At 48.6% G+C, this 144,179-nt stretch overlaps 1 protein-coding gene and 1 non-coding gene across 8 annotated transcripts; both read right to left on the bottom strand.

Annotated features, from left to right (window-relative positions):
* Positions 1-32,947: 32,947 nt before the first annotated feature.
* On the bottom strand, positions 32,948-138,392 carry MORF4L1 (mortality factor 4 like 1). 7 transcript variants are annotated; one of them, XM_063925495.1, is made up of 13 exons: positions 138,269-138,355; positions 137,350-137,483; positions 133,516-133,562; positions 61,848-61,915; positions 58,690-58,776; positions 58,456-58,536; positions 58,278-58,303; positions 58,105-58,193; positions 57,771-57,872; positions 42,726-42,814; positions 36,417-36,589; positions 36,242-36,326; positions 32,948-34,369 (listed from the first exon to the last, which is right to left on the bottom strand). In XM_063925495.1, the coding sequence occupies exons 2-13, from the start codon at positions 137,456-137,458 to the stop codon at positions 34,285-34,287; spliced, it is 1,041 nt and encodes a 346-aa protein (XP_063781565.1). In that variant the 5' UTR covers positions 137,459-137,483; positions 138,269-138,355; the 3' UTR covers positions 32,948-34,284. The 7 variants fall into 7 exon arrangements, with proteins under 7 accessions (XP_063781565.1, XP_063781566.1, XP_063781567.1 ...); XM_063925496.1 differs by lacking the exon at positions 138,269-138,355 and adding an exon at positions 138,066-138,262; XM_063925497.1 differs by lacking the exon at positions 137,350-137,483 and having other exon boundaries at positions 138,269-138,392.
* Positions 138,393-138,788: 396 nt separating this feature from the next.
* Positions 138,789-138,861, bottom strand: TRNAK-CUU (transfer RNA lysine (anticodon CUU)). The gene has a single exon. It is a non-coding gene; the product is annotated as a tRNA-Lys (tRNA).
* Positions 138,862-144,179: the final 5,318 nt, after the last annotated feature.

Below are 144,179 nucleotides of genomic sequence, written 5' to 3'. Positions count from 1 at the left end.
TATCGACCTAGCTGAAATTTCTCCTTTGGGGCCTTCCTGGCCTCACAGCACGCAACATATTTCCACCATATGCGGTGATAATGGTTTGCGTTCACTTCTTTCCTAGCTTTAAATAGCGTAGGGATAACTTCCTCCGGAATGCCCTTTTCCTTCAGGATCCGGCGTTCAACCGCCATGCCGTCAAACGCAGCCGCAGTACGTCTTGGAACAGACAGGCCCCCTGCTGCAGCAGGTCCTGTCTGAGCGGCAGAGGCCATGGGTCCTCTGAGATCATTTCTTGGAGTTCTGGTTACAAAGCTCTTCTTGGCCAACCCGGAACAATGAGTATAGTTCTTACTCCTCTCCTTCTTATTATTCTCATTACCCTGGGTAAGAGAGGCAGAGAAGGGAACACATACACCGACTGGTACACCCACGGTGTTACCAGAGCGTCCACAGCTATCGCCTGAGGGTCCCTTGACCTGGCGCAATATCTTTGTAGCTTTTTGTTGAGGCGGGACGCCATCATGTCCACCTGTGGCCTTTCCCAACTTTGTACAATCATTTGGAAAACTTCTGGATGAAGTCCCCACTCTCCCGGGTGGAGGTCGTGTCTTCTGAGAAAGTCTGCTTCTCAGTTGTCCACTCCGGGAATGAACACTGCTGACAGTGCTAACACATGATTTTCCGCCCATCGGAGAATCCTTGTGGCTTCTGCCATCGCCATCCTGCTTCTTGTGCCGCCCTGTCGGTTTACATGAGCGACCGCCGTGATGTTGTCTGACTGGATCAGCACCGGCCGGTGTTGAAGCAGGGGTCTAGCCTGACTTAGGGCATTGTAAATGGCCCTTAGTTCCAGAATATTTATGTGTAGGGAAGTCTCCTGACTTTTCCATAGTCCTTGGAAGTTTCTTCCCTGTGTGACTGCCCCCCAGCCTCGAAGGCTGGCATCCGTGGTCACCAGGACCCAGTCCTGTATGCCGAATCTGCGGCCCCCTAGAAGATGAGCACTCTGCAGCCACCACAATAGCGACACCCTGGCCCTTGGAGACAGGGTTATCCGCCGATGCATCTGAAGATGCGACCCGGACCACTTGTCCAACAGATCCCACTGGAAAATCCTTGCATGGGACCTGGCGAATGGAATTTCTTCGTAAGAAGCTACCATCCTTCCCAGGGCTCGCGTGCATTGATGCACCGACACCTGTATACGTATTAGGAGGTCTCTGTCTAGAGACGACAACTCCTTGGACTTCTTCTCCGGGAGAAACCCTTTTTATCCTGTTCTGTGTCCAGAACCATACCCAGGAACAGTAGACGCGTCGTAGGAACCAGCTGCAACTTTGGAATATTCAGAATCCAGCTGTGCTGTTGTAGCACTTCCCGAGATAGTGCTACTCCGCCGAACAACTGCTCCCTGGACCTCGCCTTTATAAGGAGATCGTCCAAGTACGGGATAATTATTTCGGCCATTACCTTGGTAAATACCTCGGTGCCGGGGACAGACCAACGGCAACGTCTGGAATTGGTAATGACAATCCTGTACCACAATTTTGAGGTACTCCTGGTGAAGAGGGTAAGTAGGGACATGCAGGTAAGCATCCTTGATGTCCAGTGATACCATGAAATTCTCCAGGCTTGCAGTAATCGCCCTGAGCGATTCCATTTTGAACTTGAACCTTCGTATATAAGTGTTCAAGGCTTTCAATTTTAGAATGGGTCTCACCGAACCGTCTGGTTACGGTACCACAACATTTTGGAATAGTAACCCCGGCCTTGTTGAAGGAGGGGTACCTTGATTTCACCTGCTGGAAGTACAGCTTGTGAATTGCCTCCAGTACTACCTTTCTCCGAGGGCAGCAGGCAAGGCTGATGTGAGGTAACGGCGAGGGGGAGTCGCCTCGAACTCCAGCCTGTATCCCTGTGATACTATTTGCAGAACCTAGGGATCCACATGTGGGCAAGCCCACTGGTCCCTGAAGTTCCCGAGACGCGCCCCTACCGCACCTGTCTCCACCTGTGGAGCCCCAACGTCATGCGGTGGACTCAGAGGAAGCGGGGGAAGATTTTTGATCCTGGGAACTTGCTGCTGGTGCAGCTTTTTCCTTCTTCCCTTGTCTCTGTGCAGATAGGAAGCGCCTTTGACCCGCTTGTTTTTCTGAAGTCGAAAGGACTGTACCTGAAAATACAGTGCTTTCTTAGGCTGTGAGGAAACCTGAGGTAAAAAAAATTCTTCCCAGCTGTTGCTGTGGATACGAGGTCCCAGAGACCATCCCCAAACAATTCCTCACCCTTATAAGGCAGAATCTCCATGTGCCTTTTATAGGCAGCATCACCTGTCCACTGCCGGGTTTCTAATACCCTCCTGGCAGAATGGACATTGCATTAATTCTGGGTGCCAGCCGGCAAATATCCCTCTGTGCATCCTTTATATCTAAGACGACGTCTTTAATATGCTCTCTGTTAGCTAACTATTATCCCTGTCTTAGAGTATTAATATTATCTGACTTATCAGACCACGCTGCAGCAGCACTATTTATGCTGAGGCAATTGCAGGTCTCAGTATATAACCTGAGTGTGTATATACAGACTTCAGGATAGCCTCCTGCTTTTTATCAGCAGGCTCCTTCAAGGTGGCCGTATCCTAAGACGGCAGTGCCACCTTTTTTGACAAACGTGTGAGCGCCTTATCCACCCTAAGGGATATCTCCCAACGTGACCTATCCTCTGGCGGGAAAGGGTACGCCATCAGTAACTTTTTAGAAATTACCAGTTTCTTATCGGGGGAACCCACGCTACTTTACACACTTCATTCATTCATCTGATGGGGGAACAAAACACTGGCTGCTTTTTCTCCCCAAAAATAAAACCCCTTTTATGTGGTACTTGGGTTCATGTCAGAAATGCGTAACACATTTTTCATTGCCGAGATCATGTAACGGATGTTCCTAGTGGATTGTGTAAGGAGTTGACATTGTCGGTTAATACCTTCCACCTATCCATCCACTCTGGTGTCGGCCCCACAGGGGGCGACATCCCATTTATCGGCCTCTGCTCCACCTCCATGTAACCTTCCTCATCCCACATGTCGACACAGCCGTACCGACACACAGCGCACACACAGGGAATGCTCTGACTGAGGACAGGACCCCACAGTCCTTTGGGGAGACAGAGAGAGAGTATGCCAGCACACACCAGAGCGCTATATAATGCAGGGATTAACACTATAACTGAGTGATTTTTCCCCCAATAGCTGCTTGTATAAACAATATTGCGCCTAAATTTAGTGCCCCCCTTCTCTTTTTAACCCTTTGAGCCTGAAAACTACAGGGGAGAGCCTGGGGAGCTGTCTTCCAGCTGCACTGTTAAGAGAAAATGGCGCCAGTGTGCTGAGGGAGATAGCTCCGCCCCTTTTTCGCGGACTTTTCTCCCGCTTTTTTATGGATTCTGGCAGGGGTATTTATCACATATATAGCCTCTGGGGCTATATATTGTGATGATTTTGCCAGGCAAGGTGTTTATATTGCTGCTCAGGGCGCCCCCCCCCCCAGCGCCCTGCACCCATCAGTGACCGGAGTGTGAGGTGTGCATGAGGAGCAATGGCGCACAGCTGCAGTGCTGTGCGCTACCTTGGTGAAGACTGAAGTCTTCTGCCGCCGATTTTCCGGAACACTTCTTGCTTCTGGCTCTGTAAGGGGGCCGGCGGCGCGGCTCCGGGACCGAACATCAATGGCCGGTTCCATGCGGTCGATCCCTCTGGAGCTAATGGTGTCCAGTAGCCTAAGAAGCCCAAGATACCACCAGTTAGGTAGGTTAGCTTCTTCTCCCCTTAGTCCCTCGCTGCAGTGAGTCTGTTGCCAGCAGATCTCACTGTAAAATAAAAAACCTAAAATATACTTTCTTTCTAGGAGCTCAGGAGAGCCCCTAGTGTGCATCCAGCTCAGCCGGGCACAAGAATCTAACTGAGGTTTGGAGGAGGGTCTTAGTGGGAGGAGCCAGTGCACACCAGGTAGTCCTAAAGCTTTCTTTAGTTGTGCCCAGTCTCCTGCGGACCCGCTAATCCCCCATGGTCCTTACGGAGTCCCAGCATCCACTTAGGACGTCAGAGAAACACACATGCACACCCTTCCATACAAGAAGAGGTTAGTGAGTAGAAGGATCCTCAAATCAGGTGCGTCCCTGTGGAACCTGCGGACTTAGGAGAAATACCATTATCAACGGTAAGTTCTTACCATAATGTATATTTCTCCGGCAGGGTCCACAGGTTATCCACAGGATAACAATGGGATTTCCCAAGCAATTTAGTGAGAACCTTACTCCCGAATTCAGCGTCACGAGAGGCAAACGTATCCAAGGCATAATGTCTAATTAATGTGTTAATGGAAGACCATGTGGCTGCCTTACATATCTGTTCTGCTGAAGCACCATGCTGTGCTGCCCATGAAGGACCTACCTTACGAGTAGAGTGAGCAGAGACATTAGCTGGAACAAGGAGATCAGCTTGAGAATATGCTTCTGAAATAGTTATTCGAAGCCATCTTGCCAGCGTCTGTTTAGTAGCAGGCCATCCTCTCTTGTGAAATCCGTAGAGAACGAAGAGAGAATCTGTCTTTCGGATGGCACTGGTACGATCCACGTAGATCCTTAATGCCCGGACTACGTCCAGCGACGCATCTCCCGCAGAAAGTCCCGATACCTGAAAAGCCAGGACTACAGTTTCCTCATTAAGGTGGAATTTAGACACCACCTTCGGAAGATACCCAGACCTAGTACTGAGAACTGCTTTATCTGGATAAAAAAAAATAAAAAAAAATAAGAAATGGGGAACGACATGACAGCGCTCCTAAATCTGATACTCTTCTAGCTGATGCCATAGTCCGTAGAAAGAGTATTTTTGCTGTCAACCATTTAAGATCCACCTTGTTAAGTGGTTCAAATGGGGTAACTTGAAGGGCTTTCAGTCCCACGGTACTGTAGGCGGAACAAAGTGAGGATGAATGCGCAGCATTCCCTGGAAAAAAAATCAGGATTTTGGTACTTACCGATAAATCCCTTTCTCCGATTCCACAGGGGCCACTGGAGTGTAGTTACAATGGGGAAATAGTAGGTAGTAATGGGGAGCTGGCACTTTAAAAATTCTCACACTGTGGCTAGCTCCTCCCCTACTATATCCCCTCCAAGCCAGTCTACGTAAAACTGTGCCCGAGGAGAGCTGTAGTAACCAAACCGTAAGGTAGAGGAGGTTAGCCTCGCCCTGTAAACCAGGCGAACACAAACTAAACCTGGAACAGAACCTGACAAAAAAACCAGGCTAGCCTGAACTCAACAAGCAGTCATCTGGTGATCTGCAAACCGTTAAGCAAAAAACCAGGAGGAACAGCGCTGGGCGGGCGTCCAGTGGCCCCTGTGGAATCGGAGAAAGGGATTTATCGGTAAGTACCAAAATCCTGATTTCTCCTTCATCCACTAGGGGCCACTGGAGTGTAGTTACAATGGGGACGTCCCAGAGCTCCCAAAACCGGGTGGGAAAGCGCTGAGAGTCCTGTAAAAACTGCTCGGCCCAACAGTGATGCAGAGGCCGTAAAAGTGTCAAACTTGTAGAATTTGACAAAACGAATGTCGGTTTGACCAAGTAGCCGCCCGACAAAAAATATTCATGGAGACCCCGCAGGCAGCTGCCCACGAAGGTCTTACAATGCGCGTAAAGTGCGCTGAAATGGAAACGGGGGCTCCCTAGTAACCGCCAAGAAGACTGTCTGATGGTCAGATGTATCCAACTGCCCAGCGTATGCTGGGACCCCGGCTATTTAGTACGGGAGCATCGTACAGAACAAAGAAGAAAAACACTTCATCGAACAGCCTGAGACCTCTGTGGAGAGAGTTGGCGAGCCCTGACAACATTCAGAGAGGACTGAAAAACACTAGTGTCAGATTTATATGAAAAATGGACATCCCCTCTGGAAGAAACAACCGCTGAGGCCGAAGCATAGCCAGGGTAGTTGCCAGTAGAGTACTACCTGAAAAAGAGGCCGAACATACGGCCGCTAGGCTAATCTCATTTGGAAGAAAAGCGAAAAAGGCAGAGACCTAAAATTCCGGTCAGTGTGGTTTGAAGCGCAGCGGAGCAAAACCTCCCAGAGAAACCAAAGATGAATGGTAACTGGAAGAAGGGGGAAAAACCCCTTTTATCCTTATTATGTCCCATAAAGATTTCCAAAAGTGGCAAAAGCGAGAAGAGGTAACAGATTTCTGAAATCGGGGCCCAGTAGGCCTAACCGAACTAGGGAACTCCTCCCTTCTGAGGTTTCGTGAACAGTCACACGGGTCAATGAAACCAGTGTAAGATTGAACCAAGAAAAAAGGACCCTGTTGAAGTAGACAGTCCAGTCGAGGTAGGAGCCAGGGCTCCTCTACTGACAACAGGCGTATCTGTATCTTCGAGTCCTGCGTGGCCCAACCAGCGCCACCGAGAGGACTAGCACGCATAATCCCCTCCTGTGTTACCGAAAATGAGGTAGAAATAGAAAAGGAGGCAGGATAGAAAAACCAGAAAAACTCCCCGGAGCTCTGAGGGCACCCTCGGCTACTGCCGCCAGAGCTCACGTCCGAGATTAATAAAGGGTTAAAGAGTCAGTCAGAACGCCCTGAGGTCGATCCGAAATCTCCGCCCACAGCGGACCAGCTGACAAAACTCCGGGGAATGTTCCCTCACCCGGGAATGTTCCCTCACCTGGAAAGAAGATTGCTGTCCCCCGCTCAGAGGGGACTGGAGGCGACCACTCATTGCGTCGCAACTTGACTGAAGGAATAGAGTATCTGGTGCCGAGGAAGGAAAAATCCTCTGACGGACCGTGTTGAGAAACGTCTATGCGGAGCATAAATTGGGTCTGTGTCTACTCAGAAGCTCCTGGATCCTCCGGATATTCAGAAGCCACCTAATGTACAGAGTGGGATAGTAGCAGTAAATTGTCCCATTAGGGAACCAACGTCACCCACTGCCCTTGAAAAAGAGTTATTCTGTGATCTTCCTAAACTCTGTGGGAGCGGAAGAGAGACCGAGAGGAAAGGACTGACAGTGAAAATGAGAATCCTGTAATGCGAATCTGAGAAAAGCCTGTCCAACGGAAATCAGTAACAGGCATCTCTGAAGACAAGGGACACGTAAACCTCCCTTTTTTGTTCAAAGAGAAGGGACACGTAAAACCCCCTTTTTTTTTTTTTTTTTTAAACTGGCAATCACAGACTAAAAGGATTGTAAGGCCAGAATAGGCCTGTCCAAGCCACTTGGCTTCGGAACGTGAAAAGAAAAACAAAAGCCTGAGTCAAATGATATGTGAAAAACCGGGATCAATACCCTTTGCGGTTAGAAACCTATGGAGCGCAGCCTGCAGTATGACTCTCTTGTCATCGTAAATCGGCCGACCCATGCCGAGGGACTCCTGAGACGGTTGTAACCACCCAAGCCTTCTCCCTTTGACCTGCGCCTACCCTGGGACCCTCCAGGTGGTAGGAAAGTCTGTGTAATGGGTGTATAGGATGACATAAAATCAGACTGGACCAAGGATGTTGAACCTCTGCTTTAGCCTTTTACCCTGAAAACCCCTGGTGGCGAAGATATCACCTGTGTGGAGTCGAAAGCCTGAAAGGGCACGGAAAAATCTAAGGAGAGACCAGTAAAGGTCTGTCTTGGATCTGGGGCAGTAGTAGGAGAAAGCAGAGTGGACTTACCTCCAATGGTTCAAGAAAACCTGCAGAAAGTTCCTTCCCCAGAACCATCTGCCCCGTAGGATTTCATGTTCACCTGTCACTGTCGCAGCCCCACAGGTCGTCGGGTTAAGACAGCCAAGCGAAGAAGCAGGGTCCGAGTCTGCAGACGAGGAGACCTCCAAAGAACATAAAGCAGAATCGTGATTCTGACCTGTACAAAAGTATCAATTGCTGATGCGAAGCATCCTGTAACCTAGAGGGCAATTGTACCCCAACCTACCTGCTCCGGACGCGGTAGAACCGCGCTGCCGCCTATGTCGATGGATCCCTGAGCAAGGTTGCCTCAGGAAAACGTCAGCTTGTTGGACCAGCGATACATCGAGGGGTATACCCTTGGGGAGGTTCTGATACCCTTTCCTGCCGTCTGCGGGGAAAGGATAGGAAAACAAACATTGTTTGATACCTGAAATTGTGTATTCGGGCGTCTGCCGGCCGTCTACCGGAGCCTGGCCAGCTTATCCGAAACTGGAGCAGTTGCTGTCATTTCGTCCTCGGCGTCGAACCCTGATGGACTTGACGTGTCCGCCTCCTTTACCTGCAGTCTCAGACGAACTGCTGTATAATGCACCTGGATATTCTGAGACACTGGTTCAGACTCCACAGAAAACAGACATCATCAGTATTGTAACATGGAAGGTTAGTTAACCAGGTTCCTTTAGACACCTGGAGAGGTGAAATGACGTACAAGGTCTCTGGTTACCAGTGACATTACCTGCATAATCTGAGCTGTTCAAACAGGAGCGTCCTGCAGGTGCGTGGAGGGCTATGCAGATGGCTCCACCGCATACTTCACACCTAAGAGGGAATTCTTTGACTATCCCAGGTGAGACAAACGAAAGGAGAAAAGGTGGGTTAAATAAACACAGCCCTATGCAAGGTCTGCACTATAATGTGTAGTGACCGACACGATTCAACTAAACTTTCTGGAGCAGCGGAGACCTGAACCAGTAGCGCTGCGCTGTGGGACAGGAGTCTTAGCCCTAGGCTATAGGAGCTCTCCTTAAAGTTTTGTTTGGATTCAAACCCCTGTTCAGATACCCGCTACTAGCGTCCTGAGCCACAGCGCTATTTGTCTGATGCTTTACACACATTCCCCAATTACAAATAGCATTAGTACCAAGTGACACCAAGGAATAATAAAGGGAAGGCAACACCCCGCCCTGTATGTAGTGTACCGCTAATTAAGGTGCACCAGATGTTTCTCGGAGGTTCCGCTGGCTTTTCAAAATGGTGACCAGCCTGTGAGAAAAGATGGGTTTAAACGTTATGTGGCCAGGTAGGGTATTCTGTTTCTAGAAAACATTGCGGAAGTGTTTGTTTTATTCCCTATATATGGTATTGTATGGATATATCTATATACATACCCACACACACACACTTAAATATATATATATATATATATATATATATACACACATACAAACATAACTATACATGTATATATACACACACACCACCGTGAAACCCACCGGGTAGATAAATACCGTGAACCCAATAGGGTAGATAAATACTGTGTATTTGTAGGTAAATAAATACTGCACAGTATATTTTTAAATTATTAATGAGCTGAGTCCCAGCTCCTGTAATAGAGCAGGTTTCCTGATCTACATGTAGGAAATGCCGGGCAGAGGACTCTACTGCAGGAGGAATGTATCTATATTTTAGCAACATGAAGTCTGGAAAGCTAAAAACCCCAGAGCCAGGGTCTGTTGCCTAGCGACAGTGAGACCTGGGAGCCCGCTGAGTACAGCGGGTTATAAGCCTTTACTCACCCCTCCTACCTGCACAGAAATCCTCCCTGCACAACCAGGAGAGGAATGAGTCTTCAGTGTGAGACCCTACACACACACACTGGAGCGGCGTGCTATAGCGGCGCGGGGAGCGGAGAGAGCCCGCCGTACAGAGCGGGAGTTAGCTCCGCCCCCCCTGCCTCGGCGCGCAAATGTATCCCCCGGCCGCCTTGCTGCGGTCGGAGTAAATGTAACCCCCGGCCGCCTGTTTGCTGCTGCCGGGGAGCGCCCGTACATTGCAATATATGCTGCGGCCGGGGAGCGGTGTGTAACCCCCCCCGGCCGCCTGTATGCTGAGAGTCTGAGCCCGCCGGACGGAGCGGGAGTTAGCTCCGCCCCTCTGCTCCGGCGCCAGTTTTAAATTTTCAAATGTATGACCCGGCTGTCTGTAAGCTTGTGCGGCCGGGCAGTGTAAATGTATCGCCCCGCTGCCTGTCTGCAGCAGCCGGGGATTGAAGAGCGCTGAGCCAGCTTACCGAGCGGGCTGAAGCTCCGCCCCCCACATAAAGGCGCCAAGTTCAACGACCTCTCTCACCCTAGCCCGGTTACGTATCCACTGGGCTACTGTGGATGCTTTTCAGTGTAGGGGCTGCACAGTAAAGACCATCACATCTAAGAGTCTCACTCCATATTATGTAAAATCACACATCAGTCTGGAGGGGGGGAGATTGTACTCACCGCTGTCCTTCTGATGGAGTGGCCCCGACACGCGCTGCCGTAGCGGTGTCCGGCCGGAATCTTCTGTGATGGAGTGGTCCCGACACACGCCGCACGCAGCGGTGTCCGACCATTTTTGATACTCACCACTGCCATGCTGCCGGAATCTTCTGCTGGATGGAGTGGCCGCGACACGCGCCGCACGCAGCGGTGTCCGCCAACTCAGGAGAGCTTAGTGTCTCCCTCAGCCGGGGCCCATCCCTAGCCGCACGCAGCTGCGATGGGACCCCGCCGGCAGCTCCCACGGTGCAGACTGGCAGTGGCAGAGCTGCCAGTCTGTGAGTGTGTGTAAGAAAAATAAAATAATAAAGAAAAAGAAAAAATTCTTCAGCTAAACCCAAGTGAACCAGCTACCTCGGGCACTAAACTAAGACTGGCTTGGAGGGGATATAGTAGGGGAGGAGCTAGCCACAGTGTGAGAATTTTTAAAGTGCCAGCTCCCCATTACTACCTACTATTTCCCCATTGTAACTACACTCCAGTGGCCCCTAGTGGATGAAGGAGAAAGTATGCACATCCTGTATATTGGCAATTTTCTTTTGGACCCATACAGTCAATGCCGATACCTGAACTCTCAAGGAAGCCACCTTCAAACCTTTATCCATTCCTGCCTGAAGAAATGCTAGGACCCTGGAAACTCTAAAAGATTTCGGGTCCATACCTCCTTCGCTGCACCAATGAATATAGGCTTGCCATATTCTGTGATAAATACGAGCTGAGGAGGGTTTCCTTGCTCTGAGCATTGTTTGAATTACCTGTTTAGAGAATCCTCTTGACTTTAGGATAGAGGTTTCAAGAGCCACGCCATCAAAGACAGTCAATCCAGATGTCTGTGATAACAGGGACACTGCGTCAGTAGATCTGCACGTTGAAGGAGCAGAAGTGGAGCATCCATCAACATTCTCTGCAGATCTGTGTACCAATGCCGTCTGGGCCAAGCCGGAGCTATTAGAATCATTTTCCTCACCACCCTGGGTAATAGGGTGATCGGAGGAAACACATAAGCCCGCTGAAAGTCCCATCTCACCGACAAGGCATCCACAAAGATCGCTACGGGCCCTTTGTTATTCAAACGGGATGCCATGAGATCCATTTCTGGCAACCCCCAATTTGTCTACTAAAGTCTGAAAGACCTCCCGGTGTAGCGCCCATTCGCTTGCTTGAATGGTGTGTCGACTGAGAAAGTCCGCTTCCCAGTTTTGGACTCCCGGAACGAACACTGCGGACAAGGCTGGAAGATGGAGTTCTGCCCACTTTAGTATGTGACTTACCTCCTGCATTGCTTTTTGGCTGCGAGTTCCTCCCTGACGGTTGAAGTACGCTACTGCCGTCGCATTGTCCGAGCGGATCTGGACTGGTTTTCCTTGAAGAATGTCCTTTGCCTGAATCAGTGCCATGCATATAAGTTTATTGGCAGGCAACTTTCTTCTCTGGTCCATTGTCCCTGAAACCATAATTTTCCACACTGCTCCCCAGCCCTGAAGACTGGCATCTGTTGTCAGGATCTCCCAATCTGATATCCAAAAGGGTCCAGATGGGATGGCAGTAGCCACCAGGCTAATGACTTTCTCACTTTTACTGAGAGTACCATAGTCTGTTACTTTATTGTCTGCTGTATTCCAATCAATCTGGCCAGAATCAGACCCTGCAGTGGTCTTGAGTGGAATTTGTGTATACTCCACCGTGTCGAATGTTGACACCATCAAACCCATCACTCGCATTGCTGCGTGAATGGATACCGTTTGACTGTGTAACAAGTCCCGAATCCTTGACTGTACTCTGGATATCTTGTTCTGAGGTAAAAATACTTTCTGCAGACCTGAATCCAGTACAGCCCCCAAGTGAGTCATCCAGTGTGATGGAACCAGAGACGATTTTGCCCAATTTATGAGCCACCCATGCCTCTGCAGACACATTGTCTGTTGGAGACAGCACAGGAGCAAATCCTGTGATTGTGCCAGGATTAAAAGGTCGTCGAGGTATGGAAAAATTCTTATCCCCTGCTTGCAGAGATAAGCTGCCATAACCACCATAATCTTGGTAAATACTCTGGGGGCTGTGGCTAACCCAAAGGGTAGGGCCTGGAACTGGAAATGCTGCTGGAGGATAGCGAACCTGAGATAACACTGATGGGACAGTGCTATAGGACCATGTAGGTAAGCATCCTGAATATCCAGGGATACCATATAATCCCCTGGTTCCATGGCCAAAACAATGGAGCGTAACGTCTCAATGTAGAACCTCGGTGCCCAAATATATTTGTTTAGCATTTTGAGATTGAGAATGAGCCGAAATGACCCATTTGGCTTCTGAACCCAAAAAAGGTTGGAGTAAAAACCCTGTCCCCGTTGTGCAGGGGGTACTAGAATGACTACTCCTGACTGAAACAATTTCTGAACTGCTTCTTGCAAAGCCCTGGCTTTCCTCTCTACCTGAGACGGGCTGGTGCAGAAGAACCTTCGAGGAGGATGATTCTTGAAGGGAAAACTATAACCTAGAGCAGAGGTTCTCAAACTCAGTCCTCGGGGGCACACACAGTGCATGTTTTGCAGGTAACCCAGCAGGTGCACAGGTGTATTAATTACTCACTGACACATTTTAAAAGGTCCACAGGTGGAGCTCATTATTTCACTTGCGATTCTGTGAGGAGACCTGCAAAACATGCACTGTGTGTGCCCCCGAGGACCGAGTTTGAGAACCTCTGACCTAGAGATACCGCTTCTTGGACCCAGTCATCTGTTGTAGACTGCCGCCAGATCTATGCAAACTGAAGAAGTCGGCCCCCTACCCTGGGGTTCCCCAGGAGGAGGCCCGCACCATCAGGCTGATGGCTTTTCTTCTGGTTTGGAAGCTGGCCTTCTGGTAGCTTAATGCTTTTTTGACTTCCCAAATGTATTGTATTGGGGCTGCTTACAATCACTTTTTCCCCTTTGCTTTTCCTTGAGACCGAAAAGGGCCGGAAAACCGGACCCTAGGTTTGGGGTTATATGTGGAAGGAAACTTGACCTTCTTGGAGTCTGCTTCTGGCTCCAGAATATCTGTCAATTCTTTACCAAACAGAATATTTCCAGAAAAAGGCAAAGATTACCAAACCTTTTTAGATTCTGAATCTGCTTTCCATGTACGTAGCCAAAACTGCTTTGCGAGCAGCTATTGTTGAGGCGGATGCCCTAAAAGCAATAGTACCCATATCTAATGCAGCTTCTTCCAAGTATACTACAGCCTGTTTAATATGGGCTATAATAAGAATTTACTCACCGGTAATTCTATTTCTCGTAGTCCGTAGTGGATGCTGGGAACTCCGTAAGGACCATGGGGAATAGACGGGCTCCGCAGGAGACTGGGCACTCTAAAAGAAAGATTAGGTACTATCTGGTGTGCACTGGCTCCTCCCTCTATGCCCCTCCTCCAGACCTCAGTTAAGGAAACTGTGCCCGGAAGAGCTGACACAACAAGGAAAGGATTTGGAATCCAGGGTAAGACTCATACCAGCCACACCAATCACACTGTACAACTTGTGATAACCAAACCCAGAAAACAGTATGAACAACAACTGAGCCTCAGTAACAGATGGCTCATAACAATAACCCTTTAGTTAAGCAATAACTATATACATGTATTGCCGAGAGTCCGCACTTGGGACGGGCGCCCAGCATCCACTACGGACTACGAGAAATAGAATTACCGGTGAGTAAATTCTTATTTTCTCTGACGTCCTAGTGGATGCTGGGAACTCCGTAAGGACCATGGGGATTATACCAAAGCTCTTAAACGGGCGGGAGAGTGCGGATGACTCTGCAGCACCGAATGAGCAAAGGCAAGGTCCTCCTCAGCCAGGGTATCAAACTTGTAGAACTTAGCAAATGTGTTTGAACCCGACCAAGTAGCAGCTCGGCAAAGCTGTAAAGCCGAGACCCCTCGGGCAGCCGCCCAAGAAGAGCCCACCTTCCTTGTAGAATGGGCTTTTACTGATTTAGGATGCGGTAACCCTGCCGGAGAATGAGCTTGCTGAATCGTGTTACAGATCCAGCGCGCAATAGTTTGCTTTGAAGCAGGAGCACCCAGTTTGTTGGGTGCATGCAGGATAAACAGCGAGTCAGTTTTCCTGACTCCAGCCGTCCTGGCTACATAGATTTTCAAAGCCCTGACTACGTGCAGCAACTTGGAAGCCTCCAAGTCCCGAGTAGCCGCAGGCACCACAATAGGTTGGTTCAAATGAAACGCTGATATCACCTTTGGGAGAAATTGGGGACGAGTCCTCAATTCTGCCCTGTCCATATGGAAGATCAGATACGGGCTTTTACATGACAAAGCCGCCAATTCTGACACACGCCTAGCTGAAGCCAAGGCCAACAGCATGACCATCTTCGACGTGAGATACTTTAGCTCCACGGTCTTAAGTGGCTCAAACCAGTGTGATTTCAGGAAATCCAACACAACGTTAAGATCCCAAGGTGCCACTGGAGGCACAAAAGGGGGCTGAATATGCAGCACTCCCTTAACAAACGTCTGAACTTCAGGCAGTGAAGCCAGTTCTTTTTGAAAGAAAATAGATAGGGCCGAAATCTGGACCTTTATGGATCCTAATTTTAGGCACATAGTCACTCCTGACTGTAGGAAGTGCAGGAATCGACCCAGCTGGAATTCCTCTGTAGGGGCCTTCCTGGCCTCACACCAAGCAACATATTTTCGCCATATACGGTGATAATGTTTTGCTGTCACGTCTTTCCTAGCCTTTATCAGCGTAGGAATAACTTCATCCGGAATGCCCTTTTCCGCTAGGATCCGGCGCTCAACCGCCATGCCGTCAAACGCAGCCGCGGTAAGTCTTGGAACAGACAGGGCCCCTGCTGTAACAGGTCCTGTCTGAGAGGCAGAGGCCATGGGTCCTCTGAGATCATTTCTTGTAGTTCTGGGTACCAAGTTCTTCTTGGCCAATCCGGAACGATGAGTATAGTTCTTACTCCTCTCTTTCTTACTATCCTCAGTACCTTGGGTATGAGAGGAAGAGGAGGGAACACATAAACCGACTGGTACACCCACGGTGTTACTAGTGCGTCCACAGCTATCGCCTGAGGGTCCCGTGACCTGGCGCAATATTTTTTTAGCTTTTTGTTGAGGCGGGACGCCATCATGTCCACCTGTGGCAGTTCCCAACGATTTACAATCTGTGTGAAGACTTCTTGATGAAGTCCCCACTCTCCCGGGTGGAGGTCGTGCCTGCTGAGGAAGTCTGCTTCCCAGTTGTCCACTCCCGGAATGAACACTGCTGACAGTGCTAGCACGTGATTCTCCGCCCATCGAAGAATCCTTGTGGCTTCTGCCATTGCCATCCTGCTTCTTGTGCCGCCCTGGCGGTTTACATGGGCGACCGCCGTGATGTTGTCTGACTGAATCAGTACAGATTGGTTTTGAAGCAGGGGCTCTGCTTGACTCAGGGCGTTGTAGATGGCCCTTAGTTCCAATATATTTATGTGTAGAGAAGTCTCCAGACTTGACCACTGTCCTTGGAAGTTTCTTCCCTGAGTGACTGACCCCCATCCTCGGAGGCTTGCATCCGTGGTCACCAGGATCCAGTCCTGTATGCCGAACCTGCGTCCCTCGAGAAGATGAGCACTCTGCAGCCACCACAGCAGAGACACCCTGGCCCTTGGGGACAGGGTGATCAACCGATGCATCTGAAGATGCGATCCGGACCATTTGTCCAACAGATCCCACTGAAAGATCCTTGCATGGAACCTGCCGAAGGGAATTGCTTCGTAAGAAGCTACCATCTTTCCCAGGACTCGCGTGCAGTGATGCACCGACACCTGTTTTGGTTTCAGGAGGTCCCTGACCAGAGATGACAATTCCTGGGCCTTCTCCTCCGGGAGAAACACCTTCTGTTCTGTGTCCAGAATCATTCCCAGGAAAAGCAGACGCGTCGTAGGGATCAGCTGCGACTTTGGGATATTCAGAATCCAGCCGTGCTGTTGCAACACTTCCTGAGAGAGTGCTACGCTGACCAACAACTGCTCTTTGGACCTCGCCTTTATGAGGAGATCGTCCAAGTACGGGATAATTATAACTCCCTTTCTTCGAAGGAGTATCATCATTTCGGCCATTACCTTGGTAAATATTCTCGGAGCCGTGGAGAGACCTAACGGCAACGTCTGGAATTGGTAATGACAGTTCTGTACCACAAACCTGAGGTACTCCTGGTGAGGTGGGAAAATGGGGACATGCAAGTAAGCATCCTTGATGTCCAGCGACACCATAAAATCCCACTCTTCAGGCTTGCAATAACCGCCCTGAGCGATTCCATTTTGAACTTGAACTTCTTTATATAAGTGTTCAAGGATTTTAAATTCAGGATGGGTCTCGCCGAACCGTCCGGTTTCGGTACCACAAACATTGTGGAATAGTAACCCCTGCCCTATTGAAGGAGGGGGACCTTGATTATCACCTGCTGGAGGTACAGCTTGTGAATTGCCGCCAGGCTGATTTGAGGTAACGGCGAGGGGGAGTCGCCTCGAACTCCAGCTTGTATAACTGAGATACAATTTGTACAGCCCATAGATCCACTTGTGAGCGAACCCACTGGTTGCTGAAGTTTCGGAGACGCGCCCCCACCGCACCTGGCTCCGCCTGTGGAGCCCCAACGTCATGCGGTGGACTTAGTGGAAGCAGGGGAGGATTTTGGTTCCTGGGAACTGGCTGCCTGGTGCAGCTTCTTTCCTCTACCCTTGCCTCTGGCCAGAAAGGATGCTCCTCTGACCCGCTTGCCTTTCTGAGGCCGAAAGGCAGAGCCGGCCCTAGCCAATTTGATACCCTAGGCAAAATTTTGTCTGGTGCCCCCTAGCTCCGCCGCTAGTTCTGCATCTGTACCTGCAACACTCAGGTAGTGGGGCCCACCGGGGGGTTACCCTGTGGGCCAGTTCAACTCTGCACAATGCCACACAGTAATTACCATAATACATATAATTCCACACAGTAAAGGAACCTTACACATATGCCCCACATTAGTAATGCCCATAATACACATATACTGCCACAGATACTGCCACACTTGCTGGTTATACAAAAAGATCAGTATCAAACATGTAGAAACTGTCCATTCTCTTCACTATTCAGTGTGTTTGCTGGTGTCTGTTACTCCCGTTAACTGCATGCCCTTTACTTTATACTGTGGGAGCTAAATACTCTGCCCTCCAGTCTGATGTGTACGAAAGTCACGCTGCACTGATGTTTCATATAGAAATAGTACAACGCAACTTACTGACCACGTTACAGTGCTGCGTGGCAGGGGAATTTTACAACATGGACTGACTAGGAAATAAAGTGTGGGGAGAACACTGCCCATGTAATGTCCCTGCAGACACCTGGGAATTGCACAGGGATAAGGGACACACACAGGATGGCAGGGTCCCCCTCCCCCATGTGCACAAGCAGTATAGGTGATGTCAGGTTTCTGTGAAGCAGTCTTCCAAAATACACATGTGTTATCATAAGAAGCCATCCAGTAATAACCTTATATAGTCATTGAAAATGTCACAGGTCCAGGAATTGCATTTACTGGGCTTCTGCTGTCTGTCTGAGGTCTCACAAGTCAGGGGCATTCAAGCATGTCGGAGGAAGTTTAAGGCACAGTGTGCATTTTTTTTGACAAATGTAAACAGCAGTGTATACAAGTACTGATTGAATACATTTGGAAAGTAACAGTTAGTTTGTGGACTGTCCCTCTCAGCATGAGATACTGCAGGGACATGCTTGGATGCCCCTAGACATGCTTGAATGCCCTAGGCAAATGCCTAGCCTGCCTATAGCTAAGGCCGGCTCTGCCGAAAGGACTGCATTTGATAATACGGTGCTTTCTTAGGCTGTGAGGGAACCTGAGGCAAAAAAGTCGACTTCCCAGCAGTTGCTGTGGATACGAAATTTGGCCCCAAATAGTTCCTCACCCTTATAAGGCAAAACCTCCATGTGTTTTTTAGAATCAGCATCACCTGTCCACTGCCGAGTCCATAATACTCTCCTGGCAGAAATGGACATTGCATTAATTCTAGATGCCAGCAGGCAAATGTCCCTCTGTGCATCTCGCATATATAAGACGACGTCCTTTATATGTTCGATGGTTAGCAAAATAGTATCCCTGTCGAGGGAATCAATGTTGTCTGACAGGGTATCAGTCCATGCTGCTGCAGCACTACACATCCAGGCTGAGCAATAGCAGGTCTCAGTAGAGTACCAGAGTGTGTATACACAGACTTCAGGATAGCTTCCTGCTTTCTATCCGCAGGATCCTTTAGGGCGGCCGTATCCAGAGACGGCAGTGCCACCCTTTTAGATAAGCGTGTTAGGGCCTTGTCCACCCTAGGGGATGTTTCCCAACGTAACCTATCCGTTGGCGGGAAAGGGTACACCATCAGTAACCTCTTAGAAATCACTAGTTTCTTATCAGGGGAACTCCACGCTTCTTCACACAAATCATTTAATTCATCAGATGGGGGAAAAGTCACTGGCTGCTTTTTCTCCCCAAACATAATACCCCTTTTGGTGGTAACCGGGTTAATATCAGAAATGTGCAATACATCTTTCATTGCAGTAATCATGCATCGGATGGCTTTTGTAGACTGTACATTTGTCTCATCCTCATCTACACTGGAGTCAGACTCCGTGTCGACATCTGTGTCTACCATCAGAGCTAGCGGGCGTTTATGAGCTTCTGACGGCTTCTGAGTCGCCTGGGCAGGCGCGGGCTGAGACCCCGGCTGTCCCAAGGCTGCTGCGTCATCAAACCTTTTATGTAAGGAGTTGACACTGTCGGTTAAGACCTTCCACATATCCATCCAATCAGGTGTCGGCCCCGACACCACATGTATCTGTCCCTGCTCCGCCTCCACGTAACCCTCCTCATCAAACATGTTGACACAGCCGTACCGACACACCGCACACACACAGGGAATGCTCAGACTGAGGACAGGACCCCACAAAGTCCTTTGGGGAGACAGAGAGAGAGTATGCCAGCACACACCACAGCGCTATATAACACAGGGATTTACACTGCTAATAAGTGATTTTCCCAATAGCTGTTTGTTTGTATCGATTTGCGCCTAAATTTATGTGCCCCCCCTCTCTCTTTATCCCGTTTTGTACCTGGATACTGCAGGGGAGAGCCTGGGGAGCGTGCTTCCAGCGGAGCTGTGAAGGGAAAATGGCACTGGTGTGCTGAGGAAGAAGGCCCCGCCCCCTCAGCGGCGGGCTTCTGTCCCGCGTTTTCTTTAACTTAATGGCGTTTTTTTTTTTACACATATACAGTTAACTAACTGTATTATGTGTATATTTAGCCAAAAGGTAATATAATTGCTGCCCAGGGCGCCTCCCCCCCAGCGCCCTGCACCCTACAGTGACCGGAGTGTGTGGTTTGCAGTGGGAGCAATGGCGCACAGCTGCAGTGCTGTGCGCTACCTCAATGAAGACCGGAGTCTTCCGCCGCCGATTTCATCTCCTTCTTCTGTCTTCTGGCTCTGCAAGGGGGACGGCGGCGTGGCTCCGGGAACGGACGATCGAGATCAATCCCTGTGTTCGAACCCTCTGGAGCTAATGGTGTCCAGTAGCCTAAGAAGCACAAGCTAGCTGCACGCAGGTAGGTTTGCTTCTCTCCCCTCAGTCCCACGTAGCAGTGAGTCTGTTGCCAGCAGATCTCACTGAAAATAAAAAACCTAACAAATACTTTCTTTCTAGCAAGCTCAGGAGAGCCCACTAGGAGCACCCAGCTCTGGCCGGGCACAGATTCTAACTGAGGTCTGGAGGAGAGGCATAGAGGGAGGAGCCAGTGCACACCAGATAGTACCTAATCTTTCTTTTAGAGTGCCCAGTCTCCTGCGGAGCCTGTCTATTCCCCATGGTCCTTACGGAGTTCCCAGCATCCACTAGGACGTCAGAGAAATAGGATTTTTGCTCTCTGGAAGCGGATGAAAACTCACCTTTCAATGCATCAGCCCAGGCAGCTACTTCCTTTGCCATCCAAGCTGAAGTCATGGCCGGCCTTATGACTGCTCCAGACAGGGAAAATATGGTTTTTAGAAAACCATCCACTCTCCTATCCGTGACATCATTTAAAGATGTTGACGGCAAAGGCAATATAGATTTTCGCACTAATCATCAAATCACATGCATATCTACTTTAGGAGCCACCTCCCTTTTTAAACAGACCCTGGCTGGAAAAGAATCCTTGGAATCCAATTTTTTGGGAATCCTATATTTTTTATTGGGTGTTGCCCAAGCCTCTTCCATGATTTCCGTCAGCTGGTCTGACCCTGGAAACTCAGTCTTAACTGTTTTGGGACATTTAAACACAGGTGCCTTGGTTTTTAACACTGGCTCCGCTGAATCTTCTAAGGCTAGAATGGCCTTCATTGCTCTAATTAATTCAGCTATATCCTCTGAGCTGAGGCCTTCTTCCTCCTCTTCGTATATCGAAGTAGAGTAAACTGAGCTTTCATCTTCCGATGAATCGTCATGTGTAGCCTGTGAAGGTGAAGATTTACATACCATCGGTTTATCAGCTTGTTTCATTTGAGAAGCTGCTGGGGGAAATGATATACCATAGGTAGGGAGCTGCATGTATGGGTACCCCATTCCTGGTACAGAAGCTGTAGGAATTATCCGTTCAGCTATACTGGACAAAGTCTGTGCAAACATAGCCCAAGGTGGATCCATCTGTACCTGATGTTGTACAGGGATCTGCCTTGTGTTTTGCTGAAAAGCAAAAAAATTGGCACATAAACCATCCTGAAGCAGATACTGAGAGGATAATACAGTTTTGCAAGACAAACCGGATATGAGTGTTGCTGTAAGTGTACCTCTGTCACCTTTGCCGCTCTTAGCCATGATAAATAATCAGCGCTTTCACAGTGTACTACACAATTTGTGACTGTAATCACTAACCTTCTAAAGTGATATCAATCTGACCCTACCCATGCACCGGCATAGAGGATCAGAACAAACAACTTACATATTAAAGTCAGCAATGACACTAGCAGTCACGTTATATATTAGGCATCTGAGCACATCATCAACTACAAACATTTTAAGTATGTAGGCAAACATTTACTGAATCCTGTATAAACAGCTCTAACGTATTCAGATGCAATGCGAAGAAAACCACAGTAAATGTACACAGACTCATGCAATAGGCACTTATTCATACTGAAAAAGTACATAGAAATTTAGTGCTGTATAGCCTGTACTCAGAGTGGGATACAGGGAGACTCACCTCGCTTCCAGTGATCGATCAATACGTTAGCGAACGCCGAGTGGATCCAGACTCTGCCGCTCCAGGAACCTATAGTGAACACAGACGCACCGGTCACACAGCCACCTATGCTGCGACAGTTTCCTCACGGTAACGTTCAGTGAACACAGTAGTCACACAGCCGCCTATGCTGCGACCGGATCTTTCGTGGTAGCGCTCAGTGAACAACGACGCAATGGCCTATGCTGCGACCGAATCCCCTCTGGTAGCATCTGAGACAGAAGCAATGAATCAGTTCATGGCGGGAGACTCGGCGGAAACTGGTCATGAACCTGGGGGAGAGGCGACCAGGAGAGCGTCTGACTCCCCCTGCTGACATCAACCCTAAGGATCACGGCCTCATGCTATTCCTGGTGCCTAAGAACCCTAATGCCTAGCGCTGGTGCACCCGCGGTGGCAGCCGCATCAGCTACTGTTTGGTAGTCTCCTCCCAATACAGTGCGGCTGTGTCCATATTCCATCTACTAAGCGGAACCAATGCCTTACCTTCTCTCCGTGCTCCGGCCACAGCCTGGTAACGTCTGCTGGACCTGCTAGTATATCCGACACAGACACCCGCCGAAACAGCACTGTACTCGTGGGTAAGCATTGTTGGGACCGAATCTTTCTAAGCGTATAAGACACTGTTTAGAAAGATCACTCAAAAAAACTAGTAAGACTAAAAAAAAAATATAAGATTTTACTTACCGGTAAATCTATTTCTCGTAGTCCGTAGTGGATGCTGGGGACTCTGTAAGGACCATGGGAATAGACGGGCTCCGCAGGAGACAGGGCACTTTAAGAAAGAATTTGGATACTGGTGTGCTCTGGCTCCTCCCTCTATGTCCCTCCTCCAGACCTCAGTTAGAGAAACTGTGCCCGGAAGAGCTGACAGTACAAGGAAAGGATTTTGGAATCCAGGGCAAGACTCATATCAGTCACACCAATCACACCGTATAACTTGTGATAAACTTACCCCGTTAACAGTATGAACAACAACGGAGCATCAGATCAACCCTGATGCAACCATAACATAACCCTTATTTAAGCAATAACTATATACAAGTATTGCAGAAGATGTCCGCACTTGGGACGGGCGCCCAGCATCCACTACGGACTACGAGAAATAGATTTACCGGTAAGTAAAATCTTATTTTCTCTAACGTCCTAGTGGATGCTGGGGACTCCGTAAGGACCATGGGGATTATACCAAAGCTCCCAAACGGGCGGGACTCTGCAGCACCGAATGAGCAAACACAAAGGTCCTCCTCAGCCAGGGTATCAAACTTGTAGAACCTTGCAAAGGTGTTTGAACCTGACCAAGTAGCCGCTTAGCAAAGCTGTAATGCCGAGACCCCTCGGGCAGCCGCCCAAGAAGAGCCCACCTCCTTGTGGAATGGGCCTTAACTGATTTAGGCAGCGGCACCCCAGCCGCAGAATGAGCCTGCTGAATCGTGTTACAGATCCAGCAAGCAATAGTTTGCCCTGAAGCAGGCGCCCCAAGCTTGTTGGAAGCATATAGGATAAACAAAGATTCTGTTTTCCTGACCTTAGCCGTTCTGGCTACATAAACCTTCAAAGTCCTGACTACATCCAGTGACTCGGAATCCTCCAAGTCAGTAGTAGCCACAGGCACCACAATAGGTTGGTTTTATGAAAGGATGAAACCACTTTCGGCAGAAATTGTGGGCGGGTCCGCAATTCTGCTCTATCCGCATGGAAAACCAGATAAGGGCTTTTATGTGACAAAGCCGCCAATTCTGATACACGCCTAGCCGAAGCCAAGGCTAATAGCATGACCACCTTCCACGTGAGATATTTTACTTCCACCGTTTTGAGTGGTTCAAACCAGTGTGATTTCAGGAAACTCAACACCACGTTAAGATCCCAAGGTGCCACTGGAGGCACAAGAGGGGGCTGAATATGCAGCACTCCTTTTACAAACGTCTCAACTTCAGGCAGAGAAGCCAGTTCTTTTTTAAAGAAAATGGATAAGGCCGAAATCTGAACCTTAATGGAACCCAATTTAAGGCCCAAAGTCACTCCCGTCTGTAGTAAGTGAAGGAAAAGGCCCAGCTGGAATTCCTCCGTAGGGGCATTCCTGGCCTCACACCAAGCCACATATTTTCGCCATATACGGTGATTATGTTGAGCCGTCACATCCTTCCTAGCCTCTATCAGCGTAGGAATGACCTCATCCGGCATGCCTTTTTCTGCTAGGATCCGCCGTTCAACCGCCATGCCGTCAAACGCAGCCTCGATAAGTCTTGGAACAGACAGGGCCCCTGTTGCACAAGTCCTGTCCTAGAGGCAGAGGCCACGGGTCCTCTGTGAGCATTTCTTGCAGATCTGGATACCAAGTCCTTCTTGGCCCATCCGGAACAGAGAGTATTGTTCTCACTCCTCTTTTCCTTATAATTCTCAGCACCTTGGGTATGAGAGGAAGAGGAGGAAATACATAGACCGACGGGAACACCCACTGTGTCACCCGTGCGTCCACAGCTATCGCCTGAGGGTCTCTTGACCTGTCGCAATCTCTCTGCAGCTTTTTGTTGAGGCGGGATGCCATCATGTCCACCTGTGGCAGTTCCCACCTACTTGCAATCTGCATGAAGACTTCTTGATGAAGTCCCCACTCTCCCGGGTGGAGGTCGTGCCTGCTGAGGAAGTCTGCTTCCCAGTTGTCCACTCCTGGAATGAACACTGCTGACAGTGCGCTACGTGATTCTCCGCCCAGCGAAGAATTCTGGTGGCTTCTATCATCGCCACCCTGCTCCTTGTGCCGCCTTGGCGGTTTACATGAGCCACTGCGGTGATATTGTCTGACTGAATCGGAACCGGTTGGTCGCGAAGCAGGGACTCCGCTTGACGTAGGGCGTTGTATATGGCCCTTAGTTCCAGGATGTTGATGTGAAGGCAAGTTGATGTGAAGGCAAGTCCTGAATGCCGAATCTGCGACCTTCGAGAAGGTGAGCACTCTGCAGCCACCACAGGAGAGACACCCTGGTCCTAGGGGATAGGGTGATTAACCGATGCATCTGAAGATGTGATCCGGTCCACTTGTCCAGTAAGTCCCATTGGAAGGTCCTCGCATGGAACCTGCCGAAGGGAATGGCCTCGTATGATGCCACCATCCTTCCCAGGACTCGAGTGCAGTGATGCACTGACACCTGTTTTGGTTTTAATAGATTCCTGACCAGTGTCACGAGCTCCTGAGCTCTCTCTATCGGGAGATAAACCCTTTTCTGGTCTGTGTCTAGGATCATGCCTAGGAGAGGCAGATGAGCTGTAGGAACCAACTGCGACTTTGGAATATATAGAATCCAGCCGTGTTGCCATTACACTTCCAGAGAAAGTGATACGCTGTTCAGCAACTGCTCTCTTGATCTCGCTTTTATGAGGAGATCGTCCAAGTACGTGATAATAGTGACACCTTGTTTCCGCAGGAGCACCATCATTTCCGCCATTACCTTGGTGAATATTCTCGGGGCCGTGGAGAGACCAAACGGCAACGTCTGAAATTGGTAATGACAATCCCGTACCGCAATTCTGAGGTACGCCTGCTGAGGTGGATAAATGGGGACATGAAGGTATGCATCCTTTATGTCCCGAGTCACCATAAAATCTCCCTCTTTCAGGCTTGCCATGACCGCTCTTAGCGATTCCATCTTGAACTTGAACCTTTTCAGGCATATGTTCAGGGATTTTAAATTCAATATGGGTCTGACCGAACCGTCTGTTTTCGGGACTACAACATGGTCGAACAATAACCCCCTCCTTGTTGAAGGAGGGGAACCTTGACCACCACCTGTTGAAGATGCAATTTGTGAATTGCAGTTAACACTGTTTCCCTCCCGTGGGGGAAAGCCGGCAGGGCCGTCGGTGAGGGGGCATCTTCTCAAAGTCCAGCTTGTATCCCTGAGACACAATATCTATTGCCCAGGGATCTAACAGGGAGTGAACCCACTTGTGGCTGAACTTACGAAGGCGTGCCCCCACCGGGCCTAGCTCCGCCTGTGGAGCCCCAGCGACATGCAGTGGATTTTTGTAGAGGCTGGGGAGGACTTTTATTCCTGGGAACTAGCTGTGTTGTGCAGCTTCTTTCCTCTGCCCCCGCCTCTGGCAAGAAAGGACGCACCTCGGACTTTCTTGTTTCTTTGTTCGAAAGGCTGCATTTGATAATGTCGTGCTTTCCTAGGCTGTGCAGGAATATAAGGCAAAATATCAGAATTACCAACTATAGCTGTGGAGACCAGGTCCGAGAACCCTTCTCCACACAATCCTCAGCCTTCCAAATGCCTCTTAAGTCGGCATCATCTGTCCATTGCATATTCTACAGGACACGTCAAGCAGAAATCGACATAGCTTTGACTCTAGGACCCAGTATACTCATGTCTCTTTGGGAACCCCTGATGGGTAATGGTACCAGCGCCAATATCCATTGTGTCTGGTAAAGGCCCAAAATGTGTTCCCCCTTATACTCATAAAAGGGACATGCATGTTGTCAAGAGTTGCTAATCCATCAGGGGTTCATATGTATACACCATAAAGGTCTTGTTTATACCCATTTAGTCATGGGTACCATTAACACAAGCGCAAACCTGCTTCATCAAACAGAGTCTGTTGAGTCAGGTTTGTTAGACAGTTATGGGAGCGGCCTTTAGATTTTGACTCCCGACCCATGTAATACACGAGCTACAGTGTGACCAGTATCCATTAATGTCTGGACCTTATATTCGTTAAAGTACAGTTATGACCCAGATCTGTGTTGTTTAATCATGTATTCTATTGGTGGAGGGTCTCCAAGGTGATGTGGTTACAACTTCTCCACTCTCTCACACACACGTCTGTTATAGGCACTGTACGTGTCACGGCATTGTTCATCACATTGAGCAGTAGCGTCTTGGTTACCACCGCAACAGACGCGCCAGCAATGATGCCATCACGCCGCGACCGGAAGTAAGACGGGTTCGTCACGTCTCCGGCCGCGCACTGTGCACTGGCGGGCTTCTCCGGGATATAAGGTATGTTTGTACACCTCACTCTTGTTACACACCTTGACAAAGGGGCATGTGAGCCCCGAAACGTCGGCTTTATGTAATTGTCTTTGAATACAAGTTTGTCTATTTTCAAAACCCTCGAGTGCCGCTGCCTTTTTTGGAACTCTGCATCATCACCCCAGAAGGCACCGAGGTCAGTGATACTAGCAAGGAGAGTGCCAGTCCATTTGGGATATATATATATACACACATACATACATACACACACATACTAGGGTCTCAATCTCTGCTGATAAGGTACCTGTCCACGCTGCCACAGCGCTATAAACCCATGCCGACACAATCGCCGGTCTGAGTAGTGTACCAGAATGTGCACGCTATCTGCAGGATCCCTGAGAATAGCTGTTACGTCAGGGTTACCTTTTGGGCAAACGTGACACCCTAGAGGAAGATTCCCATCATATCCTGGCCCTAGTGGGGAAAGGATACTGCCTGAGAATTCTTTGTGGGAAACTGCAGTCTCTTGTCTGGAGATTCCCGCTCTTTTTCATCATGAGAGGAGGGAAATTTACCTCAGCTTTCTTCCCCTTAAACATGTGTACCCTTGTGTCAGGGACAGATGAGTCATCAGTGATATGCAAATCATCTTTTATTACAATAATCATATATTGAATACTTTTCTGCCATTTTGGCTGTAACTTTGCATTATCGTAGTCGACACTGGAGTCAAACTCCGTGTCGATATCAGTGTCTATTATTTTGGATAGTGAGCATTGAGAGACTCTGAAGGTCTCTGCGACATAGGGACAGACATGGGTAGATTTCCTGTCTGTTCTCTAATCTTTTGTGCAATAAATTCACCTTAGCACTTAATTACACATATCCAAACAGGTGCCAGCGTTGTCGACGGAGACAACCTCTCACACATATATTTGCTCCATCTCCTCCTTAGGGGAGCCTTTTACCTCAGACATGTCGACACACACGTACCGACACCACACACTCAGGGAATGCTCATCTGAAGACAATTCCCCCATAAGGCCATTTGGAGAGACAGAGAGAATATGCCAGCACACACCCCAGCGCTATTAACCCAGGAATAACACAGTAACTTAATGTTAACCCAGTAGCTGCTGTTTATATTGATTTTTGCGCCTAAGTATGTGCCCCCCCTCTCTTTTTACCCTCTTCTACCGTGTAACTGCAGGGGAGAGACTGGGGAGCTTCCTCTCAGCGGTGCTGTGGAGAAAAAACATGGCGCTGGTGAGTGCTGAGGAAGAAGCCCCGCCCCCTCGACGGCGGGCTTCTGTCCCGCTTTCATGTACAATTTTGGCGGGGGCTCATACATATATACTGTGCCCAACTGTATATTATACAAACTTTCGCCAAAGAAGTCTCTAATTGCTGCCCAGGGCGCCCCCCCCCCCTGCACCCTACAGTGACCGGAGTATGTGGGTTTAGTGTGGGAGCAATGGCGCACAGCTGCAGTGCTGTGCACTACCTCATATGAAGACTGGAGTCTTCTGCCGCCGATTTCGAAGTCTTCTTGCTTCTTTCACCCAGCTTCTGTCTTCTGGCTCTGCGAGGGGGACGGCGGCGCAGCTCCGGGATCGGACGACAAAGGGTGAGATCCTGTGTACGATCCCTCTGGAGCTAATGGTGTCCAGTAGCCTAAAAAGCAGGACCTATCTTCAGAGAGTAGGGCTGCTTCTCTCCCCTCAGTCCCACGATGCAGGGAGTCTGTTGCCAGCAGAGCTCCCTGAAAATAAAAAACCTAACAAAATACTTTTATAGCAAGCTCAGGAGAGCTCACTAAGTAGCACCCAGCTCGTCCGGGCACAGATTCAAACGGAGGTCTGGAGGAGGGACAGAGGGAGGAGCCAGAGCACACCAGTATCCAAATTCTTTCTTAAAGTGCCCTGTCTCCTGCGGAGCCCGTCTATTCCCATGGTCCTTACGGAGTCCCCAGCATCCACTAGGACGTTAGATAAAAATAACAAAGCTTGGGGCTGCTAAAAAAAAAAAAAATCAGCAGCCCTCTGACCATGGTACTGCTCCTGCAGCAACCAAACAAAAAACTGATTTGCCTGAGCCAGTGGGCGGGCCTAATGCATCCTGGGAGGCCAAAAAGCTTGAGATCGTTTGGTGCCAATCCGCTGTCGCTCCATCATATCCCATTGTTATCCTGTGGATAACCTGTGGACCCTGCCGGAGAAATACAGGCTGGTGGCAGAGGGAGTTAGAATAGGGGAGTAGTACAAATATACCTCTATCCCCCCTCTCTCTCTGTTTTATTGAGAGTGCTGGTGTAAATTGTATGCGTCTTCACTCTGTCCGTCACAATGAATGGAGCAGCAAATAAGGCATCACAAAAACTTTGTGCCAAGTGTAAAAAAAACAAAAAACAAAACAAAACACCCAGACTATTCCTCTCTGTGTGAAGACGATCGTGAGTTGGGCAAAATTACTGACACAAAGAAGTTCCACAGGAACCTTCTCAGAGGGTTGAACCTCTTATTTTAGCTATAAGTTTTGTACACTTACAAGACATCGGATTCACCATATACTGCTTAATTTGGTAGAAAGCAGCGTTCATCAGTCATTTATCCTTTTTCCAAAAATGGACGATCAGCTGACGAAGGCTTGGAAACACCCAGACAAGCGGTTTCAGATGCCTAAAAGTATCTACCCATTTCCATCAGCTATGATGGATAAATGGGAGATGTTACCTCGAGTGGACGCCTCTCTATCCAGGTTGTCCAAAAAGACTGCATTACCTGTTCCGGGACACCATGTTGAAGTGCATCTATTCTGCCACAGGCGTCTCACTTATACCAACCTTGGCAAGTTCCTGGGTGAACAAGGCAGTGGAGCATTGGGCCACTAAATTGATAAAGGACTTACAAGAAGGAGTTCCGTTTGAAGTAGTATTGAACTTAGCAGAACATATTAAGGAAATCAGCTTTATACCTAGTAGAAGCAGCTAGAGATATCAGACATCTTAACTCGAGAATCTCAGCAGCAAACTATTGCAGCCCGAAGAGTTCTTCGACTTCGGTCATGGCAAGATGACGCCAAGTCAAAAAGAGTAGCGGAAGTACTTCCGTTTACAGATGACATTCTATTTGGAAAATAACTAGACTCGTTAATTTCTCAAGCTACGGGTGGTAAATCTACCTTTTTACCAACCCTCCCACCACCACCTAAGCACTCTTATACTGGAATCTCCTTTTGTTCCACTCAGCCTTTTTGAGGTCATGGAAGAGCTACACCCTTGCGAGGTAGAGGTCGCGGCAAGCAACCAGTCACTGCTCATCGTCAACACCCAAATCCTGCAGACAAGACAGTGTCATGGCGGTCTTTCCTCCCACTGGGGCCCAAGTACGGTGGGAGTGCAGCTTTGAAACGGTCAGGATATCAGATAGATATCAGAAAATGAGTGGATTCGCAATATCATCTCCCAAGGGCACAAGTTAGATTTCAAATTTTTCCCACCAAATAAATATTTTACAAGTCTTCCACTTCTTCTGGACAAACGTTTGACCCTTCAAGGTGCAATACTGTCCTTGGTAGAATCGACTGTGTTAAGGCCAGTACCACTGTTTCAACGAAAGACTGGTTACTATTCCAATCTTTTCGTAGTACCAAAACCAGACAGTACTGTACGACCATTTCTGAATCTGAAATCGTTAAATCCGTTTCGGTCTTACCGGTTCAAGATGGAGTCGCTCAACTCCGTGATCTCGAGCCTGGAAGCCAAGGAATTTGATATCTCTGGACATCAAGGATGCATATCTCCACATTCCGAAAGGAGAACCACACCAAGCCAGAGCTCACAATTCTCAGGTTCACGATTCAACAGGATAATTTTCAGTTCAGAGCCTTACTATTCGATCTGTCCACAGCCCCCAGGGTGTTTACGAAGGTCATGTCGGTGATGATTGCTCACCTCAGATCATTGGGAGTCACAATAATACCATACCTAGACGACCTCATCCTCAAAGCTCCATCAGATCTTTTTCTCCAGGAACATGCGCTATTAACATACAATGTGTTTGTGGAACACGGATAAATAATCAATGTGCGGAAATCCAACCTTTAGCCGTCACAGCTAATCCAGTTTCTCGGTGTGATCCTGGACACCAACGTCCAGAAGGTTTTTCTGCCTCAAGACAAAGCTCTGGGTATACAGAAAACTGGTCCAAGCTGTGCACAAGCAAAGGCTGGTATCAGTCCATTTTTGCTTTCGTTTGCTTGGGGAAATGGTAGCAGCTTTTAAAACTCTGGAGTTCGGCCGGTTTCATTCACATCCTTTCCAGTTGGATCTGTTACATCAGTGGTCGGGGTCGCATCTACACCTTCAACCGTTCGTTCGACTCACTCCAGAGACGTGACTGTCGCTTCTTTGGTGGCTCCAACTGCACAGGCTCACTGCGGGCAGGCGGTACAGTGTATGGGACTGGACGCTCCTAACGACTGATTCCAGGGGAATCTTACTTGGAAGACTGATTTTCTATTACCCATAGCTTCAGCCCGGGGGGTATCTGAATTAAGTGCCTTGTCTTGTATGCCTCCCTACTTGATTTTTCATCCTGATAGGGCCGAGTTGAGAACACATGCTTCCTTTCTTCCCAAAGGTCGTGTCGGCTTTTCATATCAATCAGCCGATTGTAGTACTGTCCTTACAGGAGGACTCTGGGACACCTTCTCTAGATGTACTGAGAATGTTGAAGATCTACGTGGAACAGACAACACAGTTACGAAAGACTGAGGCTTTATTCGTGCATTATGATCTTCCGCAGCGAGGGTGGCCTGCTACTAAGTAGACCTTGGCCCGCTGGATTCGGTTGACTATTCGTCAAGCCTGTCTACACCAATCTAGGCGACATCCATTGCGGCCCACTCTACACGCTCAGTTGGGTCTTCCTGAGCAGCTAGTAGGGGGGCTACCACATCTCAACTCTGTAGAGCAGCCACTTGGTCCAGTATTCATACGTTTGCCAAGTTCTACAAGTTTGATACTTTTGTGGCTTCATCTTCACGGTTTGGCAGTCTTGTTTTTGCAAGTTCCTCAGCGATTTCCCGCCCAGGGGGGAAACTTTGTGACGTCCCCACGGTCTTGAAGTTGTGCCAGTGTCCCTTAGTGGCTTATAGAAAAAGGAGGATTTTGGTACTTACCGATAAATCCCTATTTCGGAAGCCATAGGGGACACTGGCCACCCGCCCGTCGCTGTTCTCTTGCCTTCATTGTTGTTATGTTAGTTATGTGCTCTCTTCCCTTGTATAGTTCTCTTGTTCCAGTCTCCTCTCGGCTAATTCATAACTGAAGGATAATGGGGGATAGAGGTGGAGGAGCCTGTTTCACTTCTTAGATTTAAAGTGCCAGCTCCCTGTAAGCCACCATCATCACCCCATGGTCTTGAAGTTGTGCAAGTGTCCCCCTATGGCTTGCAAAAAAGGGATCAATAAGTACCAAAATCCTTTTTTTTTTAGTGATACCAGGCTACAGCACTGATGGTTAAATCGAATTAAGTGAGGTACTAATTTAGTCACCTGTGCTCAAGCATGAATATCACTAAAAGCTGGACTGTTAGTGCCTTGAGGATTGAGGTTGGGAACGCCTGAGTTAGAGACTCTTGTAAGAACACCCTTTGCCAACAGGTGTCAAACAGAAGTTACAGGAAGTTAATCTTATTCGCAGATGGCTGTTGCCTACATACTACTGCTAACAGTGACTACTTCTCTATAAATATGTACAGGTTCTGATTTACTCAGTTCTTAACAAGAGATTGGATTTATCAAGATTTTTCTTATTGGCTGTCTAACACACATGACAGAGAGCCAATAAGATAGTGTTTTGACATAACGGTAAATCAGGACCTACACATTACTACTTCTCTCCATGCTATTAAAATACAATAGAAGTGGTTTGTGCTAAGCGCCTTGAAGAAACAGGTGTACATAAAAATATTCATGCAATTATTGAGGGTCATTCTAAATATTAGATCTACATCTTGTTACACTGCTAGCATTTTTGCTTCCCACAAATGCCAGCTGTCGGGATCCCGGCACTCAGTAAACAAACGCCAAAATCCCACCAGCTGACAATACTGACAGCCGGCATACCAGCACAACAGGTCTATTCCCACTCATGGGTGTACACAACACCCATGGAGTGGGAATAGATCCTGTGCCGAGTGTGGCGTGCCCACAAGGGGACTTTTAGTGCTTGCCCCACTGTCAGCACTCTGAGAGGACGCCGCTGTCAGGATAATGACAGCCAGCATATAGCATGTATTCCCCTTTTTTGGTTGAATAAAAATTGCATTGGAATTCCGCTACAAGCCCTATAACACAAAGGACATGTACATTTGTAGTAGGTTCACTGGAAAAAAGAAAAATAGTCACTGGACACTCACTATGGTATAACAGACCCTTTATTTTATAGAACCTCTTTTGTACACTGTATTTTTAAAGCAATACATAAAACCACCATGCATTAAAAACACATTTGAACATCGCTAACCATGGTGTAAACACCAAGCACAGCAAAATACTAGCTGGCATTTGTGACAATGATAGGGAGAATTAAGCAAACCCCATGGAATGACAAGCCACTAGGAAACCAATAAAAAAAAAAAAACTAGACAAATTCTCCCCATCTCAAAACATATAAATCAGCACAGACAAAGTGCTTATGGTCATTTTTTAGACCTTTAGCAACAGCTTACAATGAACATTGCTCAAATGTCTGCTGCTCAATAGATAAGGAAGCAGCATGCAACTGCACAAAGGCAAATAATTTAAGTCCAACCTTGTGCTGCACAAAGAGCTTTTGAAGAAACAAATGTTACAGAATTTGGGCACCTGCTACACGACAAGCAATTGTTAGGCGATGCAGAAAGACTCAAATATATTACACCTCCGGAAGATGAATGGGGCATACTGGAAGCGACCTCCACTTGAAGAAGCCGACAAGTCTTTGTTCAAGTTACTCTGTCTGCAACATTTAAATTTTTTTTTCTAAATATTTTGACAGTCACTCAGCAGCAATTTCTGATCCCTCAGTTCAGAAGGTTTATATAACAGAATTTGGTTGTAGCAAACACTTGATACGGTTATTGTTTTGTCTCCCCATCCTAAAAATGCACTACCTAAAATGCAGGTGTCAGAGACAATGCATCTGAAGAGATTTGTGCGATTGTGTGCACGGCACATACAGATGACCGCACTGGGAGATTACTGGTATGTGGACCTGGAAGATAATAATGTAACAAGGTGGAAGTTGATAAGTATGAAGTCAATAAGAGTTATAGGGTATCGTAATCCACAATGACGCAGAGGACTCCCAGGAAGCCTTTGTCATCGTCGGCGTAGGTTGTATTCTTCAAGAGTGGGTCCAGTGATAGGGCAGGCGAGTACGTACAATATGCACAAGATGAACAAAGTTGAAAACCATACAATCACCACGAAGCAGTGGAAACCAGGCTCATTTCAGTGCAGCAATAACTCTCAGCCGCACATAGTCTACGAGTATAGAAGGCAAGACACCACTGGTCAAAGTTCAGATGTCTCCAACAGTCGCTGGTCTACCAGTATGGTCTTCAGTCTGCCTTAAAATAGACAAGATCACCCAAAAGGATGAAGCACACATTTTCATCCAGTCACTTGCACCATGTTATACTCTAGAATGATCTGGTAAGGTAGTCTTGGACACTCGTTGCCCCATCCTGAACAGAGAATGCCAGTGTTGAGACTATACAGCCTTTCTGTGATATTCAGGGGGTGCAACTTCATAGTCACTGGCACTGAACAGTGAGGTGGAATTTTTGGCCAAATACCTAAAAGATGAAAACAGACAAAAAATAAATAAAAACATTTTTTAATGCTGCTGAAATTCATAAATGCCCATATCTTTAATAGGTCCTGTAGAACTCAAAACAAGTCGAAGCCTTATCAGTGACATACAGGTCAACAATAAACCCTCCTGAATACTTCTACCTATACAAAGTATTGTACCCTTTCTTCATTCTGAATCCACCGACTTACCTACTTTAAAACTTTACCGCATTATTCCTACCTTTTTTTTTTACCCCGCTTTTATTTACCCGTGTTTCATTTACCCGGGAGCGCACATTTACCCGTGTTTTTTCCTAGTGGAAACAGCCCCCCCCCCCCTTGCAAATTCCTGCAAGTGATCCGGGAATCCTACCCGAGTAGCTTGCCGGGTTGAACACGTGTTCAACCCGGTAAGCTGTGTAGTGTAGTGTAAACGGAAGCTACGGCTCCCGTTCAGGGCGGCGCTGGGAGATCATTTGAACTCCCAGCGCCACCCCTGCCGCGTCAGCAGCAGCGTCACCAACCCGGCAATATGCCGGGTTGGTGGAGCTAGTGTAGAAGGGGGCTGTAGCACGGGTCGCAGCCGTGTCAGGCTCCCGGCTGCGACCCGTGCTACAAGTGGAAAAGGGGTATAAACTAAAGAAGGGTTTGTCACCTTTTCTGGTAAGTCTGTGCAATCCTAGTTTTAAAATCTCACTAAAACAGTTTAGATAGAGGGATTATCTACAATTAAAATTAGGTTATCAACATAACCATACAAAAAGAGGATTTTGGTACTTACCGATAAATCAATCTCTCTGAAGGGACACTGGAGAACTAAACAGCTGGGGTGTGAAGGATGCAGACCGGAGATAGCACAATGAGAGAGATTATTTATATTATGTCTCTCTCTCTATGCATGCACAGCTGGTTTCCCCATCCCTCCATTTTGAAAAATTGACGGAGAGAAGAGGGAATATGAAAGATCAATGCCATACGGGAAGAAACCAACCGTACGAAGTCAAACAGCAGCCAAGAACTACTATCACAATAACCTAACTGTTTGAACCAATTTTACAAGAACATGCAGGCTGACCGCACCGAGGTGGGCGTCATGTGTCCCCGAGTGGATTCAGAGAAATGGATTTATCGGTAAGTACCCAAATCCTCTCTCTCTATCATCCACTAGGGGACACTGCAGATACTAGACAGCTGGGGACGTCCCAAAGATCGGCCCATGGGCGGGAGTGCTGTCCGAAGCCTGACGAACCAAACGTCCAAAATTTGCATCTCTAGAATGTAGAAACGGGTGAATGTGTGTGCTGAGGACCATTTCACAGCTCTGCAAAGTTGGGTAGTGGAAGCTCCTCTAGCTGCAGCCCACAAAGCCCCTACTGATCTAGTGGTACGAGCTCCTACCCGAAATGGAACTCTTACTACAAGAAATATATGCCTGTTTGATGGTTAGTCGTATCCATCTGGCCAAGGTTTGTTTTGAAGCCGGCCAACCCATCCTGGGTCCATCATACAGTACAAACAAAGCATCAGACTTCCGAATAGAATCCGTAGCCTGTATGTAGACCCTTAAGACAGCTGTGCTTATTTTTTTTATTTTTACATTGTGCTACCTCCGGTCTGCATCCTTCACACCCCAGCAGTCTAGTTCTCCAGTGTCCCCTAGTGGATGATAGAGAAAATCGTTTAAGCGATATCCTTGTGGCAGTACAGCGTGGAAATCAGGCACAAACTAGTGATATTTACTTTTCAAAAACGTAAAAGCTAAGTAACATGTCCAAACCTCGAAATGTGTTATTCAGCACAGAGTTACACTTCCTTCACCGAGTAGAACCATAGATTAGGTCTTTCTGATATTTCAAAGACAACATAGTACTCACTTCAGGAAGTCATGAAGGTAGTTCAAAAGGAGGGCCAGGCTTTTCTCATCCAACGGAGTATAGGACAGCATGGCTCCAATGCGCACTAAACAGAGAACAGCAAAAAAAATATGACCACCACTTTCAAGGACAACACAGGACAAGAGCTGTAGGAATGCAATACATAAAAGCTTACCAAAGAGACGCAGTAAGTGGGGTGCACCATAAACCTGTGACATGGGGGCATCAGGGTGGTCTGCCAGGATATCTGCATATTGAGGGCGCTCAAATTTGTACAGCAGCTGTGTGCCCAGCATAACATTAAAGTACTCCTTAATACCAGCTACAACTTCATTCACTGCAAATTCCCTGCAAGACAACCATAAGTCACAAGACGTGCAGAAGGTAAACACATTCTACAGCCACCCAAATGCAGTTTGGCAAATAAAGCCTTTGCTCTAACTACATAACCACAGTTGTCATGTACATGCCTTAGAGGGTACCTATTTATGACTGGAGAAATGGGGATTTTTGTTTACTTACCGTAAAATCTCTTTCTCTGAGTCCATCTGGGGGACACTGCGCCGTTACTTGTGGGGTTAGAGGTGTGTGGTAGTGGAGTTTGGCACAGAATCTATCTAAAGCTGACTCCTCCCCCCTCTAACCCCTCCCATCTCCTTCCTGCTCAGCCATCACTCAGTTAACGTTTAGCCAAGCCAAAGGAGATAGATCAGAACAAAAAAATTAACCAATTAAACCAGACAAAACCATGGGAGGGATCGCAGCGTCCCCCAGATGGACTCAGAGAAAGAGATTTTACGGTAAGTAAACAAAAATCCCCATTTCTCTGTCATCCATCTGGGGGACGCTGCGCCGTTACTTGTGGGATTTCCCAAAGCAAGCTAATGAGAGGAGGGAGACGGTGACGGCATAGCCGTCTTCAATATATGACGCCCAACAGAGGCAGTCTCCAAACCAAAAGTATGAAAACGATAAAACTTTGTGAAAGTATGAACTGACGACCAGGTCGCTGCTCTGCACAGTTGCTCAACAGATGCACCACCGCGAACAGCCCAAGAGGCTCCAACAGCTCTAGTCGAATGAGCCCTAATTGAGTCAGGAAACGAAACATGAGAAGACACGTAAGCCTGTCTTATGGCCGAAGTTATCCAACGGGCCACAGTATTTTTGGAGGCCGGCCAACCTCGTTTCGGAGCATCAATCAAAACCAGCAAGTTATCAGTACGACGGAATGACTCTGTGCGAGACAAATAGATACGTAAGGCTCGAACCACATCCAGGAGAGCCAAATGAGATTCCTCCCCAGGAGAAGATGTCGGATTAAAAGCCGGAAGGACAATGTCCTGATTCACATGGAAAGTTGAAACAACCTTTGGAAGGAAGGAAGGCTTAGTCCGTAGAACCACCCGGTTCTCATGAAACACTAACAAGGGGGGTCTGCAAGAAAGAGCCGCCAATTCAGATACTCGTCTAGCCGAGGCAATAGCCAACAGAAAAACAACTTTTTGCGTCAGATAACGTAGTTCCACCGATTCCAAAGGTTCAAATGGAGAGGATTGAAGAGCCGTAAGGACCAAGTTTAAATCCCAGGGAGGAACCGGAGGAACAAAAGGTGGTTGAATCCGAAGTACACCTTGTAGGAATGTTTGAACCTCTGGAATATTTGCTAGCTTCTTCTGAAAAAGAACCGACAAAGCTGAAACCTGACCCTTTAGTGAAGAAAGCTTTAGGCCCTTATCGAGACCCTCCTGAAGGAAAGAGAGCAGTCGAGGTAGTCTAAACAAATGCGGAGTTAGGCTCCGCTGTTCGCACCAAGTAATGTAAATACGCCATACTCTATGGTAAATGCCAGAAGTCACAGGTTTCCTAGCTCGAATCATCGTCTGAACAACCGATCGAGAAAGACCTTTTGCCTTTAAAATCTTGGATTCAAGAGCCAAGCCGTCAAAGCCATCCGATGTAAATCTGGGTGGCGACAAGGTCCTTGAAGAAGAAGATCTGGTCGCAGAGGTAGACGAAAGGGGTCTCCGACGACCATACTGTGCAGGAGAGTGTACCACTGTCGACGCGGCCAATCTGGGGCCACCAGAATCACTGCGAGACCCTCTCGCCGAATGCGTTGAAGTAGGCGCGGGATCAGTGGGATTGGCGGAAATACATACCCCAGTTGAAACTGCCATGGAGCAGTTAGAGCATCGATCAGGAATGCCTGTGGATCCTGAGTCCTTGCGCCGTAGTGAGGAAGTTTCGCGTTGAGGCGAGACGCCATCAGGTCTATGTCTGGCATTCCCCATCGGTCCACTAGAGAGAGAGAAACACTTCCTGATGAAGTTCCCATTCTCCCGGATGAATCGTGTGACGACTCAAAAAGTCTGCTTCCCAGTTCTAGACTCCTGGAATGTGAATTGCGGAGATCACCGGGACCCAACGTTCCGCCCACGCGAGAATCTGAGCGACTTCTCTCATTGCGGACCAGCTGCGAGTTCCTCCCTGTTTGTTGATGTAAGCCACTGCGGTGGCATTGTCGGACTGCACACGAACTGGATGACCCTGTACCATGGTCTGAATGTAAAGGAGTGCATATCGAATCGCCCTTAGTTCCAGAATGTTGATTTGTAAGTTTGACTCCTGATTGTTCCAGCGTCCCTGGAAGTGATAAGTCTGGAACACTGCCCCCCAGCCACTGAGACTTGCATCCGTGGTGACCATCATCCAAGACCAGATCGTGAACGGTGCACCCTTTTTCAAATTGTGACTGTGAAGCCACCAGTGAAGAGACTGACGAGTCCTTATTGACAAGCGGATCAACTGCAATTCGAGACGTGGTTCCGTCCGAGTCCAACAGTTGAGAATCTGAGTTTGAAGAGGTCGGTCATGAAATCTGGCATATGGAACTGCTTCGAAAGAGGATACCATTTTGCCCAACACCTGCATACATCTGAGGACCGACACTACTGGTAAGTGTAACAGGGTTCGGATTCTCGACTGCAGATCCTGAATCTTGTCCGCAGGAAGAAACACCTTCTGGCTGTTGGTGTCGAATAAAAGTCCCAGAAAAATCATCTTCTGAGAAGGGAGGAGAGATGACTTTGGAAAGTTGATTATCCACCCGAACGACTGTAGCGTCTCCATCGTTAGCTGCAGGTTCTGAGTGAGAATCTCCGCTGACGGTGCCTTGACCAACAGGTCCTCCAAATATGGAGTGATGTTGACCCCTTGGCAACGAAGAACTGCGACTACATGGCCTATGACCTTTGTAAAAACCCGGGGGGCCGTAGAAAGACCAAAGGGAAGAGCTTGAAACTGAAAATGCTCCGGGCCGACTGCAAATCTCAGCAGAGACTGATGTCCTACCCAAATCGGGACATGTAAGTAGGCGTCTTTTATGTCTATTGAAGCCAAATATTCCTCTGGCTCCATGGCGGCGATAATTGAGCGAATGGATTCCATCTTGAATTTTTGGGTTGAGAGATACGGGTTGAGAGCCTTCAAATTCAGAATGGGCCGAAACGAACCATCCGGCTTGTCCACGAGAAAAAGACCCGAGTAAAAACCCCGACCCCTCTGATGAGAGGGAACCGGAATGATTACTCCATTTTGTAAGAGGGTTGTGATTGCCTGAAGAAGCGCTTGCCGTCTGGAGGGATCGTCTGGGAGAGGTGTTATGAATAGTCGGGCTGGGACCGTGTCTTCGAAATCCAACATATAACCTCTGGATATGACCCCCATCACCCATCGATCCGGTTTCGATAGGAGCCACACTTCCCTGAACTGAAGTAACCGGGCCCCAACCTTCATCGATCCCTCCAGGGGACCTGAGGCGTCATGCCTCAGGTTTGTCGGCAGGCTTACTGGCCGGTCTGCGAATAGCCTGGGATCCTCTTCCTCTGAAAGACCCCCGTCTTGGAAATCTGGAGGAAGCACGAAAGGATTGAAAACTACCTCTGCCCTGTGTACGAAAGGACCGAAACCTAGTAGGTCTTGGTTTGTGAGGTGCAGATGGAAGGAAAGGGCTCTTTCCTCCAGTAGTATCTGAAATAATCTTCTTTAACTCTGAACCAAAAAGAAACTCACCTTCAAAAGGCACTGCCGTCAATGTTTGCTTTGAGTCAGAATCAGCATTCCAAACTCTAAGCCACAAAGAGCGTCTTGCGGATACTGTCAAGGCTGAAACCCGGGTCTGTAGCGCAACCGAATCCAACAAGGCTTCACCCACATAAGTGAGCGCCTCCGAAATCTGTTCCGCTAAGTGAATGGCTTCCGACGGATCATCCGACTGCATTCCAGATAGCACCTGTGCAAGCCATTCATCCACGGCCTTAAGTACCCAGGCACTTGCCAGCACTGGACGGAGAGAAACACCTGATAAAGAAAACATAGATTTTAGTAATGCTTCAATCTTCCTATCGGTAGTATCTTTTAAGGTCACAGACTGTACCGACGGAATAACCGTAGCTTTTGCCAGATGTGAAATAGGAGCGTCTACCTTAGGGGCCGTCTCCCAAAATTTTGTATCCTCTTCTGTAAAAGGATATAGAAATTTTAACTTTTTAGGCGCCTGAAAACGAGAATCCGGTTTAAGCCAGGGTTCTTTTAAAATATCCGCAAAGTGAGAGTAAGAAGGGAAGGCAGTAACCTGTCTCTTCTGTCGTTTGAAAAAGGGGGAAGGAGTTTCCTCCACCGCCGTGTCCTGAATATTAAGAGTCTGACGAATGGCTTCTATTAACAATCTAACACCTGAACCAGTAGAAGGTTCCTCATCTTCCCAAGCCGAAACTTCATCCCATTCAGGATCTACCTCCCCCTCCTCCAAAGGAGATGACAGAGTCCACCTCCTCTCCTGGAAACGCTATAGCGGGTAACGGCTGCGATCGCTTAGTAGCGGTCGAACTGCTAGCAGCATTGACAAACTTATTTAAGGACTGCGTTAAATCAGTGAGGCACTTGCCCATATTTTGGGCCCATAAAGGCTCCACCTGAGTCCGATCAGATTCAGTCTCTCTAGACTGACGCAAATCTGAAATGGCATCCACCATGTTTTTAGCCCATGGGGGCATCGGCTGATCTGTGGAACCTCCCCGCTGATCTGTCACTGATGCACCAGAGCATGAAGTACAGAGGGTACCTGCGTCAGTACTACCTTTTGCCAGCTTTGAGCCACACTGAGAGCAGGAAAAATAAACTACCGAGGCCGTTTTGCCCTTTGTAGGTCTGTCCGGTTTACTAGTCATTTTTTCCATTCTGAAATTATATACTAAATAAAAGTATCAAACTTCTGCCTAGTGAGCTGCTGTGTTCCAATAGGGCCTGTAATCCCCCCCTTGATTAGCCCCCTCTATACTTGCGGTTAGCTGCTATTTGAATAAAAATTCTCCCCCTGGAAGGCTCCGTGTGTGAAGCGCACAGCGTCCCCCTGTCTCCGGGTGAAGAAGATGGCGGCAGGCAGGGTGGCGCGGGCAGAGCAGGGCGGGAAGCCGTCCCTGCACTGCTGACGTAACCCCGCGTTCTTCAAACCGGAAGTTCGGGCCGTCGCGCGTCGCTACCCACAGCGTCCGCGGCTGCTTCTAGCTGGTCCCAGGAGATCAGAAGACTCTCCCGGACTTGTCTTCCGTCTGTCCCCACAACCCCTCAGGTCTCACACTGTGGGTGTAGGGGAGAAGTCTCCGGGGGGGGGGGGGAGAAATCACTTGAAAGATAAAATAAAATTAAATAAAATAAACAAGCTGAATAAGATCAATAGGGATAGCCCAAGGGTAGCCCAATACTGTCAGTGACAGATTGTGGCTGTCCGGTACCTCTTTCTGCCGTTTCTTCAGTAAATAAAGGCCCCAGTGACCCAGGTATGGTGGCCTTTTTTGACAGCAATCTCGAGTGGAATATAGACCCACTCCATTAATACCTGTCACCTGTAAACAGGGACTAGGTATCTTGTAAATAAAATAAAATAAAAAAATCTAGGAGTAATAAAAACTGTGTCTGTACTCCACAGGCACAAAACTAAAACTGAGTGATGGCTGAGCAGGAAGGAGATGGGAGGGGTTAGAGGGGGGGAGGAGTCAGCTTTAGATAGATTCTGTGCCAAACTCCACTACCACACACCTCTAACCCCACAAGTAACGGCGCAGCGTCCCCCAGATGGATGACAGAGAAATGCAGTTTATTGCCAATGCTGATTGGAGGACAAGGTAGCCTTTCAATAAGAATTATTAATCCGTAGTGGACTGCTGTTACGCCTCAACCAAGACATTGGAATCTGTATCTTAGGTACTTCAGGGGTCCAAATCATGGGAACCCTGCAGTTAAGTCAGTTGAAGAAGTGGTTGATAACATACAGTTTGGGCTAGTACGTTAACTCTACACTATTAAATACAATGTTAATCTGACTGTTATACCTAGAGAAGCCTAAAATTTATACGTGGGTATAATATATACAGTAGATAATAGAGCACAATGGGAAAAGAAAAACAAAAAGTAACCAACTTACTTGTTGTCTGTGTTCCCCCGGGATTTTTTGTATGTAGCATATTCTTCCAGGATAGTCTCCACATTCTTTTTGGCAGGAAGATTAAAAAGCTGGAAGAATAAGAATATGTATGTCTAACTTAGGTCATGCACTTTTAAAACCCAAGGAAGGACCTCCTCCAAAGTGTATGAAAATATGAGACAACCATCAGCTGTAAACATTTGAACAGTATAAGGCACATAGGTACGTGAAAGACTAACTCAAACAAACTAAAATGGGATGTATTTGTTAAATCCATTTCTATTAAGTCAGTGGACACTGGAAACTTGGGCTCACTTTTAGGAGTTTTGGCACATTTGAAAGTTAATCACTTTATATCCATTAGCTTGCTAAGAAATCCATTATTCTAAATAAAACACAGAAAAGAATAAACGAATAAAACAAGAGGGGATACAGATAAAAAAATAAATAAAAAAAACCCAGCCCCACTCAAATCTGAAAATAGCATCTTTGCGTGCACAGAACATTGAGCTGTGGCCCTCACATCATCAGAATGGTTTCCCTTAGTGTAAATGCAGACCAATCTCTTGTGGGTATTCAAGGTAAAAAAAATAAACAAAACTTAATCCTGTTTTCAAGACTTAAGCAGTAGTAACATGGGTGCTCAGTCATGACACCCCCTCCCCAAAAAAAGGGAGGGGGGGCGGCAGATAGCCTTCCTCTTCAAAGCTACGACCACAACATTCAGATTTATAGCGTCTCATGGAAAGAAGGTCTCTTAGGACAAAACCTACAACACCCCCCAAACCCTCCCCTCCCCCTTCCCAAAGGGAAGAAAAAAAAAAAAAAAAACAGAACTGCAAAGCTCAGCTTACTCCAGATACACTCTGCAGTGTAGAGACTATCTTAAGAGGCTGGTTTTCCACTTCTGCTGCAACCAAATCCAGGGAATTTGACAGAAACTCCTGTTACAGTAAGTTTATGTTCCTAGGAACTATTGTAGGATTTAGGGGGACTGCAAAAAAAGGTATGCACCAACGGGTGAAAGCACCAGTTTTATCTGAAAGAAGATGAATAAAGCCAAGATGGCAACTCTAACTCACAACGGGTGTGGATCATCAAATAGACAGTGTCTAGGTAGACAATGTTTAGGTCGACCACAGGGGTTCTAGGTCGACACGAGTTTTTTTGTTTTTGTTTTTTTGGGGTGTCGTTTTCTGCGTACAGTGACCGGGAAGCCGAATAAGTGCACAGTGTCCCCTCGCATGGTCAAGGTGCCTCGCTTCGCTCTGCACAGATTACAGATCCAATCGTAGTCCACGTGGATCTTTAAGTATGAAAAACTTCAAACAAAAAAAAAACAAAACAAAAAAAGGGGGGGGGGGGGGGGGGGAAATGTCGACCTTTTGACCAGTCAACCTAGAAACCCTGTCGACCTAGTGACTGTCAGACCTATAGTGGTCGACCTAAACATTGTCGATCTTCAGACTGGATCCCCTCACAACCCTGTATTTAGACACTCCTGCAAAAACAGAAGCAAATAAGCAGGAAACTAAGTCTTCCATACAATTTGATAATTGTCTGCAACCAGCTTTCTAGCCATGAGCTTGGTACTTAATCCTATTTCATGGAAGCCCCTTGCCTTAGAAATCATGGCTGTAACAGCCACTCTCAACTTTGATGAACTGGTCCACGGCTTAAATTCCTGTAGTAGAGGAAGACACTAACACGGGTGTCCTGTCACCATGAGAAAGCTTGTGTAGTGTAATCTTATTTTTTATCCTACTGCCATTAAAATCTGAGAATAGCCATTTTAAACTTTTTTAGAAACCATGGATGTCACAATCCGAAAAACCGGTGCTGGCAAAAGCCTGAAAAGTAAAACCTAAAATTGTAAGTTTTGGAAAAACCCGCAGCCCATTCTAAATGTTGCTTGCGGGATTTCGCCATTTCCTTAGAAATATCTGCCAGGGCATTTTCCCATTACCCAGACGGACCACTGCTCCTAGGCTGAGCATCCATTCCCAAACATGTGTCGCACACCACAGAGCTGCCAACATTAGTGCTCTTTTTACCACGTTTTAAACATACATAATAAGTCTGTGTGTCGTAAAGGGGGAGGAGCCAGATGTGCATAATTTTTGTATTACATTGTGCTACCTTCGGTCTGCATCCTTCACACCCCCCAGTTGTCTAGTATCCAGTGTCCCCTAGTGGATGATAGAGAAAATATGATTTTAATTACCTACCGGTAAATCCTTTTTTCGTAGTCCGTAGAGGATGCTGGGGTCTATTTAGTACCATGGGGTATAGACTGGTCATTTGGGAGCCACTGGCACTTTAAGAGTTTAATAGTGTAGGCTGGACCCTCCCTCTATGCACCTCCTACCAGACTCAGTCTAGAAACTGTGCCCGAGGAGACGGACATACTTCGAGAGAAGGAAATACACAGATAGTGGTGAGATTCACAGCAGCTCTCGCATAACAAAAAGGAAAGCCAAGCTAACCAACTTGGAACAATTGAGCAACGGCTGAAACAATATTGAACCAAGTAACAATGCAGGAAAACAAAGCACTGGGCGGTTGCCCAGCATACTCTACGGACTACGGGAAAAGGATTTACTGGTAGGTAATTAAAATCCTATTTTCTCTTACGTCCTAGAGGATGCTGGGGTCCATTTAGTACCATGGGGATGTGCTGAGGCTACTGCAGAACAAATTGACCAAACTTTAGGTCCTCAGGAGGCCAAAGTATCGAACTTTTAGAACTTGGCAAACATGTTCGACCCTGACCAAGTAGCTGCTCGGCAAAGCTGTAAAGCCGAGACACCCCGGGCAGCCGCCCAGGAAGAACCCACTTTATGAGTAGAGGGGGCCTTAACAGATTTTGGACACAGCAAGCCTGCTGCCGAATAAGCATGCTGGATAATAAACCTGATCCAGCGAGAAATAGTCTGCTTAGAAGCAGGACACCCAACCTTGTTAGGATCATAAAGGACAAATAAAGCGCCAGACTTCCTGTGACGAGAAGTTCTCTTCACATAAAATTTCAAAGCCCTCACCACATCCAATGACTGAATTAATTGAGGAGTCAGTAGCCACTGGCACTACAATAGGTTGGAAGAAATAGCCGACGCGTCCTGAGCTCAGCTCTATCTTCATGGAAAATCAAGTAGGGGCTCTTGCATGACAATGCCTCCAATTCTGACACACATCAAGCAGATGCCAATGCCAACAGTGTGACCACCTTCCAAGTAAGAAACTTGACGACCACCTCCTGTAAAGGTTCGAACCAATCCGATTGCAGGAACTGCAGCACCACATTAAGATTCCAAGGTGCCGTAGGAGGTACAAAGGGTGACTGGATGTGCAGAACCCCTTTCAAGAAAGCCAACCTCAGGGAGAGCAGCCAGTTGTTTCTGGAAGAAAATGCTCAAGGCCGAAATCTGGACATTTATGGAGCCCAAGCATAGGCCCACATCCACACCTGCTTGCAGAAAGAGGAGAAACCGTCCCAGTTGAAACTCCACCATTGGAAACTTCTTGGCTTCACACCAAGAAACATACTATTTAAAAATCCGATGGTAATGTTTAGACATAACCCCCTTCCTAGCTTGTATCAGCGTAGGAATAACAGTTTTCGGAATACCCTTCCGAGCCAAGATCTGGCGTTCGACCTCCATGCCGTCAAACGTAGCCACGGTAAGTCTTGATAGGCGAACGGCCCGTTGCAAAAGGTCCTCGCGAAGAGGAAGAGGCCTCGGATCTTCCAGTAGCAATTCCAGAAGATCCGCGTACCAAGCCCTCCTTGGCCAGTCCAGAGCAATGAGGATCGCTTGAACTCTTGTTCTTTTTTTATTAGCTTGATAATCCTTGGGATGAGTGGAAGTGGAGGGAACACATACATTGACTGGAACACCCACGGAGTCACCAGTGCGTCCACCGCCACTGCCTGTGGGTCTCTGAACCTTGAACAGTACCTGCGAAGCTTCTTGTTGAGGCGAGAGGCCATCATGTCTACCTGAGGTACGCCCCATTGGCTTGTCACCTCTGTGAACACTTCCGGGTGGATGGATTCCAAACGTGACCATTTTCCTTGGAAGTTTTTCCCTTGGGTGACTGCTCCCCAACCTCTGAAACTTGCATCAGTCGTTAGAAGGATCCAATTCTGAATTCCGAACCTGCGGCCCTCGAGTAGGTGAGAAGTTTGCAGCTACCAGAGGAGTGAAATTCTGGCTTTCAGCTACAGGCGTATCCGTTGGTGCATGTGTAGATGTGATCCCGACCATTTGTCAAGGAGATCCAGTTGGAAGGACCTCGCATGGAATCTCCCGTACGGAAAAGCCTCGTAGGAGACTACCATCTTCCCCAGAAGGCGAATGCACTGATGAACAGACACCCGGGCTGGCTTCAGGACATCCCAAACCATTGTTTGCATCACCAGCGCTTTTTTCCGCTGGAAGAAACACCCTCTGCACTTCCGTGTCGAGGATCATTCCCAGAAAGGACAACCTCCTGGCTGGTTCCAAATGTGATTTTGGAAGATTCAGGATCCAACCATGTTCCATGACAAGCTGGGTCATGAGAGCTATGGACCGTAACAGCTTCTCCTTGGACGATGCCTTTATCAGCAGATCGTCCAGATATGGAATTATGTTCACCCCCTGTCTGCGGAGGAGAACCATCATTTCCGCCATCACCTTGCTGAATACCCTCGGTGCTGTGGAAAAGCCTGGAACAGAAAGTGACAGTCCAACAGTGTGAAACGGAGAGAAGCTTGATGCGGCAGCCAAATCGGAATGTGGAGGTACGCATCCTTGATATCCAGGGATACCAGGAATTTCCCCTCCTCCAGTCCTGATATCACCACCCTTACATACTCCATTTTGAACTTGAACACCCTCAGAAAGGGGTTTAGTGATTTTAAGTTCAGAATGGGCCTGACCAAACCATCCGGTTTCGGCATCACGAAAAGGTTCAAATAGTAACCCTTGTTTTGCATCTGGGGAGGAACTGGTACAATAACCTATGCCTCCACCAACTTCTGGATTGCTCCCTGTAGGATATCCCTGCTGCAGGCAAAGCTGACAAGCCAGACTTGAAGAACCTGTGAGGAGGGAGATCTTGAAATTCCAGCCGGTACCCCTGGGATACAATATCTAGTACCCAGGGATTCAGGCTGGACAACACCCAGACGTGGCTGAAATGTTTGAGTCTCGCCCCCACCTCCAGGCCGCGCGATCCACCGTCATGCTGAGGACTTTGGCGTACCTGAAAGCAGGATTCTGTTCCTGGGAACCCGCAGCAGCAGGTTTCCTGGATTTTGGTCGAGCTCCTCTAAAGGTGGTGTTGGATGGTTTGGCCTTTTCATGTTTTAACAACCCGAAAGTACTGTGATGCAGTTGAAAAAAAAAAAAAAAAAAAGTTTCTTCGTAGCAGGTGCAGCTGAGGGAAGAAAAGGTGACTTACATGCTGTAGTCGTGGAGATCCACGCATCCCCAAAGAGAGCCTGACCTGTGTAGGGTAGGGTCTCCACACCTCTCCTGGATTCCGCGTCAGACCACTGGCGGAGCCACAGTCCTCGACGAGCTGACACAGACATGGAAGAAATAACTGCAGCCATTTAACCAAGGTCTTTCATGAATTCCACCATAAATCCTGAATGTTACGTAAAAACAATTAACGTCACTTTTATCCATCGTTCTAAATCCTCAAGTAACGTGCCTGACCACTTTACTATAGCTTTGAAAATCCATGCACAGGCAATAGTAGGACGTAGTATCGCCCCTGAAGCAGTGTATATGGATTTGAGCGTAGTATCAACTTTGCGATCAGCCGGCTGCTTTAAGGCGGTAGATCCTGGAACAGGTAAAACCACCTTTGAGAGTCTGGATACAGGTGCGTCCACTATGGGTGGGTTTTCCCATTTTTTTCTATCCTCCTCAGGGAAGGGGAAAGCAACCAGAACCCTTCTAGGGATCTGGAATTTTTTCTCCGGGTTTACCCAAGCTTTTTCAAAAATAGCATTTAATTCTTTGGACGCAGTGAAGGTTAGCGAGGCTCTCTTATGGTCAGTGAAGTAAGCCTCCTCAACCTGCTCAGGTGTGGTATCAGCAATATTCAACACATCCCTAATAGCCTCCATCATCAACTGCACCCCTTTAGCAGGAGATGCAGGTCCCCTGAGTGCATCCCCATCACCGTCTGTCGTGCCAGAATCGGTATCAGTGTCATCTTGCATAATCTGGGCAAGAGCACGTTTGTGGGAACCTACAAAGGGGGGCTCTGAGGTAACAGAACTGGACCAAATTGCCATAGAGTTCTGTAAAACCAGAGTTGCAGATTCATTCTGTGCAACCCTACTAGAAATCTGAGAAATCATAGATTTGATAGAGGATAACCATTCAGGCTCCCTTGCTGGTATCTGCGCTAAAACAGTGCAATCCTGATTACATGGAATGAGATCATCCTGAGAGGATATATCCTCTGCAGCATATGACACAGAGTCCCTGGACATCGCTAAATGGAGACCCCCAACCACTTCACACACACAGGGGAGGCTAGACAGAGTTTCAACCCCAAGAATGGCAAGAGAGACAGAGATTGGAGCCAACCCACACACTGCTTTCAAGGTATAGGGAGACACCAGCGCTGACTGTACCTTAATAGGTTACACAGCCCCCCCCCCCCCCTTCCTTCTACAACCACCTGGTACCGTAAAAGATAGCTGGAGTTGATATGGAGGGACTGCTCTTCACTAACAGCGTGTCTGTAGGCAGGAAAATGGCGCTGCTGGGTCCGCTCCGAGAAGCTCCGCCCCCTTAATGGCGCTAATGATACTTATGAATGAGTGAACTCTGGTGCACAAAGATATGGTCAGCCCAATCAAAACCCTTGGAACCTGCCCAAATACAGGTAAAGGAAAATAGAAGAAAGGGAGGGATGTGATCAAAGGCGCCCAATAGTAGAATGTAAGGAAAAATGAGGGAAATGTACATGAAAATTGAAAAGGATTATATTCAACAATACAGTTTGATTTTGCAAACGGAAGAAGTCCTTAGGTCATCAGTCTTGAGCCAAATGCCCTCAGTAAATATGGAAAACAAAAAAATAGAAAAACCAATGTGTAGTAACGTATGAAGAATCAATTTTCGTGGTGTCCAGAAAATGGAGCCCTGGTGTACAATGAGACTTGATAGAAGAATGAATAAGATCTCGCCACCAATTCAATACAAATTAGAGCGTACCGAAACGCACATTAAAGGAAATAAAGAAAGGCACATAAAAGGTATCTTTGTCTAATCAGTTAGTCCAGGCACAGCGTACCCCACTCACGTGTTTATACATGGAGTGAACTCGCTAAAGATATCTTTAAAATGATGATCCAAGAACGTTCGATCCCCTCAGGAACTCAGTGTACTGTCAGCGAAGCTACCCCTTCCACCCCTAGTCCCAAGAAGCAGAGAGGCTGTTGCCAGCAGCCTCCCTGTAAAATATATATAAAAAAAAAAAACCCTCTAAAAATAAAAAAAAACTTTTCCAGAGAAGCTCTGTAGAGCTCCCCTAGCTGTGACCGGCTCCTCCAGGCACAGTTTCTAAACTGAGTCTGGTAGGAGGGGCATAGAGAGAGGAGCCAGTCCACACTCTCAAACTCTTAAAGTGCCAATGGCTCCCAAAGGACCAGTCTATACCCCATGGTACTAAATGGAACCCCAGCATCCTCTAGGACTTAAGAGAAAATGGGTTCTCTCTGCATTCCACACTAAACTACATTTTAAGTTTTGGGTTGTGCCGATATGGTCTACGGAACACAATTTATTTTTGTCAAGCTGATCCAATTGCGGTCTTTTGTATACATTAGTATACCAGAAAATTAGATTTAATGGTAAGAACTTAGTTGTTAAATCTTTTTGCGAGGTACACTGGGCTCCACAGGGAATGACATTGGGGTGTAGAGTAGGATCTTGATCCGAGGCACCAACAGGCTAAAAGCTTTGACTGTTCCCAGAATGCATAGCGCCGCCTCCGTGCACAGGAGCTCACATTTGTTAACCAGTCCAATGCAGTAGCAGGTAAAGAGAGACAACCGTTAGTAGCCACATACGCTACATTCTCACGACAGGAGAAAGTGTCAGCGGCTAATGCCATACCAACCCCAAGAAGTTAAGTGCGTCAGGGTAGGCGCCCTGTGGAGGCCAGTGTACCTCGCAGAAAGATTTAACAACGGTAAGTTCTTACCATAAATCTCGTTCTCTGCTGCAGGGTACACTGGGCTCCACAGGGAATGACATTGGGGATGTCCTAAAGCAGTTCCTCATGGGAGGGGACGCACTGTAGCAGGCACAAGAACCCGGCGTCCAAAGGAAGCATCCTGTGAGGCGGAAGTATCGAAGGCATGGAACCTTATGAACGTGTGCACCGAGGACCACGTAGCCGCCTTGCACAATTGTTAAAGGGTCGCACCACGTCGGGCCGCCCAAGAAGGTCCCACAGACCGAATAGAATGGGCCTTGAAGGTAGCAGGAGCTGGAAGACCAGCCTGTACATATGCATGTGCAATCACCATTCTAATCCATCTGGCCAGGGTCTGCTTGTGAGCAGGCCAGCCACGTTTGTGAAAACCAAACAGTACAAAGAGAATCAGACTTCCGAAGGGATGCAGTTCTCTTCACAGATACGGAGAGCCCATACCACATCCAAAGACCGCTCTTTGGAAGACAAGTCAGGAGAGGCCAAGGCCGGAACCACAATCTCCTGATTAAGGTGGAAAGAAGACACCACCTTAGGCAAGTACCCGGGACGTGTTCTAAGAACAGCCCGGTCACAGTGAAAAATCAGATATGGGGACCTACAAGACAAGGCACCCAGATCAGACACCCGTCTAGCAGAGGCAATAGCCAGCAGAAATAATACCTTAAGAGAAAGCCACTTAAGGTCTGCAGATTCAAGAGGCTCAGACGGAGAACCTTGCAACGCCTCCAGAACCACAGACAAGTCCCAAGGAGCCACAAGCGGGACATAAGGCGGTTGAATCCGCAACACACCCTGAGTGAACGTATGAACATCAGGTAAAGTTGCAAATTTTCTCTGAAACCAAACAGACAAGGCAGAAATATGAATTGATGGAGGCCAGACGAAGGCCCAAGTCCAGGCCTTGCCGTAGAAAGGCCAAAAGTTTGGCTGTACTAAACTTGTAAGAGTCATGATTATTAGTGGCGCACCAAGCAAAGTAAGAATTCCAGACCCTATGGTAAATCCAAGCAGAAGCCGGTTTCCGTGCCTTCAACATGGTTTGAATGTCCGCCTCAGAAAATCCTTTGACCCTCAGGACAGAAGCTTCAAGAGCCACGCCATCAAAACCAACCGGCTAAATCCTGATACACACGGGCCCTGAACGAGGAGATCCGGGCACTGTGGAAGTAGAAGGGGATGCTCTATCGAGAGACACTGAAGGTCTGAGAACCAATGCTGTCTGGGCCACACGGGAGCAATCAGAAGTAGGATTCCTCCTTCTTGCTTGAACTTCCTTATTACTCTGGGCAGGAGTGACACCGGAGGGAACACGTATGGCAGCTGAAAGTTCCATGGAATTGCCAGTGCGTCCACGAACGCTGCTTAAGGATCCCTTGTCCTTGCTCCAAAGACCGGAACCTTGTGATTGTGTCGAGACGCCATCAGGTCCAAATCTGGAAGGCCCCACTTGTCCACGAGTAGTTGAACCACTTCTGGATGGAGGCTCCACTCTCCGGTGTGTACATACTGACGACTGAGAAAGTCCGCTTCCCAGGTTAGGACCCCCGGAATGAATACTGCCGATATGGCTGGCAGATGGCTTTCCGCCCACTGAAGAATCCGTGATACTTCCCTCATTGCCATGCGGCTTCGAGTGCCGCCTTGATTGATGTACGCCACCGTGGTGGCGTTCTCCGGCTGTACTTGAACAGGTCTGTTCTGTATTAAAATGCTGAGACAGGTACAGTGAGTTTAACACCGCCCACAGTTCCAGAATGTTTAGACTCCTCCCTGGTCCACGGACCCTGAAGGAAGTGTTGCTCCAACACCGAGCCCCAACCTCTCAGACTGGCATCTGTCATCAGAAGACCCCAGTTGGAGATCCAGAAGGGACGACCCCTGCTCAATTGATTGTCACTGTGATGGTGGCTGCAGGACAGACGGACCTCCGGAGACCAGATCATTTGCAACCTGATCCGGTGAGGCAGGCCGTCCCACCTGGCAAGAATCAGCTTCTGCAGAGGGCAGGAATGGAATTGAGCGTACGCCACCATGTCGAAAGCAGACACCATGAGACCTAGCACTTGCATTGCCGAATGTATCAACACTTGCGGACCAGACAGGAAGCATCAGCACTTTCTACCTAGATAAGAACAACCGCTGGTTGAGTGTCCAACAACGCCCCCAGGTGCACCATGCTCCGAGCAGGGACCAGGGAAGATTTCTTCCAGTTGATGAGCCACCCGTGGGCATGCAGAAACTGGATAGTTAGATCCAGATGGCGTAGGCGAATTTCTGGGGAATTCGCCAGGATCAACAAGTTGTCCAGATACGGCAGGATCCTGACCCCTTGACGGCGGAGTACAGCCGTCATTACCGCCATGACCTTGGTGAAGACTCGTGGAGCCGTGGTCAAACCAAAAGATAACACCCGAAGTTTGTAATGGAGGTTGCCAGCCACAAACCTCAGGAACTGCTGATGCGACATTGCAATAGGAATATGCAGGTAAGCATCCTGTATATCCAGGGATGCCATATAATCCCCAGGCTCCAAGGCCAGAACAATAGAGCGAATCGTTTCCATACGAAACTTGGAGACCCTCACAAATTTGTTTAAGGACTTGAGGTTGAGAATGGGCTGAGAGGACCCATTCAATTTCGGGACTAGGAACTGTGGTGAATAGTACCCCTTGCCTCTCTGAGCCAGAGGCACCTGTACTACCACTCCTGTGTCCAGGAGGGACTGTACCACGGAATGAAGTGTGTTTGCCTTCACCTGATCCAGAGGGACGTCTGTCAGGCAAAATCGATGAGGCGGACGATTCTTGAAGGATACGGCGTAACCTCGAGTGACGACTTCCCAAACCCAGGTATCTGAAGTGGTCTTCAACCATTCCTGGGTAAACCCTAGAAGTCGGACCCCCACCCTGGGATCCTCCAGAGGGAGGCCCGCCCTGTCATGCAGCAGGCTTGTCAGTTTTGAAAGCAGGCAGACAGGCAGCCCAGGCCCGTTTAGGTTTGGGCTTAGTGGGTTTGGAAGTGCAAGCCTGTATCGGGTACGCCTGACCCTTTGCTTTCCCTGGCGGACGAAAGGAGCGAAAGGTAGTACTCTTAGCCTTCTATACCGAAGGAGCAATACTAGGTAGACAAGCTGTTTTAGCAGAAGGTAAGTCAGCCACTATCTTGTTGAGGTCTTCTCCGAAAAGAATGTTTCCCTTAAAAGGGATCACCTACAAGGTTGTCTTAGAGTCCAGATCCAGAGACCAGGACAGCAACCAGAGAATCCGGCGAGCCAAAATGGACATAGTAGAAGCCTTGGCCTCCAGAATACCAGCATCAGAAGCCACCTCCTTAATATAATGAGAAGCTGTGACAATATACGACAGACATTGTCTAGCATGATCAGAAACGTTAGAAGGTAGCTCAGCTTCCAATTCCTAAGCCCACGCTTCAATAGCCTCTGCAGCCCAAGTCGCTGCAATGGTGGGCCGATGCGCAGCACCAGCTAGGGTGTAAATCGCCTTTAAACAACCCTCCACACACTTAACAGTCGGTTCTTTCAAAGACGTGACAGTCGTTACAGGCAGAGCTAAGGATACCACCAGCCGCGCCACCTGCGAATCTACTGGCAGGGTGTCTCCCAATTTTTAATTAGCTCCGCCGCGAGGGAATAGCGAGCCAGCATCTTCTTGTGATAGCGAGCCAGCATCTTCTTGTTTCCCAGGATTAATGACTTATGTCAACTAAATTGTCAGAGTGAGGTAAAACTTGTTTAACCACTTTGACGTTTAAATCTGTCCGGTGTCTTAGGGGCAGTATCAGGATCTGGGTCATCAGTAATTTGAAGGATTAACCTGATAGCCTCCAACAAGTCAGGAACATCCACCTGTGAAACAGATTCCCCATCAGAATCAGTGCCTGTGGGGTCAGTAGATACGCCATCCTCAGACGAAGTATCTGGGACATTGGTGGATTGTCAGGAAATAATGGCCCGCTTAGAGGACCCCTTGGTCTTAGGCGGACGAGGGTGAGATTTCTGTTTAGACAGCGATTGGTTCAATTGCTGTAACTGAGTTGACAGTTGATCTGCCCATGACAGATTAACCGCAGGGACCATAAGCGGTTGTACCGGCTCAGGAGGTCCCATAGGGGGCGTAAGTCTAGTTACCAGCGTATTCAATAACATTGAGAAAGTAGCCCAAGGTGGGTCATTATGAACACCCATTGCTACGGTCCCACTTGTGGGTAAGGAACCCCCAGAACCTGAACCCTTAGCAGCTATATTTTCCTCAAACATGTCTGCAGCGTCACCACCACGCAATGTGGGATCAGCCCCAGCTCCGTTACTCCTTGTAGCTGACATTTCTGAAAGCGCAATTTAAGGCAACACAGTACAATATCAGCAGCACAACACCTGACAAGAACCCCCTGTGTAGTGTATTAGCACAAACAGAGTTCCAGAGGTATATGGTGACTAAAAATCAAAGAGAAAAAAAAAACACACAATAAGTATATCTCGTGAAACAACTCTATTAAATATAACCCTGACGCACTTAGCCCCCTCAGGTTACAGAACATAGGAATAGCAATCCGAGTGAGAAACGAAATGGGAGGTCACAGCAGCTATATGCACACACACACAGTCACATTGTACAATGTAGAAATTATAACATGCTATAAAACTGGACTAGCAATACAGAGTAATACCAAGTATAACTATACACTCAATAGATATATCAATGCACAGTAAAGACTGGATATATATCACAGGGTACTTGTACTAAATAACCCTGACTAAATGTACTGTTTCTTAACCAACACTGTCAGCAGACATGTAGAATACTAAAGTGTCCTGTAAAATGCACAGCGCTGACATGCAGATGGCTTTACAAAGGAGGATTTGCCCAAAAAGTCCCAGAATCAGCTCAGCTTGTCCTAATGGCGCCCAAACGCCAACAGGGAGTGAGGGAGAGATGCAGCTCCAGGGCAGGAACATTTACTCTAAATGGCACCCTGGGGCTGGGGGAGGGGCTACATGTCAAAGGCTTATCCCCTTGCTGGACTTCACCGGGTACTGCGGGCTTTATAGCAAACGGTTTTTAGTAAAACCGACCTGTGCCCTTGCTTTGGTGGTCTAGTGGGGTCCTTGTACCACCACAGTGTCCACCCTGGCCGTGCCGGATCACGATTTCCAGCAGATCCCGCCTGAGGGACCCACTTACCGCCTCCTTGAGTGCAGCCACGCGATCCTGGAGAGCGCGATGTGGTGTGTGACTGACACAGTGAAGGCTCCGGTTTTCATCTAAGTACCCAGGAGTATACAGCGCCGCTGGGGGAGGTGATTGAGCTGCAGCAGGTTATGTCTGACTGACATCTAACACTCACAGTGTCTCGGCAGCAGTCTTCATTTTTCACTTAAGAAAGCTCTTCTGAGTGCTGCAGGAGCAGCCCACCTGTTTGCCTGCACGGCACCAACTACAAAACTGAGCTCCTGTGCACGGAGGCAGGGTTATAGAGGCGGCGGCGCTATGCATTCTGGGAACAGTCAAAGCTTTTAGCCTGTTGGTGCTTCGGATCAAGATCCTACTCTACACCCCCAATGTCATTCCCTGTGGAGCCCAGTGTACCCCGCAGCAGAAAATACAATTGTTGCACAATATTAGCTATTTATGCAAAATACTAAAGAATAAATGTTACAGTAAATGCACAAGACAGAAAGTTAATGCATTGGTTCACACCCACTATTCCTCTACAGCAGGGGTGGGCAATTCATTTCTATAGGGCAGGCCTGGCCAACCTGTGGCTCTCCAGATGTTGTGAAACTACACATCCCAGCATGCCCTGCCACAGTTTTAGCATTTCATAATAGCAAAACTGTGGCATTGCATAATAGGATTTGTAGTTTTACAACAGCTGGGGAGCCACAGGTTGGCCAGGCCTGCTATAGGGGGCCACATTAAAAGTCTTAACTGTGTTGGAGGGCCGAACCAATGATGCGGATGTTACTTGCGGTGGTTTATACCGCCACTGTTAGTACGTGATTCTATACTTAATTGGATGTGGTTGACCTATTAAATTTGTGGTTTTATGCACTGTGGTGCACACCCCTTCATTTTAATTGAGTTGCACACTTTACCTGACGGTGGATACGGGAATAAGGGGAATTAAGAAGTTCTTAAGTGCACCAGATCCAGCGCTGGGTATTTATAGGAGAAAATTAAGAGACAATCGAACCTGGGACTTGTAGTTCCACAAGCAGTACTTGTGGTGCTGACTGAGTGGCGCGCTGTCAGGCAAGGAAGGACGACGGACGTATCAGGAGGCGCCTTGAGAACATGCTGGCGGTGACTGACAGGGGAGGCGGGCAATGGGGAACGATTGTGTCCTGCAGGATGCGCTGAGAGTCACTCATCCTGTGTGCGCCTCAGCCAATAGCATTTCAGTATTGGCTGAGGCACACACAGGACTGTGATTCACAGCGCATCCTGCAGGACCAGAGCATCCATGGTGCAGGGAGCCTGTGGGCGGAGAGGGGCCGGACAGGGATTGCCAAAGGGCCGTATGTGGCCCACGGGCCGTACTTTGCCCAGGTCTGCTCTACAGCATGCAGACTGGAGCTTTAATCCCTGAAGCCATATACAAGTAGCACTCAGTCATAATCATCTGCAAGTCCATGACTCCTATTGCCAAATAGCTGACAGGCTGCACAATCATAACAGCATTTGTAGCTAATGTGTGACAAGCAGAAGTGCTACATGTTCTGCATTTTTAAACAGGAAAACCAGGTGGCTTCAAGTGATGTCCTGAAGTGTTCAATTGCTCCGAATACTGTACCTGTTTCTGTCGTGTGATGAGATCCCAGTCATCCACAAGCCAGGGTTTCAATTCCTCAGGAATCTTTACTTTAACTTCAACTCTGTTCATAAAAGTTTCCTCCTAGAGACACAAACAATCTCAGAAGGGAGCTGCACATATTCCTCATAGCACAGGTGTTCTAGAATGACTAATGTAAGCTAACATAAGGAAAACGTGTCATGCAGGTGTCTTGTCGCGGGACAGTACAAAACAGCAGCAGTCTGCAGAAACTAGATGACAGAAAATCAGAGGGCAGCACACTGTCACGCCTGTTGTACTAGCCTATATCAAACTTTTCAGAAGAGGTACTTACACTCTCTACGGTGGGATCCACACGTGCCCGTTTCTTGCGCGGTGGCTGAGGTGCATCGCTGGTACTGCTGCCTTCCCCACTCCCCGGAGCTGTGAAGAAACCACACATTTACCAAAAAGAACACAGTTAAGAAGCAAAAATGAACGACAACAGAAAACCCCCAAACCACCTACCTTTCTGCTTATTTTTTTTTGTTTTCCTAAGACAAAAAAATAAAAAGAATTTAGAAAATGTAACTTAATACATACCAAGTGGCCCTATCATTTACTACTAAACACCAAATGTAGAGCCGCATTTGTGATTTCTGTTAAGTCTAAATAGAGAATAAGAGACCTTTATAAATTTACTTACACTTCTACATTCTTCTGTTGAAGTGCAGCCGTCTTCTTTCCTGGAGCGGCCGCTCTCATCTTTCCCTCTGCATACTGATCCCTGCATAACAATTCATAAATTAGCCCAAATAGTTCACCTGTTGGACATAATTCCCCAGAGTCTAAACTGCTCCCCATAAACCCTCCACTGTTTTACATACAGCCCATGAACCTAACTCTACAGTGTTTACATGTATGGTAAGACCACACTTACTGATTGGCTTTCTGAAGTTCTTTTTGTTTCTGCAGGTTAGTGTCCACGTATTTGAGTACTCTACTCTCTGGTACCCACTCATCCCAGCTGCAAAAAAAGGAAAACAAAAAACAAAAAAACAAAAAACAAACACACCATCACCATAGAGTCTTTAGCAGAGCAGCTCATTAAGCATAAAATCAGGTGTTTCCCACCATAGGATAAAGTTTTTTTTTGTTATTTTTCTCATGAAACTTCTACTGAAAACAGGAATTTAGGTTTTACAATTTCCTTCTGTATTTTTTCACTAAAACCATTACTACAAAGCAGCTCTGTTCACATGTGTCACTATTGGGCGTGGAGTAATGGATCGATGCCAAGTAGACAATTAATAGGCCAACCTGTTATTAGACAGGGTTATTAGATTGTCAAAATACAGACAGACACTTAGGGGTATATTCAATAAGAGTCGGAACCATTCCGACATGCAGTTGTCTGAATGCATCAGACAACCCCTATTCAGTGGACAGCCAAATCAGACTGTCGGATCTGGCCGTACACAGGGACCCGTCCAGCCGCTGCAGGGAGAGATGTGCTTGCGGGCGGCGGGGAGAGCACAGATCAGCGGCCGGCGGGGGGAGCTGGCTGTGGGGGAACATGTCTGCGGCGGCAGGGGAGGGGGGGTTCAGGGAGGGAAGTGCCTGGCACCACTCCCTGCAGCGCCGTCTCCCACTGCCGCCATGTCCCCCCGCAGCCAGCTCCCCCCCGCTGGCAGTCGATCTCAGCTCCCCCAGCCGCGGGCAGCACTGCTTGCGTGCTCACCTCAATCCGACTTGTTTTCGAGTCGGTTTGAGTTGGTCGGAAAAAGGGGCCAAAACCTGTCGGATTTGGCCCCATTTCCGACAGAAGAACGTGGATCGGTGGCTATTCCGCCGATGTACGTATTTACCGACAAGTCGGGAATTCCCAACTTTTCGGAAAAAATCAGCCCCTATTGAATAGGTCGGAACCCCTTTCGACCCATTTCTGTCGGAAGCTGCCGTCTTTCTGACAAGACGGCAGCTTCCGACAGTTATTGAATACACCCCTTAGGGTGGGTACAAATCAGGACAACAGCAGCACGATATGTAACATTGGAACTACAAATCGTGCAGAAAGTGTAATGTGTACCTGTTGATGGTATGAGACATCGTTCGGTTTCCTGTGCAGCGTAGCAAACCAGAAGATAGTGTGCAACCCGATGCACTGTAATGAAGGATGGAACAAGATGCTGCTCCGTCCTTCATTACATCTAATATGTATGGGCAATCTGACATGGTGCGGGCCGAAGGAATTTCGGCATGATTGCCCTTTTTCCAAGTGTTCCCACTCTAACAGTAGACAGAAATTAATATTGTCGACCGGAGGTAACGAACTGAAATTAACTTGTCACGCCCGTCGGCAGCAAACTTACAATACTGCAGGCGGGCGCGTTCAGGAACATTTAATTCTGGTCCTATATGTTGACAGATTGTCTTCAAATTGACTGGTTGATAGTTACAAAGCTAGGATGGGTACAGACCTTAACGATGTTGGCTTGATCTATAGTTTCCAGCCAAATAAGAACGACATTTCAGCTGAATTGTACAGTGTGTACCTGCGATTTGCTCGCTTCCTCAGTCACATAAAAAATCTTCTGGTCGGCCGTGCTGCATGACCAACTGGACGATTTCGCATGAGGCATCATGCATATCAATGAATTCCTAGCTGTCCAACTCTAGGCATGGCTCCTGCCATAATCCCCTGGTAATAGCGGAATCGCCCAGCTCAACTTTTAAACATAGTACTACAAGAACCACCGAGCTCTTGCAGCTCTGCATCCAGAGCTACAAGGGCAGTGTGGGACTTTTAGTACCAATTTTAGAAGTGGAGTTTGGCGATTCCCACGGCTACCGGGCATCTAAATGGAGCAAAGATTGAATTGCTCCGCTCTGCTTCCCCTAGTGGTAGCTGCGGGGTAAAACAATTAAAATCGCCCATTAAGCATTTCTGGGTATCTGCTGCAGATTTTATTACTACCAGCCCATATACAGCTGCAAGGGCACTGTGGTTCTTGCAGTAGTGTGTGTGTATTCAGGTGTTTGCTTTTGTCACCAGAGACACCAGAGGCATCTCGAGACAGGCATGTAGGATTTGGCTTGTTGTAAGTGTGAGGTGTGTGAGTGTGTTTGGGGGAGGGAGGGAGGGGAGGGAGGGGAGGGGTTCTGCATGTACTTACACGTCAACAGGGATGGTGAGTGCCAATCCATGTATTAAACATGCTGTCTATTGAGACAGCAAAAAACTATTGGACTGGTGGTACCATGCCAGGGATGCTTGCGGACGCCAGAAGCTACATACAATAGCATGACCGGAGAGGGTGCTGTGATTCGAGCAAGCATACTCTCCAGTCACGCTATTGTATGTAGCCACCGACAGCCGCCAGCATCTCCGGCATAGGAAAAGCATAGCCCGCTCCTGAACATTGCATTGAGGCTCCAGCCACATTTCCAGATTGCAGCACAGTTACTTTCCCTGGATGGGACACTTGATCATCACAAGTCATAAATTTGTGCTGCTCTCTACCATACAGCAGCCACAGCCAAACGATTTTGCTCAGGAGTTACTTCCTGAATTAAGTCTAGTAGTGCACGGACCGTCTGCGTTGACATGAAACGTTACACTGTACCTACTGTGGAGACTTTGCAGATACTGTTGTATAAGCATACCTAACTCCTTGTGGAGAAACATATGAAAAAGCCTTTCAGTTATAGCTTAAAGACTATTAAAGTTGTGTTACTGGTCCAAATTATTGTAAGAACTTTGGGCACTAACTAGACAAAACGATTTATGCTTGTATTTTACTTTAGTTTTAACACTAAATTGCATAAGGCAGCAATATATGCACATATGTCTCTGGTATATGTATATTCAGATAACTAAATTTTATTTTAATTAATTTAATATTCATGTGATGATCACTCCACTTGTGCTAATTTTTTCATCAACAGCCACTTTGGAGGCACTGCTACACGGATTTTATAATGACACTTGTGCTCTGTCTTATCCTACTGGCTGGATGTAGCAAGTACAGTAGCTGTGACCATGCTTCCTACGGCACAGGCCGAACACACCAAGCATTCATCTTTATTTCAACTTACTTCTTATTCCACCCGCTGTAGTGAATGAAGTACTTCACCTGCTTGTCTTTAATGGAGACTTTCACACACTAAGGGAGAAAAACACTCATTTAATTCATCACTGAACATAAAATAAAGCGCAATATTTGCATCTAATTTCTAGTAAACTAATTTATTTATTCAAGTGTTGATTCACAAGGAGGTATATTCCCATTACAGGGTGTTGCAGATTTAATGGAAGAACTGAGCTACCAGTGCTGGAGGCAGGGTTATAGAGGAGTGAAGCTATGCATCCTGGGACAGCTAAAGCTTTAACTGTGCCAGATGCCTCATCCACCACTACACACCCCAATGTTTCCCTGTGGACCCTATGTACCCTGCTGCAGAAATAAAAAGTTATTAAACTATTCGTGCAACAGGACATACGTGTAGATCCTAGTACATATTTGGCTCAAGCCTCTGGCAGCAAAACATTGTAGCTGTTAAGTATGTTAGTGTAAAGTATGAGGATATGAACTTTGGAGATATTCGGAGAGAAACAGGACGGCAGACTATCTTCCCCACCTCCTCAAAAGAACTGCAATCAACATACTACAGTGAGTTACCTAATCCACTACCACCAACGCCTGCAGCCTGCACACTTAACTCCCTGTCAAGTAACAGCCCTACTGCTCTCACACATTGCTTTCTGTCTGTTATAAAATCTACATCCACTGTGTAACAATCTCAGCCTTTCCGTTCCTTCCATTATTTCCCCAAAATCCGGTTTGCTCTGTCTTTGCTTTTACTACACCCCCCTTCTCATTGTTCATTCTATATTATTCCTCCGAACACTACTGTACTCAAATTATGGCTCCTCGATCATGTCCCATACCAATCCTCACTGCTAGGTCTCACCCCCCTCCCCAATTTCCAGACAACTCAAAAGAATTCAGAAACCAGCCAACCTGATCCCCATCTCCCCTTCCTTCTGTGCAATCTGGAATGCTAGATCAATCTGCAACAAGCTGGCAACTATCCACTACCTCTTCATCTCCCACTCTTAACTTTCTCGCCATCACTGAAACCTGGCTCTCCTCCTGACAACGTCCCCTGCTGCCCTCTCCTATGGAGGCCTCTCCTTCACCCACTCGGTCAGACCGGACAACCGCCAGGGTGGAGGCGTGGGCAACCCTTCTCTCCAAAAACTGCACCTTTTGTGTCATCCCATCTGAGCCCTCCCTCCCTCACCTTCTCCACCTTCGAGGTCCACACTATCCGCCTCTTCTATCCCATTCACCCCCATGTGGCAGCGACTAACCCCATCCCCCCCCCCACCCCTGGCCATTGTTCACCTTTCCTTGACAACTTTGCTGCCTGGCTTCCCCACTTTCTCTCCTCTGACCTCCCCTCTATCCTACCTATTGGCATCACTAATGCTGCTTCCCATAGTCTTGAACTTTCCTCCTCCTTTGGGACTCTCAATGGACCTCCACCACTCCCTCGACCTTGTCTTCACCCACCGATGTGATCAAACACCGATGTGATCAAACTCTTCCTTCCCTCTCTCTGACCACCATCTACTTTCTTTCACCCCATCATCTTCCCCCCTCTCCTCTCCACGCCCAGACCCACCATCACCAGACGCAATCTCGGGTCTCTCAACCCCGCTATCCTGTCCTCCCTCAAGACCTTCCTCTCTCCACTATGACTTGTCCCAACCAGACTCCTATAATTCTTCCCTTACCGTTGCTCTTAACTCTGTGGACCCCCTCTCCTCTGTCCCCCTCCTCCGCTCCAGACCCCAACCCTGGCACATCAAACTAACACAATTCTTATAAAAATGTTCACGCTCCTGGAGGAATGCTCACTCTGGCAGACACGCTCCTGGAGGAATTCTCACTCTGGCGGACATCCTCCATTTCAAGTTTATTCTCTCCTCCTACAGCTCTGCTCTCTTGCCAAGCAATCCTTCCCCCCCCCAACCCCAAGTACTCATCTCTTTTCAGTCCTCCAGTCCATGCAGTCTCTTTGAAACTTTCAATACTCTCCTTCGCCCCTCTCCTCCCTCACTGCCACTGACTTTGTCTCCATCTCCCACCATCTCCCCTGTCCCCCAACGCCGCTGCTTGGACGTCACTCGACTCCTCCCTCTCCTTTGCACCCCACATACAAGCTCTGGTGCAATCCTGTCTGTTCCAGCTACGAAACATTGTGCGCATCAGGCCATCTCTCCCAGAGTGCAACTAAACTTATCCACTCACTGGGTCATCTCACGACTCAACTACTGCAACGTTCCCCTTACTGGCCTCACTCGCTCTCCTCCAATCTGTCCTCAACTCCGCAGCTAGGCTTATCTTCATCTCCCGCCGCTCCACATCTGCCACTCCCATTTGACAAAATCCACACTGGCTCCCATTTCCTTAGAGAATCCTGTTCAAACTCCTCACCTTCACATACAAGGCCATCTCTAATACCACTGCTCCCTACATCTCCAACCTACTCTCCCTTCATACTCCCTCCCGCCCCCTATGGTCGGCCAAGGACCGTCGCCCCTCCTCTTCCCTGGTTACGGCTTCTCATGCACGAGTTCAAGATTTTGCCCGTGCTGCACCCCTTCAGTGGAAGGCGATCCCCCGTTCCATTAGACTCTCCCCGACCTTCAAACAGGCACTAAAAACCCACCTATTCATCAAAGCATACCCTCCCGATGCATAACCTAGTCCTGAGGCTGCTCCTCCACCCCCCCCTGCCTTATGCCTTGAACATCTCTGCTTTGCTAGCATACTGTTATCAGGCTACATCCCGCTTGCTTGCACCTCATGTCATCTGTGTCGCCCTTCCCACTAGATTGTTAGCTCTTCAGAGCAGGACCCTCTTTCCTCTTGTTGTCAAAGCCCTCTTCGACACATTTCACTCACAGCTCTCTCCTATTCAGCAACCAGCTTTTTCTCCTGCTGGTAAAGGCTCATCTCTATCTATGGCCGCCTGCCCCAATTAGTACGATGATTACCCCCTTGCTACTTACATCTTAGCTGTATTATGTTTTGAGAATTGTGGTGCTCTTTACCTGTACTCTATTTTTGGTATTTACTGTAATGCTAAGTTTTGTCTCCCTGTATTGTCCTTTGTACAGTAAACACTTGTGGCGCCTTATAAATAAAATGTAATAATGATAATAATCCTGCTGTCGGGTCCCTTACTGTTCCAGGCACTACAGTCATACCCTGCTGATTCAGGTGGTATACTGAAGCAAACACCATACAGGAATCCAGAAGTCACGAACAGCTGTGATATTATGATGAGCCCTTGGAACTAGTAAGATCCCAGAGTGGCTAGTTACACTTAAGAACAAGCATTAACAAACCTAGACAGTCACGGCAAAATGTAGCAAATGTATCCCATTAATTAAAAAGTTAAATAAAAAAAGTGGATATTCTTTAGTCCATTCATGAAGTATAATATACCCAAAATAAATTAATACAATAAATAGGTAGACTGCGAAACAATGAATGACACGTGGAGAAAATAGGAATATTGCTCCCTTGTAAGCAGAAACAAGTGGTTCTAGCAGGGTAAGAGAGCACTTGCTATGCTGCAGTTACAGTTCTAAGAGGAACAAAGAACAAAATTAACACTTAAACCACGTAAGACAACTATTCATACCTGTAAAAGCGACAAATGGGCAGTAAATATGGAATTAAATCTGTTCTGCTATCTCAACCTTTGCTGACCTGGGGCTGCCATCATTATCATTGAAAGCTGCTGGTACAAAGCTGTATATACCAAGTGTAAAACAAACAAAAAATGCTATCAAGACAAAATACTTCACATGAGTTGTCTAGAATAGATTTTACAAAGTCTGATGTAACAAGTAAAAGGAAAGTAGCATGCATGTTGTACTGATGGGGCCATGCGCTTTTAAATCAATGGTAGGAGTAAAAAAAACTATGTGCTTCTACTAAGAACGGAGGCATTTTGTTCATATATCTTGCATGAATTCACATGGCACATACTTAGAAATGGGTGCACATAAGGGCAATACACTGTTCTATGGGGGTCATTCCGAGTTGATCGCTCGCTAGCAACTTTTTGCAGCGCTGCGATCAGATAGTCGCCACCTATGGAGGAGGAGTGTATTTTCGCTTTGCGAGTGTGCGAACACCTTTGCAGCCAAGCGGTACAAAAACAGTATGTGCAGTTTCTGAGTAGCTCTGGACTTACTCAGCCGCTGCGATCACTCCAGTCTTTTTGGTCCCGGAATTGACGTCAGACACCCGCCCTGCAAACGCTTGGACACGCCTGCGTTTACCCCCAACACTCCCAGATAAGTGTCAGTTGACACCCATAAACGCCCTCTGTCAATCACCTTGCGATCGACTGTGCAAATGGATTCTTCGTTAAATCCATCACCCAGCACCGATCCTCTTTATACCCATACGACACGCCTGCGCATTGCGGTGCATACGCAGTTTTGCAGAGTTTTAACCTGATCGAAGCACTGCAAAAAACGAGTTTTATGGTAAGAACTTACCCTTGTTTAAACTCTTTCTGCGAGGTACACTGGGCTCCACAAGTCTGGACAATGTGGTAGAGTAGGATCTTGATCCAAGGCACCAACAGGCTCAAAGCTTTGACCTTCATCCCAAGATGCATAGCGCCGCCTCCTATATCACCCCGCCTCCCAGCACAGGAGCTCAGTTTAGTTAACCAGCCCAATGCAGTAGCAGGAAAAGAGACGACAACGGTTAGTAGCCACATACACCACACTCTCACGACAAGAGAAGTGTCAGCGGCTAATGCCATATCAACCCAAAGAAGCTAAGTGCGTCAGGGTTGGGCGCCTTGTGGAGCCCAGTGTACCTCGCAGAAAGAGATTTAACAAGGGTAAGTTCTTACCATAAAACTCGTTTTCTGCTGCGGGGTACACTGGGCTCCACAAGTCTGGACAATGGGGATGTCCTAAAGCAGTTCCTTATGGGAGGGGACGCATTGTAGCGGGCACAAGAATCCGGCGTCCAAAGGAAGCATCCTGGGAAGAGGCAGTATCGAAGACATAGAACCTTATGAACATGTTCCCAGAGGACCACGTAGCCGCCTTGCACAATTGATCAAGGGTCGCACCACGTTGGGCCGCCCAAGAAGGTCCAACAAACAGAGTAGAATGGGCAATAATGTGAACAGGAGCGGACAGACCAGCCTTCACATAAGCATGCGCAATCACCATTCTGATCCACCTGGCCAGGGTCTGCTTGTGAGCAGGCCAGCCACGTTTGTGAAATCCAAACAAAACAAAGAGAATCAGACTTTCGAATAGAAGCAGTTCTCTTCACATAGATACGGAGAGCCCATACCACATCCAAAGACCGCTCTTTGGGAGACAAATCAGGAGAGACAAAAGCTGGAACCACAATCTCCTGATTAAGGTGGAACGAAGAAACCACCTTAGGCAAATATCCGGGACGAGTCCCAAGAACCGCCCGGTCACGGTGAAAAATCAGATATGGGGAACTACAAGACAAGGCACCCAAATCCGACACTCTTCTAGCAGAGGCAATAACCAACAGAAACACCACCTTAAGGGAAAGCCACTTAAGGTTAGCTGAACCAAGAGGTTCAAATGGCGACTCTTGTAACGCCTCCAAAACCACCGACAAGTCCCAAGGAGCCACAGGAAGGACATAGGGAGGTTGGATACACAACACACCCTGAGTGAAAGTATGATCAGGTAAAGTCGCAATTTTTCTCTGAAACCACAACGACAAGGCAGAAAGATGAACCTTGAGGGAGGCCAGACGCAGGCCTAAATCTAGGCCCTGCTGTAGAAAACCCAAAAGTTTGGCTGTACTAAACTTGGAAGCGTCATAATGGTTAGATGCGCACCAAACAAAGTAGGAATGCCAGACCCGATGGTAAATCCGAGCAGAAGCCGGTTTCCGAGCCCGCAACATAGTTCTAATGACCTCTTCAGAAAAACCCTTAGCTCTTAAGACGGAAGCTTCAAGAGCCACGCCGTCAAAAGACAGCTGGGCTAGGTCCTGGTAGACACAGGGGCCCTGAACGAGGAGGTCTGGGCGTTGTGGAAGTAGAAGTGGACGCTCTGACGATAGGCCTTGCAGGTCTGAGAACCAGTGCCGTCTGGGCCACGCCGGAGCTATGAGAAGCAGATTTCCTTTTTCATGCTTAAACTTCCGAATTACCCTGGGCAGGAGTGACACCGGAGGGAACACGTACGGCAGCCGAAACCTCCACGGCACTGCCAGCGCATCCACGAATGCTGCTTGAGGATCCCTTGTCCTTGCTCCGAAGACCGGAACCTTGTGATTGTGTCGAGACGCCATAAGATCCACATATGGAAGACCACACCTTTCCACGAGGAGTTGAAACACTTCTGGATGGAGGCCCCACTCGCCGGCATGCACGTCCTGACGACTGAGAAAGTCCGCTTCCCAATTCAGGACTCCCAGAATGAATATTGCCGATATTGCTGGTAGTAAAACGCGTTCTGCCCAACGTAGAATCCATGAGGCTTCCTTCAATGCCAAACGGCTTCGAGTGCCGCCTTGATTATTTATGTAAGCCACTGTGGTGGCGTTGTCCGACTGTACTTGAACAGGACGGTTCTGAATCAAATGCTGGGCTAGGTTCAATATATTGAAGACCGCCCGCAATTCCAGAATGTTGATCGAGAGGAGAGATTCCTCCTTGGTCCACTGACCCTGCAAGGAGTGCTGCTCCAGCACCGCGCCCCAACCTCTTAGACTGGAATCTGTCGTCAACAGGACCCAGTTGGATATCCAGAAGGGACGGCCTCTGCACAATTGTCGGTCCTGGAGCCACCAGAGCAGCGACAGACGGACCTCCGGAGTCAAAGAGATCATTTGAGACCTGATCCGGTGAGGCAGGCAGTCCCACTTGGCTAGAATCAGCTTCTGGAGGGGGCGAGAATGGAATTGAGCATACTCCACCATGTCGAATGTTGATACCATGAAGCCCAGCACCTGCATTGCCGAATGTATCGACACTTGCGGACGAGAAAGGAAGCAACGAATCCTGCCCTTAAGTTTCAGGACTTTCTCCTGAGACAAGAACAACCTCTGGTTGTGAGTGTCCAACAGCACTCCCAGACGCACCATGCTCTGAGCAGGGACCAGGGAGGATTTCTTCCAGTTGATGAGCCACCCGTGGGCTTGTAGAAACCGGACCGTCATATCCAGATGACGCAGGAGAAGATCTGTGGAATTTGCCAGGATTAACAAGTCGTCCAGATACGGCAGTATCCGGACCCCTTGACGGCGGAGTACCCCCGTCATCACCGCCATAACTTTGGTGAAGACTCGCGGATCCGTTGTTAAACCAAAAGGTAACGCCCAAAACTGGTAATGGAGGTTGCCAATAGCGAACCTCAGGTATTGTTGATGTGACACTGCTATAGGAATATGCAGGTAAGCATCCTGTATGTCCAGGGAGACCATGTAGTCCCCAGGTTCCAAGGCCAGAACTATAGAGCGAAGGGTTTCCATACAGAACTTGGAAACCTTCACAAACTTGTTCAGTGCCTTGAGGTTAAGAATGGGCCGGGAGGACACATTCGGTTTCGGGACTAGAAACAGCGGAGAATAGTACCCCTGGCCCCTCTGAGCAAGAGGCACCTGTACTACGACTCCAGTATCCAGGAGGGTCTGTACCACCGAATGCAGAGTGTTTGCCTTTGTCTGGTCCGACGGGACGTCCGTCTGGCAAAATCGATGACGGGGTCGGTTTTTGAAGGCTATGGCGTAACCTCGAGTGACTACTTCCCGTACCCTGGCATCTGAAGTGGTCTTCAACCATTCCTGGGTATACCCTAGAAGCCGGCCCTCCCACCCTGGGATTCCCCAGGGGGAGGCCCGCCCCGTAATGCAGCAGGCTTATCGGTCTTGGCTGCTGGCTGACGGGCAGCCCAGGCTCTTTTGGGCTTTGGCTTACCAGGTTTGGAAGTGTGGGCCTGCTTATGGTACACGCCTGACCTTTTGCTTTACCTGAAGGACGAAAGGGGCGAAAGGACGTGCCTTTGGCCTTCGACACAGAAGGAGCTGTATTAGGCAGACAGGCAGTTTTGGCAGTAGCCAAGTCAGCCACTATCTTATTTAAGTCCTCCCCAAACAGAATATCCCCCTTGAAAGGGAGTACCTCCAGGGTTTTTCTAGAGTCCAGATCCACAGACCAGGATCTCAGCTACAATATCCTGCGAGCCAGAACTGACGTAGTAGAGGCCTTGGCTGCTAGGATACCGGCATCAGAAGCCGCCTCTTTAATATAACGAGATGCTGTGACAATATATGACAAGCATTGTCTGGCATGGTCAGAGGAGATTTCAGCTTCTAACTCCAAGGCCCATGCTTCAATAGCCTCTGCCGCCCATGTAGCTGCAATAGTGGGCCTTTGTGCAGCACCCATGAGCGTGTAAATCGCTTTTAGACAACCCTCGACACGTTTATCCATAAGGCTCTTTTAGAGACGTGATGGTAGTGACAGGTAGAGCTGAGGAAACCACCATCCTAGCCACATGTGAGTCTACTAGAGGAGACGTTTCCCAATTCTTAGACAGCTCTGGCGCGAGGGGATAGCGAGCCAGCATCTTTTGAGGCACAAACTTTGTACCCGGGCTTTGCCAGGGTTCCTGACGTATATCCACTACGTGGTCAGAGTGAGGTAAAACTTGTTTAACCACCTTCTGACGCTTGAACCTATCTGGTTTCTTAGGACGAACGGATGGCTCGGGATCATCCGTAATCTAATAGCCTCCAAAAGATCAGGAACATCCACATGTGAACTACCCTCCCCATCAGCCGTATCCGAGTCAGAACCTGTGGGGTCAGTGTATGTGCTGTCTTCATCAGACGAGATGTCAGTGACAGCAGTGGATTGTGAGGAGACTAGCGCTAGGTTAGAGGACCTCTTGGACTTAGGCGAGCGTTGGTCAGACTTTTTAGTAGTCAGGGACTGGTTCAACTTCTTTAATTGAGCAGATAAATCGTCCACCCACGGTGGGTTAGCTGCGGGGACCACATACGGTTGTACCGGCATCGGGGGTCCCATAGGGGGTGTTAGTTTATGAGCTAGCGTATGCAGAAGCGTGGAAAAAGCGGCCCACGGAGGGTCAGTATGTGCCTCCGTTGCCACAGTCCCACTGGGGGGCAAGGAGCCCCCAGAACCAGAGCCCACAGCTGCTATATTCTCCCCATATGTGCCTGTGGCTTCAGCAACACCAGCAGTGTGTTCAGCCCTAGAACCGTTACCCTCAGAAGCAGACATGATATAACTTGCAGTATGAGGCAACAGTATAGTGTTCACTCTAGGCTGTTTTAGCAGGGCACCGCGCCCTGCCCGTTTTTTAGCAGGCAAAACCCGCCCTGCCCCTTTTGCGGCGCCCTGCTAGAACAGCCGCCCGCTTCCTGCCCTCCCGGCGTGTATAGATGCCGTGCGCATGCGCGCGGCATCCATTCACGCATTGGGAGAGGGCTGGGGGAAGCCCAGCACCGACGGAGGTGCTGGGCACGCCCCCAACAGTGACGTCGCCGGCCACAGACGCTCTCTATAGTAGCACATGTGCCCCCAGAGTCCGGCGCCCTGCCCCTTTTCACTCCTAGAGTGAACACTAACAGTACAATTATTAGCAGCACTATATCCCTAAACCCAAACCCCTGCGCAGTGTAGTCAGCACCAGCAGAGATAAAGGAGAGATATGGCGACTAAATCAGAGAAAAATACGTAATACAGTATATCTTTGTGAAAATCCTATATTAAATAACACCTGACGCACCAAGCCCTCTCAGGATATAGAATATAGGGATAGCAAGTTGAGTGAAAGACACGAGATGGACACCACTCAGCTATCAATGCACACACAAATAGTCACAGTTTGTACAATGCAGAGGTTATTACAGACAATAATACTGCACTGGACTAGCTTACACAGCTATATAGTCAATAGATATAACACTACACAGTAAGAAACTGGATGCATATCACAGGGTAATTGTACTATAAACCCCTGACTAAATGCACTCTCTTACTAACACTGACTAAAAAGGCAGGTAGAATACTTAAGTGTCATGTAAAGGCACAGCGCTGACAACCAGGCGGCTTTACATAGGAGGATTTGCCCAAGCAGTCCCAGGAACAGTGAGCTGAGGAGTAATGGCGCCGCAGACACTGACAGGGAGTGAGGAAAAGACAGAGATGCAGCTCCAGGGCGGGAACACTTGTTGGAAATGGCGCCATGGGGCTGGGGCTTTAGGTCCAAGTCTTATACCCCTTGCTGGCAAAACCACCAGGTACTGTGGGCGATATTAAAATCGGTTTTAAGAGAAAACCTGACCTGTGCCCATGCCCTGGTGATCTAGTGGGATCGCCTGTATCCAGTGTCCACCGTCAGCGCGCGCGGCCCACCACCCACTGACCGTGCCGGATCGCGATAAAGACCGGGTCCCGCGAGCGGGACCCACTTACCACCTCCCGAAGCGCGGCCACGCGATCCTGGAGAGCCCCAGCAGTGTGTGTCTAACATGAAGAAAACCGGAGCCTCCGCTGTAGGTACCCGGCAACCAGGGCTCGGGAGTGTACAGCGCCGCTGGGGAGAGCTGGAGCTGCAGCAGTGAATGTCACAAGACATTTACCACCGCTGCTGCCCTTGAAGTCTTCACTTTTTACCTCATAAAAAGCTTTTCTCAGGGCTGCTTGGAGCAGCCCCTCTGTTAAGTGCCTGCCTACTGCAGCACCAACTGACAGACTGAGCTCCTGTGCTGGAAGGCGGGGTGATATAGGAGGCGGCGCTATGCATCTTGGGAAGAAGGTCAAAGCTTTGAGCCTGTTGGTGCCTCGGATCAAGATCCTACTCTACCCCCATTGTCCAGACTTGTGGAGCCCAGTGTACCCCGCAGCAGAAAAGTTGCTAGCAAGCGATCAACTCGGAATGACCCCCTATGTCTTTTGATTGCAATGAGACCAAGCAGTACTAGGGTGTGACAGGGAATAAAGTTCACTCAGGGCATGTTGCAGCAAACTCGCAGAGCTGGAGAATACACCCATTTGAAGGGATCTATTGCACCTTGTATAGGATTAGTAGAAAACCAGGCATGGACGCATCAAAATGTGCACAAATACACAATTTTTATCCATATGTTCTTCTTTTGAGCACTATACACCCAAATACAGTGCATCCGGAAAGTATTCACAGAGCTTCACTTTCCACATTTTGTTATTTTATTCCATTTTGGAATAAGGCTGTAACATAAGAATTTACTCACCGGTAATTCTATTTCTCGTAGTCCGTAGTGGATGCTGGGTACTCCGTAAGGACCATGGGGAATAGACGGGCTCCGCAGGAGACTGGGCACTCTTAAAAGAAAAATTAGGTACTATATCTGGTGTGCACTGGCTCCTCCCTCTATGCCCCTCCTCCAGACCTCAGTTAGGGAAACTGTGCCCGGAAGAGCTGACATTACTAGGAAAGGATTTGGAATTTAGGGTAAGACTCATACCAGCCACACCAATCACACCGTACAACTTGTGATAACTATACCCAGTTAACAGTATGAACAACAACTGAGCCTCATTCAACAGATGGCTCATAACAATAACCCTATAGTTAGGCAATAACTATATACATGTATTGCAGAAAGTCCGCACTTGGGACGGGCTCCCAGCATCCACTACGGACTACGAGAAATAGAATTACCGGTGAGTAAATTCTTATTTTCTCTGACGTCCTAGTGGATGCTGGGTACTCCGTAAGGACCATGGGGATTATACCAAAGCTTCCAAACGGGCGGGAGAGTGCGGATGACTCTGCAGCACCGAATGAGCAAACTCAAGGTCCTCCTCAGCCAGGGTATCAAACTTGTAGAATTTTGCAAAAGTGTTTGATCCCGACCAAGTAGCAGCTCGGCAAAGTTGTAAAGCCGAGACCCCTCAGGCAGCCGCCCAAGAAGAGCCCACCTTCCTCGTGGAATGGGCTTTTACTGATTTAGGATGCGGCAGTCCAGCTGCAGAATGTGCAAGTTGAATCGTGCTACAGATCCAGCGAGCAATAGTCTGCTTTGAAGCAGGAGCACCCAGCTTGTTGGGTGCATGCAGGATAAACAGCGAGTCAGTTTTTCTGACTCTAGCCGTCCTGGAAACACAGATTTTCAGGGCCCGGACTACATCCAGCAACTTGGAATCCTCCAAGTCCCGAGTAGCCGCAGGCACCACAATAGGTTGGTTCAAATGAAACGCGGATACCACCTTTGGGAGAAATTGGGGACGAGTCCTCAATTCTGCCCTGTCCATATGGAAAATCAGATATGGGCTTTTACAGGACAAAGCCGCCAATTCTGACACACGCCTAGCTGAGGCCAAGGCCAACAGCATGACTACCTTCCACGTGAGATACTTCAACTCCACGGTCTGAAGTGGCTCAATCCAATGTGATTTTAGGAAATCCAACACAACGTTGAGATCCCAAGGTGCCACTGGAGGCACAAAAGTGGGCTGATTATGCAGCACTCCCTTAACAAACGTCTGAACTTCAGGCAGTAAAGCCAGTTCTTTTTGAAAGAAAATAGACAGGGCCGAAATCTGGACTTTAATGGATCCCAATTTTAGGCCCATAGTCACTCCTGACTGTAGGAAGTGCAGAAATCGACCCAGCTGAAATTCTTCTGTTGGGGCCTTCCTGGCCTCACACCAAGCAACATATTTTCGCCATATGCGGTGATAATGTTTTGCTGTCACATCCTTCCTAGCTTTTATCAGCGTAGGAATGACTTCATCTGGAATGCCCTTTTCTATTAGGATCCGGCGTTCAACCGCCATGCCGTCAAACGCAGCCGCGGTAAGTCTTGGAACAGACAGGGCCCCTGCTGTAGCAGGTCCTGTCGGAGCGGCAGAGGCCAAGGGTCCTCTGAGATCATTTCTTGTAGTTCCGGGTACCAAGTTCATCTTGGCCAATCCGGAACGATGAGTATAGTTCTTACTCCTCTCTTTCTTATTATCCTCAGTACCTTTGGTATGAGAGGAAGAGGAGGGAACACAAACCGACTGGTACACCCACGGTGTCATTAGTGCGTCCACAGCCATCGCCTGAGGGTCCCTTGACCTGGCGCAATATCTTTTTAGCTTTTTGTTGAGGCGGGATGCCATCATGTCCACCTGTGGCCTTTCCCAACGATTTACAATCAGCTTGAAGACTTCTGGATGAAGTCCCCACTCTCCCGGGTGGAGGTCGTGCCTGCTGAGGAAGTCTGGTTCCCAGTTGTCCACTCCCGGAATGAACACCGCTGACAGTGCTAGCACGTGATTCTCCGCCCATCGAAGAATCCTTGTGGCTTCTGCCATCGCCATCCTGCTTCTTGTGCCGCCCTGTCGGTTTACATAGGCGACCGCCGTGATGTTGTCAGACTGAATCAGCACCGGTTGGTTTTGAAGCAGGGGTTCTGCTTGACTTAGGGCATTGTAAATGGCCCTTAGTTCCAGAATATTTATGTGTAGGGAAGTCTCCTGACTCGACCATTGTCCTTGGAAGTTTCTTCCCTGAGTGACTGCCCCCCAACCTCGGAGGCTTGCATCCGTGGTCACCAGGACCCAGTCCTGAATGCCGAATCTGCGGCCCTCGAGAAGATTAGCACTCTGCAGCCACCACAGCAGAGACACAGAGGCCCTTGGGGACAGGGTGATCAACCGATGCATCTGAAGATGCGATCCGGACCACTTGTCTAACAGATCCCACTGAAAGATCCTTGCATGGAACCTGCCGAAGGGAATTGCTTCGTAAGAAGCTACCATCTTTCCCAGGACTCGCGTGCAGTGATGCACCGACACCTGTTTCGGTTACAGGAGGTCCCTGACCAGAGATGACAATTCCTGGGCCTTCTCCTCCGGGAGAAACACCTTCTTCTGTTCTTTGTCCAGAATCATGCCCAAGAACAGCAGACGCGTCGTAGGAATCAGCTGCGACTTTGGGATATTCAGAATCCAGCCGTGCTGTTGTAGCACTTCCCGAGATAGTGCTACTCCGACTAACAACTGCTCCTTGGACCTTGCCTTTATAAGGAGATCGTCCAAGTACGGGATAATTATAACTCCCTTCTTTCGAAGGAGTATCATCATTTCGGCCATTACCTTGGTAAATACCCTCGGTGCCGTGGACAGACCAAACGGCAACGTCTAGAATTGGTAATGACAGTCCTGTACCACAAACCCGAGGTACTCCTGGTGAGGTGGGTAAATGGGGACATGTAGGTAAGCATCCTTGATGTCCAGTGACACCATAAAATCCCCCTCTTCCAGGCTTGCAATAACCGCCCTGAGCGATTCCATTTTGAACTTGAACTTCCTGATATAAGTGTTCAAGGATTTCAAATTGAGAATGGGTCTCACCGTCTGGTTTCGGTACCACAAACATTGTGGAATAGTAACCCCGTCCCTGTTGAAGGAGGGGAACTTTGATTATCACCTGCTGAAGGTACAGCTTGTGAATTGCCGCCAGTACTACCTCCCTTTCCTTGGGAGCAGCTGGCAAGGCTGATTTGAGGTAACGGCGAAGGGGAAACGCCTCAAACTCCAGCTTGTATCCCTGAGATACCACTTGTAGAACCCAGAGATCCACCTGTGAGCGAACCCACTGGTCGCTGAAGTACCGGAGACGCGCCCCCCACCGCACCTGGCTCCACCTGTGGAGCCCTGGCGTCATGCGGTGGACTTAGTGGAAGCGGGGGGAGGATTTTTGTTCCTGGGAACTGGCTGTCTGGTGCAGCTTTTTCCCTCTACCCCTGCCTCTGGGCAGAAAGGACGCGCCTCTGACCCGCTTGCCTTTCTGAGGCCGAAAGGACTGTACTTGATAATACGGTGCTTTCTTAGGCTGTGAGGGAACCTGAGGTAAAAAAAAGTTGACTTCCCAGCTGTTGCTGTGGATACGAGGTCCGAGAGACCGTCCCCAAACAATTCCTCACCCTTATAAGTCAAAACCTCCATGTGCCTTTTAGAATCAGCATCACCTGTCCACTGCCGAGTCCATAATACTCTCCTGGCAGAAATGGACATTGCATTAATTCTAGATGCCAGCCAGCAAATGTCCCTCTGTGCATCCCTCATATATAAGACTACGTCTTTAATATGCTCTATGGTTAGCAAAATAGTATCCCTGTCAAGGGAATCAATGTTATCTGACAGGGTATCAGACCAAGCAGCTGCAGCACTACACATCCATGCTGAAGCAATTGCAGGTCTCAGTATAGTACCTGAGTGTGTATACACAGACTTCAGGATAGCCTCCTGCTTTCCATCTGCAGGCTCCTTTAAGGCGGCCGTATCCTGAGACGGCTGTGCCACCTTTTTGATAAGTGTGTGAGCGCCTTGTCCACCCTAGGGGATGTTTCCCAACGCAACCTATCCGTTGGCGGGAAAGGGTACGCCATTAGTAACCTCTTAGAAATCCCAAATTTATTATCTGGGGAACACCACGCTTCTTCACACAATTCATTTAACTCATCAGATGGGGGAAAAGTCACTGGCTGCTTTTTCTCCCCAAACACAATACCCTTTTTTGTGGTAACCGGGTTAATGTCAGAAATGTGCAACACATTTTTCATTGCCGTAATCATGCATCGGATGCCTTGTGGACTGTATATTTGTCTCATCCTCGTCTACACTGGAGTCAGACTCCGTGTCGACATCTGTGTCTGCCATCTGAGGTAGCGGGCGTTTTTGAGCGCCTGATGGCCTCTGAGACGCCTGGGCAGGCGCGGGCTGAGATGCCGGCTGTCCCAAAGCGGTTACGTCATCGAACCTTTTATGCAAGAAGTTGACACTGTCTGTTAATACCTTCCACATATCCATCCACTATGGTGTCGGTCCCGCAGGGGGCGACATCACACTTATCGGCTCCTGCTCCGCCTCCACGTAAGCGTCCTCATCAAACATGTCGACACAGCCGTACCGACACACCGCACACAGGGAATGCGTTGACTGAGGACAGGACCCCACAAAGTCCTTTGGGGAGACAGAGAGAGTATGCCAGCACACACCAGAGCGCTATATAACAGAGGGATTTACACTAACACAGTGAATTTTCCCCCCAATAGCTGCTTATATCACCTTTTGCGCCTAAATTTATGAGCCCCCCCTCTCTGTTTTACCCTTCTTGTAGTGTATACTGCAGGGGAGAGCCTGGGGAGCGTCCTTCCAGCGGAGCTGTGAAGAGAAAATGGCGCCGGTGTGCTGAGGGAGATAGCCCCGCCCCCTCCGCAGCGGGCTTCTACCGCTTTTTTAATAATATTAATGGCGGGGGATTAGGCACATATACAGTTTATAACTGTATTATGTGCACATTTGCCAAAAGGTATACATATTGCAGCCCAGGGCGCCCCCCCCCAGCGCCCTGCACCCACCAGTGACCGGAGCGTGTGGTGTGCTGTGGGAGCAATGGCGCACAGCTGCAGTGCTGTGCGCTACCTTATTGAAGACCGGAGTCTTCAGCCGCCGATTTTCTCCTGGTTCCTCAGTCTTCTGGCTCTGCAAGGGGGACGGCGGCGCGGCTCCGGGAACGGACGATCGAGGTCGGGCCCTGTGTTCGATCCCTCTGGAGCTAATAGTGTCCAGTAGCCCTAGAAGCACAAGCTAGCTGCAAGCAGGTAGGTTTGCTTCTCTCCCCTCAGTCCTTCGTAGCAGTGAGTCTGTTGTCAGCAGATCTCACTGAAAATTAAAAACCTAACAAATAAATACTTTCTTATCTAGTAAGCTCAGGAGAGCCCACTAGGTGCATCCAGCTCTGGCCGGGCACAGATTCTAACTGAGGTCTGGAGGAGGGGCATAGAGGGAGGAGCCAGTGCACACCAGATAGTACCTAATCTTTCTTTTAGAGTGCCCAGTCTCCTGCAGAGCCCGTCTATTCCCCATGGTCCTTACGGAGTACCCAGCATCCACTAGGACGTCAGAGAAATTAATTTTTCCCCCTCAAAATTCTACACACAATACCCCATGACAACGTGAAAAAAGTGACCAATTATTGCAAATTTATTAAAAAGAAAATCACATGTACATAAGTATTCACAGCCTTCGCTCAATTTGTTGATGCACCTTTGGCAGCAATTACAGCCTCGAGTCTTTTTGAATATGCTGCCACAAGCTTGGCACACCTGTCTTTGGGCAGTTTCGCCCATTCCTCTTTGCAGCGCCTCTCTAGCTTCATCAGGTTGGATAGCGTTGGTGCACAGACATTTTCAGATCTCTCCAGAGATGTTCAATCAGATTCAAGTCTGGGTGCTGGCTGGGCCACTCAAAGACATTCACAGAGTTGTCCTGAAGCCACTCTTGATATCTTTGCTGTGTGCTTAGGGTCGATGTCCTGGTGAAAGATGAACCGTCGCGCCAGTCTGATGCCAAGAGTTCTCCAGAGCAGGTTTTTATCCAGGATGTCTGTGCATTGCTGCATCTTTCCCTCTATCCTGACTAGTCTCCCTTTTGCTGCCGCTGAAAAACATCCCCGCAGCATGATGCTGCCACCACCATGCTGCACTGTAGGGATGGTATTGGCCTGGTGATGAGCGGTGCCTGGTTTCCTCCAAACATAACGCCTGGCATTCACACCAAGCAGTTCAATCTTTGTGTCATCAGACCAGGTAATGTTGTTTCTCATGGTCTGAGTCCTTCAGGTGCAACTCCAGGCAGGCTGCCATGTGCTTTTTACTAAGGAGTAGCTGCCGTCTGGCAACTCTACCATACAGGCCTGATTGGTGGATTGCTGCAGAGATGGTTGTCCTTCTGGAAGTTCTCCGCTCTTCACAGAGGAATGCTGTAGCTCTGACAGAGTGACCATCGGGTTCTTGGTCACCACCCCGACTAGGGCCCTTCTCCCCCGATCGCTCAGTTTAGACGGACGGCAAGCTCTAGGAAGAGTCCTGGTGGTTCCGAACTTCTTCCATTTACGGATGACAGAAGCCACTGTGCTCATTGGGACCTTCAAAAGCAGCAGATATTTTTCTGTACCCTTCCCCAGATTTGTGCCTCGAGAAAAACCTGTCTCAGAGGTCTACAGACAATTCCTTTCATTTCATGCTTGGTTTGTGCTCAGACATGCACTGTCAAGTGTGGGACCTTATATAGACAGGCGTGTGCTTTCCAAATAATGTCCAATCAACTGAATTTACCACAGGTGGACTCCAATTAAGCTATAGGAACATCTCAAGGATGATCAGTGGAAACGGGATGCACCTGAGCTCAATTTTGAGCTTCATGGCAAAGGTTGTGAATACTTATGTACATGTGATTTTAGTTTATTTTTAATAAACTTGCAAAAATCTCAACACCACTTTTCACGTTGTCATTACAGGGTAGTGTGTGTAGAATGGAGGGAAAAAAATTGATTCCATTTTGGACTAAAGGATGTAACAAAATGTGGAAAAAGTGAAGCGCTGAGAATACTTTCCAGATGCACTGTATGCTTCCAACCTTGCATTATACACAAGATATCCCTTTTCTGATTGGAATACTTTGGTCACACCAAATTTGATAGTCATTTAAATGTAGGAGTCTAGGAATAAAGGTCTTTCTTTCATACTGCATGTATTCTTATAGTGCGGTTATCTGAAGGGGATCTAATCGTGGGGGTGGTTAGGAAAAAAAGAAAAAATAAAACCCACCACACTACAAAAATTTGAGGGGGGGGGGGAGAAATGCATGTCGACCTTATGTCATGTCGACCTAATGCTTGTGTCAACCTATTTTGGGTGTCGACTTAGTTACTGTCGACCAATAGTGGTCGGCCTAAACACAGTCAACCTCTGTGTGGTCGACCCTATGAACCACACCCAGGGATAGCGGCGTCAGAACTTAATGAGCTAACTTTAAGCAGTATATAAGCTCCTCCCCTCCAACCTCTCCCCAATTTGAAATTAGAGAGCCTCAAGAATAAGTTGAAGAAGAACATCTTTCTCATATGCTCAACCAATAAGGGAGGGATTGAAGTGCCCTCCAGATGAAGTCAAAGAAAGATTTTTAACTGGTAAGTACCAAAAAAAAAAAAAAATCTTTGTTTTGTTTACGCTTTCCTTCATATGGGGGACACTTAACCTTGGTGATGTACAAAAGCTGCCCTGAGGGGAGGGTACATCCAGGCTTATCAGAACTTAATACTTCATGTCCAAAGTCATATTCACTGGACGCAAAGTCATAACGGTATAATCTGGTGAATGCATGAACAGAGGACCACGTAGCCGCAGTGACGTCCGAAGAGGGTATGACCCGCACCCAGGTGTCACACCAAATTGTTGGCTTCTCCACATTTACAGGAGCAGAGTGCTGCAGTGTGACATCCTCCTGCAGCACTCTACTCCTGTCATACAGGAGGAGCAGACACTGGTCTCCGGAGGCAGCCCAGAAATCTTCGGGACTGCCCCTGGAGTGATGCCATCTGGATCCCACACAAGGCCAAACACCCTCCAACTTAGGTCTAACCCCCTTTTCTGCCGCAAGCGGTACAGAGTGCCCACCAGGTGACAACAGACCCGCTGACGCCTCTGTGTAGCCGTGATGCATAACTGCTCTTTGGATGCCCCATTCTCAGCTGCCCATGTTTTACCTACTGAGTGAATATTAACTGGAACAGTTAATATTTCAGCAGTATACAGTATATGCCTGCTTAATCACCGCCACAAGCCATCTAGTTATTACCTGCTTAGATGCTGGCCATTTTTTTTTTTTTTTTTAAGCATCATACAGAATAAACTGTTTTCCTAATATTTAGCCCTGTACAAGTAAATCCTCAAAATTCTAAACCACATTCAGCAAGCACAATTCTTTACCAATTGGTTTAGAAAAAAAAAAAAAAAAAGAAGAAGAGGGAATAACTATTTCCGTAATTAAATGGAAATCCAACATTTTAGGTTGATAGGAGGGATGTGTACGAAGCACTGCCCTGTCCTTATGGTTGACTAAAAAAAAAGTATTAACTTCTGGGATAATAGCCAACCTCTTCTGAAAGTAGAAAGCGCGGACACCTGCCCCTTCAAGAATCCTAGCATGAGACCTACCTGATGAAAGACTACTCTAGGTAATGAAAAAAACATGTGAACCTTCTCCTTTTGACAATCAATATATATCTATTTCAGACTCATCTGCAAAAACCAATTTTCCTGGCTTTAACTCATACTCTGATTCACTGAATCTAAAAAAAAAATCTTTAAAATCAAGAGTCATGCCATTAAATTTTGTCTCTGAATGTCCCGACAACGAATTGGGCCTTGTGACAACAGATTCTGACATAGAGGGAGATTTCACAATCTGTACCAAACACTTCTTGGCCAGTTTGGTGATACTATTACCAGAATCCTCTCCTTTATTTTCCTTAGTACCTGCAAAAGTATTGGAACTGTTGGAAATATGTATGGCACTTAAAATTTCCCTGGCACTACCATTGCATCTACAGTATTAGGAACAACTAACCTATCAAAACAAAAACTATCTGTCTTGTCGTTGAACAGAGAAGCCATCAAAACTCTCTGGTTGTCCCCACTTCACAACCAGACTCTTCAAAACATCCGGGTGTAGAATATTCTGAATAGTCTGGTGACTTAAAAAGTCTGACTTCCAATTTTCTATAGACGTAATAAAAATGACCAGGACCCTGCTCTGATCAAGACAGAATCTTAAAACGTTCCTTCATAGTCAAGGAACTCCTCGTCCCTTCCTGGAGATTTATATATGGTGACATATGCTACTGTTGTAGCATCATTCGCCTGAATACTTATTGGTATCCCCTGATCTTCCGCCATCTTTAATGTGTTCAGAACTCTTAACTACAACACATTTATGGAAAGCAGTATTTCCTTTCTAGACTATAGTCGCTGAAAAAGTGGTTCCCCATCCCATTGAAGACTGGCATCTCTAGTAATCACTATCCAGTCCAGGAAGCTGCTGCCTTTGTTCAGACTTTCCACATGAGTCCACCACCTGAGAGACAGTCTAGTCTCTAGAAACAGAATTATGAACGGTTTTGATAGCAGATGGTTGGATCCTGACAAACTCTTTAGGATGTTTCATTGGAACATTCGGGAACAAAATCTCGCATATTGAATAGTTACATATTAAAATACTATCTTCCTTCCCCAACAGTTTCATTAACAGACAACAGATGGGCTTCTTAGATCTAAAATCCTTTTTACTAGCTTCTCAACAGCTATGATTTTTTTCAGTCAGAAAAACTCTGGCCTGATTTCCCTCCATACATTTTTGCTTGTCATTTGGCCATTTTTATTTATTTATTTTTTGGCAACAAAGTCATCTCAAAGCTGGACCAGAGATGCAGATAACCTTTTATTACGTCTGTTAAGCATTTGTCTGTGGAAGACATCCTCCACATGTCTCTGAATGACCTGTGAAAATTCTGGGTGTATGCCCATCCCACAGATTTATCCTGAACCTTTGACGTTTGCTTCCGTTGAACCCTTCTAACGGACCTAGGTTAACGCTCTTTGAGGAAAACTGCTCACTACCTTCAAAGGACAGGATTGTTTGCCATTTAAAGAAGGTGCAAAGGGCCTAATTCAGTACGGATTATAAATTCTGCTAATTAGCAGAATTTGCAATCCTTCTGAACGCATGCTGGGTGCCGCCCATCTCAGCGCAAGGCCACCCAGAATGCGTATCGCCGACTCCTTCCTTGATAAAGCAGACATTGCAATGTGATCACAATTTCTACTTCATCGTAGAAATTAAGGTTGCCTCAGTCTTACTGATCGCGACGGGTGCGTCACGCTGCGATCACGCCCACCGCCCCGTTTTAACGACACCACCCACGTTTGCCCACCTCTGCAACTCTCAGTCTAGGAAACTGAGCGTGGTAGCTTCAACTCCCGCCCAATTGACAGGCAGAGGCGTTCGCATTTTCAGCATCCCTACGCAGAAAATGTGGGTGCATGCACAGGATGGGCACTGCGCATGCGCCCACACCCTTTTAGCAACTATTGCGGTTGGAACGCGTTTTGCAATCCAACCTGCATTAGGCCAAAAAAGTTAGGTTTTTGGCTTTAAAAGATTTTTTCAAGGGCAAAAAAAAAATAATTTCCTCCTGTGGCCTCAAATCATTTTACCTAATTCAGGACCAAATACAATTTGTCAAAAAAAAAAAAAAAGTCTTTGTATCCATATACACTAATTATGGTTCCCTGTGTGCCGACTGAAAACAAAACATCTATTTCACATTAAAGTTAGAGGGGGTTTGAGGAAGCCCAGCACAGTACGCACCCATTGACACAGCGTGGCTGGGGTACGCCCCCATTACTGACACCGGAGGGGCTCACCACCCTCAACATACTGCCCCGGCACCTCTACGATCTGCCCTGCCCCTGGCACGGACACAAAAGATTGATTGTCTAATAGTATCTGTTATATCTTTGAAATACCATGCCGTGAACCAGATTTATTCTGAGTGGACACAATACTAGGATTTTAATTACCTACCGGTAAATCCTTTTCTCGTAGTCCGTAAAGGATACCGAGGTTCCATTTAGTACCATGGGGTATAGACGGGTCCACTAGGAGCCATTGGCACTTTAAGAGTTTAATAGTGTGGGCTGGCTCCTCCCTCTATGCACCTCCTACCAGACTCAGTCTAGAAACTGTGCCCGAGGAGACGGACATACTTCGAGAGAAGGAAATACACAGATAGAAGGCGAGATTCACACCAGCTCACACATACCAAAAGGAAAGTCAAGCTAACCAACTTGAAACAAATCAGTAACGACTGAACCAACAATACTTAACTAAATAACCATGCAGGAAAATGAAGCACTGGGCGGGCGCCCAGCATCCTCTACGGACTACAAGAAAAGGATTTACCGGTAGATAATTAAAATCCTATTTTCTCTTACGTCCTAGAGCAGGGATGGGGAACCTTCGGCCCTCCCACTGTTGTTGAACTACACATACCAGCATGCCTTGCTACAGTTTTGCTATTTGGCTATGCTAAAACTGTTGCAGGGCATGCTGGTATGTGTAGTTCAACAACAGCTGGAGGACCGAAGGTTCCCCATCCCTGTCCTAGAGGATGCTGGGATTCCATTTAGTACCATGGGGATGTACCTAGGCTCCCAGTACAGGATGGAGTGCACTGAGATTCCTGCAGAACAGATTGACCAAACTTTAGATCATCGGAGGCCAAAGTATCGAACTTGTAGAACTTAGCAAACGTGTTCGACCCTGACCAAGTAGCTGCTCGGCAAAGCTGTAAAGCCAAGACACCCCGGGCAGCGGCCCAGGGAGAACCCCACTTCGAGAGTAGGCCTTAACAGATTTTGGACACGACAAGCCTACCGTAAAATAAGCATGCTGGATAGTAAACCTGATCCAGCGAGAAATTGTCTGCTTAGAAGCAGGACACAACCTTGTTGGGACCATAAAGAACAAACAAAGAGTCAGACTTCCTGTGACGAGAAGTTCTCGTCACATTTTCAAAGCCCTCACAACATCTAAGGACTTTGAGGTATTGAGGAGGAGTCAGTAGCCACTGACACCACAATAGGTTGGTTGATCTGAAAAGCGGACACAACCGTTGGAAGAAATTGCTGACGCATTCTGTGCTCAGCTCTAACTTCGTGGAAAATCAAGTAGGAGCTCTTGCGGGACATGCCCCCAATTCCGACACACATCTAGCAGATGCCAATACCAACAGTGTGACCGACTTCCAAGTAAGAAACTCAACGTCCACCTCCTGTAAAGGCTCAAACCAATCCGATTGCAGGAACTGCAACACCACATTAAGATCCCAAGGTGCCTTAGGAGGTACAAAGGGTGGTTGGATGTGCAGAACCCCTTTCAAGAAAGTCTGAACCTCAGGGAGAGCAGCCAAATTGCTTCTGGAAGAAAATGGACAAGGCCGAAATCTGGACTTTTATGGAGCCCAAGCGTAGGCCCACATCCACACCTGCTTGCAGAAAGAAGAGAAACCGTCCCAGTTGAAACTCCACCGTTGGAAACTTCTTGGCTTCACACCAAGAAACATACTATTTCAAAATCCGATGGTAATGTTTAGATGTAACCCCCTTAATAGCTTGCATCACCGTAGGAAAGACCGTTTTCGGAATACCCTTCCGAGCCATGATCTGGCGCTCGACCTCCATGCCGTCAAACGTAGCCGCGGTAAGTCTTGATAGGCAAATGGCCCCTGTTGCGAAAGGTCCCAGCGAAGAGGAAGAGGCCTCGGATCTTCCAGAAGACCCGCGTACCAAGCCCTCCTTGGCCAGTCCAGAGCAATGAGGATAGCCTGAACTCTTGTTCTTTTTATTAGTTTGATAATCCTTGGGATGAGTGGAAGTAGAGGGAACACATACACTGACTGGAACACCCATGGAGTCACTGCCTGTGGGTCTCTCAACCTGGAACAGTACCTGTGAAGCTTCTTGTTGAGGCGAGAGGCCATCATGTCTACCTGAGGTACCCCCCCATTGGCTTGTCACCTCTGTGAACACCTCCGTGTGGAGGCCCCATTCGCCTGGATGAAGATCGTATCTGCTGAGGAAGTCCGCTTCCCAGTGGTCCACTCCTGGAATGAAGATTGCCGACCACACCACCGCATGCTTTTTTGCCCAGAGGAGGATTCTTGTTACCTCTGACACTGCCGCTCTGCTCTTCATTCCGCCCTGTTGGTTTATGTAGGACACTGCCGTTACATTGTCCGACTGAACCTGAATGGCCCGATCTCGTAGAAGATGTGCCGCTTGTAGAAGGCCGTTGTTTAAGGCCCTTCGTTCCAGAATGTTTAATCGGAAGGATGGATTCCAAACTTGACCATTTTCCTTGGAAGTTTTCCCCTTGGGTGACTGCTCCCCAACCTCTGAGCCTTGTATCCGTGGTTAGAAGGATCCAATTCTGAATCCTGAATCTACAGCCTGATTGCAGCCACCAGAGGAGTGAAATTCTGGCTTTCGGCGACAGACTTATCCGTTGGTGCATGTGAAGATGTGATCCCGACCACTTGCACGGTTTTCCAACTGGATCTCCTGGATATGAAATCTTCTGTACTGTAGAGCCTCGTAGGAGGCTATTATCTTCCCAGAAGGCAAATGCACTGATGAACAGATACCTGGGCTAGTTTCAGGACATCCCAGACCATTGACTGGATCACCAACGCTTTCTCCACCGGTAGAAACAACCTCTGCACTTCCGTGTCGAGTATCCCCAGGAAGGGCAGTCTCCTTGTCGGCTCCAAATGTGACTTTGGAAGGTTCAGGATCCACCCATGATCCTGGAATAGTCGAGTTGAGAGCGCAATACTCTGCAGCAACCTCTCCCTGGAAGACGCTTTTATCAGCACATCATCCAGATATGGAATTATGTTCACTCCTTGCCTGCGGAGGAGCAGCATCATCTCTGCCATGACCTTGGTGAACACCCTCGGTGCTGTGGAGAGGCCAAATGGCAGTGCCTGGAACTGATAGTGACAGCGACAATCTTAGATAAGCCTGGTGAGGCGGCCAAATCGGAACGTGAAGGCACGCATTCTTGATATCCAGGGATACTAGGAGTTCCCCCTCCTCCAGACCGGAGATCACCACTCTCAGACTCCATCTTGAATTTTAATTCCCTTAAGTAGGGGTTCAATGACTTTAGGTTTAATATTGGACTTACCGAAACGGACGGTTTCGGTACCACAAACAGGTTTGAGTAATAACCCTTGTGTTGTAGGTGAGGTGGAACTGGAACAATAACATTTGTTTGAACCAATTTTTGAAAGGCTTCCTGTAGGATAGTTTCTGTCTGCGAAGCTGGTAAGCCTGATTTGAGAATCTGAGGTGGGAGATCTAGAAATTCCAGTCTGTAACCCTGGGTAACAATCTTTTACCCAGAGGTCTAGGTATTAAGACACCCAGACGTGACTAAAATCCCTTAGCCTCGCCCCCACCTGCCCGATCTCCAAGCTGGGATGTCCACCGCCATGCGGAAGATTTTGAGGAAGCAGAACCTGGTTTCTGTTCCTGGGAACCTGTTGGTGCAGGTTTTCTGGATTTTCCCAGACCTCCTCTAAAGAAGATGGGAGGGGGCTTGGATTTTTTTAATTTTGCGGTCAGAAAGGACTGCAGTGTAGGCATAGGATAAGATTTCTTAGCCGGTGGTGCTGCTGAGGGAAGAAACGTTTACTTACCCGCAGTTGCCGTGGAAATCCACGTATCCAATGCATCCCCAAACAGGGACTGACCTGTGAAGGGTAGGTTCGCCACACTTTTCTTGGATTCTGCATCCGCAGTCCATTGGCGTAGCCAGAGTCCTCTGCGTGCAGAGACTACCAAGGAAGTAGCCCTTGCATTAAGCAGACCAATGTCCTTCAAGGCCTCCACCATGAATCCTGCAGAATCCTGTATGTGACGCAAACACAATTCAATCTCACTCCTATCCATAGTATCTAATTACTCTAGTAATGTGCCCGACCACTTTATAATGGCTTTAGAAATCCATGCACAAGCAATAGTGGGCCTTAAAGCCACGCCTGTAGCTGTGTATAGTGATTTGAGCGTAGTCTCAATCTTGCGGTCAGCCGGCTCCTGTAAGCCGGTTGACCCAGGGACAGGTAAAACCACCTTTTTGGACAACCTAGATACAGAAGCGTCCACTATAGGTGGGTTTTCCCATTTTTTCTGTCCTCTTCAGGGAAAGGGAAAGCAATGAGAACTCTTTTAGGGATCTGGAATTTTTTCTCTGGGTTTTCACAGGATTTTTCAAACAAGGATTTTAACTCCTTAGAAGCAGGGAAGGTAAGCAAGGATTTCCTATTCACAGTAAAATAAGATTCCTCTTGCTGCTCAGGTACCTTCTCAGTAATAGGATTGAAAAGTAAAACGGCTTCAATCACGAGTTGCACCCCTCTAGCAAGGGATGCATCTCTCCCCCCCCCCCCCCCCCCATCACCGTCCCCTGTGTCAGAGTCGGTATCAGTGTCAGCTTGCAATATCTGGGCAAGTGTATGTTTTTGTGGGTATGTAGGTGGGTTTTTGATGAAGTAGTGGCGGCTGAGTATGTCAAACCCTCTACAGATTTCCTCAAAAACGGTTTCTTTCTCAGGGGGATATCCAATTGCAAAGTTAAAATAAGAATTTACTTACCGATAATTCTATTTCTCGTAGTCCGTAGTGGATGCTGGGGACTCCGTCAGGACCATGGGGTTTAGCGGCTCCGCAGGAGACAGGGCACAATAATAAAAGCTTTAGGATCAGGTGGTGTGCACTGGCTCCTCCCCCTATGACCCTCCTCCAAGCCTCAGTTAGGATACTGTGCCCGGACGAGCGTGCATTATAAGGAAGGATATTGAATCCCGGGTAAGACTCATACCAGCCACACCAATCACACCGTACAACCTGTGATCTGAACCCAGTTAACAGTATGATAACAACGAAGGAGCCTCTGAAAAGATGGCTCATAACAAGAATAACCCGATTTTTGTAACAATAACTATGTACAAGTATTGCAGACAATCCGCACTTGGGATGGGCGCCCAGCATCCACTACGGACTACGAGAAATAGAATTATCGGTAAGTAAATTCTTATTTTCTCTAACGTCCTAAGTGGATGCTGGGGACTCCGTCAGGACCATGGGGATTATACCAAAGCTCCCAAACGGGCGGGAGAGTGCGGATGACTCTGCAGCACCGAATGAGAGAACTCCAGGTCCTCCTCAGTCAGGGTGTGCCCCTCACCAAGTAGCAGCTCGGCAAAGTTGTAAAGCCGAGACCCCTCGGGCAGCCGCCCAAGATGAGCCCACTTCCTTGTGGAATGGGCTTTTACTGATTTTGGCTGTGGCAAGCCTGCCACAGAATGTGCAAGCTGAATTGTACTACAAATCCAGCGAGCAATCGTCTGCTTAGAAGCAGGAACACCCATCTTGTTGGGTGCATACAGGCTAAACAGCGAGTCAGATTTTCTGACTCCAGACGTCCTGGAAACATATATTTTCAGGGCCCTGACAACGTCAAGTAACTTGGAGTCCTCCAAGTCCCTAGTAGCCGCAGGTACCACAATAGGTTGGTTCATGTGAAAAACAGAAAACACCTTAAGGAGAAATTGAGGACGAGTCCTCAATTCTGCCCTGTCAGAATGAAAAATTAAGTAAGGGCTTTTATATGATAAAGCCGCCCATTCTGACACACGCCTGGCTGAAGCCAGGGCTAATAGAATCTTCACCTTCCATGTGAAATATTTTAATTCCACAGTGGTGATTGGATCAAACCAATGTGACTTTAGGAAACTCAAAACAACATTGAGATCCCAAGGTGCCACTGGGGGCACAAAAGGAGGCTGTATATGCAGTACCCCTTTTACAAACGTCTGAACTTCAGGCACTGAAGCCAGTTCTTTCTGGAAGAAATTTGACAGGGTCGAAATTTGAACCTTAATGGACCCTAATTTTAGGCCCATAGACAGTCCTGTTTTCAGGAAATGTAGGAAACGACCCAGTTGGAATTCCTCTGTAGGGACCTTCTTGGCCTCACACCACGCAACATATTTTCGCCAAATGCGGTGAAAATGTTTTGCGGTTACATCCTTCCTGGCTTCGACCAGGGTAGGGATGACTTCATCTGGAATGCCCTTTCAGGATCCGGCGTTCCACTGCCATGCCGTCAAACGCAGCCGCGGTAAGTCTTGGAACAGACAAGGCCCCTGCTGGAGCAGGTCCTTTCTTAAAGGTAGAGGCCACGGTTCTTCTGTGAGCATCTCTTGAAGTTCCGGGTACCAAGTCCTTCTTGACCCATCCGGAACCACGAGTATCGTTCTTACTCATCTCCTTCTTATGATTCTCAGTACTTTTTGTATGAGATGCATAGGAGGGAACACATACCCTGACTGGTACACCCACAGTGTTACCAGAGCGTCCACCGCTATTGCCTGAGGGTCCCTTGACCTGGCGCAATATTTGTCTAGTTTTTTGTTCAGGCGGGACGCCATCATGTCCACCTTTGGTTTTTCCCAACGGTTTACAATCATGTGGAAGACTTCCCGCTGAAGTCCCCACTCTCCCGGGTGGAGGTTATGCCTGCTGAGGAAGTTTGCTTCCCAGTTTTCCACTCCCGGAATTAACACTGCTGAGAGTGTTATCACATGATTTTTCGCCCAGCGAAGAATCCTTGCAGTTTCTGCCATTTCCCTCCTGCTTCATGTGCCGCCCTGTCTGTTTACGTGGGCGACTGCCGTGATGTTGTCCCACTGGATCAATACCGGCTGACCTTGAAGCAGAGGTCTTGCTAAGCTTAGAGCCTTGTAAATTGCTCTTAGCTCCAGTATATTTATGTGGAGAGAAGTCTCCAGACTTGATCACACTCCCTGGAAATTTTTTCCTTGTGTGACTGCTCCCCAGCCACTCAGGCTGGCATCCGTGGTCACCAGGACCCAGTCCTGAATGTCGAATCTGCGGCCCTTTCATAGATGAGCACTCTGCAGCCACCGCAGAAGAAAACACCCTTGTCCTTGGAGACAGGGTTATCCGCTGATGCATCTGAAGATGCGATCCGGACCATTTTCCCAGCAGATTCCACTGAAAGGTTCTTGCGTGAAATCTACCGAATGGGATCGCTTTGTAAGAAACCACCATTTTTCACAGGACCCTTGTGCAATGATGCACTGATACTTTTCCTGGTTTTAGGAGGTTCCTGACTAGCTCGGATAACTCCCTGGTCTTCTTCTCCGGGAGAAAACATCCTTTGCTGGACTGTGTCCAGAATCATTCCTAGGAACATTAGACGTGTCGTCGGAAAAAGCTGCGATTTTGGAATATTTAGAATCCACTCGTGCTGTCGTAGAACTACTTGAGATAGTGCTACTCCGACCGCCAACTGTTCTCTGGACCTTGCCCTTATCAGGAAAGCGTCCATATTTCTTTTAGGAAGAATCATCATTTCGGCCATTACCATGGTAAAGACCCGGGGTGCCGTGGACAATCCAAACGGCAGCGTCTGAACTGATCGTGACAGTTCTGTACCACGAACCTGAGATACCCTTGGTGAGAAGGGCAAAATTTTGACATGTAGGTAAGCGTCCCTGATATCCAGTGACACCATATCGTCCTGGTTCGCTTTCACTGCTCTGAGTGACTCCATCTTGATTTGAACCCTTGTATGTAATTGTTCAAATCTTTTAGATCTCACCGAGCCGTTTGGCTTCAGTACCACAATATAGTGTGGAATAATACCCCTTCCCTTGTTGTAGGAGGGGTACTTTGATCATCACCTGCTGGGAATACAGCCTGTGAATTTTTTTCCAATACTGCCTCCCTGTCGGAGGGAGACGTTGGTAAAGCAGACTTCAGGAACTTGTGAGGGGAAGACGTCTCGAATTTCCAATGTACACCTGGGATACTACGTGTAGGATCCAGGAGTCCACTTGCGAGTCCACTTACTACGTGTAGGATCCAGGAGTCCACTGAAACTCTTGAGATGACCCCCCACCGCACCTGAGTCCGCTTGTATGGCCCCAGCGTCATGCTGCGGACTTGGCAGAAGCTGTGGAGGACTTCTGTTCCTGGGAATGGGCTGCCTGCTGCAGTCTTCTTCCCTTTCCTCTAACCCTGGGCAGATATGACTGGCCTTTTGCCCGCCTGCCTTTATGGGTACGAAAGGACTGAGACTGAAAAGACTGTCCTTTTCTGCTGAGATGTGACTTGGGGTAACAAAAGTGGATTTTCCAGCTGTTGCCATGGCCACCAGGTCCGATGGACCGCCCCTTTATACGGCAATACTTCCATGTGCCGTCTGGAATCTGCATCACCTGACCACTGTCGTGTCTATAAACATCGTCTGGCAGATATGGACATCACATCTACTCTTGATGCCAGAATGCAAATATCCCTCTGCGCATCTCGCATATATAGAAATGCATCCTTAAAATGCTCTATAGTCAATAAAATATTGTTCCTGTCAAGGGTATCAATATTTTCAGTCAGGAAATCCGACCAAGCCCCCCCAGCGCTGCACATCCAGGCTGAGGCGATTGCTGGTCGTAGTATAACACCAGTATGTGTGTATATACTTTTTAGGATATTTTTCAGCTTCCTATCAGCTGGCTCTTTGAGGGCGGCCGTATCTGGAGACGGTAACGCCACTTGTTTTTATAAGCGTGTGAGCGCCTTATCCACCCTAAGGTGTGTTTCCCAACTCGCCCTCACTTCTGGCGGGAAAGGGTATACCTCCAATAATTTTCTATCGGAGGAAACCCACGTATCATCACACACTTTAATTTATCTGATTCAGGAAAAACTACAAGTAGATTATTCCCACCCTACATAATACCCTTATTTGTGGTACTTGTAGTATCAGAAATATGTAACACCTCCTTCATTGCCCTTAACATGTAACGTGTGGCCCTAAAAGGAAAATACGTTTGTTTCTTCACCGTCGACACTGAAGTCAGTGTCCGTGTCTGTGTCGACCAACTGAGGTAAATGGGCGTTTTTACAAGCCCCTGACGGTGTCTGAGACGCCTGGACAGGTACTAATTTGTTTGCCGGCCGTCTCATGTCGTCAACCGACCTTGCATCGTGTTGACATTATCACGTAATTCCTAAATAAGCCATCCATTCCGGTGTCGACTCCCTAGAGAGTGACATCACCAATACAGGCAATTTGCTCCGCCTCCTCACCAACATCGTCCTCCTACATGTCGACACACACGTACCGACACACAGCACACACACAGGGAATGCTCTGATAGAGGACAGGACCCCACTAGCCCTTTGGGGAGACAGAGGGAGAGTTTGCCAGCACACACCAAAAACGCTATAATTATACAGGGACAACCCCTTATACAAGTGTTTTCCCTTATAGCATTTTCACATATGTAATCATATCGCCAAATAAGTGCCCCCCCTCTCTGTTTTAACCCTGTTTCTGTAGTGCAGTGCAGGGGAGAGCCTGGGAGCCTTCCTCACAGCAGAGCTGAGCAGGAAAATGGCGCCGTGTGCTGAGGAGAATAGGCCCCGCCCCCTAAAACGGCGGGCTCTTCTCCCTGAGTTTGTGAGATCTGGCAGGGGTTAAATACATCCATATAGCCTCAAGGGCTATATGTGATGTATTTTAGCAATAAAAAAGGTATAATACATTGCTGCCCAGGGCGCCCCCCCCAGCGCCCTGCACCCTCAGTGACCGCTGGTATGAAGTGTGCTGACAACAATGGCGCACAGCTGCAGTGCTGTGCGCTACCTTATGAAGACTGAAAGTCTTCTGCCGCCTGTTTCTGGACCTCTGGACCTCTTCAACTTCGGCATCTGCAAGGGGGGTCGGCGGCACGGCTCCGGGACGAACCCCAGGGTGAGACCTGTGTTCCGACTCCCTCTGGAGCTAATGGTGTCCAGTAGCCTAAGAAGCAAATCCATCCTGCACGCAGGTGAGTTTACTTCTCTCCCCTAAGTCCCTCGTAGCAGTGAGCCTGTTGCCAGCAGGACTCACTGAAAATAAAAAACCTAACTTAAACTTTTATTCTAAGCAGCTCAGGAGAGCCACCTAGATTGCACCCTTCTCGGCCGGGCACAAAAATCTAACTGAGGCTTGGAGGAGGGTCATAGGGGGAGGAGCCAGTGCACACCACCTGATCCTAAAGCTTTTATTATTGTGCCCTGTCTCCTGCGGAGCCGCTAAACCCCATGGTCCTGACGGAGTCCCCAGCATCCACTTAGGACGTTAGAGAAAACATCGGGTCCGAAACACACACACACACACACACACACACACACACACACACACACCTACCTTTCTCCCGAAAACATACAGGTTCAGTGAAGCCTGTGAGTTTTGGGGTGAAACACCCCCATTTTCAGACGAAAACAGGGCTGCTTCCGAGGATTCTGCTTTGCCTGCCGGAGGCAGGTGAAACAAAATCCCCGATGAGTCGCGGCACGCGCCAGCTTATCGGGGCTAATTGGATGTCTCTCTCAGTGTGAGACATCCGTGAGGAAATCTGGGATATTATCCCCCTTAAAGAATCCACCCATGGGGGTTCAGATTCAGAAAGCTGGGAAAGCACATTGCAGTCGTGAGTACATGGAACAGACTCCTCAGGAGACGATACACACTCTGCAGCAAAGGACACAGAGTCCTTAGACATGGTAACGTGGATATACACTTACACACACACAGGAAAACGTCAGTTTCCTCCAGAGTACTTTCAGCGTCACAGAGCAGAAGGAGCCAGCCACACAGCGCCCTAGTATGCAGTTATGATAAAAGCCCGGCGCTGACTAACCAACCTTAATAGGTTAATTAGTACTATCACACTCCCCGCCTGTCTATAACACCTTGGTACCGCAGAGGTATAGCTGGAGGTATGTGGAGGGCAGCGCTCCCTGTCAGCGTCTTTCCTATGATCTGCAGGGAGAAAATGGCACTGGTGAGTGCTAGATCCGCTGAGAGGAAGCCCAACCCCCTGTAATGGCGCACAGCTTCCCGTACTAATTGTTTATACTGGCCTGAGGTTTCCTTATGCTAACAGTGTTATTAGCCCCTAGAAGATGCATGACCAGTGTAGGGTGAATACGCGCTGGCTCAGAACGCCCCTCCAAGCGCCTACACAGTGTGTTGCCGAGCCTTCCCGGAGCGCAGCCTGTCAGAGCTATGCTCCCACCCTTGTGCCGCAATACCCACCTGCAACCCGCTAACCGGGACACCTGTGCCATACTAACCACTCTTTTCTTCTGGCTCTGTTAGGGGGTGGCGGCCGTGCTGCGGGAGTGAGCCTCACGGGCTTTAGATCAGCACCCTCAGGAGCTCAGTGTCCTGTCAGCGGAGTAGAGAACCATTAAAACTAAGAAAACTCCTAGGAGCTCCCCTAGCTGTGACCGGCTCCCCCGGGCACATTTTCTAAACAGAGTCTGGTAGGTGGGGCACAGAGGGAGGAGCCAGCCCACACTGTTAAACTATTAAAGTGCCCATGGCTCCTAGTGGACCTGTCTATACCCCATGGTACTAAATGGAACCCCATTGCTGTAGGACATAGATGGCAAGGTAGAATCAACATCCCTGCATTTCACAGTAATGTACCCTGAGAGTACCAATGTACACAGGAAAAATGTTGACGCATTCTGTAATTACATAGACATTATCCTGAGTGTAGGAAATGTCCAGGTACTGCGATATCAAAAAGGATTAAAGCTTACGTGCTGAAAACCTCCCTGCTCAGCATGGTTTACTTTTTCCATGAGCAGCATAAAAAATAAGAATTTACTCACCGGTAATTCTATTTCTCGTAGTCCGTAGTGGATGCTGGGGACTCCGTAAGGACCATGGGGAATAGACGGGCTCCGCAGGAGACTGGGCACTCTAAAAGAAAGATTAGGTACTATCTGGTGTGCACTGGCTCCTCCCTCTATGCCCCTCCTCCAGACCTCAGTTAGGGAAACTGCCCGGAAGAGCTGACACTACAAGGAAAGGATTAGGAATCCAGGGTAAGACTCATACCAGCCACACCAATCACACCGTATAACTTGTGATAACCATACCCAGTTAACAGTATGAACAACAACTGAGCCTCAATCAACAGATGGCTCATAACAATAACCCTTTAGTAAGCAATAACTATATACACGTATTGCAGAAGAAGTCCGCACTTGGGACGGGCGCCCAGCATCCACTACGGACTACGAGAAATAGAATTACCGGTGAGTAAATTCTTATTTTCTCTGACGTCCTAGTGGATGCTGGGGACTCCGTAAGGACCATGGGGATTATACCAAAGCTCCCAAACGGGCGGGAGAGTGCGGACGACTCTGCAGCACCGAATGAGCAAACTCAAGGTCCTCCTCAGCCAGGGTATCAAACTTGTAGAACTTAGCAAATGTGTTTGAACCCGACAAAGTAGCAGCTCGGCAAAGCTGTAAAGCCGAGACCCCTCGGGCAGCCGCCCAAGAAGAGCCCACCTTCCTTGTGGAATGGGCTTTTACCGATTTTGGATGCGGCAATCCAGCCGCAGAGTGAGCCAGCTGAATCGTGCTACAGATCCAGCACGCAATAGTCTGCTTCGAAGCAGGAGCGCCAACCTTGTTGGCTGCATACAGAATAAACAGCGAGTCAGACTTTCTGACTCCCGCCGTTCTGGAAACATACATTTTCAAAGCCCGGACTACGTCCAGCAACTTGGAATCCTCCAAGTCCCTAGTAGCCGCAGGCAACACAATAGGTTGGTTCAAATGAAACGATGATACCACCTTAGGGAGAAATTGGGGACGAGTCCTCAATTCTGCCCTGCCATATGGAAGATCAGATAGGGGCTTTTACATGACAAAGCCGCCAATTCTGACACACGCCTAGCCGAAGCTAAGGCCAATAGCATGACCACTTTCCACGTGAGATATTTTAGCTCCATGGTCTTAAGTGGCTCAAACCAGTGGGATTTCAGGAAATCCAACACAACGTTAAGATCCCAAGGTCGCACAAAAGGAGGCTGAATATGCAGCACTCCCTTTACAACGTCTGAACCTCAGGCAGTGAAGCCAGTTCTTTTTGAAAGAAAATGGATAGGGCCGAGATCTGAACCTTTATGGACCCTAATTTGAGGCCCACAGTCACACCTGACTGTAGGAAATGCAGAAAACGACCCAACTGGAAGTCCTCTGTACGGGCCTTCCTGGCCTCACACCAAGCAACATATTTCCGCCATATGCGGTGATAATGCTTTGCTGTCACATCCTTCCTAGCTCTTATCAGCGTAGGAATTACTTCATCCGGTATACCCTTATCCGCTAGGATCCGGCGTTCAACCGCCATGCCGTCAAACGCAGCCGCAGTAATTCTTGGAACAGACAGGGCCCCTGCTGCAACAGGTCCTGTCTGAGAGGCAGAGGCCATGGGTCCTCTGTGACCATCTCTTGAAGTTCTGGGTACCAAGTCCTTCTTGGCCAATCCGGAACAATGAGTATCGTTCTCACTCCTCTTTTTCTTACTATTCTCAGTACCATGTGTATGAGAGGAAGAGGAGGAAACACATATACCGACTGGAACACCCACAGAGTTAGCAGTGCGTCCACAGCTATCTCCTGAGGGTCCCTTGACCTGGCGCAATATTTTTTTTAGCTTTTTGTTTAGGCGGGACGCCATCATGTCCACCTGTGGCCGTTCCCACCGATTTGCAATCTGCTCGAAGACTTCTTGATGAAGTCCCCACTCTCCCGGGTGGAGGTCGTGCCTGCTGAGGAAGTCTGCTTCCCAGTTGTCCACTCCCGGAATGAACACTGCTGACAGTGCTTGTACGTGATTCTCCACCCAACGAAGAATCCTTGTGGCTTCCGCCATCGCCACCCTGCTTCTTGTGCCGCCCTGTCGGTTTACATGGGCGACTGCCGTGAGGTTGTCTGACTGAATCAGCACTGGTTGGTCTCGAAGCAGGGGCTCCACTTGACTCAGGGCGTTGTATATGGCCCTTAATTCCAGTATGTTTATGTGCAGACGAGTCTCCTGACTTGACCACAGCCCCTGGAAGTTTCTTCCCCGAGTGACTGCCCCCCATCCGCAGAGGCTTGCATCCGTGGTCACCAGGACCCAGTCCTGTATGCCGAACCTGCGGCCCTCGAGAAGATGAGCACTCTGCAGCCACCACAGAAGAGACACCCTGGCCCTCGGGGACAGGGCGATCAGCCGATGCTTCTGAAGATGCGATCCGGACCACTTGTCCAACAGATCCCACTGAAAGATCCTGGCATGGAACCTGCCGAAAGGAATGGCTTCGTATGACGCTACCATCTTTCCCAGGACTCGTGTGCAGTGATGCACCGACACCTGCTTTGGTTTCAGGAGATCCCTGACCATGGTCACTAACTCCTGAGCCTTCTCCTCCGGGAGAAATACCTTCTTCTGTTCTGTGTCCAGAATCATGCCCAGGAAGGGCAGACGCGTCGTAGGAATCAGCTGCGACTTTGGAATATTCAGAATCCAGCCATGCCGTAGCAACACTTCCTGAGAGTGCGCTACACTGACCAACAACTGCTCTCTGGACCTCGTCTTTATGAGGAGATCGTCCAAGTACGGGATAACTAACCCCTTGCTTCCGGAGGAGTACCATCATCTCCGCCATTACCTTGGTATAGACTCTTGGTGCCGTGGATAGACCAAACGGCAACGTCTGGAATTGGTAATGACAGTCCTGTACCACAAACCTGAGGTACTCCTGGTGAGGCGGATAAATGGGGACATGCAAGTACGCATCCTTGATGTCCAGAGATACCATAAAATCCCCCTCCTCAAGGCTGGCAATGACCGCTCTGAGCGATTCCATTTTGAACTTGAACTTTTTCATGTAAATGTTCAAGGATTTTAAATTTAGAATGGGTCTTACCGCACCGTCCGGTTTCGGTACCACAAACAGTGTGGAATAGTAACCCCTTCCCTGCTGAAGGGGGGGTACCATTATTATCACTTGCTGGAGGTACAGCTTGTGAATAGCCGTCAGGACCATCTCTCTCCCCGTGGGAGAAGGTGGCAAGGCGGATTTTAGGTAACGGTGAGGGGGCGTCACTTCGAATTCCAGCTTGTATCCCTGAGATACAATTTGTATAGCCCAAGGATCCACTTGTGAGCGAACCCACTGGTTGCAGAAAATTCAGAGACGCTCCCCCACCGCTCCTGGCTCCGCCTGTGGAGTCCCAGCGTCATGTGGTGGACTTAATGGAAGCAGGGGAGGACTTTTGTTCCCGAGAACTGGCTGTATGGTGCAGCTTCTTTCCTCTACCCCTGCCTCTGGCAAGAAAGGATGCACCTCTGACTCTCTTGCTTTTTTGAGAACGAAAGGACTGCATTTGGCAATACGGTGCTTTCTTAGGCTGTGAGGAAACCTGTGGCAAGAAAGTCGACTTTCCAGCTGTCGCTGTGGATACGAGGTCCGAGAGACCGTCCCCAAACAATTCCTCACCCTTTAAAAAAAAAAAACACATGGAGGTTTTGCCTTATGAGTCGGCATCCCCTGTCCATTGCCGAGTCCATAAGACCCTCCAGGCAGAAATGGACATTGCATTTATTCGAGAGCCCAGCAGGCAAATGTCCCTCTGGGCATCCCGCATATATAAGACGACATCTTTAATATGGCTAAGTGTTAGCAATACGGTATCCCTGTCCAGGGTATCCAACCCCTCTGACAGAGTATCTGTCCATGCTGCAACAGCACTGCACATCCAAGCTGAAGCAATAGCCGGTCTCAGTAGAGTACCAGAGTGTGTATACACAGACTTCAAGATACCTTCCTGCTTCCTATCCGCAGGTTCCTTTAGGGCGGCCGTATCCTGAGACGGCAGGGCCACTCTTTTAGATAAGCGCGTCAGGGCCTTGTCAACCCTAGGGGAGGATTCCCAGCGTAACCTATCCGTTGGCGGGAAAGTGTACGCCATTAGTATTCTCTTGGGAATCACCACTTTCTTATCAGGGGAAGACCACACTTCTTCACATAACTCATTTAATTCATGTGACGGGGGAAAAGTCACTGGCTGCTTTTTCTCCCCAAACATTTACCCTCTTGTCAGGGACAGGGTCAGCCTCTGAAATGTGTAATACATTTTTCATTGCAATAATCATGTATCGGATGGCCTTAGTCATTTTGGGCTGTAATAGTGCCTCATCTTCGTCGACGCTGGAGTCGGACTCCGTGTCGACATCTGTGTCAACCAACTGAGATAGTGGGCGTTTTTGAGACGCTGACGGCCTCTGAGGCGCCTGGGCAGGCCCGGGTTGAGAGCCCGGCTGTCCCCCGGCAGCAACATAATCAAATCTCTTATGTAATGAGTTTACATTGTCATTTAAGACCTTCCACATATCCATCCAATCAGGTGTCGGCACCGACGGGGGCAACACCACATTTATCTGCACTTGCTCCGCCTCCACGTAACCCTCCTCATCAAACATGTCAACACAGCCGTACCGACACAGCACACACACACAGGGAATGCTCTGACTGAGGACAGGACCCCACAAGGTCTATGGGGAGACAGAGAAAGAGTATGCCAGCACACACCACAGCGCTATATACACAGGGATACACACTACCAGAAGTGAATTTTTCCCAATAGCTGCTGTATCAATACACCTTTTGCCTAAATTTATGTGCCCCCCCTCTCTTTTTACCCTCTTAGTGCCAGGAGACTGCAGGGGAGAGCCTGGGGAGCGTCCTTCCAGCGGAGCTGTGAAGAGAAATGGCGCTGGTGTGCTGAGGAAGAAGGCCCCGCCCCCTCAGCGGCGGGCTTCTGTCCCGCTGTTTGACTAAAAAATGGCGGGGGTTTTACACATATACAGCCACAGACTGTATTATGTGTCTTTTTTATGCCAAAGGTATTCTTATTGCTGCCCAGGGTGCCCCCCCCCCCCCCCAGCGCCCTGCACCCTACAGTGACCGGAGTGTGTGGTGTGCAGTGGGAGCAATGGCGCACAGCTGCGGTGCTGTGCGCTACCGTAATGAAGACAGGAGTCTTCAGCCGCCGATTTAATCACCAACTTCTGATCTTCTGGCTCTGCGAGGGGGACGGCGGCACGGCTCCGGGAACGGACGACCGAGGACCTTTGCCTGTGTTCGAACACTCTGGAGCTAATGGTGTCCAGTAGCCTAAGAAACGCAACCTAGCTGTGAACAGGTACGTTTGCTTCTCTCCCCTCGGTCCCACGTAGCAGTGAGTCTGTTGCCAGCAGATCTCACTGAAAATAAAAAACCTAACATTACTTTCTTTACTAGCAGGCTCAGGAGAGCCCACTAGGTGCATCCAGCTCTGGCCGGGCACAGATTCTAACCGAGGTCTGTAGGAGGGGCATAGAGGGAGGAGCCAGTGCACACCAGATAGTACCTAATCTTTCTTTTAGAGTGCCCAGTCTCCTGCGGAGCCAGTCTATTCCCCATGGTCCTTATGGAGTCCCCAGCATCCACTAGGACGTCAGAGAAATATATATTACTGTTAATTAGAACACATAGGGAATGTGGGTGTGCATAAACGCAAGACCATAAGGAAGAGCTCAGCAAATCCCAGACGACAGGTCACCCTGGCAGCAAAAATGTTACACCTGGGGTCAAAATGTGCAGGGATGCCGGCAAGTAATGAGAGCAAGGTTTTGTAGTTCTGCTCCGCCCAGTTATACAAATGAGGACCCACCATTTTGGGATTGGGGGAACCGTTTGAAAATTTGCACAGATCCTGCAGCAGTCAGGATCCTGGCAGCTTTCCTCACAGCCTTAGCACCACTTTGATGCGGTCACCAGCTACCTCCACCCACCATTCTGCCATCACAAACCAGACTAGGTCCCGTATCCTTGAGTGGAGAGGACGGCGCTGGGAATCCAGGAAAGGGTACCTCATCACAACTGTGCAGGTTTCCTGCTGTGCTTTGTAACGGTCATTCAGACTAAATGCTAATGCTGCTGGCTGGCATTCCACACTTGCTGAACAGCATGGGCTGGTTTGTCAGGAAGATATCTGGGCTGTTCAAACTGCAAGTACTGTTCCTGCAGAGCATAAATGTACAATTGCCAGCAAAAACAGGAAGTGCAGGCCATGACAGACTGTCACCTTCACAAGGATGAGCTCCACATTATCTCCTTCCTTCCTGTTCCTGCAGCTGCCCAGTAACAAATCAGTCAGGTACTTGCCCACCTATAAAGAGCTAATGATACCCAGCCAGATCATTCTGCCTGTGCCTCAGATCGTACCCCAGGCAGAAAATGCAGGGACAGCAGCTTTGCCTCTCAGTACACATTGACACATTTTGGATGCAGTGCACTATGTATTGGGGCACTGTGGTACGACATAAAATGTATTGAGGGCATATCATGAAATGGGCATGTATACGGATCAGATGGCATGGGGAAGGGGGGGGGGGGGGGGGTTCATGAGTGATGTCCTATATTTTCGTAATTTCTTGGCTGCGGACGATAGTGTGGCGCCTTAACTTTTAAGCTGGCTTCTAGATTTTAGAAAAACAAATGACCATCCCTGCCAGAATATGTCATACATGTTCTTCGGTGATTGAATGTAAGTGCCACAAACACTGTCCCTGTTCTACCAACAGTGATAAGTTCAAAATAAGCATTAAAGCATTAAGAAACACAAACTAATACACCTTGGGGGCGATTCAATTGTGCCAGATCCTCCTGTCTAGTAAGGGGAGATAGCAAAGCAATACTCAGATGATAGTTTTTTTCAAGGCTAAACCCATCTAAAACTAAGGGACGTGATGTGCCCAGACAGACATTTTGCACACTGCAGGTCACCTCCTCTGGAGGCTGCAAGCTGAGACGTGTGCACCCGTGGCTATTCACATGAACTGCTCCATCGGGTGCCCTTAATTGGCGCGGCCAAAAAAATTAAATCCTCCCTTTGAGACTTATATAATGTTATGTCTGTGGTTCTTTTGCATGTTCAGCAGTAAAGACACGCTGAAATACTCATTGTTAAAAGTTATTCATTTCAATTTGCATGGTGGATGAAGTGTGGCTGCATTAGTTAAGGCGTGCATTTAAGCTTTTGCAGCATTTACCCTACAGTTAAACTATAATAATTCCCAAATGTTATTAACAAAACGTAATAAAATAACTATATTATCTGGTTTGTAGCTGTATAATAAGAATGATACTAAATTATACAGTTATATACAACAAAGTTACAGCAATTTAATTGTTTTGGCATGAAAAAAAAAAATAAGATTTTAAACCTACCGGTAAATCTTTCTCGTAGTCCGTAGAGGATGCTGGGACTCCGTAAGGACCATGGGGATAGACGGGCTCCGCAGGAGACATGGGCACTTTAAGAAAGACTGACTCTGGGTGTGCACTGTCTCCTCCCTCTATGCCCCTCCTCCAGACCTCAGTTAGAGAACCTGTGCCCAGAGGAGATGGACAGTACGAGGAAAGGATTTTAGTTAATCCAAGGGCAAGATTCATACCAGCCACACCGTATAACTTGAGTTACACTAACCAGTTAACAGTATGAAAAACAACATATTTCCGGTCCAAAACCGATGAAACTATAACATAACCCTTATTTAAGCAATAACTATATACAAGTCTTGCAGAAGTAGTCCACACTTGGGAGGGGCCCCCAGCATCCTCTACGGACTATGAGAAAAAGATTTACCGGTAGGTTTAAAATCTTATTTTCTCTTACGTCCTAGAGGATGCTGGGACTCCGTAAGGACCATGGGGATTATACCAAAGCTCCCAAACAGGCGTGAGAGTGCGGATGACTCTGCAGCACCGATTGAGCAAACATGAGGTCCTCCTCAGCCAGGGTATCAAACTTATAGAATTTTGCAAAGGTGTTTGACTCCAACCAAGTAGCAGCTCGGCACAGCTGTAGTGCCGAGACCCCTCGAGCAGCCGCCCAAGACGAGCCCACCTTCCTAGTGGAATGGGCCTTAACCGATTTTGGTAACTGCAATCCTGCCGTAGAATGCGCTTGCTGGATCGTGTTACAGATCCAGCGAGCAATAGTCTGCTTTGTAGCAGGGCCGCCAACCCTGTTGGCTGCATTACAGGACAAACAGTGCATCTGTTTTTCTGATCCTAGCCGTTCTGGCCACGTAAATTTTCAAAGCCCTGACCACATCAAGGGACTCTGAATCCTCCAAGTCACGAGTAGCCACAGGCACGACAATAGGTTGGTTCATATGAAAGGATGAGACCACCTTAGGTAGGAATTGAGGACGGGTCCGCAACTCCGCTCTATCCATATGGAAAACCAGATGGCGGCTTTATCACATAAAAGCCCCTAATTCCGAAACTCGCCTAGCCGAAGCCAAGGCTAACATGACCACCTTCCAAGTGAGATATTTTAACTCCACCGTTTTGAGCGGTTCAAACCAATGTGACTTAAGGAAACTTAACACCACGTTAAGGTCCCATGGCGCCACCGGAGGTACAAAAGGAGGCTGAATATGCAGTACTCCCTTCACAAAAGTCTGTACTTCAGGTAGAGAGGCTAATTCCTTTTGAAAGAAAATGGATCAGGCCGAAATCTGAACTTTTATGGAGCCTAATTTTAGGCCCAAATTCACTCCAGTTTGCATAAAGTGAAGGAGACGACCCAGATGGAATTCCTCCGTAAGAGCATTCCTGGCCTCACACCAACAAACATTTTCTCCATATTCGGTGATAATGTTTTGCGGTCACGTCCTTCCTAGCCTTTATTAGCGTAGGAATGACCTCATCCGGAATACCTTTTACCGCTAGGATCCGGCATTCAACCGCCATACGCAGCCGCGGTAAGTCTTGGAACAGACAGGGCCCTTGCTGCAGCAGGTCCGGTCTTAGAGGAAGAGGCCACGGATCTTCTGTGAGCAATTCCTGTAGATCCGGATACCAAGTCCTTCGTGGCCAATCTGGAACAATGAGGATTGTTCTCACTCTTCTTTGTCTTATTATTCTCAACACCTTGGGTATAAGAGGAAGAGGAGGAAACACAGACCGACCGAAACACCCACGGTGTCACCAGGGCGTCCACAGCTATCGCCTGAGGATCTCTTGACCTGGCGCAATACCTTTTTAACTTTGTGTTGAGACGGGACGTCATCATGTCTATCTGGGGCAGTTCCCCCCGACCGGCGATCTGCACGAAGACTTCCAGATGAAGTCCCCACTCTCCCGGATGCAGGTCGTGTCTGCTGAGGAAGTCTGCTTCCCAGTTGTCCACTCCCGGAATGAACACTGCTGACAATGCGCTTACATGATTCTTCCGCCATTGCCACCCTGCTCCTTGTGCCGCCTTGGCGGTTTACATGAGCTACTGCAGTGACATTGTCCGACTGAATCAGAACTGGTTTGTCGCGAAGTAATGCCTCCGCTTGACGTAGGGCGTTGTATATGGCCCTCAACTCCAGGATGTTGATGTGGAGACAAGCCTCTAGACTCGACCAAAGACCTTGGAAATTTCTTCCCAGTGTGACTGCTCCCCAACCTCGGAGACTTGCGTCTGTGGTCACCAGGATCCAGTCCTGAATGCCAAACCTGCGACCCTCTAGGAGGTGAGCACTCTGCAGCCACCACAGGAGAGACACCCTTGCTCTGGGGGACAGGGTGATCCTCTGATGCATTTGTATTTGTGACCCGGACCACTTGTCCAGTAGGTCCCATTGGAAGGTCCTCGCATGGAACCTGCCGAAGGGAATGGCTTCGTACGATGCCACCATTTTCCCTAGGACTCGAGTGCAGTGATGCACTGACACCTGTTTTGGCTTCAATAGGTTCCTGACCAGAGTCATGAGTTCCTGAGCTTTTACCATTGGAAGAAAAACCTTCTTCTGGTCTGTGTCCAGAATCAAGCCCAAGAAGGTCAGACGCGTCGTAGGAACCAACTGTGACTTCGGGATATTGAGAATACAGCCGTGTTGCTGTAACACCTTCAAAGACAGACACGCTGTCCAGTAACGTCTCCAGAGATCTCGCTTTTATGAGGAGATCGTCCAAGCATGGGATAATTGTGACCCCTCGCTTGCGCAGGAGCACCATCATTTCCGCCATTACCTTGGTGAAAATCCTCGGGACCGTTGAAAGCCCAAACGGCAACGTCTGAAATTGGGAATGACAATCTTGTACAGCAAATCTCAGGAACGCCTGATGAGGAGGAAATATTGGAACATGAAGGTATGCATCCTTTATGTCCAGGGAAACCATAAAATCCCCCACTTCCAGGCTGGCGATGACCGCCCTGAGCAATTCCATCTTGAATTTGAACCTTTTCAAGTATAGGTTCAGGGATTTTAAATTCAAAATGGGTCTGACCGAACCGTCCGGTTTCGGAACCACAAACAGGGTTGAGTAATAACCCTTTCCTTGCTGCAGTAGAGGAACCTTGACCACTACCTGTTGAAGATACAATTTTTGTATTGCATTCAACACCAACTCCCTCTCTGAGGGAGCCGCAGGTAGAGCCGATTTGAAAAACCGGCGAGGAGGCACTTCGAATTCCAGCTTGTATCCCTGAGAAACAACTTCTATTGCCCAGGGATCCACCTGTGAATGAACCCAGATGTGGCTGAAAAGTCGAAGACGTGCCCCCACTTGAGCGGACTCCCCCAGGGAAGCCCCAGCGTCATGCGGTGGTTTTACAGAGGCAGGGGAGGACTTCTGTTCCTGGGAACTAGCTGTGTGCAGCTTTTTTCCTCTGCCCTTACCTCTGGTAAGAAAGGACGATCCTCGTACTCTTTTGCTTTTATTCGAACGAAAGGACTGCTTTTGATAATGAGGCGCTTTCTTAGGCTGAGGGAACATAAAGCAAAAAATTCGATTTACCTGCCGTAGCTGTGGAGACGAGGTCCGAGAGGCCTTCTCCAAATAACTCCTCACCTTTGTAAGGCAAAGACTCCATATGCCTCTTTGAGTCGGCATAACCCATCCACTTTCGGGTCCTTAAGACTCGCCTAGCAGAACCAGACATAGCGTTTATTCTGGAACTTAAACAAATGTCTCTGAGCATCCCTCATATATAACGCAGCATCTTTTATATGCCCTAGGGTCATTAAAATGGTATCCTTATCTAGGGTCTCAATTTCCGTAGATAAGTAGTCTGTCCATGCTGCGACAGCACTACAAACCCAGGCCGACGCCATTGCCGGTCTAAGAATTGTACCTGAATGTGTGTAAATGGACTTCATGGTAACCTCCTGTCTGCGATCAGCAGCATCCTTGAGGGAGCCGTATCTTGGGATGGCAGCGCTATCTTCTTTGATAAACGTGTTAAAGCCTTGTCCACCTTAGGAGAAGACTCCCATCGTATCCTATCCGTTTGCGGGAAAGGATACGCCACAAGAATCCTTTTGGGAATCTGCAGCCTCTTGTTTGGAGATTCCTAAGCCTTTTCGCACAGCTCGCTCAGCTCATACGAGGATGGAAAAGTGACCTCAGGCTTTTTCTCTTTATACATGTGTACCCTCTTGTCAGGGACAGGGGGTTCCTCCGATATGCAAAATATCTTTTATTGCAATAATCATATATCGAATGCCCTTAGCCAGTTTTGGCTGTAATTTTGCCTCCTCATAGTCGACACTGGAGTCTGAATCCGTGTCGGTATCTGTGTCCATTATTTGGGACAATGTGCGCTTCTGAGACCCAGAAGGTCCCGGTGACACAGGGACAGGCATGGTCCGACTACCTGACTGTTCCCTAGCCTCAGCCTCGTCTAATCTCGTGTAATAAATTTACACTAGCACTCAAGACATTCCACATCTCCATCCAGTCCGGTGTCGGCGCTGCCGACGGAGATCTGACCTTAATACACTCCCCCTCCTCCTCAGGTGAGCCTTCCACTTCTTACATGTCGACACACGTACCGACACACCCCACACACACAGGGAAGCTCTTATCTGAAGACAGTTCCCCACCAGGCCCTTTGGAGAGACAGAGAGAGTATGCCAGCACACACCCCAGCGCTATATAACCCAGGCAAAACACAGAATGTTTCCCCAGTAGCGCTGTAATAACACGTTTTTCGCCAATTAGGTGTCCCCCCCTCTTGAAAAACCCACTGTCACCTCAGTAAGCAGGGGAGAGTCCGGGGAGCTTCCTCTCAGCGCTGTGCTGTGGAGAAAAATGGCGCTGGTGAGTGCTGAGGGAGAAGCCCCGCCCCCTCGGCGGCGGGCTTCTGTCCCGCTCAAATTATTCAAAAACATGGCGGGGGCTCTTTATATACATGTACAGTGCCCAGCTGTACATATATATGCGTTTATGCCATAATAGAGGTTTATATTGCTGCCCAGGGCGTCCCCCCCTACGCCCTACACCCTTACAGTGACCGGAGTGTGTGAGGTGTATGGGAGCAATGGCGCACAGCTGCAGTGCTGTGCGTTACCTCAGTGAAGATCACAAAGTCTTCTGCCGCCTTTGAAGCCTTCTTACTTCTCATACTCACCCGGCTTTTATCTTCTGGCTCTGCGAGGAGGACGGCGGTGCGGCTCTGGGACGAACTCCAGGGTGAGACCTGTGTTCCAACTCCCTCTGGAGATAATGGTGTCCAGTAGCCTAAGAAACAGGACCTTGAAACTCAGAGAAGTAGGGCCGTTTCTCTCTCCTCAGTCCCACGATGCAGGGAGTCTGTTGCCAGCAGTGCTCCCTGAAAATAGAAAACCTAATTAAAATACTTTCTTAGCAGGAAACTCAGGAGAGCTCCCTGCAATGCACCCATCTCCTCTGGGCACAGTATCAAACTGAGGTCTGGAGGAGGGGCATAGAGGGAGGAGCCAGTGCACACCCAGAGTCAGTCTTTCTTAAAGTGCCCATGTCTCCTGCGGAGCCAGTCTATCCCCATGGTCCTTACGGAGTCCCAGCATCCTCTAGGACAGAGGTTCTCAAACTCGGTCCTCGGGGGCCCCCCACAGTGCATGTTTTGCAGGTCTCCTCACAGAATCGCAAGTGAAATAATTAGCTCCACCTGTGGACCTTTTAAAATGTGTCAGTGAGTAATTAATACACCTGTGCACCTGCTGGGTTACCTGCAAAACATGCACTGTGTGGGCTCCCGAGGACCGAGTTTGAGAACCTCTGCTCTAGGACGTTAGAGAAAAATAAAATTCGATTACCTCCATTAACCTTAATTTGGAAAAAATATTTCTCTTACGTCCTAGAGGATGCTGGGGACTCCGTAAGGACCATGGGGTATAGACGGGCTCCGCAGGAGATAGGGCACCTAAAAAGAACTTTGACTATGGGTGTGCACTGGCTCCTCCCTCTATGCCCCTCCTCCAGACCTCAGTTAGATCTTGTGCCCAGAGGAGAATGGTTGCACTGCAGAGAGCTCTCCAGAGTTCTCTGTGGAAAAAGAATTTTGTTAGGTTTTTTATTTTCAGGGAGTCCTGTTGGAAACAGGCTCCCTGCATCGTGGGACCGAGGAGAGAGAAGCAGAGCTGGCTTGTCAAGTTGGGCACTGCTTCTAAGGCTCCTGGACACCATTAGCTCCAGAGGGAGTCGGAACACAGGTCTCACCTGGGGTTCGTCCCCGAGCCGCGCCGCCGTCCTCCTCACAGATGCCGAAGATAGAAGCTGGATAGAGAAGGCAGAAGACATCAGATCTTCATGAGGTAAGGCGCGCAGCGGTAAGCTGCGTGCCATTGCTCCCAGTCACACACACACACACACAGAGCAGCACTGTAGGGTGCAGGGCACAGGGGGGGCCCTGGGCAGCAATAAACCTCACAATTTGGCACAAAATAGTGGCATTAGACTGCGGAGGCAGTAAATCGCTGATCCCCCGCCATTTTATTGAAAAATCACTGGGACCGAAGCCCGTCAGGTGGGCGGGGCTTGATCCTGAGCACTAACCAGCGCCATTTTCTCCACAGAAGCTGCATGTGAAAGAAAACGCTGGCTCCCTGGTCTCTCCCCTGCTGAACACAGGCTGGAAAAAAAAAAGGAGGGGGGCACTTTGGCGACGCAGTGAGTGGGAATTGACATAATATATATAAAAAAGCGTAATCTGGGTATATATATTTTCTTCCAGTGTTTATAAGCGCTTGCATACTCTTTCTCCGTCTCTCCTTAGGACCTGGTTGGGGTTTTGTCCCCTTATAGGTTAATCCCTGTGTGTGTGGGGTGTCGGTACGTGTGTGTCGACATGTCTGAGGCGGAAGGCTTCTCCAAGGAGGAGGTGGAGCAAATGAGTGGTGTGTCCCCGTCGGTTGTGCAGACTCCAGATTGGATGGACATGTCGCATACGTTGCATGCAAGTGTGGCATCTTTACATAAAAGGCTTGATAAGGCTGGTTTAGGGGGGACATCAGGCGGTCAATCCTCAGATTGGACAGACTCACAGGGCCCGTCGGGGTCTCAAAAGCGTCCCTTACCACAAGACACTACTACCGACACGGATTCTGATTCCAGTGTCGACTATGACGAAGTAAAATTGCACCCTAGGGTGACTAAAACCATTCAGTGTATGATTGTGGCAATAAGGGATGTGTTGCATATTGTGGATGAATCCTCGGTCCCCGACACAAGGGTACACATGTTTAAAGGAAAAGAAACAGATTATTAATTTTCCCACATCTCATGAATTAAATGAGTTCTTTGGAAAAGCTTGGGAGACTCCGGAAAAGAGACCGCAGATCCCCAAAAGAATTTATATGGCATACCCCTTCCCTAAACAGGACAGGGAGATTTGGGAATCACCCCCCCTGTGGACAAGGCCCTGACGCGCTTGTCCAAGAAAGTGGCGCTACCGTCTCCTGACACAGCGGCCCTTAAGGACCCTGCAGATCGCAGGCAAGAAACTACCTTAAAGGGTATTTATTCTCATACGGGTGCATTGTTAAGACCGACGATTGCGTCGGCATGGGTGTGTAGCGCAATTGCAGCTTGGACAGATGAGCTGACAGATCAATTTGATACTATGGATAAGGATACTATATTCCTAACTCTAGCCCATATAAAAGACGCAGTCTTATATATGAGGGATGCTCAAAGGGACATTGGATTGCTAGTTTCTAGGGCCAATGCCATGTCTATCTCAGCGAGAAGATCCTTATGGACTCGCCAATGGACGGGTGATGCGGATTCCAAATAACATATGGAAGTGCTACCCTATAAGAGTGATGTATTGTTTGGGGATGGGCTGACGGACCTGGTTTCCACAGCTACAGCAGGTAAATCAAATTTTTTACCATATATTCCCCAACAGCAAAAGCAAGCAACAACCTATCAGATGCAGTCCTTTCGGTCGCACAAGTCCAAAAGAGGTCAGGGATCCTCTTTCCTCGCCAGAGGTAAGGGCAGAGGCAAGAGAGCACCTGCTTCGGCAGGTGCCCAGGAACAAAAGTCCTCCACAGCTGCTCCAAAAACCACAGCATGACGCTGGGACTCCCCTGAGGGAGTCCGCACCGGTGGGGGCACGTCTTCGACTTTTCAGTCAGGCCTGGGTCAGTTCGGACCTGAATCCCTGGGTGTTGGAAATAGTTTCCCAGGGTTACAAATTGGAATTCGAGGATGTGCCCCCGAGCCGATTTTTCAAATCGGCCCTACCAGCTTCCACATCAGAAAGGGAAGTAGCTGCAATTCAAACGCTGTGTATACAGCAAGTGATAATCAGGGTTCCCCTGCACCAGCAGGGAAGAGGTTACTATTCAACCCTATTTGTGGTCCCGAAACCGGACGGTACGGTCAGACCGATTTTCAATCTGAAATCCCTAAACCTGTACATAAAAAGATTCAAATTCAAAATGGAATCTCTCAGAGCAATAATAGCCAACATGGAGGAGGGGGAGTTTATGGTGTCTCTGGACATAAAGGATGCGTACCTTCATGTCCCCATATATGCCCCCCATAAGGAATACCTGAGATTCGCTGTACAGGATTGTCATTACCAATTTCAGACGTTGCCGTTTGGACTTTCCACGGGCCCGAGGATTTTCACCAAGATAACGGCGGAAATGATGGTGGTCCTGCGCAAGCATGGAGTCACAATTATCCCATACTTGGACGATCTCCTGATAAAAGCAAGATCAAGGGAGAAATTGCTGAGCAGTGTGGCGCTCTCTCTGAGAGTGCTCCAGCAACACGGTTGGATTCTAAATCTACCGAAGTCACAGTTGATTCCGACAACTCGACTACCGTTCCTAGGTATGATACTGGATACGGAACAAATGAAGGTCTTCCTCCCAATAGAGAAAGCCCAAGACATCCAGCACATGGTCAGAGACCTGCTAAAACTGAAAAGGGTGTCCGTTCACCAATGCACTCGAGTTCTGGGGAAAATGGTGGCGGCCTACGAGGCCATTCCCTTCGGAAGGTTCCATGCAAGGACTTTTCAATGGGACCTTCTGGACAAGTGGTCCGGGTCCCATCTGCATTTACATCGGAAAATAACTCTGTCCCCAGGAACCAGAGTGTCCCTCCTGTGGTGGTTGCAAAGTGCTCACCTGCTGGAGGGTTGCCGGTTCGGGATTCAGGACTGGATCCTGGTTACCACGGACGCGAGCCTCCGAGGATGGGGAGCGGTCACACAGGGAAAGTCCTTTCAGGGTCTTTGGTCAGACCAGGAGTCCTGTCTACACATCAATGTGTTGGAACTCAGGGCCATTTACAATGGCCTTCGACAAGCGGAGAGTTTTCTTCGAAACCTACCGGTTCTGATTCAATCAGACAATGTCACAGCAGTGGCTCATGTGAACCGCCAAGGCGGGACAAGAAGCAGAGTCGCGATGGCGGAAGCCACAAGGATCCTTCGCTGGGCGGAAAATCATGTAAGCGCTCTGTCGGCCGTCTTCATTCCGGGAGTGGACAACTGGAAAGCAGACTTCCTCAGCAGACACGATCTCCATCCAGGAGAGTGGGGACTTCATCAAGAAGTCTTTGCATACGTAACACGTCTTTGGGGAACTCCTCAAATAATAAGAATTTACTTACCGATAATTCTATTTCTCGTAGTCCGTAGTGGATGCTGGGAACTCCGTAAGGACCATGGGGAATAGCGGCTCCGCAGGAGACAGGGCACATCTAAAGAAAGCTTTAGGATCACCTGGTGTGCACTGGCTCCTCCCCCTATGACCCTCCTCCAAGCCTCAGTTAGGATACTGTGCCCGGACGAGCGTACACAATAAGGAAGGATTTTGAATCCCGGGTAAGACTCATACCAGCCACACCAATCACACCGTACAACTTGTGATCTGAACCCAGTTAACAGCATGATAATAGAGAAGCCTCTATAAAAGATGGCTCACTACAACAATAACCCGAATTTTTTGGTAACAATAATTATGTACCAGTATTGCAGACAATCCGCACTTGGGATGGGCGCCCAGCATCCACTACGGACTACGAGAAATAGAATTATCGGTAAGTAAATTCTTATTTTCTCTGACGTCCTAGTGGATGCTGGGAACTCCGTAAGGACCATGGGGATTATACCAAAGCTCCCAAACGGGCGGGAGAGTGCGGATGACTCTGCAGCACCGAATGAGAGAACTCCAGGTCCTCCTCAGCCAGGGTATCAAATTTGTAGAATTTTACAAACGTATTTGCTCCTGACCAAGTAACTGCTCGGCAAAGTTGTAAAGCCGAGACCCCTCGGGCAGCTGCCCAAGATGAGCCCACCTTCCTTGTGGAGTGGGCATTTTAAGATTTTTGGCTGTGGCAGGCCTGCCACAGAATGTGCAAGCTGAATTGTACTACAAATCCAACGAGCAATCGTCTGCTTAGAAGCAGGAGCACCCAGTTTGTTGGGTGCATACAGGATAAACAGCGAGTCAGATTTTCTGACTCCAGCCGTCCTGGAAACATATATTTACAGGGCCCTGACCACGTCAAGCAACTTGGAATCCTCCAAGTCCTTAGTAGCCGCAGGTACCACAATAGGTTGCTTCATGTGAAATGCAGAAACCACCTTAGGTAGAAATTGAGGACAAGTCCTCAATTCTGCCCTGTCAGAATGAAATATTAAATAAGGGCTTTTATATGATAAAGCCGCCAATTCTGACACACGCCTGGCTGAAGCCAGGGCTAACAGCATCGTCACTTTCCATGCGAGATATTTTAAGTCCACAGTGGTGAGTGGTTCAAACCAATGTGACTTTAGGAAACTCAACACAACATTGAGATCCCAAGGTGCCACTGGAGGCACAAAAGGAGGCTGTATATGCAGTACCCCTTTTACAAATGTCTGAACTTCAGGCACTGAAGCCAGTTCCTTTTGGAAGAAAATCGACAGGGCCGAAAATTGAACCTTAATGGACCCTAATTTTAGGCCCATAGATAGTCCTGTTTGCAGGAAATGGAGGAAACGACCCAGTTGAAATTCCTCTGTAGGGGCCTTCTTGGCCTCCCACCACGCAACATATTTTCGCCAAATGCGGTGATAATGTTTTGCGGTTACGTCCTTCCTGGCCTTGACCAGGGTAGGGATGACTTCATCTGGAATGCCTTTTTCCTTCAGGATCCGGCGTTCAACCACCAAGCCGTCAAACGCAGCCGCGGTAAGTCTTGGAACAAACAAGGCCCCTGCTGGAGCAGGTCCTTTCTTAGAGGTAGAGGCCACGGTTCGTCCGTGAGCATCTCTTGAAGTTCCGGATACCAAGTTCTTCTTGGCCAATCCGGAGCCACGAGTATCGTTCTTACTCCCCTTTGCCGTATAATTCTCAGTACTTTTGGTATGAGAGGCAGAGGAGGGAACACATACACTGACTGGAACACCCACGGTGTTACCAGAGCGTCCACAGCTATTGCCTGAGGGTCTCTTGACCTGGCGCAATACCTGTCCAGTTTTTTGTTGAGGCGGGACGCCATCATATCCACCTTTGGTTTTTCCCAACGGTTCACAATCATGTGGAAGACTTCTGGATGAAGTCCCCACTCTCCCGGGTGTAGATCGTGTCTGCTGAGGAAGTCTGCTTCCCAGTTGTCCACTCCCGGAATGAACACTGCTGACAGTGCTATCACATGATCTTCCGCCCAGCGAAGAATCCTTGCAGCTTCTGCCATTGCCCCCCTGCTTCCCGTGCCGCCCTGTCTGTTTACGTGGGCGACTGACGTGATGTTGTCCGATTGGATCAATACCGCCTGACCCTGAAGCAAGGGTTTCGCTTGACTTGGGGCATTGTAAATGGCCCTTAGTTCCAGAATGTTTATATGAAGAGATGTCTCCAGGCTTGACCATAAGCCCTGGAAATTCCTTCCCTGTGTGACTGCTCCCCAGCCTCGCAGGCTGGCATCCGTGGCCACCAGGACCCAGTCCCGAAGGCCGAATCTGCGGCCCTCTAGAAGATGAGCACTCTGCAACCACCACAGGAGGGATACCCTTGTCCCCGGTGACAGGGTTATCCGCTGAAGCATCTGAAGATGCGACCCGGACCATTTGTCCAGTAGGTTCCACTGGAAAGTCTTGCGTGGAATCTGCCGAATGGGATTGCTTCGTAGGAAGCCACCATTTTTACCCAGAACCCTTGTGCATTGATGCACTGAGACTTGGTTCGGTTTTAGGAGGTTCCTGACTAGCTCGGATAACTCCCTGGCTTTCTCCTCCGGGAGAAACACCTTCTTTCTGGACTGTGTCCAGGAGCATCCATAGGAACAGAAGACAAGTCGTCGGAACCAGCTGCGATTTTGGAATATTGAGAATCCAATCGTGCTGCCGCAACACTACCTGAGATAGTGCTACACCGACTTCCAAGTGTTCCCTGGATCTTACCCTTATCAGGGAATCGTCCAAGTAAGGGATAACTAAAATTTCCTTCCTTCGAAGGGATATCATTTCGGCCATTACCTTGGTAAAGACCCGGGGTGCCGTGGACCATCCCTACGGCAGCGTCCGAACTGATAGTGACAGTTCTGTACCATAACCTGAAATACCCTTGGTGAGAAGGGTAAATTTTGACATGAAGGTAAGCATCCTTGATGTCCCGAGACATCATGTAGTCCCCTTCTTCCAGGTTTGCAATCACTGCTCTGAGTGACTCAATTTTGAATTTGAACCTCTGTATGCAAGTGTTCAAAGATTTTAGATTTTAAAATCGGTCTCACCGAGCCGTCTGGCTTCGGTACCACAATAGTGTGGAATAATACCCCGTTCCCTGTTGCAGGAGGGGTATGTTGATCATCACCTGCTGGGAATACAGCTTGTGAATGGTTTCCAAAACTGCCTCCCTGTCAGCGGGAGACGTCGGTAAAACAGACCTTTGGAAACGGCGAGGGGGATACGTCTCGAATTCCAATTTGTACCCCTGAAATATTACCTGAAGGATCCAGGGGTCTACTTGCGAGTGAGCCCACTGCGCACTGAAATTCATTGAGAACGGGACCCCACCGTGCCTGAACTTGTAAAGCCCTAGCGTCATACTGAGGGCTTGGCAGAGGCGGAAAAGAGTTTCTGTTCCTTGGAACTGGCTGATCTCTGCAGCCATTTTCCTCTCCCTCTGTCACGAGCAGAAAAGAGGAACCCTTTTGTCCGCTTGCCAACCAGGACTGCGCCTGATAATACGGCGTCTTATTTTGAGAGGCGACCTGGGGTACATCCCCTTTTTTGTTAAGGCAATACTTCCAAATGCCGTTTGGAATCCGCATCACCTGACCACTTTACTGGTATAATTGGACAACGCACTTATACTTGATGCCAGTCGGCAAATATTCCGCTGTGCATCATGCATATATAGAAATGCATCTTTTAATTGCTCTATAGGCAATAATATACTGTCCTTATCTAGGATATCAAATTTCCAGTCAGGGAATCCGACCACGCCAACCCAGCACTGCACATCCAGGCTGAGGCGATTGCTGGTCGCAGTATAACACCAGTATGTGTGTAAATACATTTTAGGATACCCTCCTGCTTTCTATCAGCAGGATCCCTAAGGGCGGCCATCTCCAGAGAGGGTAGAGCCCTTGTTCTTACAAGCGTGTGAGCGCCTTATCCCCCCTAGGGGGTGTTTTCCAACGCACCCTAACCTCTGGCGGGAAAAGGTATACTGCCAATAACTTTTTAGAAATTATCAATTGTTATCGGGGGGAAACCCACGCATCATCACACACCTCATTTTATTTCTCAGATTCAGGAAAACTACAGGAAGTTTTTCCTCACCAAACATAATACCCCTTTTTTTGGTGGTATTTATATTATCAGAAGAGTGTAAACTTTTTCCATTGCCTCAATCATGCAATGTGTGGCCCTATTGGAAATCACGGTTGTCTCTTCACCGTCGACACAGGAGTCAGTATCCGTGTCGGCGTCTGTATCTGAGGTAACGGGCGCTTTAGAGCCCCTGTATGAGACGTCTGGACATGCACAAGCTGAGTAGCCGGCTGTCTCATGTCAACCACTGTCTTTTATACAAAGCTGACACTGTCACGCAATTTCAACAGTACATCCACTCAGGTGTCGACCCCCCAGGGGGTGACAACACTATTACAGACACTCTACTCCATCTCCTCATCATTTTTCTCCTCATACATGTCGACACAAACGTACCGACACACAGCACACACACAGGGAATGCTCTGATAGAGGACAGGACCCCACTAGCCCTTTGGGGAGACAGAGGGAGAGTTTGCCAGCACACACCAGAGCGCTATATATATACAGGGATAACCTTATATAAGTGTTTTTCCCTTTATAGCTGCTGTATTGTTTATACTGCGCCTAATTTGTGCCCCCCTCTCTTTTTTAACCCCTTTCTGTAGTGTAGTGACTGCAGGGGAGAGCCAGGGAGCTTCCCTCCAACTGAGCTGTGAGGGAAAATGGCGCCAGTGTGCTGAGGAGATAAGGACGCCGAGAAAGGGGCGGAGCCTATCATACGTTTTCTTGTATGTTTTGGCAGGGGTTAAATGCATCCATATAGCCCAGGAGTTATATGTGATGCATTTATTTTAGCCATAAAAGGTTTTCTATCGATTTATTGCGTCTCAGGGCACTGCCCCCCCAGCGCCCTGCACCCTCAGTGACCGGAGTGTGAAGTGTGCTGAGAGCAATGGCGCACAGCTGCGGTGCTGTGCGCCTACCTTTATCTGAAGACAGGAAAGTCTTCTGCCGCCGATTTTTCCGGACCTCTTCGCTCTTCTGGCTCTGTAAGGGGGCCGGCGGCGCGGCTCCGGTGACCCATCCAGGCTGAACCTGTGATCGTCCCTCTGGAGCTAATGTCCAGTAGCCTAAGAAGCCCAATCCACTCTGCACGCAGGCGAGTTCGCTTCTTCTCCCCTTAGTCCCTCGATGCAGTGAGCCCGTTGCCAGCAGGTCTCGCTGAAAATAATAAACCTAAACTAAAACTTTCACAAAGAGCTCAGGAGAGCCCCTAGTGTGCACCCTTCTCGTCGGGCACAGAAAATCTAACTGAGGCTTGGAGGAGGGTCATAGGGGGAGGAGCCAGTGCACACCAGGTGATCCTAAAGCTTTCTTTAGATGTGCCCTGTCTCCTGCGGAGCCGCTATTCCCCATGGTCCTTACGGAGTTCCCAGCATCCACTAGGACGTCAGAGAAAGACATGATGGCGTCACGCCTCAACAAAAAACTTCGGAGGTATTGCGCCAGGTCTCGGGACCCTCAGGCAGTATCAGTAGACGCACTGGTAACACCGTGGGTGTTCGAATCGGTCTACGTGTTTCCTCCTCTTCCTCTCATCACGAAAGTGTTGAGGATCATAAGACGAAGAAGAGTACAGACGATACTCGTTGTCCCAGACTGGCCTCGAAGGGCCTGGTACTCGGATCTACAAGAGATGCTCACAGGAGACCCCTGGCCTCTTCCTCTGAGGGAAGACCTGTTGCAGCAGGGGCCCTGTGTATTTAAAGACTTACCGCGGTTACGTTTGACGGCATGGCAGTTTAACGCCGAATCCTAGCGAAAAAGGGGATTCCGGAAGAGGTCATCCCTACTTTAATAAAGGCTAGGAAGGAGGTGACTGTAAAACATTATCACCGTATCTGGCGAAAGTATGTGTCTTGGTGTGAGACCAAGAATGCACCTACGGAAGATTTTCATCTGGGTCGTCTTCTCCACTTCCTACAGACAGGAGTGGATATGGGCCTGAAATTAGGCTCTGTTAAGGTACAGATTTCGGCCCGCTCGATTTTCTTCCAGAAGGAATTGGCTTCTCTTCCAGAAGTCCAGACGTTTGTAAAGGGAGTGCTGCACATCCAGCCCCCTTTTGTGCCTCCAGTGGCACCATGGGACCTGAACGTGGTGTTGCAGTTCCTAAATTCACACTGGTTTGAACCGCTTAACAAGGTTGAGTTGAAATTTCTTACCTGGAAGGTGGTCATGTTGTTGGCCTTAGCATCAGCAAGGCGAGTGTCAGAATTGGCGGCTCTGTCACACAAGAGCCCCTACTTGATTTTTTTCATGTGGATCGAGCTGAATTGAGGACACGTCCGCAATTTTTGCCTAAAGTAGTTTCTTCTTTCCATATGAATCAACCTATTGTGGTGCCTGTGGCTACTGGTGACCTGGAGGATTCCAGATCCCTGGATGTAGTCAGGGCCTTAAAGATTTATGTAGCCAGGACTGCTAGAATTAGGAAAACAGAGGCTCTGTTTGTCCTGTATGCGGCCAATAAGATTGGCGCTCCTGCTTCAAAGCAGACTATTGCTCGCTGGATCTGTAATACGATTCAGCAGGCTCACTCTACGGCTGGATTGCCGGTACCAAATTCGGTTAAGGCCCATTCCACTAGGAAGGTGGGCTCTTCTTGGGCGGCTGCCCGAGGCGTCTCTGCTTTACAACTTTGCCGAGCGGCGACTTGGTCGGGGTCAAACACTTTTAAGTTTGATACCCTGGCTGATGAGGACCTAGCGTTTGCTCAGTCGGTGCTGCAGAGTCATACACACTCTCCCGCCCGATTGGATGCATTGGTATAAACCCCATGGTCCTTACGGACTCCCCAGCATCCTCTAGGACGTAAGAGAAAATAAGATTTTAAACCTACCGGTAAATCTATTTCTCCTAGTCCGTAGCGGATGCTGGGCGCCCGTCCCAGTGCGGAAACTATGCAAAACTTGTATATAGTTGTTGCTTACATAAGGATTATGTTACAGTTGGAATAGGTCTTGGACCATTACTGTAGTTTGTTCATACTGTTAACTGGTTATGTATGTTCCAGGTTACATGGTATGATTTGTGTGGCCTGGTATGAATCTTGCCCTTGGATTGCTAAATCCTGCCTTGTATTGTCCATCTCCTCTGGGCACAGTTCTCTAACTGAGGTCTGGAGGAGGGGCATAGAGGGAGGAGCCAGTGCACACCCATAGTCAAAGTTCTTTTTAGGTGCCCTATCTCCTGCGGAGCCCGTCTATACCCCATGGTCCTTACGGAGTCCAGCATCCTCTACGGACTAGGAGAAAATCAGGATTTTGGTACTTACCGATAAATCCCTTTCTCCGATTCCACAGGGGCCACTGGAGCGTAGTTACAATGGGGAATAGTAGGCAGTAATTGGGAGCTGGCACTTTAAAAAAAATTCTAACCCCGTGGCTAGCTCCTCCCCTACCATCTCCCCTCCAAGCCAGTCTACGTAAAACCGTGCCCAAGGAGAGCTGTAATAGAGAAAATCATAAGGTAGAGGAGGTTATTGACGTCTACTCAACCAGGATAACCCAAACTAACCCTGGAATTGAACCTAATAATAAACAGGATAACCTGAACTCAACACGCGGTCATTAATTGAACCGCAAACCGTTAAGCAAAAAACAACAAGGAGGAACAGCGCTGGGCGGGCGTCCAGTGGCCCCTGTGGAATCGGAGAAAGGGATTTATCCGTAAGTACCAAAATCCTGATTTCTCCTTCATCCACTAGGGGCCACTGGAGCGTAGTTACAATGGGGACGTCCCAGAGCTCCCAGAACGGGTGGGAGAGCGCTGAGAGTCCTGTAAAACCGCTCTGCCAAAGTGGGATGCAGAGGCCGCAAAAGTGTCAAACTTGTAGAATTTGACAAACGTATGACGGCCGGACCAAGTAGCCGCCCGACATAAAGTAGTCATAGAGACCCCCCGGGCAGCCGCCCAAGAAGGTCCCACAGAGCGTGTGGAGTGTGCTGAAATGGAAGATGGAGGTTCCCGAGAAGCCGCCAAATAAGCTTGTCTGATGGTCAGTCGGATCCATCGAGACAAGGTCTGCTTAGAGGCCGGCCAACCCCGGCGGGCAGCGTCGTACAGCACAAATAAGGAATCAGACTTCCGAATAGCCGAAGTCCTATCCACATAGATCTTGAGCGCTCTTACAACGTCCAATGATCTCACATCCGGAGAGTCCCCTGAGAGGGCCGGTACTACAAGCGGCTGATTGATGTGAAAATCAGATACCACTTTTGGTAGAAAGGACATACGAGTACGAAGCTCGGCCCTATCCGCATGAAACACCAGGTAAGGAGACCTGCAAGAGAGCCCCTAGTTCTGACACTCGTCTAGCTGAAGCCAGCGCCAGGAGCAGAACCACCTTCCAGGCGAGATATTTTATTTCTACTGATTCCAGGGGCTCAAACAATGAAGACTGTAGAAAGGACAGGACCAGACTGAGGTCCCATGGCGCTGTCGGAGGACGGAAGGGAGGCTGTATTCGAAGAACCCCTTGAAAGAAGGTCTGAACCTCAGGCAGCAAGGCTAACCGTTTCTGGAAGTAAACCGAAAGAGCAGAGACCTGCACTTTTAGTGAGCCCAGTCTTAGGCCTGCTGAAAAACCCGCCTGCAAAAAACGGAGAAGACGGGCTAAGCTATACACGGAAGGGGAATATTCTCGACGTTCACACCATGCTACGTAAGCCTTCCAAATGCGGTAGTAGTGAGAAGATGTAACAGACTTCCTAGCCCGAAGCATAGTAGGTATAACTGTACGAGGAATCCCCTTCCTTGTCAAGATGGCTTTCTCAACAGCCACGCCGTCAAACGTAGCCTGCGTAAGTCTGGATAGCAAAAAGGACCCTGTTGTAGAAGGTCGTCTCGTAGTGGTAGGGGCCAAGGCTCGGCCACCGACAACAGATGTAGAGCGGAGTACCAAACCCTGCGCGGCCAATCTGGAGCCACTAGGAGAACCAGAGCGCCTTCTCTCTTGATGCGTTGCAGAACCTTCGGCAACAGCGGAAACGGAGGAAAGAGGTAAACAAACTGGAAATTCCAAGGAGCCGTGAGAGCATCCACGCCCGCCGCCGCCGGGTCCCTCGTCCGAGAGTAGTAAAGAGGCAACTGATGGTTCAGGCGGGACGCCATGAGATCGATCTGTGGTTTTCCCCACCGGCGGACCAGTTGCCAAAACACCTGGGGATGTAGTAACCATTCTCCCGGGTGCATGTCCTGCCGGCTTAGATAGTCGGCTTCCCAATTGTCCACTCCCGGAATGAATATTGCCGAGAAGGACAGGGTATACTTCTCCGCCCAGAGAAGGATGTTGGTGACTTCCCTCATCGCTGCGAGTGCCGCCCTGACGGTTGATGTATGCTACCGTCGTGGCGTTGTCGGACTGAACTCTGACCGCTTGACCTCGCAAGAGGTGATGTGCCTGCAGCAGGGCGTTGTACACCGCCCTTAGTTCGAGGATGTTTATGTGGAGAGCGGATTCGTGGATTGACCAGCGCCCCTGAAACCGATGTCCCAGGGTCACTGCTCCCCAGCCTCGCAGACTGGCGTCCGTGGTGAGGAGAGTCCAATCCCATATGCCGAACCGTCTTCCTTCCAACAGATGGGTCGACTGGAGCCACCAGAGCAGCGATGACCGTGCCTTTGGAGATAGCGTCACCCGCTGATGAAGGAACAGATGAGATCCTGACCACTGATTTAGAAGACATAGCTGAAACGGTCGAGAGTGGAAGCGACCGTACGGAAGAGCCTCGAACGCTGCTACCATCTTTCCCAGCAGGCGAATGCACAGATATACTGACACCCGACGGTGTTGAAGGACCAGTCTTACCAGTGTCTGCAGAGAAAGTATCTTGTCCCGCGGAAGGAAAATCCTCTGATGGACTGTGTCGAGAATCATTCCCAGAAACAACAGCCGTTGTGCGGGACATAAGTGAGACTTCGGAAAATTCAGGACCCACCCGTGTCGGATTAGAAGGTCCTGTGTCATCCGGATATTCTGAAGTAACCGTTCTGCTGAGCTTGCTTTTATTAGCAGATCGTCCAGATAGGGAACAATTGTCACACCCTGCTTCCGAAGCAGGGCCATCATGACCGCCATGATCTTTGTGAACACTCTGGGAGCAGAAGAGAGACCGAAAGGAAGGGCCTGGAACTGTAAATGAGCGTCCTGTATTGCGAACCGGAGAAAAGCCTGGTGAGGAGGCCAAATGGGAACATGCAAGTATGCGTCCTTGATGTCCAAGGATGCCAGAAACTCGTCTTTTTCCAACCCCGCAATAACAGACTGGAGGGACTCCATCTTGAACCTGAACACCTTCAAATACGGATTGAGATCTTTCAAGTTCAGGATTGGTCTGACTGAGCCGTCCGGCTTCGGTACTAGAAACAGGCTTGAGTAATAGCCCTGTTTTCGATGATGCGAGGGAACAGGGATCACAACCCTTGCAGACAGAAGCTTCTGGACCGCGGTTTGTAAGGCAACTCCCCGGTTGTCGGAAACTGGCAAACCCGTGGTAAAGAACCGCTGGGGTGGTTGTTCCTGAAATACGAGCTTGTAACCGCAAGTGATGAGATCCCGGACCCAGGCATCTGGGCAGGACTGTATCCAGACCTCCTTGAAATCCCACAAACGAGCTCCCACCCTGTGATCTCCCAGGTGGGAGGAAGGCCCGTCATGCGGTGGCAGTGCCAGAAGACTTAACGTCTGACTGGGCTGAGGCTGCGGAACCTCTACCCCTGCCGCCGCCTCTACCTCTATGGCCACGGAAGGTAGAAGCTCCACCCCTGGCCTGTCCTCGAAACCTGGAAGGGGCACGAAAGGATCGAAAAGAGGGACCCCTATATGGTCTGCGAGCGGCTGGAGCAGCAGAAGGAAGATAAGACGACCTACCCCCCGTGGCCGTAGAGATCCAGGCATCCAGATCCTTACCAAACAGAACCTCACCCGTAAAGGGTAATGCCTCTGCCGCCCTTTTGGATTCCGTATCCGCATGCCAATGCCTGAGCCATAGCGCTCTGCGGGCCGCGATTGTTAAAGCGGAAATTCTAGCTCCAAGAACACCTATGTCCTTGGACGCTTCGCAAAGATAAAGGGCTGATTCACGGATGTGTTCTGCCAAGTCTATCAATTGATCCGCCGGTAATTCGTCACGAATTCCAGAGGACAATTGTTCCGCCCAAGCTTCGATTGCCTTGTTGACCCAACAACCTACCTGGGCCGGGCGCTGCAAAACCCCTGCCGCAGAGTAAATATTCTTTAAGGTAGACTCCAACTTCCTATCTGACGCCTCCTTAAGAGAAGTTGCCCCCGGAACAGGAAGGACCGTCTTTTTGGACAGATGAGACACCGAAGGATCCACGATCGGAGAGTTCTCATAGCGCGTTCTGCTACCTGCGGGAAAAGGATAGGAAGACAACATTTTCCTTGATACCTGAAATTTCGTGTCTGGATGCTTCCAGGCTGTTATAAGCGCATCCAGCTCCTCCGAAACTGGAAAAGTCACCGGCAGGTATTGGTCGGTGCCAAACCTTGAAGGGCGTAAGATGTCTTCCGTCTCCTCCACCTGTAAGACTGATCGAATAGCAGTAATAAGAGCCTCTATACCCTGAGCTACTGGTTCAGAGTCCCCATATACCTGATCGTCCCCAGTATCCTGGATATCCACATCCTGTATATCCTGTACATCTACGTCCGCCTCATCTAATTGAGGCATATCATCGTCAAAGTCCTGTAACACCGAGGCTAGCAATCTCTTTTTTGCAGCCTGTTGAGGGGGACTAAAGGACGGGGCTTGGGAAGGGATTACAGCCCTGGAAAGCCCTTCCACCGACTTTGCCAATGAGACTGCCCATGCAGGTTCTGGCGCTGGTATCGGGACAAGCTGTCGGAACTGGGCCGCCTCTCTATCTTTCCGAGAGGCTTTAAGTTCCCCAGTCAGCAGGGACATCACCTCTGTGAGCTGTGTCGTCCATGTCGGGGCGCTCTGGGGTTCTGAGGAGGGCTGAGCTGATTGCTGTGACTCCTCACCTAAACCTTGACCCTGCTTTTGAGCTGCCTTGGAGCCTTTAGTGGCCATGGCAGTACCTAAACTTGATAACCTTCCCCCACAGGAAAACAGCTATAGGCAGAATGGGAGGGAGGGGAGGGAAGCAGGGAAAAGAATGTAGCCACAGCAGCCTATCTGTCCTGCACGATACTGTGTGCAGTGACAGGCTGGCATAAACAAATCTCGTACCTGTAGTGCCCCCGAGTGCCCCCCTTCCCCACTGTAACTACTTTTGTGTGGTCGCGTGGCCTCCGTCCCGCGCTGCTGCTGACAGGAAAAGAACGGGTCCCCAGCGCGCTGTACTTCCGGGCGCGCAGAGCGGGATTAAGCCCCGCCCCCCTCCTTGACGCGCCAAATTTAAAACTGCAGTGTGCTTATTTCGGATCCCTGTAGCGGCTCTGTGAGCCGCGCTGGCGGGGATCCGAGCAGTGAGAAGAGCGGGCGGCTGGGCGAGCGGGAGCGCGGCACATCACTACTTTTTTTTTTTTTTTAAATAAATAAAAAATGAATAATCCGAGGTGGGGGGAAGGGGGAGGGTGTTGTTAGTGTAAGGGAAACTGAGCAGGTCGGATTCAAACCTGGGTCTCACTGTATGGAGTGCAGGTGATGATTCCCCTGCGCCATGATAGTGCTCAGTCACTGTGTCACCAATGATAAAATCAAGTCTTCAAAACCCCCTTGTCACCCCTTCATCCCAACAGTCTGGGTGGGGGGAATATACACACCTTTCAGTAGTGGAGGGTGGCCCCGACACACGCCGCACGCAGCGGTGTCCGGCCGTCAGATACTCACCGCTGCCGTGCTGCCGGAATCTTCTGCTGGATGGAGTGGCCGCGACACGCGCCGCACTCAGCGGTGTCCGCCAACTCAGGAGAGCTCAGTGTCTCCCTCAGCCGGGGCCCATCCCGAGCCGCACGCAGCTGCGATGGGACCCCGCCGGCAGCTCCCACGGTGCAGACTGGCAGTGGCAGAGCTGCCAGTCTGAGTGTAAGTTAGAAAAAATAAAATAATAAAGAAAAAATAAAAATTTCTTCAGCTAAACCCAAGTGAACCAGCTCCCTTGGGCACTAAACTAAGACTGGCTTGGAGGGTAGATAGTAGGGGAGGAGCTAGCCACAGGGTTAGAATTTTTTTTAAAGTGCCAGCTCCCAATTACTGCCTACTATTCCCCATTGTAACTACGCTCCAGTGGCCCCTAGTGGATGAAGGAGAAATAAGATTTTACTCACCAGTAAATCTATTTCTCGTAGTCCGTAGTGGATGCTGGGGACTCCGTAAGGACCATAGGGAATAGACGGGCTCCGCAGGAGACTGGGCACTATAAGAAAGATTTAGTACTACTGGTGTGCACTGGCTCCTCCCTCTATGCCCCTCCTCCAGACCTCAGTTAAGGAAACTGTACCCGGAAGAGCGGACATTATAAGGAAAGAATTTTGGAATCCAGGGTAAGACTCATACCAGCCACACCAATCACACCGTATAACTTGTGATAAACTTACCCAGTTAACAGTATGAACAAACAGAGCATCAACCAATGGATGCCAACATAACATAACCCTTTATTAAGCAATAACTATATACACGTATTGCAGAAAGTCCGCACTTGGGACGGGCGCCCAGCATCCACTACGGACTACGAGAAATAGAATTACCGGTGAGTAAAATCTTATTTTCTCTAACGTCCTAGTGGATGCTGGGGACTCCGTAAGGACCATGGGGATTATACCAAAGCACCCAAACGGGCGGGAGAGTGCGGATGACTCTGCAGCACTGAATGAGCAAACACAAGGTCCTCCTCAGCCAGGGTATCAAACTTGTAGAATCTTGCAAATGTGTTTGAACCCGACCAAGTAGCAGCTCGGCAAAGCTGTAATGCAGAGACCCCTCGGGCAGCCGCCCAAGAAGAGCCCACCTTCCTTGTGGAATGGGCTTTCACCGATTTTGGATGCGGCAATCCAGCCGCAGAATGAGCCTGCTGAATCGTGTTACAGATCCAGCGAGCAATGGTTTGCTTTGAAGCAGGAGCACCCAGCTTGTTGGATGCATACAGGACAAACAGTGAGTCGGGCTTCCTGACTCCAGCCGTTCTGGTTACATAAATCTTCAAAGCCCTGACTACGTCCAGCAACTTGGAATCCTCCAAGTCACGAGTAGCCGCAGGCACCACAATAGGTTGGTTCAAATGAAAAGATGACACCACCTTTGGCAGAAATTGCGGACGAGTCCGCAATTCTGCCCTGTCCATATGGAAAACCAGATAGGGGCTTTTACATGACAAAGCCGCCAATTCTGACACACGCCTAGCCGAAGCTAAGCCCAACAGCATGACCACCTTCAATGTGAGATACTTTAGCTCCACGGTCTTAAGTGGCTCAAACCAGTGGGATTTCAGGAAACCCAACACCACGTTAAGAACCCAAGGTGCCACTGGTGACACAAAAGGGGGCTAAATATGCAGCACTCCCTTAACAAACGTCTGAACCTCAGGAAGTGAAGCCAGTTCTTTTTGTAAGAAAATGGATAGGGCCGAAATCTGGACCTTTATGGACCCTAATTTTAGGCCCATAGTCACTCCTGACTGTAGGAAGTGCAGGAATCGGCCCAGCTGGAATTCCTCTGTATGGGCCTTCCTGGCCTCACACCAAGCAACATATTTTCGCCATATACGGTGATAATGATTTGCTGTCACGTCCTTCCTAACCTTTATCAGCGTAGGAATAACGCCATCTGGAATGCCTTTTTCCGCTAGGATCCGGCGTTCAACCGCCATGCCGTCAAACGCAGCCGCGGTAAGTCTTGGAACAGACAGGGCCCTTGTTGCAACAGGTCCTGTCTGAGAGGCAGAGGCCATGGGTCCTCTGTGAGCATTTCTTGCAGTTCCGGGTACCAAGTCCTTCTTGGCCAATCCGGAACAATGAGTATTGTTCTCACTCCTCTTTTTCTTATGATTCTCAGCACCTTGGGTATGAGAGGAAGAGGAGGAAACAGACCGACTGGAACACCCATGGTGTTACTAGTGCGTCCACAGCTATCGCCTGAGGGTCCCTTGACCTGGCGCAATACCTTTTTAGCTTTTTGTTGAGGCGGGACGACATCATGTCCACCTGTGGCAGTTCCCATCGATTTGCAATCTGCGTGAAGACTTCCTGATGAAGTCCCCACTCTCCCGGGTGGAGGTCGTGTCTGCTGAGGAAGTCTGCTTCCCAGTTGTCCACTCCCAGAATGAACAATGCTGACAGTGCTTGCACGTGATTCTCCGCCCACCGAAGAATCCTGGTGGCTTCCGCCATTGCCACCCTGCTTCTTGTGCCGCCCTGGCGGTTTACATGGGCCACTGCAGTGATGTTGTCTGACTGAATCAGCACTGGTTGGTTTCGAAGCAGAGGCTCCGCTTGACTCAGGGCGTTGTATATGGCCCTTAGTTCCAGGATATTGATGTGCAGACAAGCCTCCTGACTTGACCACAGCCCTTGAAAGTTTCTTCCCTGAGTGACTGCCCCCCATCCTCGGAGGCTTGCATCCGTGGTCACCAGGACCCAGTCCTGTATGCCGAACCTGCGGCCCTCGAGAAGGTGAGCACTCTGCAGCCACCACAGAAGAGACACCCTGGCTCTGGGGGATAGGGTGAGCAGCCGATGCATCTGAAGATGCGATACGAACCACTTGTCCAACAGATCCCACTGAAAGATCCTGGCATGGAACCTGCCGAAAGGAATGGCTTCGTATGACGCCACCATCTTTCCCAGGACTCGCGTGCAGTGATGCACCGACACCCGTTTTGGTTTTAGGAGGTCTCTGACCAGAGTCACGAGCCCCTGAGCCTTCTCCGTGCAGTGATGCACCGACACCCGTTTTGGTTTTAGGAGGTCTCTGACCAGAGTCACGAGCCCCTGAGCCTTCTCCGCCGGGAGAAACACCCTCTTCTGGTCTGTGTCCAGAATCATGCCCAGGAAGGGCAGACGCGTCGTAGGAATCAGCTGCGACTTTGGAATATTCAGAATCCAGCCGTGCTGTTGCAACACTTCCTGAGAGTGTGCTACGCTGATCAGCAACTGCTCCCTGGACCTCACCTTTATGAGGAGTTCGTCCAAGTATGGGATAATTGTAACTCCTTGCTTTCGAAGGAGCACCATCATCTCCGCCATTACCTTGGTAGAAATTCTCGGTGCCGTGAACAGGCCAAACGGCAACGTCTGGAATTGGTAATGACAGTCCTGTACCACAAACCTGAGGTACTCCTGATGAGGTGGATAAATGGGGACATGCAAGTAAGCATCCTTGATGTCCAGAGACACCATAAAATCCCCCTCTTCCAGGCTTGCAATGACCGCTCTGAGCGATTCCATTTTGAACTTGAATCTTTTCAGATAAATGTTCAGGGACTTTAAATTCAAAATGGGTCTGAACGAACCCTCCGGTTTCGGTACCACAAACATAGTGGAATAGTAACCCCTTCCCTGTTGGAGGGGAACCTGTACCACCACCTGCTGGAGATATAACTTGCGAATCGCCGCTAACACTACCTCCCTTTCCATGGGGGAAGCTGGCAGGGCCGATTTTAGGTAACGGTGAGGTGGCGTCACTTCGAATTCCAGCTTGTATCCCTGAGACACAATTTGTATAGCCCAAGGATCCACCCCTGAGCGAACCCACTGATGGCTGAAATTTCAGAGACGCGCCCCCACCGCTCCTGGCTCCGCCTGTGGAGCCCCAGCGTCATGCGGTGGATTTAGTGGAAGCCGGGGAGGACTTTTGTTCCTGGGAACTAGCTGCATGGTGCAGCTTCTTTCCTCTACCCCTGCCTCTGGCAAGAAAGGATGCACCTCTGACTTTCTTGCTTTTTTGTGTGAACGAAAGGACTGCATTTGGTAATACGGTGCTCTCTTTGGCTGTGAGGGAATATATAGTAAAAAATTTGACTTCCCAGCCGTAGCTGTGGAAACTAGGTCCGAGAGACCGTCCCCAAACAATTCCTCACCCTTGTAAGGTAAAACCTCCATGTGTGTTTTTAGAGTCGGCATCACCTGTCCATTGCCGAGTCCACAGGACCCTTCTGGCAAAAATCGACATTGCGTTTATTCTAGAGCCCAGCAGGCAAATGTCCATCTGGGCATCCCACATATATAGGACAGCGTCTTTGATATGTCCTAGGGTCAGTAAAACAGTGTCCCTGTCCAGGGTATCTATCTCCTCAGACAGAGTATCTGTCCATGCTGCCACAGCACTACACATCCAGGCCGAAGCAATTGCTGGCCTCAGTAGAGTACCAGAATGTGTATAAACAGACTTCAGGATACCTTCCTGCTTTCTATCCGCAGGATCCTTTAGGGCGGCCGTATCCTGTGACGGCAGGGCCACCTTCTTAGATAAGCGTGTCAAGGCTTTGTCTACCCTAGGGGAGGATTCCCAGCGTAACCTGTCCGATGGCGGGAAAGGATACGCCATAAGTAATCTTTTGGAAATCAGCACTTTCCTATCAGGAGAATCCCACGCTTTTTCACATAATTCGTTTAATTCATGTGAAGGGGGAAAAGTCACTTCTTGCTTTTTCTCCCCAAACATATAAACCCTCTTGTCAGGGACAGGGTTTTCCTCCGATATGTGCAATACCTCCTTCATTGCTATAATCATGTAGCGGATGGCTATAGTCATTTTAGGCTGCAACTTTGCATCATCGCCATCGACACTGGAGTCAGAATCTGTGTCAACAATCTGGGATAGTGGGTGCTTTTGAGACCCTGATGGCCTCTGAGCTGTAGGATCAGACATGGGTTGAGACCCCGACTGTCCCAATGTGTCAGCTTTATCCAACCTTTTATGCAAGGAGTTCACGTCATCATTTAACACCTTCCACATATCCATCCAATCAGGTGTTGGCACCGGCGGCGACACCACATTCATTTGCACCTGTTCTGCCTCCACGTATCCTTCCTCGTCAAACATGTCGACAAACCGCACACACACAGGGGATGCTCTAAATGAGGACAGGACCCCCACAAGGTCTTTTGGGGAGACAGAGAGAGAGAGTATGCCAGCACACACCCCAGCGCTATATAACCCAGGGATTACACAGTAACTTCGTGTTTACCCAGTAGCTGCTGTATAATGATAAATGCGCCTAAATTTATGTGCCCCCCCCCCTCTGTTATACCCTTTTTCTACCTTGAGACTGCAGGGGAGAGCCTGGGGAGCTGCCTCTCAGCGGAGCTGTAGAGAGAAAATGGCGCTGGTGAGTGCTGAGGAAGAAGGCCCCGCCCACTCAGCGGCGGGCTTCTGTCCCGCTTCTGTGTAAAAATAATGGCGGGGGCTCGTACATATATACAGTGCCCAGCTGTATATATGTGCCTTTTTGCTAAGAGGTATCATAATTGCTGCCCAGGGCGCCCCCCCCCCCCTGCGCCCTGCACCCTACAGTGACCGGAGTGTGCGGGTAGTGTGGGAGCAATGGCGCACAGCTGCAGTGCTGTGCGCTACCTCATGTGAAGACAGGAGTCTTCTGCCGCCGATTTCGATGTCTTCTTGCTTCTGCCGGCTTCTGTCTTTGCGAGGGGGGCGGCGGCGCGGCTCCGGGAACGGACGACCAAGGTTAAGATCCTGTGTTCGAACCCTCTGGAGCTAATGGTGTCCAGTAGCCTAAGAAGCGCAACCTAGCCGCAGTTAGTAGGTTTGCTTCTCTCCCCTCAGTCCCACGTAGCAGAGAGTCTGTTGCTAGCAGAAGCTCTCTGAAAATAAAAAACCTAACTAAAATACTGTCTTATTAGCAAGCTCAGGAGAGCTCACTAAAAGCACCCAGCTCTGGCCGGGCACAGATTCTAACTGAGGTCTGGAGGAGGGGCATAGAGGGAGGAGCCAGTGCACACCAGTAGTACTAAATCTTTCTTTAGAGTGCCCAGTCTCCTGCGGAGCCCGTCTATTCCCCATGGTCCTTACGCAGTCCCCAGCATCCACTAGGACGTTAGAGAAATAGATTTACCGGTAGGTTTAAAATCTTATTTTCAACAACTCACATTGTCCTTCCTACATGTAAGGCTGGGTACACACCATCACAACTAGCTGTGGACACAAGTGGTGCCAATCCAGGTAAGCATACACACTTACCAATTGTCTGCTCAATGCATTGGTCAGCTTGGTGGGCATTTGAATTTGGCAGACCTGCTGTAACGTCAGTCTCCACAGCAAGTGTACAGGTGGTCAGCAGACCACCCGTACACAGTCAGATGTGTGGATATATCTGAAGAGAGTGTGCATCAGCTGTGCTGCACAGCCTGCGAAATGTCTGAACAACATATCGGGTGATCACAGACAGCATTCTATTACCTACAGTTCCTCAGTATAGAGGTTCTCAAACGCAGTCCTCAAGGCAGCCCAACGGTCCACGTTTTAGTTATATCCATGGTTCAGCACAGATGGTTAAATCAAATTGACTCACCTGTGGCCAAGCATGGACAAACTTAAGACCTGGAGCGTTGGACTGCCTTGAGGATTGCGTTTGAGAACCTCTGCCTTATCCATTTAATCTCCTGCACCACAAATTTCAACTGACAAATGAATCCGGCATCTATTCACATTAAAGGTAGGGCTTGGTGGAACAGCCGGGCACGCCCCCATTTGTAACACTGATGGGGCCCACACTGCCACTAAATAGTAATGTGGGCGGGGTTTTCATGCTGCCCACGCAGCCCACCCACATCCTAGCAGAAACACTAAACCAGAGGTTCTCAAACTCGGTCCTCGGGAGCCCACACAGTGCATGTTTTGCATGTAACCCAGCAGGTGCACAGGTGTATTAATTACTCACTGACACATTTTAAAAGGTCCACAAGTGGAGCTAATTATTTCACTTGCGATTCTGTGAGGAGACCTGCAAAACATGCACTGTGTGGGCCCCCGAGGACAGAGTTTGAGAACCTCTGCACTAAACGCTCAGATCTCCCTAACCACATTAAACCCTCCCCTTTCCTCAAAAGAAGGAATACTATGCAGCTTCAAAACCCTTGTTTAACAGATCAGGTTTTTTTAAGAACCTTTTCATTTATCTTGCAATCTAGATAGTGACCACCCCCTATTTTGCAGACCCTAGGAAGCAACTTAAGGCAAGATAAGGGGCAGGAGGGGTAAAAAGGGGGAGCATTTAATTTCTCATACATTAGAAAAGTATCCTGGGGCCACTGATGAGAATGAAGTAAAACATACCTTTGCTTCATACAGGAGAGGCCCATGAAAACACAGGACACGTTCACCTGTAAAATGAAGGATCAAAATCAAGGACAATGGAAACTTCTCACACATAACCAGCATGTCATACACACATAGGGCAGGACCTGTAGCCCAACCTTTAGTACTGTAACACATAATTATAAATTAGCTATTAGCCAACTTCCAAAATGTCAGTGCATGAGCAAAACATTTCCTCAATTAGACAATAATAAAACATTTACACAACAGCATCTGTAACCCCAAATTATGGAGCAAGTTTAGCATAGTGAACACAAGTGTGTACTAATCAGATGCACCTCTATTATTCTAGTATAGATAACATAACAAGAGGGGAAATAAAACCACCCGCTAGAGGAGACATTAACATTTACTGCAGCAGCAATATAATGGAGAGGTGGGGCTACAATGCAGGATTAGGGAGGATTTAATAGAGCAGACATACCACATTTTGAATGGTATTTTTTAAGTTACAATGTCTGCTCTTAGATCGTGTCCATTCGCCAGTGGGGAATTTTAATCTACATTTATTGTAATTTATGTGCCCACCAAAGCCACCCACTACCCTCTGTCTTATACCCCTTAGATATTATCTTTAATAAATAAGTCAACATACTTCTCAACTCAAGCAGTGAAAACTCTGGAGTCTCCTACTAAAAATAAAACCTTGCAATGGCGTAAATGTCCATCAAAGGCAGGGGAAGAGCCTAACCTGTGAGGAAACAAAAGAAATCAGGAACATTCAGTCTCACAGGGTAGCTACAAGAGTTGAGAAGTACGATTCAAATCAAACAATCTATTCATTGCAAAGGCTCTTTAAGGTACAATCCAGGAAGTTAAGGGGGGTACTCACGGAGCGATATTCTAAGCAATCTGACTAGATTGCTTAGAATATCGGCAGGATCGCTCCGTGTGTAGCCCCCTCGGCGATAGCGATGCGCGGCCCCGCACATCGCTATCGCCGCTGCTAGATTGGCCTGCATGCAGGCCAATCTAGCGGGTCGCTCACTTCACCCGCTGGGTGAAGTGAGCGGCCCCCCCGTCTCCCCCCCGCACGCTCAGCACAGATCGCGCTGTGCTGAGCGGCAGGAGAGATGTGTGCTGAGCGGTTCGCTCAGCACGCATCTCTCCTTGATCGGCCCGTGAGTACTGGGCTTTAGTCTGCAAGCCTGGAATGTGAGGGCTGCATTACCACAATACCTCCCTCATCCATAGGACTAGCTTTCAACTACAGGATAAGATGTATAGATGTCTCCAGTACAAATATAGCAGATTTACTGTTTGCTTGGTGAAACTACCAAATTGCAGGCGATCCAATAACAGCAGTAACTGATGGACACGATATAGGATTATATCCAGTGGTATGGAAGCAGACATGCACTATAAATGAAACCAATATGTACTACTGCATCAAAATAAATTCGGAAGAACACACTTGAACACAGCAGAAAAACAGTCTCCACCCAATGCAAAGGTGTATTTACTATGCTTAAACCTACAGTAGTGTATATACAGTACAAGCACTGACCATATACAATAAGATCAAAAAATCTATACAAAACTGAAAATGGGTCAATAAAACTACAGATTACAGCATTGTCTGACACAGAAGTAAAATGGGCAGAAATTAAGATCTCAAATTACAGAGGCAAGACATTCAAAATTATAGTATCATCTAAGCATGTGCAAGCCATTGTCTTCTACAGGGTACCACGTCAGTAACCTTTTACAAGGGCATCGGAGACAAAAAGACCATTGTGCTTTCCTCAGGAAGCCTACCCATCCGACATCTCTGGGTCTGAAAACTACACGTCTAGATTTTGCTAGTAGCTTTCAGATTGCTTTTAAGCAAAGCCTATCGAAATTAAAATTAATATTTTTTTTTTAATCACCTTACTAAACCAATTGCAATCACAAGATGTGAATATACAGCAGTAATTCCTTACTTCTATGCTACGTCCAATTGTTGTACACATGGGTTGTTTTTGATTAAGAAAGGTTTCTCCAAACTGGGTAAACCCATTATTCAGAAACAAAGGAAGCATCTATTCTAGTATGTTAAATTGATATTTTACTCTAAATCACACTGGCCTTTTGTTATATGTGTAGTGCTCTACTTATATTATGAATTGTAGTCATAAGAAAAAAAATAAAGCATATATAGTTTATCGATCTGGTCAAAGAAGAGAGACATAAAACAGACTTTCAAGGCTTATGGAAAGCCATTTCTAAATTACATTTTAAGTAAGTGGAGCTATCCTACCCCCATGTACATTTTTTGTTTGTTTGTTTTTAGGTTAAAAGCAGTAATCCCATGAAAAAAAAAAAAAAAAAAGTCAATACAAACACCTATTTTTTATCAATTTGTTTCTTCAGACCGTTATTAATGATTTGCAATACTGCACATGATTATGGCATACCATGGTAACCACAGTCGCATGATGCGGAGCAGCTTTGGAACTCCCTGCTGAGCTTTCCCTGCCCTGTGTACTGTAAAAAAAAAAAAAACTCCACACCTCTGCTTTCGTATAACGCTATGTACATGCTGGACGATAAATTGCCTGTTCAACTTAACGGCAGGTGTATACAAACAATGTCTGAACGACATCAGTCACAGACATGTTGCATATATTGATGCATTGTGCTGTGTATGGCAACCTCCTGAACACGCGATACTAAAGGTGGGTACACACTGGCCGATATATCGCAGGTCCGTCGGCCAGTGTGTACGGGCGATACATCTGAACTCCTTTGTTCACAGACGTATCGCGTCGGCCCCGCAGCACAGCCGACGGTCAATATATCTACTGATATATTGGCGCGTCGCTGTGTGTGTACGGGCGTACACCTCCTGCGGTAGCCGGCGATTGACAGCTGAACTGAGCGGCCGTGTGTACATACCCGCCCAGTTCATGACGTCAGTCCCCAACGGATCAGGCAGTGTGTATGCTCACACTGCCCGATCCGTTCATAGATCTATCTGCCGATCAATTGATCATCAGATATATCTACCAGTGTGTACCCACCCTAAGTCAGCCAGATTATGCAAACGGTCCAGAGTCCTTGTGGGAGCAGCATCAGTGCAGCAAATATCAGCATGGGACAGGAACGCTGCAGATAGGATCCCGCCGCCACAAAGCAGAGTCTGGAGGAGACACACACCACAGCCCTTAGGTGAGTTTGGACAGCACACAGCCAGGGAGGGTCAGACCACTGCTGGGGGGCTAGTGGGATCCCCAGGTAGCCAACAGTAGCCATGACCTGTCAAAGCCATCCTCACAACAGATCTTGTGATGGCAATGATTGTAGTTAGTGGGAATGAACAACCACGATCTTCAGATATATTACAGATAGGTCAATCTGCAAATAAATCTTTCAGGTGTGTATCCAGCATAACATGGAAAAGGCAATTAAATCCCATGTCCACAAAGTACTGTTCAGTAACAGTACATCACAGCCAACAATTACTTTTTTCCTCCCACCCGACAGAGGTGCACAGGAAAAGTAGTGACGTTGAGGGTACTGTAATTGGTATGTTTATGCACAGCTAAACACAGCAGTGGCATCACGCCACCCATAACTTAACCCAGGTGGAATAGTGTCACTAAAAGCAATACTTTACAACCTAGCAAAATTTTAAAAAGGAGATAATTTGTAGGATAGCTATGAATAAGGACAGCAAGCTTAAAAAGTGTTTGATAAAAATATATCGATGTGGGATTGCTGCTTTAAGATATGCTTAATAAAATAGAAACAGTTCTCATAATTTGTGCCGCATTAAATACCTTCACGTAGGCGCAGTTTCCATCATACCTATTCTCCCTTCTCTCTTCCAAGCAGCACATAATAGAATCCACAAGTTGTCCCAGGCGGGTTTATCCTGTAGAGGTGGCTGTCCAACAGTCCTCGTGGCTACTGACATGCCAGGATTTCAGGTCAAAACATACCTAAACATATTGCTAAATTATACACGGCATCATTAATCGGTTGTAAAAAAAAAAAAAAAAAAAAAGCATGGTTTTATTTTGTTTTTTTAAATGACAAATCTTAAAACACTGGCAAGTCATTTGCCTTGAGGGACTGAGGTGGACAGCCCATGCTTTGCCTCCATACCATCTTTACACAGGATAAGAACCATACAAGAAAAGCCTGGGAACAAGGAGCGGATTAAGGTCTATTGTCTTATTATTGTGCTATGCCCGCTATGAGAAATATTACAGCAATACAGTCTCTGCAACACCGTGCAGCCATGCTGCTGGCCTTGTACAGGAAACTACTCCAGTTACCCTACCTTATACCAAACCCCACATTGAAAGCCATAGTGCAAGGCCTCCCAAACTCGGTCCTTAAGGCAACCTAGCAGTCCAGGTCTTAAGGATATCCATTCTTGAGCGCAGCTGACAAACAATGCATCATGATTCGTTAGGTAGCCTTGGTGAGCGAGTCTGGGAGTTTCTATGGCACAGAGGTCTCGTTGTACTAAGCAGGCCCAGGATAACCATGCAGAAAGGGACAGTAATCCTCCTCACCATGAGAGCACCGAGCACCACCGCACGCTGCTGCTGCTGCCGCCGCCCGCACCTATGCAGCGCGGGGAGCCAGGGAGCTCTGCCCCTTTATGGGCGGCTGGCTGCTGAAGCTGCTGTCTGCAGGGACGCTCCCCCTTCGCCAGTGAGCTCTAGCGCCCCCACGTCTGCCCCAGGGTAGGTGACATTTTTGTGTCCCGGCTTACCCTCTTGAAACTTGGGCCTTGGGTCCTGCTTCGGCGCCATTTATAACGTCCGCGGCTCCCGTGGACGGATCCGCCGCATCTACACACCGCGCGGGCCCGCACGTCACGGCGCCTGTCGCGCATGCGCGTCTCCCGGCCCTTCTTCTGCTCGCCCTCTCTGCGCATGCCCAGTCGGCATACACCGTCGCGGGGGATGATGGGAGTTGTAGTTCTCGGGTATGCCCGCCATTTCAGTGATGTCCACCCTGTTCCTGCGTGGCGACAGGACAGCTGCCTTTCTTTCCATTAGTAAAACATTTTGTACTACAATAAACGTATTATTCCGATGTGGACACTGTACAGAATGTTACCCTACGTGTGTTCTTGTACGCGTCCCTGTGCAGCTGGGTGAGGAGGCGTCTAGCAAGCATATCTACTACAAAACGGCATAATTCTGTTGTCTCATTAATAAGGCATGTGTGGTTTAAATAATGACGATGAGATTGTAGATAGCGGTGGGGAATACAAAAAAAAAATATATCGCCCAACGTGGGGCTCGAACCCACGACCCTGAGATTAAGAGTCTCATGCTCTACCGACTGAGCTAGCCGGGCGCCTGTGAGGGGCTGTGGAAACTGGACTTATAGAGAGGAAAAGTGTATTTTAGGCGTTCCTAACTCAGTGTCATGAAGTGTGGTAGTGTATGTTGTGCCCATGTGGTCTCATGTCACTATTACCTTTTCTCTCCAGCAGCCACTAGAAAACTAACTTCAACTAGCTGTGCCTCTTCCCACTCTCCTGTGTGTGTGCCAACACCTTGCTGAGCACACTCACACATTCCCTGCACATTTATCACCAATCATTCAATCACTCCCTGTAAGCCCAACATCTTTGTTCTTTGTATTCATAAATTACTTAGTTGATACTTATTCTAGAGTGTGCTAGAGTTTTAACTAATAGGTAAAATACATGCAAGCCTAGATACAATCATTAACTAGCATGAAAGCATAATACCTTACTAGTTATTTCTAATATTTTGCTATACTGACTATCTTAAATAGTTTTTAAATAAAATGAATAAAACTGCTTTTTTTACATATCTAGTCCCTAGTGCACCAACAATAACATAACTCCCTCTTTTGTTCTAATGATAAGGGGGGTATCCAATTAACCGCAGTTAATTACCATGGCTAATTGTCTTGCCGGGGGCTATCTTATTATCCCCGACAAGCTGGCGCAAGCAGCAGTATGTCAACTGTAAAGAACAATATTAGTATGCCATGAACCCCGCACCCACCGCCACCAGGGATGCGGGGCATAGCACTGGGCTTTCAGCCCAGTGTTGGTTGTTGCTCAGGAGGGGGACCACATTTAAATTTTTGGGGTCCCCACTTCCTGAAGAATTTCAACCCTGGGCTGACTGGTTTGGGGAGGTGTTTAATGTTATGGCAGGGTGACCACACACTGAGTGTCTCCCTGCTATGGTATTACTCTCCCTGACTGGTTCAGCCTAGTGCTGGTCTTTATAAAAGAAGGGGAACCCTATACTTTTTTTTTTTTTCCGGGGGGGGAGGGAGAGGTGAAGCCAGTGCCTCTCCAGTCACTGCCCTCACCGCACGTCACTGCTTGGAACCCCCATTAATTACTGCCCATACTTGTGTACTGTTTGCTGCTTCGCCCTGGGAGGACTTGGAAGTTAAGGTTCAGGTTGTATGGCGGCGTGGCAATGCGAATTGCATTATCATGGATCCAGCGACGGTCTGGGGCTTTGATTCGGCCCTGGCATTCGTGATCGCGCACACACCACAGGTGGCACGCCGTACGACGTATGGGGGCGTGCCGTGAGTAATGGGGGTGTGGACTCGTGGCACCCCCCCATTACCATGGCGACAGTTGCTGGGGGGGCGCGACGCGTCACAAGTCCGGGGGCGTGGCCTCGCAGCACCCCCCCCCCCCCCCATTTCCATGGAGACCATGGAACCAGAGAGCCGGAGGCTGCGCTGCGTGCGGCCTTCCCGGCTCTCTGAGCGACCGATTCGGCCCATCGGCCTTATGGCATGTGCCAGAAGTGCCAGATGGCCAGTCTGTCCATGGATGGATCTGACCCCCACTGTAAAATGCTGTGATTTATGCCATCACACAGTTTGAAGTTGGGATTAATTAGGTGATTCAATACAAAATGCATTGCATCAAACCCCCGATTCGGGCACATCGCTCACGATATCGTCCGATGTATATGCACTATGTCGTTGACAATGTGCACTCCCGCACGTCGTCAGCGACATGCTCACATGCAGGTCCAACAGGCAACATCGCCAGTGAGGGGCCATGCTGCCAAATGCGGCACCCCCCCCTTTCCGCCCGTCACTGCCGGCGTTAGCAAGTGTGTATGCACTTGTCAATGCAGGTACCCCCGCCATGTCCGTTGCATGTAAGTCGTACTAGTGTGTACCCACCTAGTGTGCCTTGAGGACCAAGGTTGCGAATGCCTTTGCTAGAGCACCATAATTTCCAGTTGTTGCATTCAGAAATTGATTGAGTGAAGACTTAACCTAGAACCCAGAGGTAGGGCCTGATTCAGACCTGATCGCTGCTGTGTGTTTTTGCACAGCATGTGATTATGTACCTTCTGCGCATGCTTATGCACTGCAATGCGCACGCGTGTCGCCAAACAGCGACAGGATGATGCAACAATTTTGACTGCACGGCTGTTCACAAGGTGATTGACAGGAAGAGGACATTTGTGGGTGGTAACTGACCGTTTTCTGGGAGTGTCAGGAAAAACGCAGGCGTTCCCAAGCGTTTTCAGGTCGGGTGTGTGACGTCAGCTCCGGCCCCGATCAGCTTGTTTGGATTGCACTGTAGAAGTGATAGGCCCTACACACTGGCCGATTTTCTGAAAGATATGAACGATCTCGTTCATAAATGAACAAGAACTCGTTCATATCTTTCAGTGTGGAGACTCCAGCGATGAACGATGCGCGTCCCCGCGCTCGTTCATCGCTGGTCTCCCGTCGGCTGTGCATGCAGGCCAATATGGACGATCTCGTCCATATTTGCCTGCACTTCAATGCAGCCACGTGACGGGGGGAGTGAAGAAACTTCACTCCCCCCGTCACTGCCCCCCCGCCGCCGGGTCGCTCGTCGGCCGTATCCGCCGTCGGGCAGCTCGGCGGCGGGTCGGCCAGTGAGTAGGGCCCCTAAGTCCTGGGCTACGCACACACACACACAGAGTATGGAAAAATCATTAGTTGGAGAGTGTGATGCGAACAGTTTTGCAGCTATCCGCTGACTGAGAGGAATTTTTGCACAGTGTACAAATGCAATCGCACACTTACACAAAGCGAATTTTCACTTTCCCTGGGCGACAACTATCTGATTGCAGGACAGTGTGCTACCCGGCTGCGGCCCGTACTCAGACCCCTTTCCCACTGGGCTCACCAACCCGGCATATTGCCGGGTTGGTGACGCGGCAGGGGCGGCACTGCGAGATCACATGATCTCCTAGCGCCGCCCTTCCATACAGTGATAACTTGATCTGGGAATTTGCAGGGGGGACCTTTCCCACTAGAAAATAAAAACACGGTTAAATACGCGCCCCCGCGCATTTACCTGTGTTTTTAGAGCTAGTGGTAAAGGGGAATAATTTGCAGCACAGCGATTAGGTCTGAATCTGGACCGTAAATAGGGCAGCAGTGCACACAAGGTGCATGCATGGTGCAGTGTCCTCAAATCATGGCTCTTGTCAACTCTGATTGCTAATCCACTGGAGAAAAGCCATATTACTAGAATGCTAAAGAAAAGCCATATATTTGTTTATTAAATAGACGCCTTAGCTCCCATCTGCAAGTTCACAAACCCTTTCCCATCAAAACACCTCAATATACATGTCCCAGAATGTTTAACCTATTTTTTTAGCTTGTTAGAGAAAATCATCTGAAAAAAATGACTTCTTTATTGACCAAATTATACAATTTAAATTCCTCCAAGTACTTGATTATTAACTCCTTCAGTGGTATGCCCGGAAATTTCCCGGGACCAGCTGCACTGTGCAGACTGGCAACCACGGAAATTTTATAGGCATGCCACTGCTCTTCCTCTCCCCCTCCCTCCTCCTTACACTCCGCTCAGCCAGCTCGGTGGTTTCACTAACCCTGTGTGTTTTTGGGAGTTGTTTTTTTTCGGCCGACCTAATATCAGAGAAACATCATGAAAAATCGCAAAGAATGTTCCTTTTCCGCTCCCGATGTTTCTTCGCACCCAATTGAATACCTCGCTTACCCGTCTGTGAACAGGCATTATTATTATTTATTATTACATTTTATTTATAAGGCGCCACATGTGTTTCGCAGCGCCGTACAAGGGACAGTACAGGGGACAAAACATTGCATTACAGTAAATAAATAACAGAAATAGAGTACAGGTAACAGAGCACCACACATTTTCAAGACATAATACAGCTAAGATGTAAGTATTGAGGGAGTGATCATCGTACTACTAGAGGCTGGTGGCCATAGATGGAGATGAGCCTTAACTAGCAGGATAAAGATGGTCGTTGAGTAGGGGAGAGCTGTGAGTGAAATGTGTTGAGACGAGGGCTTAGATAACAAGAGGAAAGAGGGCCCTACTCTGAAGAGCTAACAATCTATTGGGGAGGGGCGACAGACAGATGACAAGAGGTGCAGGCAAGTGGGAGGTAGCCTGATGGCAGTATGCAAGTAAAGCTGAGATGTTCACGTCATGAGGCAGGGGGGTGGAGGCGCGGCTTAAGCACTGGGTTATGCATCGGGAGGGAATGCTTTGATGAATAGGTGGGTTTTTAGTGCCCGTTTGAAGCTTTGCAAGGTTGGGGAGAGTCTAATGGAGCGGGGGAGTGCATTCCACTGAAGGGGTGCAGCACGGGCGAAATCCTGAACTCGTGCATGGGAAGCAGTGACCAGGGCGGTGGAGAGGCGACGGTCATTAGTCGACCGTAGGGGGCGGGAGGGAGTATGAAGGGAAAGGAGGTTGGAGATGTAGGGAGCAGTGGAATTAGAGATGGCCTTCTATGTGAGGGTGAGTTTGAAGAGGATTCTGTAGGGGAATGGGAGCCAGTGTAGATTTTGTTGAAGGGGAGTGGCAGATGTGGTGCGGCGGGAGAGGAAGATAAGCCTAGCTGCGGAGTTCAGGACAGATTGGAGGGGAGCAAGATGGGAGCAAGCGAGGCCAGTGAGGAGGACATTGCAGTAGTCAAGTCGTGAGATGACCAGTGAGTGGATGATGAGTTTAGTTGCACTCTGGGAGAGATATGGCCTGATACGAGCAATGTTGCGTAGCTGGAAACGACAGGATTGTGCCAGAGCTTGGATGTGGGGTGCAAAGGAGAGGGAGGAGTCAAGAGTGATGCCCAGGCAGCGGAGTTGGGGAACGGGGGAGATGGTGGTGTTGTCAACAATGATGGAGATATTGGTCGGGGGTGTTGCTCTGGATGGGGGGAAGATGATGAGTTCCGTTTTGTCCATGTTGAGCTTTAGAGAGTGTTCAGACATCCAGGAGGAGATTGCAGAGAGGCAGCTGGAAACCTGAGAGAGGACAGAGGGGGACAGATCAGGAGATGAGAGGTAGAGTTGTGTGTCATCAGCATAGAGGTGGTATTGAAGGCCAAATGAGTTAATGAGCGCACCCAGCGAAGGAGGTATACAGGGAGAACAGAAGGGGTCCAAGGACAGAACCCTGAGGGACACCAACAGGAAGGATGGAAGGGTGTGAGGTGGAGCTTGAGGCAGATACAGAGAAGGAGCGGTTAGTGAGGTAAGAAGAAAACCAGTCAGTCAAGGACAGTGCTAGAGAGGCCAGCGTTTTGGAGTGTGCCGAGGAGCAGAGGATGATCTACGGTGTCAAGGGCAGCAGAGAGGTCCAGAAGGATGAGCAGAGAGAAGTGGCCCCTGGATTT

The sequence above is a fragment of the Pseudophryne corroboree genome, chromosome 6 (assembly GCF_028390025.1).
Source record: "Pseudophryne corroboree isolate aPseCor3 chromosome 6, aPseCor3.hap2, whole genome shotgun sequence".
NCBI lineage: Eukaryota > Metazoa > Chordata > Amphibia > Anura > Myobatrachidae > Pseudophryne > Pseudophryne corroboree.
The sequence above is the reverse complement of the archived record's forward strand: the minus strand, read 5'-3'. Positions and strand labels throughout refer to the sequence as shown.

What these genes read in the sequence shown, in the direction of transcription:
- MORF4L1 (XM_063925495.1), bottom strand. Translation starts at nt 137,458, where the DNA reads ATGTCAGTAGCCACGAGGACTGTTGGACAGCCACCTCTACAGGATAAA. An exon ending in GAACTTCAGAAAGCCAATCA is followed by an intron (nt 58,537 to 58,689) that starts GTAAGTGTGGTC and finishes ATTGTTATGCAG; the next exon opens with GGATCAGTATGCAGAGGGAA. An exon ending in CCACTTACTGCGTCTCTTTG is followed by an intron (nt 36,327 to 36,416) that starts GTAAGCTTTTAT and finishes TTCTCTGTTTAG; the next exon opens with TGCGCATTGGAGCCATGCTG.